Source organism: Borostomias antarcticus (assembly GCF_949987555.1).
Source record: "Borostomias antarcticus genome assembly, chromosome: 18".
NCBI lineage: Eukaryota > Metazoa > Chordata > Actinopteri > Stomiiformes > Stomiidae > Borostomias > Borostomias antarcticus.
The window spans coordinates 6,355,172-6,471,480 of record NC_140251.1 but is presented as its reverse complement, the minus strand read 5'-3'; the positions used below and the strand labels follow the sequence as shown (position 1 = coordinate 6,471,480).

The 116,309-nt window shown below is 43.6% G+C and overlaps 9 protein-coding genes across 9 annotated transcripts; 5 read left to right on the top strand and 4 right to left on the bottom strand.

Annotated features, from left to right (window-relative positions):
- Positions 1–3,833: 3,833 nt before the first annotated feature.
- Positions 3,834–4,887, bottom strand: fancf (FA complementation group F; the record flags this gene model as incomplete). The annotated part of the gene is made up of 1 exon (XM_084452462.1): positions 3,834–4,887. Exon 1 carries the CDS (start codon positions 4,863–4,865, stop codon positions 3,834–3,836), a length of 1,032 nt encoding a protein of 343 aa, XP_084308588.1. The 5' UTR covers positions 4,866–4,887.
- A 5,617-nt stretch (positions 4,888–10,504) lies between these two features.
- Positions 10,505–26,849, top strand: gas2a (growth arrest-specific 2a; the record flags this gene model as incomplete). The annotated part of the gene is made up of 7 exons (XM_084452889.1): positions 10,505–10,649; positions 13,893–14,023; positions 18,847–18,988; positions 21,068–21,131; positions 21,282–21,489; positions 21,738–21,845; positions 26,637–26,849. 7 exons carry the CDS (start codon positions 10,505–10,507, stop codon positions 26,847–26,849), a joined length of 1,011 nt encoding a protein of 336 aa, XP_084309015.1.
- Positions 26,850–32,178: 5,329 nt separating this feature from the next.
- On the bottom strand, positions 32,179–36,141 carry svip (small VCP interacting protein). Its single transcript, XM_084452890.1, has 4 exons — positions 35,571–36,141; positions 34,874–34,924; positions 33,915–34,028; positions 32,179–33,744 (listed from the first exon to the last, which is right to left on the bottom strand). Exons 1-4 carry the CDS (start codon positions 35,631–35,633, stop codon positions 33,730–33,732), a joined length of 243 nt encoding a protein of 80 aa, XP_084309016.1. The 5' UTR covers positions 35,634–36,141; the 3' UTR covers positions 32,179–33,729.
- A 7,400-nt stretch (positions 36,142–43,541) lies between these two features.
- Positions 43,542–73,869, top strand: ano3 (anoctamin 3; the record flags this gene model as incomplete). Its single annotated transcript, XM_084452888.1, has 25 exons — positions 43,542–43,587; positions 53,260–53,475; positions 56,044–56,171; positions 58,111–58,269; positions 58,520–58,620; positions 58,784–58,828; positions 60,075–60,209; positions 60,846–60,952; positions 64,087–64,142; positions 64,236–64,357; positions 64,548–64,682; positions 65,490–65,583; positions 65,788–65,848; positions 68,177–68,259; positions 68,456–68,596; positions 69,026–69,190; positions 69,411–69,447; positions 69,574–69,685; positions 70,007–70,064; positions 70,397–70,494; positions 70,688–70,833; positions 71,539–71,691; positions 72,100–72,247; positions 72,728–72,923; positions 73,687–73,869. The coding sequence occupies 25 exons, from the start codon at positions 43,542–43,544 to the stop codon at positions 73,867–73,869; spliced, it is 2,925 nt and encodes a 974-aa protein (XP_084309014.1).
- A 3,543-nt stretch (positions 73,870–77,412) lies between these two features.
- On the bottom strand, positions 77,413–83,467 carry slc5a12 (solute carrier family 5 member 12; the record flags this gene model as incomplete). Its single annotated transcript, XM_084452459.1, has 15 exons — positions 77,413–77,766; positions 78,002–78,126; positions 78,550–78,653; positions 78,829–79,019; positions 79,259–79,345; positions 79,467–79,534; positions 79,759–79,871; positions 80,001–80,089; positions 80,582–80,711; positions 81,558–81,698; positions 81,834–81,988; positions 82,247–82,314; positions 82,398–82,449; positions 82,612–82,677; positions 83,114–83,467. The coding sequence occupies 15 exons, from the start codon at positions 83,465–83,467 to the stop codon at positions 77,566–77,568; spliced, it is 1,944 nt and encodes a 647-aa protein (XP_084308585.1). The 3' UTR covers positions 77,413–77,565.
- Positions 83,468–85,095: 1,628 nt separating this feature from the next.
- On the top strand, positions 85,096–85,716 carry fibina (fin bud initiation factor a; the record flags this gene model as incomplete). Its single annotated transcript, XM_084452428.1, has 1 exon — positions 85,096–85,716. One exon carries the CDS (start codon positions 85,096–85,098, stop codon positions 85,714–85,716), a length of 621 nt encoding a protein of 206 aa, XP_084308554.1.
- A 3,048-nt stretch (positions 85,717–88,764) lies between these two features.
- Positions 88,765–90,958, bottom strand: tmem276a (transmembrane protein 276a; the record flags this gene model as incomplete). The annotated part of the gene is made up of 4 exons (XM_084453127.1): positions 88,765–89,012; positions 89,209–89,346; positions 90,022–90,135; positions 90,562–90,958. 4 exons carry the CDS (start codon positions 90,956–90,958, stop codon positions 88,765–88,767), a joined length of 897 nt encoding a protein of 298 aa, XP_084309253.1.
- Positions 90,959–91,965: 1,007 nt separating this feature from the next.
- spi1a (Spi-1 proto-oncogene a) lies at positions 91,966–104,909 on the top strand (the record flags this gene model as incomplete). The annotated part of the gene is made up of 6 exons (XM_084452458.1): positions 91,966–91,970; positions 92,300–92,585; positions 102,996–103,089; positions 103,179–103,366; positions 104,251–104,419; positions 104,510–104,909. 6 exons carry the CDS (start codon positions 91,966–91,968, stop codon positions 104,827–104,829), a joined length of 1,062 nt encoding a protein of 353 aa, XP_084308584.1. The 3' UTR covers positions 104,830–104,909.
- A 2,549-nt stretch (positions 104,910–107,458) lies between these two features.
- Positions 107,459–115,414, top strand: LOC311320653 (protein regulator of cytokinesis 1-like; the record flags this gene model as incomplete). Its single annotated transcript, XM_084452457.1, has 15 exons — positions 107,459–107,515; positions 108,330–108,385; positions 111,175–111,307; positions 111,396–111,518; positions 111,625–111,858; positions 112,007–112,177; positions 112,266–112,415; positions 112,511–112,658; positions 112,742–112,878; positions 112,973–113,068; positions 113,161–113,307; positions 113,682–113,792; positions 114,116–114,226; positions 114,449–114,616; positions 115,346–115,414. The coding sequence occupies 15 exons, from the start codon at positions 107,459–107,461 to the stop codon at positions 115,412–115,414; spliced, it is 1,911 nt and encodes a 636-aa protein (XP_084308583.1).
- Between the last annotated feature and the right edge of the window lie 895 nt (positions 115,415–116,309).

The window sequence follows — 116,309 nt, the reverse complement described above, 5'->3', positions numbered from 1 at the left end:
TTGTGTTTGATGCGTTTGGGTGTGTGTGTGTGTGTGTGTGTGTGTGTGTGTGTGTGTGTGTGTGTGTGTGAGTGAGTGTGTGGGGGCAGGTGTGGTTGGGGTCCCGAGGGACTGTCATGGGATGAGGCCCATTCAGAATGAGTATTTGATGACATAGGCTGCAATATGCCCCCGGGACACTGGCTGCATGTAATTATCCTCCTGATCCCCAAACTCCTCTCTGGGGTAAAGCTCACACATGCTCCAGGCTGTCAGGACGGCACAATGGCCTCTAGAGCACAGCAAAATGGCCTCCAAACCCCAAGGACTGCTTTCAATATAAAACATGGATGGAAAGTAAGCCTATGTCTGTTATGAAATGTTGTAGGATCCACAGCTCCACTGGAAATAAACTACATGTACATGCTCCCGTCATAGATCCATCCAGTACATGATTTCTGATTATGGATCAACCTTTGGAGGAAATATTGGTGTAATTACTGTTTTATGACATCCTCAAGCACTGCACCACAGTAGCTCAGGGCAGTCACATTAGTTCTCAATCCCCTCTAATTGCTTTATTAATGGGAGCCTTTCAACTGAGCTCTGTCTGTCGTAGACCTGCGCTGTTGATCCACACTCCTGACACTCCTTGACAAGATCTGTTTTCACACTGGTTTGGAACATACTGTATTTCAACATTTCCCTACACCTTAAATCAGGAAAAAAGTACAAAGGAATTGTCAGACTGCGTTGATTGGAGCAAAATCCAGTCCACATCCCAAACGACCCTTTCCTGTGTGTCTGCTTGAGATGCCTGTCACGGATCCATTGAAACGAGTCTCTCTGATTTGATATGCAAATGCATCACAGAGCCAACAACATCATATCTTGCAGGCTCCCAACAGCTTACATAGAGAGACCAGGGGACATCTGTAACAACTGTTCGAAATATATCATTTTGCTGTTCTCAACCCCCAGCCTGCATATGAAGATCCATTTCTTCATGGGACATGGTTTTAGATAATAGGCAGAATCCTGCGATGACAGGATAATTTTGGTTAGGGGGCCATAAAAGCCCCTGGATATCCTCTCGTGATTATGCTCATATATGCCTGTATCAACACGCTTTTCCTCTCTGAGCTGGTTTCCTGTTGTTTTATGTGAAGCAATCTATCTTCACTCCTCCACTCCCCTTCCCCCAACACATACATGTTGACAGACAGTGTCATACCAGATCTTCCCTGCATCTTCACAAAGGATAAAGATTCAGTTTGTATGTATCTTTGTTGTTTATGAATACCAGAGAGAAATAGACATTAATTTTGATAACTGATACACATAGTGCATTTTTAGCAATATCCATTTCTTTATTTTCTTTTCAATTAACAAAAGAAACCAGTGAACATTACAAAACAGTTTTTATGAAAGACCTTTCTTAGTGCTTGAAAATCTTTCATAGGCACACAAATTCCCCTCCCCCCTCCTAATGTCCAAAAATAGTATTTCTGCAAACAGTGTACCTCACTGAAGTCTGACGCTGCATGTTTATGCTGCAGTCGACATATGCCCCTCTTTCGCAGAACTGCTCATTGCACCAAATTATGAACTCTCAAATCATCAAATCATCAAATCTCACTCGCATTTCATTTTCACAAATTAACACATGAAAGACCTGAAAAAATAGATCTAGGATGAAAAGCTGATGGATATTCCCCACTGACTATTTCGATACCATTCCACCACGAAACAAATCTAAAATGCACTACACAACCATTAAAATAGGTGTACACATAATAATATTCTAACAACCACTTGATTCAGAATGCAATGTTCAAGGCCACTTAGAGACCCTCCCGTCTCAGCCTGCTGATGATGGATCTGGTACACAGGTGTGTGGGGACCCCTCCTCCCTGTCTGAGCTGACAGCGAGGGCCAGGCTAGGGCCAGGCTTAGGCGCGTGCCGCTGTGGAGAGCTCCCTATTCAGACCACCAGATGGGGAATGGACTTGTGTTTTAATGAACCCCACCGTTCAGCAACCCCTTCTTCCTCAACCCCTCTCCCCTCAGTAGCACAGATACTGGAAAGGAGATACCTCACCGTTAGTATGTTCCTCTTGGACTGAAATCTGACTGAAATCCATGTTGATGGAGGATGTTTCTGCCTCCAAATCAGATTTTTATGAATCTGCTCCTTCCACAGCTAACTAGTTTTCAGTCATCTGCGGTCTGTGAGGAGGTAACACTGCTTGAACTGAGGCTTGAACTGAGATGACTGGAGATCTCTTTATACCTAAAACTGCAATATAATGTGTGTATGGCATTGCTTGTATGTGCCTGTGTGACGGATGAGACAGATAGCAGCAGCCCTCGTGAATCATCACCATGGCTGCTCTGTCTCTCTGCCAGTCATGTGCGATGCTGTGAAAAGAAGAGTGAGAGCAGGAGATCAGCCTGTGTCAGTCTTAAAGCTTACAGCTAATTAGTTGGGCAGTGTTCTTCAGTAGAAAGACAGCTCATGGCAAATATCTGAATGTATAAGAAAAACATAAATATCAAACCAAAATATCTATTTCAGTAAAATGTGTTTTCTTTATTGTTCTCTAATACCTACTAGGTAGGCTTACATCATATATAATCAATATTTATTGTCTATATGTTTGCAACAGTTTTAAACAAAAATATTGTTTTTTCTAGGCTAAATGCATATGTTCCTCATTGAGTGGTAATAAATTGCTTGTGTAATTGCTGCCCCACACTCACTGACCCTCGACTGTCTCTATGTGAATTGCTTGCAGGGCGTGTTCAACGAGCCGTAGCCATGTTGGCTCGGTGTCTCCTTCCACACCGCGGCTGGTGCTGCTGTCTGTCGGGCGTGTTATGTCACACGCCATTGTGTTGGGTTTTGATTGAGGATGCCTGATCTGACTAATTGATCCCCGAGAAGCAGAGGGGCTGCACACGGTTGGGGCTTGTGATGTTTCGGGTGGCAGCCAAATCATGTGACCACAGTGCAGCCAACCAGCTGTTTAGAATCAAGAGCCAGTTCACCATAGTGAAGGCACACTGTGCTGACAGATGGCATTGTGTGTGAAGGAAGAAGACAATGAAGAATTAACTTGGATTTCATATGCTATAATGTTAAGAGCATAAAAGCATTATTGGCCCTCTAGGCTTTTTGCTTTAGTGTCTTGAGCAGATGGCCTTGATTTTTGGTGATTAAAGTAATATATCAGAAAACTGGCAAAACAAATATTGACAAATCATCATTCATTCAACCAGGGTTACACACTTGCTCTTTTTTAATGATGACTTGACAAGAAGCTCCAAAGAATAAGCATACAGCATACAACAAGAAGGGTTTATGCATACTTTTGCTGTTTAAAGAACTCAAGAGTTACTGTCAAGTAGAAATGTCTTGTCATGTGCTTAAGATTGAAATCAACGAATTAAGAACAATTCATTTCTTATCAAATGAGATTTCAAAGCACTTCATGAATCACCAAATACAGGTTGATCTTACAGTGGTTCCTTAATGACACCTCCCCCAAACTCGTCTGGCAGTGAGATGAAACACGATGCCGCACCAGTCCGGCCCCCGTCTCCGGGGACCTATTTGGGAGGCGCACACGACAGTCGGCCTGGCCTTTCATTTCACTACGTCGTGTCTCGTGCCACCATTGGTTGCCTAGACAACGTGTGATGCCCCCATCTGTCATGCTCCTTCCTTGTTGATTTGCACCTCCAGCATAGTACTACACAGCCTACTGAACTTGCAGCGGGTCCAGGGAACACACCGGGTGTGTGATTAGCAGATTATATGGTCAGCAACGTTTAGAAGCGCCAGAATTAAATCACTGAAGCTCGGAGAGAAGGTCACCCCAAACACTCAGACCTCTCACGTCAAAATCCCCGTCAGCAGCCTTCATTGCATGTAACTCTTTCATCATGTCCTCCTTCAGTGAGGGACATGCTTCCATCAACGACCTAAAATGGTAAGTCAGTGTCTTGAAAGGCATTCCACTGGCACATGTTTGAGCCCATTCTCCTTCATTTATATCGTACTCTACATGTGAAGCCCATTCTTTGAGAATGTTACAATATACCACCCTAAACTTCATGGATTGCCGGGCAATATCTATTAACAGTTCCACTGGCAATGATGAGCACATATTGTGCAGTAACCTGTTGTTTTTCAGCAACCAGTCAAGGAAGAAGTCCTCTGAAGTCCCTGAAACATTGTCAGATGTCTTATTTTTCTTTGACAACGCTGCAGCGGCAATGACCTTGGGGAGACTGTCGTGTTCACCACAAGTCTGAAGGACCGAGTCCAAGAATTCCTCAGCCAGGCTCAGCTCTTCTTTGCTGCCCACGCCGAGAAGCATATCCAGCCTCCCCATCAGCATCGCGCCCTGGACCGCGGCCGCAGGACCTGTACCTGTGTGTCCCGGCCCAAATGCAGCACCGAGGACCTTGCATGCTGATGTATACTCGATGAGATTGATAGATTGGCCAGCAGAGGCTCCTTGGCCTTCACTGGCACTGTCAGAAGTGTCAAAGAGTAGTTTTAACAGAGAGCTCGGAAGCGCAGGGTTCTTCAACAACCCGGAGAGCAGCAGATGTTCACACCGGGACAAGTCGGCACACGTGACGTCCGTGTATCCCTGGAAGGTTGCTCGTAAACTGTCGTTTGTCGCTTGCAGTTGTCTTTCCAACGCTTTCCTGATGGTCGGGTTTGTGTTGAACTTTGAATATATGTGTTCGCAGTAACGACTCCACTGAAAGGCCCGGTCAACGGTCTCTTTATCCCATTCTTTCACTCTCTCGGTCTGTACAATTGCGAGTAGCTCAGCGGTTCTTCCCAAGTTTTTGAGGACTGCCTCCATGTGGCGCTCTCTGCTTTCGTAAAACCCGCCCGTGACGACCACGTTCGTTTCATAGTTTTAGTGAAGAACTTTTACATTTTTGCTTTCGTTTACTTCTTGTCCACATGTTGTCAAATTAATCATATACTGCAGGCATTCTATCGTTTCACCTGTTATCTTCGCCTTTGCTCTTCCTCAGACGGAGCCGACACCCGGAAGTTTCGGTCATCGTCGTCTCTAGCCCTTCAAAATAAAAGTCTCGGGAGAGTGACCCTTTTAATTTAGGCGCGCATCATGGTAATATGCGCATGTTAATATAGCCTAATAGGAATTAAAGTTCCAGAATTAAAGTTTGCATGAATACAAATATTTTGATGAATTAAAACTGATTTGGGGAAGATAAATACAGACATGAGCGTTAGTTTTATGTGTAGACTATCATACGCCATATTTCTCCAGAATAGCCTAAATAGCTGTTCACGATTAAAATTAAAATTGTCACACTGGATCAAGCAATATTATTCTCGGCCTTTTGTCTCCCAGAAGAGCTTGCACACTGGGGAATGTTGCCATAGCCTACTCTCATGTCATAGTTAGCCTACGTGTTGCTGGAGGGGAGGATCGAACCATCCAGCATGATTAAACTTCCGTCCTCTGCGTTTGTCAGAGAGAGATTCTGTGTCCCTGCACAAACTTCTGACAGTCCTGCAACACCGATGCCCATCTACCCAGGGTTGCTCGTCTCGAAAACTGACCTGAGGGTAGGTAGCCTATAGTGGCGAAAAGCATGAATATAGAAATCTCGGCGCATAGTGGACTCACGGCAGGACGGTCCGCATCGAAGAGTTGAATTGCAAAGGGTGAGTGAGAGCAGGATGCCTCGACTTTTAGCCTACTGCATGCCTTTTGGACTGATGCTCTGTCTTTTGGACTGTGTTTATATGTTCCGTGTGTATTCCTCAACAATAGACTACAGGGCTTTTTCCCCGTGATGTTTATGATTAAATAAAGCCCCAAAGCTTTCCTTGGGCTTGGTCTGTGTGTTTTCTTTTCTGTAAAAAATAAAATAAGCAAAGATTTCAAAGCTTGATAGAGATTTTAACAAAGCTCTTCGCATAGTATGTGTAAGACACCTCATATTATTTCCACTCTATTATGAAAAATGTTTAACATTTGACATCAGAACAGCATTCCTTTTAATTTATTTTGGAAGCTGTTTGTCTCTGCTTGGTTTACAGAACAGCAGTCACAAGACTATAACCAAGTTTTAATTGAAGACATATGAATCACTCACATCAAATGAATTCTTTTATTAGTTTCATGGGTTTTTGTGGGCGGTGGCTTTAATCTTTCATAACATGTCAGACATTTTTATTTTTGAAAAAGAGTTTTGTTCTATTCTTGGCTTGAATTACTGTTGTGGTGTCTTTCATTAGTTGCAAGCATAGAAACTGTAAACGAGAAAACATAATTGAACTGTTATTGCATTTGTCAAATGAGATGCACAATGCATGAGCATATGCACAGACAAACAGAAAACACCCATATGTATGTATTTTACAAAAATGTGTGCGAGTCATAAACTAATGAACTTAACTTTTTCACTACAGTAAACAGTAATAAAGTTGGTATGTTGATAAACGAATAATATTATGAATTTGTGTATTATGCATTTTCATCACATATGGATCAAATGGTATTTGTTTTCTATTCCCAAATGACAAGTCCTTAGAATGTACCTCAGACACCTACCTGTATCCTGTATCATGCACCTCAGATAGCCTACCAGGCAGCCCACCAGTCTGATGCACACCATGCAGCCCACCAGTCTGATGTCTTGCCACCAGTCATCACACAAGAGGGGGGTTAGTTGTAACGCTTTAGAAACAAGATGCCCCTGGGCTTTTCAATCATCCATAAGATCACATTCCTGTTCCATTGTTATTGGAATATGAAATCTGATAGCGTGGATCCCCAGATAACTCTGGCAGGGTGCCAGGTCTATGTCTTTATTATAAAAAATTTCTAGAGAGCTAGATTAGCTAGCATCGATGAAATGCTTTGCATGAGTACTGAGGTACTGAGTTTTCTCCCTTATTTCCATTGACAGGAGAGTGTAGGATTGACCACTACAAGTTCCACTAGCTGAATGTTGACCCCTGCTTAATGGACGTGTTCACTTGAAGACCAGTGAGAGGAGTGAAGGGAAGCAAGCGTTAGGGGACAGACTGTGTCCTGTTTTTCTAATTGACATGACTCAGCATTCTGCATTCAAAAGCAGAGCCCTACAGTGGAACTATGTGGAGCCAACTGTGGTACAGTACTGTACGTTAGGTCTGCTTTACACCAGGTCACAATAAGGTCAGCAAGAGGCCTTCGGAGCATTCTCAGAAAGAAAATATTTATACCGAGGCCTATGTTTTAAGTTATTAATGAAGGGTTTCACTGAATGACTTCTTCAACAGCCATGGCCAGGATTGTGGCTATTGGGGTCAGGCATAATTGTGTACTTCTCTGTGCCAACAAGAGAGGTCAGACCACAGCGTGGTGATAGGTGCCAGGCGGTTTCAGTTGCAGCTTGTGTCCTAAAAACCGTGGTCTGGGAAAGGACAAGAGGGCCTCTAGCGCCACAGTACATAATGGCTCTGCAAGGGCTGAACTTACGGGGAATGCGTATTGTACTGTACAGTGATAGATCTGCAAAACATGTAAAAACGTGTGAAATCAGCAGAATATTGCAGATGTACTGTATACACTATAGAACAATACCATACCGTAGAGAGAGCAGTTGTTTCTTTTTACAAGTTGCTGATTTTCTTCAGATGTAAGTTTTTAGCCCTTTCCTGTCCAGTGACAGAGGGCTGAATTGTGAGAGTTGAAGGTTGGCTCTGTGCCCTAGTCTGTCTGTCATGCCTGCGTGGGAATGTTGCACCTGTGTGTCAGTACTCTGCTGTGTTTGGCTGTTGTTTTCAGAGAGATAAGATGACCTTGGCTGGCCGTCAAGGTTCTGGTTTCCTGTGTTCACCCATGGTGGGACCGCATAATGACCGCTGGCTCTTATAGAAGGCTGCTGAATTGCCTAAAATGTAAAACATTACATACAAAATGTGTAAATAGGTTGTGGCCCTCTCCTAAAGGTCTGGGGCCCACCTACTAAGACCGAAGTCCTTAATCAATGGATCACTGTTGAGAATCTCCCTCATGTCTTGCATTGAAAATGTCTACCTGCCTGAGAGAGTATATTCTGCTTTGGAAAATGTATTATTCCGTTGTGGCGTTAACTGTTGATTGTGTCATAAATACACACTGATTTAACTATACGTGAGACTGACCTGACCTTTCCTTATCCATAATGTGTAGCGACTAGGCCTGGCCAGACTGAATCTGTGTCATAGCCGTTTAACATCCCTATTTGCTCATGACATTCTTGCGGTTTGCATTGAAACATCCTCTTGCTATTTGCCTACTGAGGAGGGGAAGGCACCATACTCGATTTCATGATGTGCAAACAAGAGCCAGGGCAGGAGAGTGCCAGGGGATGTCCAGCGGATTCCAGCGCAAGGATGGGAGCTGCTGCCATCTCCTCAGGAGGCCAAGGGAATGGACTTCTCATCTACGAGAAGAAAAGATGTGTTGTGTGGTTAGACGAGCTGGACATTAAGGAGGGTAGTTGACCACAGCAGAGCAAGGATCTTGGCTAACGCAGGCTAATGTCTGTCAGGGGGAGTGAATTGTAACTTCTCTCTCGTGGGCACATTGAGCCTCACATATGCATTCTAGAGGCCACAATGTCAGCCCAAAATTGTGAGCAACATAAATGTTATACCCATTCTCCAATGATCTGTATCGTCGGGAAAGGCTGTGTTTAGATGTGCACAGAATATGCTTCCTGTAACAGGAATAGTGAGAAGTATATCTTATGTGACATTGTATGCTAGTCTCTTGAAACAGGGCCAGCTTGAACTTCCGTAGGAGAATTCTCCATAGTCATCGTAACCTCCAGAGCTATATAGGGCCATAGGGAAGGGTCGTCGGCATCCATGTGACGTCTTCATCCCAGAGTGTTCGGCTTGTCTCCGCAGTGTCTGCGCTGTTTTAGGGTCTTTTTACATCTTCATGTCATCCCCACATGCTGTGGGGGGAGAATAACCCCCCTACCCCAATTCTCAATCTGAGAAAATAAACTCTGTGTGGAGCGTGTTGGTGTGCCTGTTCCTCCTGGCTGTACTGTACATCTGGCTTCCAGTTGTGCTATCAGCAACTCCCCGCCTCTCAGCGGCCCCTAATTACTGTAGGTAACACTGGAGGTAAAATGTTTACAGTCACCACATTATTGCTCGTTCAATAATGTTGTTTTTATTTAGTCCCTTCTTCTCCAGAGAGTGCTGCAGCGGACATCGCTTGATAGCCCAGGTACTGCTGGTCAAATCCGGCTCCTCCGTGATGTGAGCGTGTGGGAAGTGGAGAGAAGACTCAAGGGGGGGGGGGTCTTTCGGTGCAGCTACAGTAGTTTAGGATACACTGTTAGAAGATAGCACAGTCTGCCTGATCAGCCCTTGATCAGCCCTCCCTGTCTGTCTGTCTGTCCATCAGTGGGTCGGTCTGTGAGTAGTCCCACTGTACTATTGTTTGTGTCGGGTATGAAAAGGAGCCTGTCCAGAATGGGAGATGGCAATGAGAGCTGGGCTGTCGGGGGGCCTCCTGAGAACGTTCCATCTCATTAGGTGCACTGTAAACCACACCGGGGGCACGGCCAGGACTGGGCCAGGTGGACAATAGCACTCTGATTATTCTGCTCAGCCTGTGGACACTCTAGCCTCTTACAGTAGCACAGAGTGGGGGCACAGATGGTACAGTAGTATGGGGGGGGGGGCACTTGTAGTAGACCAGCTCAAACCTGCTTATGCCCAGTTAGTTAAAGTGACTATTAACGAGCACATGCTCTGTGTACGTAAACAACAGTCTGGAGGAGCAGCCAAGCTCCTTGAATGTCGTCTGACACCAAACGTTTTATCTGAGAAAATCAAAAGGTCCAGCACATTAAAGGTTACAGCACATTAAAGTATCCTGTGGTCTTGAGTCTGTTTTATTCCCTCAAAGAGCTCCCTCACTGACAGCGGGTTTGGGTTTTGGAGGTCGTTGACCTTCGCATGCGCGGGACGCGATCAGGCGCTACTATTAACATGGCGTTAGATCAGAGAGAGCTGACTCATGGCGGGAAATATTGGAGGGGGCACAGCACATGTGATTCCTCTGAAACTTCGGAGGTGATTTGAACGGGCAGCAGGCTGATGAAAGTGGATGGTATATATATATATACCATATATATATATATATATATATATACTGCATCGTTTATGGGGGGCTAGTGTTTAAAACTCTACTGCAGCTTGTAAAGTCAACGCGCTGTGGCACCGCACAGTTCCAGAGGTGTATGTTACAGCATCTGACATGTCTGATCCCCCCCGGCTCCTCCTCTCCTCTCCTCTCCTCTCCTCTCCTCTCCTCTCCTCTCCTCTCCTCTCCTCTCCTCTCCTCTCCTCTCCTCTCCTCTCCTCTCCTCTCCTCTCCTCTCCTCTCCTCTCCTCTCCTCTCCTCTCCTCTCCTCTCCTCTCCTCTCCTCTCCTCTCTCCTCAGGCTAGTGAGCGGGCAAGGCGACCATGTGCAGCTTCCTGAGCCCAAAGCAGGCCAGCGGTCCGGGCCTGACGGACATGCAGGAGTACAGCCAGTGGCTGGCCAGCCGGCACGAGGCCAGCCTGCTGCCCATGAAGGAAGACCTGGCCCTCTGGCTCACCAACATGCTGAGTAAGAGCCACTACTCTGGAGATATCATCAGATAAGATAAGATAAGATAAGATAAGGTAAGATAAGATAAGATAAGATAAGATAAGATAAGATAAGGAAATGTGGATGTTACAGCAGCAAGAAGGTACAGAATAGATCAGAGAAAATAGAAGAGTGCAAATAGATACAATATACTGTACATACAAGAGTAAAAAAACATATACATACATGGCACTGTTGTAGTGAGGTGACAGATGACATAGGAGGGCAGGGGGGTTCGATACTCGCTCTGACTGCTCGCCAAGGCTGTGAGTTTGTCCGTCTTGTTGGCCAGTAGATCTCAAGTTCCCCATCAAGATTTGAATCTCCTCTTCCTCTCTCTCTTGCCTTCTCACTGGCCCTCTTTCCTCTTCATAGTCACGTTAGATCAGATACCATATGATTCTCAGTGCTTCTGTCCTACTGTAGCAGTGTTAGCTCAATTTTATCTCATTAGCTCTACTGCCAAGGCATGTCAAATGTTCATGATAATAATAATAATAATAATAATAATAATAAACTTTATTTGTATAACACTTTGCATACAGAGACTGCAGCTCAAAGTGCTTTAACATTTCAGCACACAGCAACATGTGTCAAAGGTGTAAAACGCGTCAAAACCGGTCAGCTGTATAGATTTCAGAGGAACTCTGTCACATGGATGTGACTGTGACGTGTGTTCAGGAAGCAATGCTGAGGATTTGCACAGACAAAGTTTACTGAATAATATCTATTCAAATATTGGCACAGCCCATGAGTTCTCACATGAGACTCTGTTGTGACTCATCTGAGTTGGTGTTTATAAAAAGCTGTTTGTGTGTGTGTGTGTGTGTGGAGGGTGGGGGTTGGTTCATTTGGAGAGTTCCTCAGGAGGCTTGTGTATTGATCCCAAACCCATTACGAACAGCTGATGAGACCAGAAGAGTGTACGTGTCCCTTCCTCACACCCCACCCTCTAATTAAATAATGACTGTTGTTATCAGCACCTTAAGTAGGCCTAATGTAGAGTCTATAATCTGACATGGCGGGTCGATGTAGAGCATGGCATTAGGGGAGGGTTACCATTTCCATAATGTGGAGCTGATTTGGATTACTGCCACAGGTTTTGGCTCTTCTTCCAGGATATGTTTTCTGTCAGCATTTCACCTGAAATAATCCCTGAGCCTACCCCCCTATCTCTCTTCCCTATATCTCTGTCCTGTTTGCATTGGGAGCCAGCGTTGGTCTGCAGGGTGTTGGAGTATCAGAGCATCTAAAGGAAACAGAAGCCGTTCACACTGTTCATCTGGTCTGGTGCTACCAGTTCGTTTGCAGATACTCAGCTACTGATGACGGTGTTTCTTTTCAGAATAGATTGCTCATTTTCAAGCCAGTGATTTACGATACTACTGTACAGGCTTTAACTGTAATCCTACTATTTCTCTTTGCCAATCAGGGTGTGGCTGAAAAGGTCCCATTGTTTATATTGTTGGTCTACAGTACATATCAGATGTGCTCATAAAGCAGCTGTTTAGTGTCTTTAGTGGAGAGGGAGGGACTGTTCGTTATACAAGAGATACAGTATAGCAATGCAAGATATACAGTATAAGCTACAGCATCCATAGCCATCCATACCAGTATATTATCCCTATACTGTATAGATTTGTACTTCTTGTGTGATTTGTAAAAATTGTGTATTTGTAGTTATCTGTAACGAGCACATCTCGGAGCTGGCAGCAACATTTCACTGTGACTGTACATTACATGTGACATATAAAAAGAATCTGAGTCTGATCTGAATATACAGACGATCACGTCTTTGCTGTGATAGGAGGATGTATAGGAGCACTATGACTGGAGCTAAAATTCCCAAAGCTAAACCGAAGGCTAGAATGTTATTTGTATAAGTACTATTCACTGTGCTGTGTTCCCAGTAGGGGTAATAAATGTGAATGTGAGGCAGGAGAGAGTATATTTTCCTTCTCTAGCGAGAGGGAGGGGATTGCATGAGAATATAGCAGGAGCTTAGTACGGTATTTCCCAAGCTCTCCGTCTCTCCTCCTCTGGGCTCAATTACCACATTTGGAACTCATTAAACCTATAACTCCCCCCAATCCCCTCCTCCTATTAGAAAAAGAAAAGAGATGAAAAAAAAAAAACTCTACTTTCTTTCCACAGACACCCCCTGCCACCACCTCCTATTTCACAATGATCTAACTCAGAAAGAATGGTCGTCTGGAAGCCAGTCCACTGGAGCGACCACATGTTGATCACAGTTCTATCTCCGCGAGTGTGAGGGATAATAAAGCATTACTGTGCAAAATCAGATGGCTTGATGGGTTCTAGTCATCTGACTGTTCCTGTGCTCTAGCTCTCAATAGATAGATAGATAGATAGATAGATAGATATCTTACTGTTCCTGTGTTCTACAGTATCTGACTGTTCCTGTGTTCTACAGTATCTGACTGTTCCTGTGTTCTACAGTATATGACTGTTCCTGTGTTCTACAGTAGCTATCTGACTGTTCCTGTGTTCTAGCTATCTGACTGTTCCTTTGTTCTATATCTGACTGTCCCTGGGTTCTATATTGCCGTTCCTGTGTTCTAGCTCTATAACTGTTCCTGTGTTCTAGCTATCTGACTGTATCCAGCAATCAGGTTTCTCTTCTTTCAGTCCTGGGCCGTTGTAAACAGTTGGCCACCATAAAAGTCTAAAAACCACCTAATATCTAACTGTACTTTGAATTTCTAGCTGAAATTAGACTTGAGGTTTTAGTGTAAACAGGGGCAATATTCTATTTCAATTTGCCATTTGCAGACGCTGTTTTATGAGTGAGCCTGTGGTTGCCGGTACAGTTAACAATTTACAATGTTTTTGAGCTAGTGTTGGGGTTAAGTAGCCTCATGAGACCATCCTGATCTCACATTTTGTTCCTATCTGAGAGATATTGTGAGATCGGGGTGGTCTCACAAGCCTAGGGGTGAAGTATCTTGCTCATGGGCATAACGGCAGGCAATGATGGCCTGGCTTGGTCATTATGCTCTACCTGCTGCCTGTGCTGAGTATTGTCGTGAAAGTCACTGTGCAGTGCACGTAGATGCAAATTCTTATTCAAACTCTTATTGTATATTTTCCAGTGACTGCAGTATGTAGGTACTCTGGAACACAAAGCCCCAGGTGAAGCTCTTGGTGGAAACGGCTCTACCGTTTTAACAGGTCTCCTCTCCTCCCCTGCTCCCTGCACAGGCCTGGAGATCACAGCTGAGAGCTTCATGGGTCGTTTGGACAACGGCTTCCTGCTGTGCCAGTTGGCTGAGACGCTGCAGGAGAAGTTCAAGCAGAACAGCGGCGAACTCCCTTCGCCTGGCAACGGCAAGGTAACAGGTTACTCGTCCACCACCGAGACAGCGGAAGCTAAAACCCTTTTTGTTGTTGTTGCTGTTGTTGTTGTTGTTGTTGTATTTTGCCTGTGCATACAGTACTGTACTGTATGTCTCACAACTCATCTGCTGGTAATTCAGGCTAGGAGTTTTAGGAAGCCAAATTAATATAATGCACCCTTGTATTCTGAACAGGCTAAACAGCCTCTAAGGCCTGGAGACTGACAGGCAGATCATTGCTTTAATGGTGGTGTATATCTCCTGGGATTGTTTTCGTATTTCTCCATGTACTGTAAGATTACAAAGGAATTTGAAACCCAGACAAGACATGAGTCAATGGACAGATGCTCTTACCGTTTTCATCGTCTTTTGATATGGCAAACAAACCAACATACCTCCCTTCAGAGATAACTGATGCAGTCTGTTTCTCTGAGGTGAAACGCTTGGAGGTTCTTGTGAGACTGCAGTATCACATTGTGTTTTCATTGTTGAGTAGTTCAGCAAATAGTTAGTTTTTTTTATTGCCATAAAAAAATAGCAATCCATATTCCACTTGTGCAATAGACTAACCAAAACTATTACAGCTTTATGACACAGACTTAAGGCCAACTGAATATACTGTAATACATATAGTGTTATCATAGCATATCTATTTATGTAGATGTCATTCAGTGAGATACAATCTTTCTCTGCTCCATGGACACAGATTTGAATAGCCTGACACTTGCTTCCTGGAACGTAACTTACAGTTTGTAAACTGCTGACCATGCTGTTTAAATTGACCAGGCTGATGGCAGAAACGGGTTCTAAAATCCCTGATGGGAAATGCACAGAGTTTACTGTGTGTTTATGTTGTAAATTACAAAGGCATGTATGGCTTGCTTTGGCCAGAGTCCAGTCACATAAGGGCCTCAGTGATGGACCTGTTGCCATCCACTCCAACACCGGCAAAGGCAATGGAAGATCCACTGTTTTTCTCCACAAAATACAACATAGATGTTAATTGTAGGAGATTTTGTTAAACCATACTATTACCAACTTTGTGTTCAGGTCAGGACATTCCCCTAATGGCAGTTCTGAAAGAGTGAGACTGTAAGACATAACCCAATAGAGCTAAAGAGTTTACAGTTAATCAGGAGCTGTTTACTAGCAGGGAAGAATAGCTGGGCTGTGTTTGTGTTGAGTGTAGTTTGACTGACAGGTAGCTGGGCTGTGTTTGTGATGAGTATAGTTTGACTGACAGGCTGTATTTGTGATGATTATAGTTTGACTGACAGGTAGCTGGGCTGTGTTGTGGTTATGAGTATTGTTTGACTGACAGGTAGCTGGGCTGTGTTTGTGATGAGTATAGTTTGACTGACAGGTAGCTGGACTGTGTTTGGGATGAGAATAGTTTGACTGACAGGTAGCTGGGCTGTGTTTGTGATGAGTATAGTTTGACTGACAGGTAGCTGGACTGTGTTTGGGATGAGAATAGTTTGACTGACAGATAGCTGGGCTGTGTTTGTGTTGAGTATAGTTTTACTCACAGATAACTTGGCTGTGTTTGTGATGAGTATAGTTTGACTGACAGGCTGTATTTGTGATGAGTATAGTTTGACTGACAGGTAGCTGGGCTGTGTTGTGGTTATGAGTATAGTTTGACTGACAGGTAGTTGGGCTGTGTTGTGGTGATAAGTATAGTTTGACTGACAGGTAGTTGGGCTGTGTTTGTGATGAGTGTAGTTTGACTGACATCTAACTGGGCTGTGCTTGTGATGAGTACTGTATACAGTAGCTTGACTTGTCCCTCTATTTTTTGAGGGAACTCAGTCATTTTAGGGAGCAGACAACAGGCAAGTCATAGAGGCCAATTACAAAACAAAATCACAGCATGTTTTTTATTCCAGAGGCGCTGAGAGTGAAGTTTTAAGGAAATAGCCTCAAGGCCAATTTTGAAATAAACAGTGTTCATACTTGTATAGTCAGTGTTTCAGTTATCGAGCGCCCAGTGCTGGTGCTGATTATAACTCAGTGAGCACGCTGATCGATTTCCCGGCCAAGTAGAAGGAAGGGAGCTGTATACTCCTCTGTTGGCTCTCCAGTGAGAGTTCTTCATGTTTGCACGCAGGCTTTAGCGAGCCTGCGGACGGCCAGTCTCCTGATCCCAGTGTGTGAGCGCAGCAGCACAGATGTGTGGAAATACTTGAGGTCAACGGGCGTGGGATTACGAAGGGCCTGCTGGAATAGAAGGGTCTATTGATCTGGGAGGCCATGAAAAGGGAGAGCTCCAAGAGCAGGGGAAGTGACCCCTCTCAATGCAGTTCCCAGCTCCAGAGAAACGGACAAGGAAAGTGGCGTGAAAGTAGTTGTTTAGGTGAACAGAACGGGCTTCTCTAAGCTGTAATCATGTAATCTCCTTCAAAGGTGATACGGAGGAACCTATATTCGTCTTTCAAATCATGTTTGTCATGGGGGCCGTGAGAAATAATTAGCACGATTTATGATTGTGCTATTTCCATGTTGTACTTCCTTCCTACCAGCACTCACTAAGCCAATTATTTGAACCACCTCGTGAGAACATTAAAGTTTTCTGAATCTCTTTTTACATTTCTTATTATAAAGCTGAAAGGATGCAGGTATTTTTAAATCATTGCTTTAAAACATTCCATCTAATTGTCAGAGCCGTTTTGAGCAGCTTTGAAGTCACATCCCAGCAGCAGTGTCATAAAGAGACTAGGCCTAAATGATTCCAGCAGGGAAGGAGTTGATGATCGATGAGTAACTAACCATTGGTGTCAGACGGGAACGTCCACTGCTCCACAGCAGGGACTCACCCCCCCAGCCCAGCAAGAGGAACACACAAGTGTGCTCAACATGGATGATGTTTGGAACGTGTTTTCACTCGTGGTTATACAAATGGAACATCAATCTCAGATGAAGGCATAAATAGATGACTTTGATCTTCATATAATTGCCTCGGTCAGCTTGCCCCATATGTTCCCTGAGTCAGAGTTGTACTAGAGGCCTGTATTTATGTTGGTAGGTTTTGAGTGTAGGCCTACTATACTGTATATAATGAGGGGGGTACAGTAGTGGTGTTCCGCTCATGCTACCATTTATTTATTTATTTACTTATTTATTTACTACTGTAATATTAAAACTGCATTAAATCATCACAAACCTCTCCGTCATGCCTCTGTCAACACTCACGCCCTAAAAAAACAAACGTTTATGAGGATGATTGTGATCACACTGGTGATGACGTCACTACAGCTCCCCCACAAAAAAGATTTTCCCCAAATCCCCACTACAACTCTGTGTAATAATATATTTATTCCCATAGATGTTGTAGCCTGTTGATGGACTGAGTTACACTGTAGGGCCAGAACATAAACTAAAGGGTTTTAAAAGCTTTCTGACTGAAAGATTTATTGAGTGATTAATGTACTTTGTGACTATCATAGAGAGCCTATAGTTTTCAAGTAAAACACGATGACACGTTCAAGATGTCAGCTTTTTTATTACTAGCATTATTTAACCCGCACCTCCACCCAGACCTCTGCCTGATAACCCTCACCTCCACCCAGACCTCTGCCTGATAACCCTCACCTCCACCCAGACCTCTGCCTGATAACCCTCACCTCCACCCAGACCTCTGCCTGATAACCCTCACCTCCACCCAGACCTCTGCCTGATAACCCTCAGCTCCACCCAGACCTCTGCCTGATAACCCTCACCTCCACCCAGACCTCTGCCTGATAACCCTCACCTCCACCCAGACCTCTGCCTGATAACCCTCACCTCCACCCAGACCTCTGCCTGATAACCCTCACCTCCACCCAGACCTCTGCCTGATAACCCTCACCTCCACCCAGACCTCTGCCTGATAACCCTCACCTCCACCCAGACCTCTGCCTGATAACCCTCAGCTCCACCCAGACCTCTGCCAACACAGGTGACAGCAGAACCCAATACCATCACCGCTAGGGATGAGAGCAAGGGAGATTATTCAGGTAAACACAATAACTATGGTTGCACACACACACACACACACGGCCCACTCAGGCTATGTGTCCCTACGTGGGCAGCGTCGTCTGAGGAATGCGAGATAGAGGAGCAGCAGAATAGATTCCAGAAAAGTCAGGAGTGCCTGCCTGGAAAGAACGGGGAAAAATCCCCACAAAAAAAAAGACAGCATTTTTCCAACATGACCTCACTGCACCTTTTCTCCGGGCTCAGACGCACACATCCTGCAGAGAACCCGCAGCACGGTGCATAAATCTTTCAGAGGGCTTTGTGTGTGTGTGGGGGGGGGGGGGGGCGAATGCTACACATGGAGCGTCATTTGATCCCAAATCATAGCAGGCCTGGTAAAGTAGCCAGGGGTCTCTCCCCCCAGACCCCCCCCCCCCCCCCCACCATCTACCATATTGATCTGTGAACGGAAAAGGGCCTTGATCTGGAGCTGAAACCGGAGCCTGGACAGATGGAGAAGATATCAGCGGCAGGGCTCGGGGCTGGACGGTGATGTGTTCTGATGGAAGTGCTGGGGGTTGGGCTGCGTGGCGCCTAGATTGGTTAACTAGGCTGCAGCTCGCTTTTTCTTGGAAAAGGAATAAGGACCGGGGGACAAGTACATTAGCTTCTGTTGCGCTTGAAGTGTTTCAGCCCCACTATGAGATCATTCGATGGCAAATGCCAGCTTCGGTATATCTCCTTTACTGTAGTAACCTGACCGGTGCGAGTGACCCTGGCTGCTGTGTGCTAGAATATGCTGAGTGTGAAGGGTGAAGTGGCGTGATGGTTGTTGTTGATGTTATTGTTGTTGTCTTCGCCAGGCCATCCCCTGTCGGCGAATCCCGTGCCGGGCCAGCGCTCCATCCGGCTCCTTCTTCGCCAGGGACAACACAGCCAACTTCCTGGCCTGGTGTCGCCAGGTCGGGGTTGGAGAAACCTGTCTATTTGAATCAGAGGGCTTGGGTAATAACCTGTAACCTCTTTCCAAACCAACATGTCAGACACAGAGTGTAAAGATTGATTTGCTGAGGTATTTTTGTGTGTGTTGAGGTCCAGAAAACCACCTCTCTTGTTTCCTAAACTTTGGTTATTGCTCCAGATCCTCCTGTTAGGACTATTGTGTAGCGAGGCAGAGAGGAGTCCTTTCAGAGGAGAACATGGGCCAGATTACAACAGTCAGGTTTCAGTTTCCCAACATAAATATGGCCTTGTCCGGCACACACCACGCCAGTAGCACTGCCAGGAGGGACGACCCGGATAGCTGGACTGGTTGGGATGCAGAGGCACAAAAGCATCTCTCTGACCGGTCTGAATGGGCTGATTATCCTGGTGGAGCACCCTGGACCTCACCACCGCTGTCTCCCTGCCCACCCTCTCAGAAAGTCCCCCAGCCCAGACAGAAACCAGTAGACCAGCCCCTAGCCGCTCTCAGAATGTCCCCCAGCCCAGACAGAAACCAGTAGACCAGCCCCTAGCCGCTCTCAGAATCTCCCCCAGCCCAGACAGAGACCAGCTCCCACCCCCCTCTCAAAATATCCCCCAGCCCAGACAGAAACCAGTAGACCAGCCACTATCCCCTCTCAGAATCCCCCCCAGCCCAGACAGAAACCAGCCCTGGACTCTGTTCTGCCTCAGTCCCCCGTCCTCCTGCCAGCCGCCTGCTGTGACCGCTGGGAGCGGTTCTGCTTCACCAGATGACTTCCATAACTGGATGTGCATCTTAAACGGTGGTTCGGCGCAAAATGTCTTGAGGAACATGCAGGGGAGAACAGACGTGGAGTGTGAGTTATAGTAGTGTGAGAAAGTAGGCCACTGCTATGTAAATGTTTTGCTCAGTGTGCACTCGGGAACCTGGTGCTCCCTTTTACTCTGAAAATAGTTCTGCTGCACTACTTTGACGTACAGTAATGTTAGGATGATCATAGATGTTTTCATGATATGAAATACTGTATTTGTTGGTGTCCAAAATCACATTCAGTGCAGGTTCTGCTGCAGTACTTTGACACAATGTAAGGATGATCATAGACATTTGCTTGAAATACGAATGAAATACCGTATTTGTTGGTGTCCAAAGTCAGATTTGTATGTAACTGTTACCAGTAGTGCAGAAGAACCTCATTTCCCCCTGCTTTTTGGCTGAGTTGATGGCCTTCGCTGCTTTTAACGGCAGCCAGTTGGCCCTGATGTGAATGACTTTTAAAATGCACACAGGGGGACTAAATTCCAGAGAACGTACACACAAAATGATACACAGACACAGTCACAAAAAGAGCGAAACAATGTACAGATGAAACACATTCTGGAGCAGGGGGACTGTGACTGAACATGTGGCACACGGAGTGACAGTCCTGTTCCTTCTCTCCCCTCCCCTCTCTCTAACGGGCTGTGCATCGTCAGGGGTGACAACAACAGGTTTGCGGTCATGAGGTCTTTATCTTATCACTAATGCATGGTGTGCTCTGTCATGTGTTCATCCCTCATTCACTCTCGCTGTGTGTGTAGTCTGAGATTCCTGCCACAGTCCTGTCTGTGTCTTGACCTTCAAAATGTTTGGTGAATCATAGTATTTAGTCAATGGTTATTCACTTTACCTTAATTCACTTTCAACAGGTCTTAAAAAAGGGAAAACAGTTTAGCATGAGCCAAATTAAACCAAACATTTCCATTTGAAAATACTCCATGTTCAACATGTTTTTGTGATGAATGGTTGACCTAATGGCACTTACTGTATAACGCAAACACTTTCATGAGATGTTACTTTGTGTATCTAAAGTCTATAGGATTTATTTTGTTTTTTTTGTTTGGCCTGTTGCAGTGGTGCATTGCAGTGTCGTGTCACAATGCATGAAGCTATATACGTATATCATTTAATGTACAGTAAAATCATTTTCACTTCACATTACCACCACCACCACCACCACACTTATACTCTTTGGAAAAACAATGATGTCCTAGTCCTTGTTCCACTCATAACCATCGGAATGTTAGAAGGCATTCAGGTCATGCGTATATATCGGTCTAAGATGTCTGTCTCTCCTCCAGTTCTTCACAAGCAGCCACGGGAAGTCTGCCTCTGCCTGCTAGAGCTGGGAAGGATAGCGTCTCGGTGAGGTGGCAGGTTTTCACCGTCAAAGCTTTGAAACCGACATGTGAATCACAGTGCAACAGACATGTAAAGAAGGACTGCGATTCTTACATCTTATTCTGCTGTCAGTAGTTGAGTGGAACGATGGAACTTCCTTTCTCTTTCATTCAGGTACAAAGTGGAGCCTCCGGGTCTGATAAAGCTGGAGAAGGAGATCGAACAGGAGGAGAAGGCTCCACTACCTCCCCCGTCCCCCGTCTGCCCCACCCCGCCCCTCTCCTCCCCCCCGTCCCCCACTCCCTCTCCCACCACCAAGTCATCATCCTCGTCCTCGTCCTCGTCCGCCAAGAAGAGCACAGGGAAGCTCCTGGATGATGCTGTGAGTAAACCGGAACGGTAAAACCATCTCCCTCGTCCGCTGTGGTAATAAAGCAACACATTCTGGTTCGATGGCTCCCAGCTCCTCTGATAAATCAGACATGAACCTCGCTCTGCCACACAGGGATTGTTAATTGGTTGGTTGCTAAAGCCAAATGGTTAATACGACGAGATGTTGTTCGACGGTGGGGTTGAATGTGTGTGTCTACGGCTGTGTGTGTGTGTGTGTGTGTGTGTGTGTGTGTGCAGGTGAGGCATATCGCTGAAGACCCGCCCTGCAAGTGCCCTAACAAGTTTTGCGTGGAGAGGCAGTCCCAGGGTCGATACCGAGTCGGGGAGAAGATGCTCTTCATCCGGGTGGGTGCCTTCTCATCTCATCTCATTAGACCTGCATGTGTCACACACACACACACACACACACATAGCAGGCAGCTGAACTCTTGTAGCCCTGGATCGGTTGGCGGAAATAGAATTGATTTGCCTTGGAATACCACCTTGCTTTGTGTAACCTACTTGTGAATATTGACTGTGAGCTGCGTAGTATCTAGGTGGCTACAGACCTACACAGCCTATATTGTCCGCATACTGTAGCGAAACCACTGGCTCCTTGTTCAGGGATTTGATGAGTCTAGATTTCGGCTGACCTACTTTCACCCACTGAGTTGTTTATTGACTTCTCAGTTTTCGTCCGATTTCATCAGGTTGGAGTTTTATGAGGCTCCGCCAACAATAAGGGTTTTCATCTCGGTGCAGAAGCACATTCATACTGGCCCAGTCACACTACTTACAGCAGTCTGTTGATTTAGGTCTGACTATGGGATGAAAGTCCTCCATTGTTTCTGGCTGGAGCTCTGTTGCTGTGGGGTTTCATTTACTGGTAATGGTATTCCACCGATGTCTGTTTCTGTCTGGCCAGCACTGTTGTGGTTCAACCCACCATAATGGCACAGTACTCAGATTCCAATATAGCTTGATGACAGAGCCATGAACAATATGAAAATAGTTGACTACTCTGTATGGTTACCTTCAGACTGAGTAATCAAGCACTAAAATCTCATTACAGGCGATGTCATAGATAATGAGCCTGTAATTAACGAGCTGCACATTTTAATCTATTGGTGCTCGAAACCTTTGAATGTACAGTTATTTCAGATAAAACCAAACCTTAAATGGAAGGGACAAAGGGTATAAGGAGCAGATGAGTGGAAAGACTAGCAGAGAAGAGTGGAGAGACCAGCATAGATAAGAAAGACTAGTAGAGATGAGTGGAGAGACCAGCAGAGATGAGTGGAGAGACCAGCAGAGATGAGTGGAGAGACCAGCAGAGATAAGAGGAGAGACTAGCAGAGATTAGCGAGGTTGCATCGTTACTCCAGGGATCCTTGTTACTTGGCAACCCAGGTCCAGGATCACACCTCTGAGAATGAGGATTGTGTGGATTGTGAGCTCCATGTTTGCAGGACATGCTCTAGAGGTCCTCTGCTGTTAACACGCTGTACTTGCAGCACGGATACTGTAGGTTTATTATGTATTTAGGATTTTGATGAAGACCGGCAGAGGTCAGGCTCGTGAAACCATCCTGATCTCGCGAGCTCACGCTACATTACATCACATTACATTACAGTCATTTAGCAGACGCTTTTGTCCAAAGCGACCAACAATAATTGCATTTGCATAACGTGGAAAAGCCAATGTACTACTACTGTACTTGCCAGAACCCACAAGTGCATCTCCTTTCTAAAACAAGTGACTAAGAACATAATCTAGTGCTGAAGGCAAAGTGCAAGAATAGCAATCTAAAATACAATAGGTGCTTACGTTGTTTCACAAACCATCTGGCACGTCAGGTTATGCAGAAGTTGGGCTAGAGAAGGATTTGAGTTTGTCCGTGCGGTCGTCAAACTAGCATCCACCACTCTGAGTCTGGCCAAAAGATATTCCAGATATCCCTTCTGCTATCCTACATACTATCCGTAGAGACAAAAATGAATGCTGATTTAAGGCAAGGCAAGTTTATTTGTATAGCACATTTCAGCAACAAGGCAATTCAAAGTGCTTTACATGAGACATTAAAAGCATCAATACAAAGTGCAAGAAACACATAAAAGGTCATATGAAACGAAATGCAAAAAAGGACATTTAAAACAAAATGCAGGAAAAATAAAATACAGGAATAAAGGTTACAGTGCAGTGTACGAATGAATAATTATTTGATTTAATAAAAAGCAGCGGCGAAAAGAAAAGTCTTCAGTCTTGATTTAAAAGAACTGAGAGTTGCAGCAGAATTGTAACCCGGTTTTCAAGCCAAACTCATACAGTATACGCCCCTCTTGCAGCTGTATGCATGTTTTCATTATGAAGTAGACCGTCAATAAAAGGTTTCCAGTGGTACAGTGTGGTAGAAGAATAAGTGACAGAGTACAACACACTGAGAGTCTACGGTACATGGGAGAGGCTGGACAAATAATAACAAATTAGGTCCCTTTGTGTTTGCGTTTTAAGATATATTCCAGAATTCCCAGAATGCTTTTCAGAGGGCTGGAAAAAGGATTGTCTATGCTGTCATCTCTATACTGTGTGTGTGAATCACACCATGTCAGCAGGTAAAAGAGAGTGTGAACCATACTGGATCTCTCTCTGGCTGTCCGCTAAGGAGCTCCTCACAGAGAAAGAGATATACGTTCAAAACTCCTCAAGCAGCACCACTCTTTACATGACATTATTACTGCAGAGGTGTCCTTGGGGTGAAATGAATATATGGCCCCCATAACAGAAAACCTAACAACAAAACATAACCATATTATTGAGTTATTCAGGCTACTGTGGTCATCAGCAAAACAACATGGGAGTTGACAGTGTGTCCTTCAGACAGGAGGCCTTGGTAGGCAAAGGTAAAACCCGTTCCTCATCTCCCCCAGTGGAGACTGAACTCTCCGACCTCCTCAGTTCCCAGAGTAAATGAGAGGGGCACCGGTGGCTTGAGCCTGTACTGTCCGTTGAACCAGCCTCCCCTCCAGGCCCCCCAGCCTCTCCTGGGTACAGTACTGGGGCTGGGTTATAGCTGGGGTTCTGTCTCGTGGCTCTCGTAGCGTGATTGAAACCTTGTCTCCACCACAAAACCCATTACGGGTTCAGTCACAGAGCCCGGGGGCCTGCTGCAGCTGATTGGAAGCGTTGCCCTGCCGATGCCCTGCTGATTGATTCTTCTAAAGAGGGCGTATAAAAGTTTGATGCCGTTGTGCTGCGGGAGCGACTGTGGAAAAGGAATGATGGCCGTAAAATTGCCACCCCCCTCCCCTCCGGTCTGTTTAATACCTTATTTCCAGCATGCTTTGGAAATCTCAACGTTTTATGCAACTGTCGCTTTCACATTAAAATGGAGTACGGTTTGCGTTTCTAAACCGGTTGTGGAGGATGACTCATCACTTGCTGGCATTAAATAATGCTTTGATTGAAGAGGACCGTAGGCTACTGTGTACATGTGATTGCTGACAGATCCTTCTCTGTGATGTACAGTACCTCATCTCTTCTCTGGTACTGTAACAGAAGCAGTTGTCTCCGCCCCTGAATCCCCCAGCCCTGGGTGTGCCGCTACATTCAACAGTGAGGCTTTGATGAGGCTGTTACACAATACAGCTTGAGCTCAGAGTGCTTCTGCAAATGGATCAATTCATGCACAGTAATTCTGCGTGATTTGTTTTAATGTGCCATGAGTCACATCATGCCATGTTATTATAGTCTTCAGTACACTTACTGTATATTTACTGCCGCAATTGAGTCATTGATTATGAATGAGTTCGGGGGGGTGGGGGGGGTGTTTACCACTATCAGCTTATTTCATCATACTGTAGATATGAAGGGGAGTAAATGAAGACGGTGTTTGTATGGGATGATGGGACAGAGTGAGGCAGGAGGATTCACGCGCGGAGCCCCTGGGGAATGCAGACGCCTGAATTGCCAATGGGTGATAAATATGGCAGACGCTTTCATTTATTCTGCTATTTCTTGATGTTGCCATGGTACCCATCCCTGAGAATTCAGTGTATGCGTCAGGCGTGAGCAGCCAGACTGGGTGGTGGGGAGGGAGGGGTGTAGGGTTGTAATTTAAAAGGCGTGGATGGAATTAATATTGCTAAATAAAATGCAGCCCACTTCAAATAAATTCCTGGTTCACTACAGCATATGATTTTCACATTCTCAGTTAATTAGTGAACAGTAGGCTAGTCAGAAGCCATCAACAGAACCCTGTAATTCTGGAATCGACCAGTACCCCACATGGTGGCGAACGCTGGTTGGGGTGCTCCGTCCTCTGAGGCTCATTGCCAGACAGAGGACTCACCAGTCATCACAAAGATCTGACATTAAAGCCATGATTGGCGGGTCATTCGTCTCTAGCTCAAACAAAAAAGTTGGCAGTGGTTAGAATGTTGGGAGTTTAAAATTCACCTGCAAAATCCATCCAACCGGAGCCAAACAGTCACCAACAAACATGGCACACCAATCCAACGTTGGCGTCGGTTGGTGACGGTTGGGGCAGCGTGCAGACACCTTAAAGGAGTAGTAAAGGGAAAATGCATGTTTAGCCCTTTTTTAAGGTTACTTATGATCATATACAATGGTTCAGATCAAAACGTTGACAAAACTAGCACTTTTGAGAAAGTCTGATAATTGCCCTACCACCGTTTTGGTCATACAATGGATGTGGGTGGGCACCTTGAAAAATCTGTCAAAAACATGTTAAAATTCGCCGCAAAGTATGAATCCTGTAGGGTTTTATTGATCATTTTATGAAATCTATTGACTTGTATTGATGCAACCGTTGTAGGTGTGTAGATCAATCCGCAAAGGGGATTCAGGAAGCGGAGCTACTTACGGTAGCTATTGTTATTGTTTACGTTGCTAGGCTACCTACTTTGCGGAAGTTTACACACGTATGTGCTGCGACTAAATAGTTCTATGCTAAATATTTAAAAAAGCCTTTCCAGATGAACTAGAATCTTACTTTATGGCGAATTATATGTCAGAACGCCAACTAACACCTCGGTGAGTTTCTTGCCTACAACGTAACAGTAGGGTCCTTTATAAACGCTGTTTACAGTGGCGCTGAGGTTTGCCTGTGTGTTGTCCCATCCCTCCCTCTTCCTGTAGATGCTGCACAACAAGCATGTGATGGTGCGTGTGGGCGGAGGCTGGGAGACCTTTGAGAGCTACCTGCTGAAACACGACCCCTGCCGCATGCTGCAGATCTCCAGGGTGGAAGGCAAGATGTCCCCCGTCACCGGAAAATCCTCCCCGAACATCAAGGACCTTTCTCCCGACAGCTACTTGGTGGTGGCTGCTCACTACCGCAGCAAGAAGTAAAAGATGTGAGACATTGGCGAGGCGCGTGCAGGCCAGGAAGACTTTTGTGTTCTTGCACCTCCTACTTCATGTGAGGGATCCGTCCATAGGCAGCAGGCTTGTGTTATGGTCACTATTGTACTTGCATTTCCCAGACAGTTGCGACGACTTTCACAATCATGTTTAGCCTAGGATCAAGACTGGTATATTTGGTAGGCTACTACAAGTAAGGTTGTAATGTAACATTTTGTGTTTTATTTAGTTTAATGGTCATGCTTGGTGTGATTTCTGCCTGGATACTCATAATGTGGTTTTAATGAACTGATTTTGCTGTGTGCACCTGAAGCTGTACATTTATCATCTCAGACTGGCCATACATTATCTTTTATGAATACTATAAAGGAAAGTATTGTTAAATCGGTAGGACTGGAATGTTAATCTAATTTCTCAAACCACTGTCAAATCATTTTGAGCGTTACCATCAGATATGCAGTATGACATATGGCTTAACAGTTTATTCATGCTGGCAAACATGGCAAGTCTCTTTTCTCTGGCTTGATTTCACTTTTTATAGACCAAAGACCATTTCCATTTGGAATGAAAGTCAACCATTGTTATGAGATGTCATTACTATGTTATTAAGATCCCTCTTTACTAACAATATGAGTAGCAATACTTAGAACTCTTACATATCGACTGGGGATTATTGATTTTATACAATGTCTATAATCTGAAATGAACTGTTATCAGTTTAATTCATGCAAATAGATTGTTTTTTTAAAATAAAAGAACACTTGTTAAGAAACCCTATTAACATATTATTGCTAGAAAATAACTTGTGAGGATTAAAAGACAATCAAATGTACAACATATCTCATTGATGTCATTCACTGATCAGGTTCAGAAGTTGATTATTACTCCCACAAACATAGTTTTCTGTGCAAGTATTAATCGACACCACTGCACCTTTTCAACGTAGCTGTGTTGTGGACAGTGGAATTCAAGCTACTTCAATCTGAATGCAACAGGGGACCTCTGCAGTCAATATTCTTCCAAACACACAGGTCTGGTGGTTGTTGTACAGTACATCATACTATAAGGGAAGGGTGGACGCAACTATGTCATTGCAAGTGCATTTTGAATGGGCATCGCACTAGTTACATAACATGGCTCCAGCACCTGAATCGCAGGCCCAATTTAATTTTCTGAGTGTCAGGCTTAAAGTGATGAAAAAATGTTAATGAAAGCAGGCCAGGTCCACCTGGCTTATGTGCGTGGCTGGCTTGTTTCTGTTCAGGACTGGTAGGACGGAAGCTAGTCATGCCACTGAAATAGCTGTGAATTGAAATGACATGAAAATCTCTATCTGATATTAATCTGAATAATAGTCTGATAAATTAAGATAGGTCCTATCGCCTGGACACATCAGTTCCAATGCTTCCAATGCTAATCCAGCCCAATAAGAGCGGGATAGCCAGTTAGCTCATGAGCTCACAACAACTAGCAGCAGCTTCCATAATATTAAAGGGGAACACCGCTGTCATAGCAAGTTTAGCTCAAATGTTGCTTTGTCCTCAATGAAACCGATCCGTGCAGTAGTAAGCTAGCTCCTTTTTCCTCTGTGCGTGCACCCCCCTTTATAATGGAGGTCTATGGGCCTCTGCTAAAAACTATGATAAACATGCATTTCCAAGGCAGGAAGCGCAGGGTGTGATCTTACCGGTGTCATTATGCTGTCATGTGAAATATATCGCATGAGCCAGAACTATTTCGCCGAATGCACTACACCATAGCATACCTTTCGCACTGTAAACTTCCGCCGCACGTTGTAGAGAGAGCGCGAGCATGCGCGGTAAAGCTAGACAATTGTTTACATCCTCCTAACCATGCCTAACACGTCAACACATGGAGATGGCGATTCATTTCACAAGACAACATTCTACTGAGACCGGTAAGGGGCTTCTTGGCGCTTCCTGCCTTGAAAATGCATGTTTATCATACTGTAATTTTTAGCAGAGGCCCATAGACCTCCATTATAAAGGGGGTGCGCAGAGGAAAAAGGAGCTAGCTTACTACTGCACGGATCGGTAAATGCAGTCTATCTGCCTCTTGTGGTAGCAACATAGAACTGCAGGTTCTGGGACCACTGCTTCTTGTGGTAGTAACATAGAACTGCAGGTCAACAACAGGACAGAGGAAGACAGGGAGGGAGTGACAACCGGACATTTGCTATAATTGGTGCGCTGGCTTACAGCCACGCACAAAAATAGCAAATGCAAACTGTTCATCCAAAATTATAACTACAAATAATCAGAACCAGCCCTCAGTATTGCTTTCTTTTTTGTTAACATTTTTACTGGTATCATCTGATTAACCCAGATAAAATGCATTTTTGTGCGTGGCTGTAAGCCAGCACACTATAGATAGTAATTGTCGGGTTGTCACTCCCTCCCTCCCTCCTTCCTTCCCTCCCTCCTTCCCTCCGTCCCGTTGTTGACCTGCATTTCTATGTTGCCACCACACTGCACACTTTCAAGTTCCTTGGTGGTGTAAGGGATAAAGCATTTGACTCCCATGTGGAAGGTTGGGGATCAAGCCCCGGTGGGGATGGTTTTGGGAAACAATACCCACACCCTCTGCTAGCCTGTGGGTCTATTTCTACCTTTACTTTCGGCCTTTCCATCCCTCTCCCTCCCTCCTTTCCCCTTTTTTTGGAAGTACGAGAGATTCCATAGGAACAAAAATGCTATGACATCGTGCTCTTTGAAGTTCCTTGGTAGTGTTGATGAATCTAGGTCAAAATGTCTATATAACATCTACAGAGTCTTACTGCTATGTATTTGATTTAATGTGTTTGTTTGTTTTCACGTGGACACTGTGTAGTCGATAGAGTGAGGGAGACAGCTGATGCTGCTGCTGCTGTGGCCGTTTGGGGTAGTGGGTGTCAAGAGGGCACACTTATGCCGGGCTCACACTACAGGATATTTAAAATCCTAACCAATTTCGAAATCGGGTTACATCACGCACATAAGGAGAATCTTAACAGATATTCTTCTTGCGCATCTCAAACAAGCACACACAGCAAGATTTGAAAATAACGGCTCAGCACACACTACAGGATCTTATCGTGCCCGAGGGAGCAACGAACCACTGGTCTCGCCGTCTACTTGTAAAGTCGGGACGTAATAATCTTAAATATCAAACATGTTTTATATTATCGGGGCTGCCCCGATGGGTCTGCGAGCCGATCTGGAGGTATAAGATCTGTAAACCCCTTACATTATAAGATAATCTGGGCCGATCATCGGCCCCGACCAACTTTCCAGACCAGATTTCTCCTCCGATTGTCGGGAGGGGTGAATCGGGGATAAATAGGCCCCAAAATCCTGTAGTCTGAGCCCGGCATTAGGCCACAGGGGGGGCCTCTCCTCTGGGGTATCAATGACACATCTCTATGGGACACTGTAAACAGACACAACCCGGACTGACAACCAATGGTGATTAAGACATCATGTTAGGGTGGCAGGCGACACATCTGTATGGTCACTCCTCCACCAATCTAGCTTCACTAGGCCCTAAACGGGCAGGCCTAGGCGTGGGGGGTGGACCGAGAGAGCACGATTTAACGTCTCAACCAAACCTTGAGACTTCGATTTGGAAACGGCAGGCAACTCGGCCGGACAGATTGGCTGCTCCCAGCAGGCAGGCACGCTGATAACACCATGCGGGGGAGGGAAGACTCAGGGCCTCGTCTTCGCCCACAGCCGCAGCCAGCAGAGAGCAGGGAGAGACAGAGACTAGGGAAACATCCGAGTGTTCCATGTGATTGTATCTTTGTACAATAAATCTATCATCTGTCGCCGCTTCCAATCCCGTGTTGGCTGATTTCATCAATGACTATCACAACAAGAAGGTGGTTCATAATAAGAGGTGCTGCAACTCTTATCAAGGCTTACAAAAAATTACACGACGCAGAGCAACAGAAGAAAAGACCTCAAAAGCCAACAGTGTAGTGGATAAAACGTTTGACTCCCATGTGGCGAGTCAGGGGTTCAAGCCCCGGTTGACCACGAGCCTGTTTGATTTTTAACTTTAGTCTTCCTCTCCTCTCTGCCCCCATTGACTACCTACAGTATAGGTGTCTCAGTAATTACCCCTTATATATGAGGCTATACTTTGCATGTATTTACCAGGTATATGTTTAGTAATTGGGGGACTATGAAAGGAAGTGTTACCCAACAAATGTTCAGAGTAAGTTAATTTAGCAATAGAAATCCATAAGCCTAGGGCCAATGGGGCTAGGATATAGACAATAAACACTACCGGTGACCCTACAGGTGGAATTGTGGTGGAGCAATAGCGGGAGCATTTCGGATTACTAGCGGACCGCTGTCCCTGACGCTAATAATCCGCCAGAGTTCCACTTGCCATTCGATGTGCAAATGGCCAGGAAGCCGCCAGGGGATTCGGCCGGAGGTCCACCAGCTCGTCCATCAGGGACCCGCTGTAAGTCCGCTAGCCTTGTGTTATCTGGGTTTATCCCTTACCTTTGTCCAGAAAGTTGAACCAATTGCAGCAAAATAGGTAACGTTACAGGAATCATCAGTGTAACTGCTTTAGCCACTGACCACTACTATTAATGTTATGGAACCTGCTGCTAGTTGTTGTGAGCTCATGAGCTAACTGGCTATCCCGCTCTTATTGTGCTGGATTAGCATTGGAAGCATTGGAACTGATGTGTCCAGGTGACAAGACCTATCTTAATTTATCAGACATTATTTTATGTAATTTCAATTCACAGCTATTTCAGTGGCATGACTAGCTTCCGTCCTACCAGTCCTGAACAGAAACAAGCCAGCCACGCACATAAGCCAGGCTGGACCTGACCTGGTTTCACTTGCCTCGAGCCAATGCTTCAATGCCTTTATTTGTGATCTGTGACTGACCTCTAGCGGCAGGAAGCGGTACTGTAACATTGCCATGGTTGCCTCTAATTTGACAAGCTAGATGGCAGGTAAATGCATGCTTCTTTAGTGTCTTATACAATGTGTCTTGACTGATGCTAAAGCTCCAATCACAGAACTAGTAGCATTAAGATGTACAAGTTTACCCTTACTGTATTGAACAGTTTTCCTCTGTGAGCTTGCCAAATCACAATCTAACTCAACACTTGTAAACTACTGCAGTATGGATAATCCCTGGTGCATCATGAGTAACCTCTGGTGCTAAATTCAAGACGACAAGCTGCCGAGGACACAGAGTGGCAACATCCTTCCTCACGATCCTTTGATTAAATTAAAACAACCAAAACACAAGTCTAACTTAAAGGCAATTTATTTCAAATTCCATTGGCTTGACGTCCTGCCTTGTAAAATGGCAAGAGCACCTGGATCATAAAGAGATCAAGTGAGATTTTTGGGGAAAAATCCCTCAAGTAAGCAAAACAGGTAAAAATCCACTAGTATTACTTCACCAAGCACACACTTACATTCAATTCATTACTTCCTTCAATGTCATTTTGAGTTTTCACTGTAGTTCACAGGTAAATCCAGTGGAGAAATCTCACTGCCAATACACTAGCTTCACTACCAACATGAATATACATGCAAACTTCATTCATGAATTAATATCAATGGTACATTATCACTAACCATTCAGTTCAGGATAACATTTGCTTTTCATCAGTAACTCCACAATTACAACTTATAGCATTAGCTATGAAGCGACTTTGGGTAATTGAAAAGCGCTATATATATATATAAAAATGTATTATTATTCAAATTAAGCAGGCATACATGTCATATATTAAGATCTAAAACATGAGCAAATAAATTATATTGCACCGTCATAAGAAAACCAAATACTAAAGTGAAATGAGAACTCCATGGAGCAGTGTGGGTGCACACATTGAAATGAAGTACAATTGTAAAAAAAATATAATTTTGCAGTGATTAAAAATGAAAATGTGTTCGAACCATGGATTTTTAACATTAAAGGTACACTGTGTAGAATATAGTGCCATCTAGCGCAACGGTCTATATATGGAATATAATATAAGTATGTTTTAATTAAGAATTGCTGTGTTTTCGTTACCTTAGAGTCCTTTATATCTACATAGATAGCTGGGCCTCTTCCACTGGGCCCGCCATGTTGCACCGCCATGTTTCTACAGTAGAAACCAGAAAGGACAAACGACTCTAGAGAGGACACGTTTTTTGGAAGTAGCTACTGGCACCTTACAGGCCAGTACAGGGCACTGCTACGTCGTTGGAAAGGGAGGGGTGGGGGAGGAGGGGGTGTTCAGTTGGTGGTAATCTGCAACCTCACCGCTAGATGCCATTAAATTCTATGCAGTGCACCTTTAAGGACTTCTTAATGTATATACATTTCAAAAGGGAAAATATCGTCAAAAGATGCAAATATTCCTTAAACCGTAGTATGAAAAATTACAAAAGCACTGTGATATAAAACCTGCAGTGTTGACTAGTGAGGAGAGAAAGAAGGAGAGAGAGCGAGAGATAGATAATAGAGATCTATTATGGACACATAAGCAAGCATATTTGCTATGCGAATGTGTATTTATACAACACACAGAAACATGTCACCCCTGGCTGGTTGAATAGTTGATTAATTGATTGATTGGCATATCTTGGCTTAGGGAGTCATGTCTGAGAGTTCCATCTGGCAAATCAGGCAGAACCGTTCTTTCTATGAGAGGTGTGCCACTGTCCTAAACCTACGGAAAGCTTCCATTTAAAACAAGCATGGACAGAAAAGACAAAGAACAGAGAGCTTCTCAAATGTTTTTTTAAGTTGATCGGCAGTAGGCAGTACTTCATGTTGGCTGACCCTACAGTGGGTGTAGAAAGAGTAGGCTTCTGGGACTTCTCCACGTCGATCCTCAGCCCACCTGCCACTACACAGACAATAATGATTAAGAATTAATGAATGACGAAAAAGTGAATGTCATCTTATAAATCTTATATTACATTGATTGACCCCCCCCCCCCCCCCCCACACACACACACACACACACTTCCATGTGGCTTCCCATAATGTGAGATGTGTTGAAGATGAAATACTAACCCTCAGCCCACCACCGCCCGAGCTTGACGTGGTCATCGCCTGTTTCTCAATCTCCTCTTGTTTCTTCTTCTTACGCTCAACTGCTTCTGGATTTTTGACTCCCCTGAATGTTGTCTGACAGAAGGTGATTGGATAAAGTAAAGTGGCAGAACAGACAATAACTCAGGAAAACAGTGATACAGTAGACTAGTATTCAGACATCAATATGGAAGCTAACTACAGTCTCGTGTGCTGCCATTCAAGGCATGCTTGGTATGTGGTTTTCCATGTGGCAAAAGCAAGAGGGCCATGTTTAATGTTCACGTACAGACAGTGCGCGTGGTGAGCGTACAGTATGAAGTTGAGAAGGGCTTACTCGTTCTATCGTGTTAACGAAGAGCGTGAACCAGACAGGTTTGGAGCGCCAGACACAGCCAATCCGTGACATTCTCCATAGACTACACTTTAATACTTACCTTGATAATTTTCTATGTCGAGGAGGCATTTGTCTCCGACTGTGGAATGGACTGTAGAATCTCTGGATAAAAAAATACCCAATCATGAGGAACCTCACATGATTAGTAACTGATTATGGAAGCCTTCACATAAACGATCTAATACACCATACTTGGGGCCCCATTTTGTTGGGGCAAAAGCATTATGGTGTTTGCTCTGCACCAGACAACCCGGGCCCTTGGTATAGCCTAAACTAAATGGTGATATTTGCCCTGGAATGCCAGTCTAGATAGCCCTAGGGCATTGCTTTCCCCACTCATAGGCAGAATCTCGAAAGCCTTGAATGAATCCCTTAAACTCCCTCCCTCTCTCATCAAACCCTCCTCAGTCAGTTGTTGGAGGAAGAGATCCGTTTCCTTCAGTGAAGGAGGCAGGGGAGAGAATACACACAATGGTAAAAAAAAAAAAAAAGATTCCCTACAGATTTAACCAGTAATTTTTAGGTTTGAATTAAAGTGACCTACCTCCTTTTGACGTTTCTCGGCTGCATCAGCTAATTGTCGCCGTCTCGCCTCCTTTAAAGTAGATAAAACAGACAGTTGGACCGCGTTCCGTGTTCTGCTGTGAATACGTTGGAGACTCAATGGGCTTCATGCCTCTCGTGTGTCTGTGTTTTATTTTCGTTCAACATTCATTCCACACCCTGACTTCTAATTGTCTCTGTTTGTTCTCGTTGGTCAGTGTTCGACACAGTACAGTATGTCATTTGTAATTATGTGTATGGCAGGTCTATTAAACCAGTGAATGTGGCTGTTGGAGATGGTCCTCCACCAAGGTAAAATGCCATATACGTTTGTAATCTTTTAAAAAATAAAAAACACTTTTGAGTCACTTATTCTCAGTTATCATTTTACCACATTTGTCATAATGCATTATGGTAATATAAACCATAATTGCATTAATTTCAGCAGAAAGGTAGTGGGCTGTCTAACGTTAAACTAAGTTGCAACACGACACGTCTACCATCCATATCATCAGACTAGATAGCTGCTTGGTGCTTTAATTCCATCTTGCATACTCACAACTCACAACTAAAAAGAAACACTTTAAAATCATGAAACCTGCCATATGGCTGTTTTATGACTGTCAAAGTTATGTCCTTCTCAATTCATCATGGTAACAGGAATAAGAGAAGCTCGCAAACCTGCAACTACAACTTACTGGGTCTGGAGTCACCACGACGTCGTCCGCAGCGCCTCCAAAGCACGGTAAGCACATTCCCATACTTGGGTATTCGAGCAAAGGTAATTAATTCAGTGTCTTGTATTTTGGCAGCCAACGTAGCTAGTTAATGCCAGCTAGCTAGCTTGACCGACTGCTACTGTTGGCTAGTTTTGCGAGCTAAAGCAGGTCTACTACCCTACTGTAGCTAACTTGCTGTAGTCAACTACAGCGGGAAAAATAATAATTTCTGGCAACGTCGGACAGCTAGCAGGCAAAGGAGAAAGTTCAGCTACTCGGGCTAGCGGGGCAGGGCACTGGGGTCTAGGCAGCAGCATGCGACTCGGCTTCTGTTTTGACAGATAAGGTTAGCCTAGGCTAGTTAGCTAGCTAGCTACTCTGTAGAAGACTAACGTTAGCTTACTAGACTTACTACCAAAAGTATCTAGATAATCCGACGTACGTCATCGAGCTAGAAAGTTAATAAATCGTCTAAAAGTTACATATTTTCCCAGGCTAACCTGTTATTCCAACGCATCGTCAATTCGGATTCGCTACTGGCGAGTCGGCACTAGTACTGTAGCCTTCAGACTCCAGCTTCGCCAGAGAACAGTAACAGTTGTCCCGCTAAACAGTGCCACCCTGTGGTAGAGAGTGGACATTGCACAAGAGGACCAGTTCAGTTTTGGGATGGATGTAGACAACTCCAGACTCTTCGCCACTTTGAGAAACCTCCAGGAAGACATAGACGCAGCTACAGACAGAAAATAAAAATAGGTCTACAATTTAAAAAAAATAAAATAAAAATAATACAATAAAAAGATACATTACATTACGACCTTTTCCTTTTATTTCGCTTTTTTTTCTTTAAACACAATCCCTAGCACATTTTCTTGATTATTTTGATTGTTATGCGTACGTGTAAGTTACTAACGTAACCATAGGCTACTTTTTGCTAAATATTTATGAAGACAGGCTAGTCACATAGGCTACATCAATGGTATGCTATCAATAATACATGAATAAATAGCAGGCTTTTACCAAGTGATTAGAGATAATTGTATGCCTATTATAGTATCATGTTCCTGTTTATGAGTCATCATATTCCCACTTTGGTTTAATGAGTGGGCTACCCTGAATGATACCTTTTTAAACCCCACCCATGCATCTCAGTCATGTCAAAGGCCAGTGCACCAGTCTCAAGGTAGGACATGCTACATACAGTAGCCCAGTAGCCTACGTCCTCTACCATGGGGCAGTCATATTAGTTTCTCTGTTGTTTGAATCCTGTCCGGTGAGCAATTAAACAGGACCAGCCATGGAGGTCGAATGTCATATCATCCACGGCAGTTCCTCAGGTAGGGTATAAAGTTGGGCTCCGACGAAGGTCATTTTCGAGTCGTGAACATTAGATTTCAGGGTCAGGTATAATATGCGTTGAGAATGTTTATTTCTTCGTTTTCACTGAAGGAAGTTTTCGTCTGAGTATGACTCGTGCAGCGCACTAGATGGCTTAACGCAATTATGGGCTTATGTTTGATTGGACAAATATTATGAAATGCGCTATAAATAAAGTTTGGTTTGATTTGATTTTAAATGTTAACACACGACATGTGCCGGATTCTGTGCCATTGTTAAATGTGTTTTAACTTGCTTATTGTTTTCAATGCTGTAGCCTATTATTATAGCATCAAAGTAGTGGTTGATGCTTGAGTTAAATGTCTGCCCTTTCAAGTCATCTTAGGGTTTCCTATCAGATCATTGAGGGGTCTGTTCGTTGAAATACACCCCAATTATCTTTTGTAAACGTCAAATATACTAGCCTTCGGTAGCCTACAATACCAATTATTATTTATTCTACAGGTGGCTACCAAGAGTGCACTTAAGTTAGTTAAATGAATGCTGGTGTTTCACCTGCTCATCTGGCTGGCTTGGAAGGGAATGTGAATATGATCAAAGCATGTCATATGAGTTGAGAGTTAGCCTGGAATAACAATCAAAGTTATGATTAATTTTTTCCTGCATATTCTTTCCATTCTTCGAATAGGACAACGGAAACTTTTGATTTACCTTATGGGTGCAATGTTTTACAATAGCAGCTATAGTGGAATATGGATTATAGCAACGTTATTGATTGTGGTTATTCCATGGTGATGAACTGATTAGAGATTCTGTCAAATGTCACAACTTAATGTACATCTAATTGGGCAGTCACTTAGCTTATTTGGCTGTTGCAAACTATAATGCATTCACCTTCTCTTATTATGAGTGCACACACAAACACACACACACACACACACACACACACACACACATAAACAAAACACTGTCCCATTTAGGCTGGAGTAAAGTGAAGTGTGCAAATGTGTCTCTCGCTTGTGTTTTTCTTTTAATTAATAATCGATGTACTGTACCAGGAAATTGAAAGGAAGTACCTGCCCAGCAATCGATTTGCTAATGTACTGTCTGACTTTACGAGGTCGGATGTGTGTTCTGGTATAGAAAGATTCCTGTCGTTTTGTGTCATACAGTCCCTGCTTTGGGCTTCAGCTATGCATTGTCATCCCCCTGGGGTCTGGCCTAACCCAACCACAACCATTTTCATTTTGAAAAGTTATTTTCTCCATTAAATCAAGTCTTTGTCTGCCATCAGTAGAGCCTTTAAATACCTGTAGCTGTTCCAAACACCGGATTGATATTTGGAGATCACACTGACTTAAAGCCCCATTTGAAACACTGACAGACAATGATGATTTTTCCATTTGTATTACGCCACCTCTGCGTTTCCAGTGTTATGCAGTCCTCTGGCCGACATGTTGAGCGCCGTGTCTGTGACCTGGCCTGCTCAGGCCTATGCGTTTGGGTATGATTACATTAACACCAGTGGACCTATTCCGTCAGGCGCTCCACACTTTATGACTTTGTCTTCCAGTACTGCATCTGAAGCAGACTGTTGGCTCTCTAGGGCTTTGTTTATAAATATGATTTTGTTGGATGCTTCATGAACCGTGTCGTACCTCTGTGAACAGGAGTGAGTCATGCTGTGTGCCTGACTGTGGGTGTGGCCCTGCGGCAGGTCTGAGACATTCCCCTCTGTGGGCTTAACGAGGTCCAACACAGAGATGAACAAGATACAAGATTCCTTTTATTTCTCACATGTAATGTGTGGTGTACAGTCACAGTGAAATGTTGCTGCTGGCTCCAAGATTAGGCACATTACAGATAAAGTCCAATACTGAAATAACAAATTTACAAATTATACAAGAAGTATTTCTATACATTATAAAGATGAGGTAAGATGGATACCTGTAGTGGTACTGTATATATAGTGGTGCTATATGTTAGAGAGAGTCATTCAGGTGCCAGATAGCTTGCGGAAAGAAGCTCTTCCTGAGTCTCTCCGTGCTCGCCATGTGAATGCGGTATCTTTTCCCTGACCGTAGCAGAGAGAACAGTCCATTGCCTGGGTGGCTGGGGTCTTTCAGGATCCTGTTGGCCCTGATCTTACATCTCCTGGTGTTGATTTTTTCAAGGTGGGGGAGTGCCCCCCCCCCCCCCCCCCAGGTACGTTCAGCTGACCGTATCACTCTCTGTAGCCTTGCGATCCTGAGAGCTGCTGTTCCCGTACCAGGTGGTGATATTCCCAGTCAGGATGCTCTTGATTGTGATGATCAGGATATCCTCTAGAGAGAACGGAGTTCTGAGACATCTCCTCTCTACTGGCTTAACGAAGCTCAACACAGAGATGGTCAGCACATCCTCTAAAGAGCACATTAGAGTGGGGGAGGGCCTGCAGACACATCAGCATGCACTGAAGACCCACAATAGAAACACAGGTCTATGGATGTTGTGCCATGTCCATTGTAAACATGTTGATGGATTGAGGACACTAAACCCTTGGGGTGGTTATGAGGGCTAAAGTATGATACAAATATGAATTATGTAATGATAAGCATGCATTTCAAAGCCAACACCATTTACAAGGGGCGCCTGAGAGACACTGGATCATTCAGAACTCCTAGTGGTGGTAAAACATGTGGGTATCACGCCTGTTCCATAAACCTGTCTACTCTCTGCACCTCCAAAGGTAACACAGGTACCAAAGCGCTGTAAGATTATGCCCATTATTAGACGATCATATTTGATATCTTAATGGAGAACATAACTTTCCCTAGTTTAGAGGTGGTAAGTTGATGTCATTTAAAGGTTAAAGTCCCAATGATCTTCACACATCTGAGTGTGTGAAATTCGTTCTCCACATTTGACCCATCCCCTGGGGGAGCGGTGAGCAGCAGCAGTGCCGCGCTCGGGAATCATTTGGTGATGTAGCCCACCAATTCCAACCCTTGATGCTGAGTGCCAAGCAGGGAGGCAATGGGTACCATTTGGATAGTCTTTGGTATGACTCGGAGGGGGATCGAACTCACGACCTCCCAGTCTCAGGGCGGACACTCTAACCACAAAGCCACTGAGCTGGTGTTTTGAATTGGAAAGTCTGGCACAGCACAGCCCACACATACAAACTACAACCTAAGCAAAACAGTCAAGCTCCAAGAAAACAAATCAATACAACCGCCAGTTTGATAAAGCCCCTAGTGTAGAGACAAGAGGTTTGCCATTTAGACTCTTTATTTTCCAATGCGTGGGCCAACAATCTATGCTTAACTGTACACGTCCAGCCACTGTGACAACACCAATTGGTCTTAATCAATTAAAACACAAATTTCAAACAAAAAACAGACCCTTGCTTTGCTAGGCAGAGTTTTCCAGTAGTCTTGGTGCTTGATAATTGATCCAATATCTGCTAAATATTTGAGCAGTTGGGGAGATGGTAGAACTTATGGGTTGGTTTGGAAGCCAGATAGAGACTGGAAGCTACAGTATGTCCTTCATTAGTGTCATGTGTCCGAGCACAAAAGGAATTTTAAAGAAGTGTTAAACATTTATAAGTCCAGCAACATGAGAGGGGCAGCATTGCTCTGATCTCCCGTTTGACGTACGTTGAAAACCTCACATCATAGGCTTCAAAGATATCAATTAGATAGATAGATAGATAGATAGATAGATAGATAGATAGATAGATTGATAGATACCTATAGATAGATAGATAGATAGATAGATAGTTAGATTGATCCCTGAGGGGAAATTGTTGTGCTATAGCAGTAAGGACAACAACAAGGCACAGTCAGGGACTGATTACAGTAGGTACACAGAATGTAGAAAATATGCAAAATATACCACAAATATACTACAAGGAAATAAGTTCCCCTCAGATGGAATTTCTAACTTCAATTTATACTGTAGTTAGTAAGACAGAAATGTGCCCCTTGTTCTCTTAGGAGTAGGAGTTTAACATAATTTCATGTTCTCTTCTTTTGCAGGATCATGTCTCCAGGAGAGCCGTCTCCCCCATCCTCTGCTGGAGCAGCAGGACCGAGGAGAGGCCAGCGCAGGCCGGCCGCTCCCCATCCAGCCCTGCATGAGCCACTCTGCCTCCTGGAGCTCCCTGGCCTCCAGCTCTCAGGCCGGAGACTTGGAGACGGAGCGTGACTCTGGTGAGTCTCACATACTGGGTTCTGACCTGGTTAAACAGCCTTTTAACACCAACATCACAGCATCGACTTTAAGGCAGATTGACACAGAATGTCAGTTCCCCGCGGGCATTTGAATGTGTGACAACTCGTCATCAATTAGAGAGTAGTGTTTATGTCTGATAATGAGGCAGTCTATCATCTGTCCAGCATGGCCACCATTAGCAGGACAGCTGGACATCTGTGATCAGCACAGGAGACAGAGATCAGTCATTGATATCCATGTCAACAAGGGGATTTGTGAGAAAGGTTTTTCTAAGTTGATGAAATAACCATATCAGCAAATCGCTCTCTCGCTGCTGAGTGCTTAGAGGAAGGCATCAATAGTAATGCATTTACATCTCCTTATTATGCTGTTTTGGTGATTTTTGAAATCAATAATCTGAAATAAAGTGGAGAGATGTCAGAACAGTGTGTCTGGTAGACCTAATAAGCAGATTAATTGTATTCCCTTTATACTGAAGGGCAGTTTAGACATTTTCTCATGATGGTGACCTTCCTGGCTGTAGTATTTAGGTGTTCTTTGTTAATGCGCACACATAGCCTACAATTATGTGTTGACAAAGTTCCCATGTTGTAGTTATTACATTCTCCTAGGCCAGATACCATAAACCATCATATAACGTGCAAGCATGAACATTGCAGGTACCAGTAATCATTTGTGTCAAGGTTCTGTCAGAGAATGTTATTAAGAAGGTGGTCTAATAATCGACTTTCCCCAGTGTTAAAGCCAGTGTTGGCCTGTAATGACCAGCAGAACCACAAGATGGCAGTATTACTTTGGATGAAACATCCCACTGTGGTGTGGCGCTGCCATTTGACCTACATCTGAGAATTTAACAGGCAAAAATGGTGATTCTTTTTTTTTTTAAGTCACCTTTTAAAAGCTAGTTATTTATTTATCTCTTGGCCCAGAAGCAGGGGAAGGTTGCTGAGTGAATTGTACCAGGGAGTTGTTGCCATGCGCAGCATTTCCCACCTGTCCTCCAGAAATACCACAGAGGAGAGGCCTGCAGAGCTGCGAGGAAGCAGATGGTATTTACGTCTCTGACTCCAGACCGCGGACCACAGACAGAGACAGAGACGCAGAGTGACCCTCAGACATGAACTGGAGCAATGAGTAATTGGACCATATCGGTGTTGCCGATTAGATATGCCCACGGACAGGACATTATCATGCTATCAATTATGAAACTGTGAGATAGCCTACAACAGGACTACACCTCCCATGGTTAGCCACGTGATGGCCTTCTGATTGCGCCATCCTGCTCTGCGCCAATGACATTAAGATACGATCAATGACCTTGCAGGCAAACCATTGGTTTTACTCTCTATAAAAGCAGCACTTAATACAGGTCTATCATTGTGACATAGTTTGTTGTTGCAGGATGTGATGATAATAATACAATGGAGGTGAAGGGATGTAGTGTGAAAAAAGGATTGAAATTGTTTGTGACGTGTCTCCTTTCTATGGAGAGTAGGCCTATAGGCTAATAAATAAACTGGTAACAAAATATGTGATACTATGCAGGTGATTTAAAATAGTCACATAGAAATAATTTAATGAGAGGTAGGCAACTTCTCTGGAGTAGGCCTATTCTCTAACTTCAGCATGCATGGTTAACTCCCTTTGAATGATGAGTAATATACACTGCAGCAAATTATGTTTTGTTTATCCTGCCTTGTGTAGAAACCTCAGCATGAAACCGCCCCCCTCATAGCTCCAGCCAGGCTTGTCATAGGACCCAATGGGATCACGCCAAGATTTTGTGTCTGAAGAATTGCCCCTAACAGCTCTCAATCAGTCTTAGGCCTATTGATCAGCATACTGTAACCTTTAAGGAAAAGTCAATATGTGTTGCCTATTTATTAAAAAGAAAAAATAATTCATAGGCTAATTTAGTAGTGTAGGCTACCTTTTTCCATTATATTAGCTAGGCCACTGCGTTGGTAGGCAAATAGTCGGCCTAGCCTGGTTGAAGGAGCAAACGACCGCACAATGAAAAATCAATGTCCCCATGTCGAGAGTGATTTGCTCATGACGCTATCCATTTCCGTGTTGATAAGAGCAGTTCCCTGTAATTTCTACAAGGAACAGGTCATTTATGGAGAGTCGATAATTCCTCACTTTCACCCGAAGGGCTGGACGGTCCAACGCAGGACCTCCCCTCCAGTGAGTTACCATGACAACAGCCAGGGATGGGGAGCGCGCGTGCGGTGCCAGTACGGCGCTGGGCTGCTTTGCGCATCGCTCCACACAGACCGCTGGGCACGGATGGGCCGCGATAACACCTACGCAATCCCACCATAGTTTCCCATGTATTCTGTAATTTTGCTTTTCGAAATACGGAACCTAATTGTTTACTCTGGAAGCGGCACGATGGTGCACCACTCTGGATCCATTCAGTCCTTCAAACAGCAAAAAGGTTTGTATTGTAGTTACGGGTTTGTTCGTTTCGTTGGCCATATCGTAGCCTACCTTTAGAATGCGATAGTCATGCACACTTTTGGTACCTTGTTTATAGTTTGTAAATTGTGTTTTGGAACACCGTATGTTGGCTATGACACGCTATCATAAACCCTGCATTGTGACGTAGAGTTCGTCCTGCACCCAAATGACGAAACTGTATTTTTAAGAAATGTGACAGCTCTGTATTGATTAATTGTGATGAACCAGTGCGATGCTATCATGGACACATTTTTATTAGGCTACCAATAATTTATTTGGCTGCTGTTGTCTGTTATAGCAGTTCACAGCAGAACAGTGAGGAGTATACTATAGCGAAGAGTATTTCTTATGCCCCTGCAAAAAAAAGTCACTATAGGCTATATTGACCAGAACGATCAGAATAGGCTAGTATTTCTATATTTCTATTATAAAGTCAGTTTAGTGTATTTCTAGTGTTAGGAAATATTCACAGGGTTTTAGACTTTATAGAGTGGAGTGTTTGGAAATGGACTATGGGTGTAGCCAATAACTGGGGATTTGTTTTGAAAGTTATCACATGTGGAATCGCAAACCCATTGGTAGGCTACATTTTATTCGAATTTTTGAATTGTATTTTTATGTTATTTTATTTTACCTTTATTTATCCAGGGGAGTCCACTGAGACCAATGTGCCCTGGTTACACTGCATATACTGCATAAAACATAAAACATTAATCCACAGCAGAGATACCAGATTAGGGTATCCCACTAAATCGTGCATCATCGTGTAACACGGCATATCCTGTAAAGTGGTCTTTGTGTAATATAGCACTGTGAAAGTAGCACCACTCAGCCTATTATTGGCACTGCTGGTAATTCAATGATCCTAGTAGCCTTTGCAATCTAATGGGAAATATGTTTTAAAGGCAATGTGAGATGCAGCATTCTGTAGCCTCTTCTTTATGTGTGTCCCCTAACACTGTGTGCATGTTTTGAGTGGAAACTGACAAAACAGAGCTTTTACCAGACACAACTCAGTCCAACAGCAGGCCTACATATTATGTCTGACAGGTGGCCTGGTGGCCAGGTGGTCTGTCTTCTGTAGCTTAGCCTACAGATTCTGTCTGTTATCTTCAGTAGCATATACAGGTTAGCCTACAGATTCTGTCTGTTATCTTTAGAATAGCCTACAGATTCTGTCTGTTATCTGTCTTCAGTAGCATAGCCTACAGATTCTGTCTGTTATCATCAGTAGCATACTGTAACCTACAGATTATTTCTGTTATCATCAGTAGCATACTGTAACCTACAGATTCTGTCTGTTATCATCAGTAGCATACTGTAACCTACAGATTTGTCCTGTCATTTGGGGCCCTTGCATTCTCCCACCCCCTTTTCTGTGTGCACTATTTCTGTCAAAATATAGTTCGCCTAGATTCATAGCCATTGCTGGTCTGGCTCAGCACTTCAGAGATGTAGTTTTACAGAGGTCTAGTTTTTAATTAAATTATTGCCAAACTTGGTACATTTGACTCTTTAAGTGTGGATAATGCCAAAACAGGTATTAATTAATCAGTTTCTGCTCCAGAGCAGGCACATTTTAGGCTACTGCTAATATTGATTCTGGCTCTCTAAAATCAGCAGCAGTACTCAAATGATTTTAGTTACTTATTCATGTCCCTGCTGCTCATACCTTAATCCAGAAAGTGCTCCTTTGATGATAGCTGATGGCTGGTGTTCTTCAGCTGATGAGGTATAGTGATGCTTCTGGGAAGTAATGATGGCGAATGGAAATGCTGATAGCATAATTGATATGTCTCTAGCGTGTCAGTGTTAGAGACCAGTTCCTCAGTCTGTGTGGGTAGAACACCTACAATTACTGTACAGCACACCGGGGTGGTTGAGACAGCAAACTGGAGACTGTCAAATCAATGCTTTTACTCACTAAGTAAATGGTAAATAAACTGCACTTATATAGCGCTTTTCCACCTTAGCGGCACTCAAAGCACTTTACAATGGCCTCTCATTCACCCATTCACACACACATTCACACACCAATGGCTGCCATGCAAGGTGCAAACCTGCTCATTGGGAGCAATTTGGGGTTAGGTGTCTTGCTCAAGGACACTTCGACATGTGGACAGTCGGAGCTGGGATTCGAACCACTGACCCTTCCATCATTGAACGACCCGCTCTACCAACTGAGCTACAGTCGCCCCTCACAAGCTGTTGTATATCCTTTATTGACACTTAATATCTCAGTTCAGGTGTTGTACTGTAACTCGTCAGTCTGTTTGAGGGAACTCAATATCAAATATTGTTATTGGCTGTGTGTGTGTGTGTATGTGTGTGGGTGTGTGATGTGTGTGTGTGAGGGTGTGTGTGCATGTATGCGTGTGTGTGTGTGTGTATGCGTGTGTGTGTGTGTGTGTGTGTGTGCGTGTGTGTGTGTGTGTGTGTTTGTGTGGGTGTGTGTGTGTTCAGTGAAGGTCTGCCTGAGCCTTTGATTGCAACCCCCTTAACCACAGATAGGTCACCTGTCCTCTTCCTTCCTAGGGGTAATGATTAAGACTTTCACCTCCCTGATAGATGTAGATTCTCTCCAGATGTTTTTTTTAATGTGATTCCTGAACATTTTTTTGGTAAAATGTTATCTTTTTTGGCATATTGCTTGGCTAGCCTGCTGTAGTGTTAGGCTGTGTTATAGCTAAGTGTTATACAGTAGGCTGTGATTGTAAATTCTTGGTAGCCAATTATGAACAGAAAGCACACAAGCTCTGACAGGTAATCCAGAGTGAATGTGATTTACTGTACCTCACATTTCACTTGACTGACAAATAACAGTGGTGTGTTACAGTAACATGAAGTCATGTTCAAGAAACCAATATCCTCCTTTGAATATGAGATTGAAGTAGGGGCAGTTCATCCACAGAGGGTAGAGGCCCCAGCGGCTTTGCAGAAAATCCTCTGACTTAGTAATAATCCCACGCAATCAAACAGCGTCAGAAGACAGTTTGGTGCAAGAGGAAAAGAAGGAGCGACAGACAGTGAAATTGAAAGGGCATATGAAAGATGTTTAATCCGCTGAAATGATGCAGTATGGAGTTTCTGTCAGGACTTGTGTAATGCAGTCCTGAACTCTGTAAACCATGGTAACAGTGCCATCTGCTCAGAGATGTGTCCATGGCTACACCTTGCAATGTGTGACGGTTGACCTCTCACCCTGGAGGATCAATAGAATTACTAATATGCAAATTATTGTATTCTGACAAGATAACTTTGGATGTTTTGTCAGCATCTACAGTTGAGTTCCCTGCTGTTCTCTAAGTTATCTTTAAGAGATTTGGTGCTTTCTGAAACTATCATTACCTCCACCACAGCGACGAGAGGTAATGTTTTCTGTGCCGTGTTTGTTCCTCCGTCCATCCGTCCGTCTGTCCACCTGTTAGCAGTATTACGCAAAAACTTCCAGACAGATTTTCCTCAAACTTGGCGGAAGGGTGGAGCATGGGCCAACTAAGAACCCATTCAATTCTGGAGTGGATGCGAATCACGGCGGGTCCACAAGCCGCCCAAACAAGGCCAGGCATTTGCTGCCATTCATTTTTTGGACCAGGATTACTCAAAAACTACCAGACTGATTTTCATGAAACTCGGTGGAGGTTGGAGGTTGTAGCATGGGCCAACTTAGAACCCATTCAATTCAATTATGTAGCGGATGCGAATCACAGGGCGGATCCACAAGACGCCCAAACACGGCTGGGCTGGACATTCTTCTCCATTCATTTTTTGGGCTAGGATTACACAAAAACTACCTGACCACTTTTCATGACACTCGGCAGAGGGGTGTAGCATGGGCCAATTTCGAGCCCATTAAATTTTGGAGCAGATCAAACACTCTGGAGCGGATCAGACTTCAGGCTCCAGAGCGAAAAATTCCTCCCATTCATTGTCAATGGGAGTAATTGAAACGGCCATATCTCGACATGGGAGGGTCGCAGAGACATGGGGTTTGGACTGGCATAAAGCTTTCGACCTATCAAACGCAGCAATACCAAACATGTCCTGCTTGCACACACGTGCGCACACACAGAGACACAAAATGCATTCATGGGCAGAGGTCTGTGCTCTCTGAGCACCATTTCTAGTTGTCCATATGTCTTTGGCTCTGAACATTCAAATCAATAGGACTTAATGATTGCTATTTTCTATGTAATTAGTTGAACAATACTAGGTACAGTATATACCCTACCTTAAAGGCTTTTTACATGTGCCATTTTCTTCAGCTCTCCAAAGATGCGCTCTGTTGAACTCAACACACGGGGTGCGTTAAGTAGCTGAGCGCTCAGTCAGCGATCAGTGATCAGAATTCAACGGGTTGCTCAATTACACTCTAACTGAGCTGCTCAGGGAACAAGTGAGCAGTTTTGAACTACAGTATGATCTGTTTGAGCCAAACACCACGTCATAATCATCATCACTGAATAAAAAAATAAAATAAAGATGGATGCCAAAAGGATGCTGGTACGCCTGTCGGATGGCAAAATAAATGCATCCGTTTTTGTAACCGAAGAAGAACTTTAAGTGAAGGTAAATACATAACGTTACATCTCGCCATTTGGACCTACTTTAGCTATAGTGGCAGAAAGACAACAGGTGGTGATTAAAGTTCCCGTCCCCTAGCAACTCAGCGCTGTTAGAGCAGACCGTTAAGTGTGAAAAAAAAAAACGCTCAGAGTGAGCATTCGCTCACTGAACACTCAGCTACTTAACGCACCCACTGTTTTCTTTAGATATGTTTCCATGCGGGGGATTAAAGACACTAATTGCTTAGGAAACGTTTCTCCAGGAGAAGTTCCAGGCCTCACATCATCAGCCTCTCTAAGCACTGATCTGGTACAGCAGAGTACTTTTTGCATTTTCTCTTTCTTTCTTTCTTTCTTTCTTTCTTTCTTTCTTTCTTTCTTTCTTTCTTTCTTTCTTTCTTTCTTTCTTTCTTTCTTTCTTTCTTTCTTTCTTTCTTTCTTTCTTTCTTTCTTTCTTTCTTTGTCCCTGAACTCTGGAGTTGGGCTCCCCTCATGTGCACTGTGCTGTGCACGGTGCCTGCGGAGTAGACGATAGTGTCTGTGTGTCCTATAAAAAGATCCTGGTGGGGAGAGTTCTTCTCAGGGCGGTGATGCTGAGGACAGGCTGAGGCTGAAAACTGATGAATAATTGAGGGCACGGTATGCGAGGAAACAGGAAGGACCTATCGGAAAGAGCCCACTGTCCTGAATTCTCTGCTAAGTATTCCTATCTGCAACACCCAGGGAAAAAAAACTCTCTCCCCATAACATTTGTCTCAGCCTTCTTACTGAAGCTCTGCGGGAAAAAAAATCATGCTTCAATTGTGGCATCATTTGATCTCTCTTCAGATATCTGATGCTTTGTGTTTGCAGTAGGGCCAAGTGATGTTGGCACTTACTGTGTGTGAGTGAATGTGTGATTCAAGAATCTATGCATTAATGATTCCCTTCTTACTGTTGGTGATTCGTTTCCACTCATTATAGACTCACATGTCATTACTGACAACATACAATAGCCAAGCGATACCAGACTTTGGAGATCTCCGCCTCCAAAAGTCTGGAGACATCTCCATTGAAAATCGTTGCTAACGCTGAAAATCGATGCTATCAATCAGAGCCACTGTCTACATCTCCAATAGGGTGAAGGACCCGCCTTACCAGAAATTATGTTATCCCCCTATCTTCGTCCCTAACTGGAGAGGAAAATCAAAACAAAACAATTCAAAACATTCACTGCCTCACTACGAAGGACCACTCTAAAGACATTGGATTGGTTCTGCCATGCAGGTTTTTTTTCAATCTTTCAATTGTTTCTAGCCACTTTTAGCAATGAAGTCTGGACGAATGTCATCAGTCTGTCATAAGAAATCTGGACGAATGTCATCAGTCAGAGACAGCGTTTAGAGACTGACTTGTGAGTCTATGGACAACACTTATGGGATTTGCTTTCGTTTTAAGTGAATTTTGATTGACCTACAACAAAAGCAAGATTGAGCCCCCCCCCGGGCTAAATCACATCCTACTTTATATATTTCTAAACACATATTGTGTAAAAAATAAAAATGTTTGCCCACACACACTACATAACACACAATACACAAAAATCCTTTTAAACTCACATCACAAGACTCTTATGGGCAAACTGCCCAGGAAAGATCCAAATCCTGGATCAGGACCTGCTCCGAAGCTCTGCCAGCTTCCCTCTGACAAGACAGCTTGAGTGTGTGTGTGTGTGTGTGTGTGTGTGTGTGTGTGTGTGTGTGTGTGTACATGTGTGTGTGTGTGTGTGTGTGTGTGTGTGTGTGGTGTGTGTGTGTGTGTGTGTGTGTGTGTACATGTGTGTGTGTGTGTGTGTGTTTACATGTGTGTGTGTGTGTGTGTGTGTGTGTGTGTGTGTGTGTGTGTGTGTGTGTGTGTAAGAATGTGAGTGTTTGTGTCAGGGTGTGCTGGCTGCTGGTGGCCTCTGTCTTGCTGATGTTCATATCTAGGTGTTTTTCCCCCACCACCACACAGCTGTCACACTGCTTATCTCCCTCATAAGACTCTTAAATACGCTGGCTGACCTCCCCACCATGTCCTACTCATCGTACTGCACATGCAGGCACACACACACACACGCAGGCACACACACACACACACACACACACACACACACACATATAGGATTAATTTTCTTCACACACACAGACACAAACACACACACATATATGATAAATTTTCTCCCGAACTGAACCAGTTTTAGCCAGCTCTCTAGCCCATAGTGAGAATAAAAGCAGGATTGCACATTAGATGACCCTATTATTGATTTATTTATTAGTTATGTACATTGTATTTACAATGCAATGTCTTCAAAATGTACCACAGTTAGCCTACTGGTTGGTTAAGGGTTCAGGCAGACACCCTGCATATGAAACAGTCAAGTGCAATGTTTTTAGCTGGCCAGTGCTCGTCCATAACCAATCTCCTGACCCCACGTCGCTGTAGAGTGGTTAAATGAAGGGTTGGCTGTTGGTATTTCTGCAACTCTATGTTGAATTTCCATGGAGTCATTAGGGATCGCTGAGCCAGGCCCCTGTAGGGCCATTACGACCCAGGTGCCTCTCTGACTGAACACCTCCGACATGCTGAGACAAGTGCGGGTCTGCTGGGATCACGTAGGTGTAACTAAAAAGCTTTTGATAATTATTTTGTGTCATACTGTAAGCCAGCTGTGTCTGCTCACTGATCACTTTTATTCAATTCAATACAGTACGATTTATTGGGTGAACAATATTGCCAAAGCGTCAAGAAAAATACAATTCAATAATGGCATGACAAAACAATTAAGTAAACTAACAGATAAATAGGTCATAAAATAGGTAAATAAAGATACAATTAACAAAAATAATGCAAAATCAAATGTAGGAAATAGTATGTAAAATAAATAAATACATAAACGAACAAGCAAAATAGGTCATAAAATAGGTCAATAAAGAGACAATTATCAAAAATGAAAATGTATCATTCACAAAATCAAATGTATCAAATGGCATGTAAAATAAATACATGAACGAACAAACAAACAAAAAAGATCCACATGAAGTAGAGGAATGAGTAATGCCTGTGAGAAAATAAAATGAGTAAATGAGTGTGAGCTGTGAGGAGATTGTTACAGTATGTGTTGTTGTGCTGGTTTTCTCTTAGGCTAGGACATGCACTCACATAACTTGCATTTTATTTTAATTCGTTTTATTTATTTATTATTCAATAAGGCAGTGTTTGCTGCTATGGCCAAAAAACATGAACCCCAGGAAACATTCTTTATGACAGGAGGGCCACTACAGCTTAAGGTGAATTATCACTGGTCATTCATGAGGCCTCTGTCTATGAGAACACCGGTTTAGAAATGCTGGTGGAAATGTCATTTGAACAAGCCCTATTATATAATAGGGTCCGGTAAGTCTCCCAGTGGTTAGAGTATCCGACCAGGGACTGAAAGGCTCACAACTGTAAGTCGCTTTCGATAAAAGCGTGTGCTTAGCATTGCAATAGCCTAGTGTAGTTTATTTAGGTATTTTGTACACGCTGACGGCTTTACTGTATAGTGCTGCAGTGCAGCTGTGGACTGTAAAGTAGTAAGTAAGTAAAGTAAAGTAAAGTAGTAAGTGTGCAGATGCTGCCACTGTAATTAGGCCCTGATCAGCTATGCTTTATGCTCTCCCTGCACACAAATGAGCACACACACATAATACTGTACGGTATACAGTATGCACACACACACACACACACACACATTGAATAGAACCAGCAGTTCTATTGATGGACAGTACACAGAAAATACACATCATTATATCTGTGTTAGAAGTGCCCTCAAATGCTTCATTTGGCAAGCTAATCAGCATTTGTAAATGGGTAGCCAAGCAAAACTTTAATTTGCTTTTTTCGACTGCAACAAAAATATTTAGTTTTAGCCATCAAAGAATTACAATCCCTGCAGTTATTTTAGTTTCTCAATTATTCACGTGAGGATTCTTGTGAGGAAATAAACGGCACGACTAGAGGCTCCCCTGGGTCTGGTGTAGCTAAAATGGGTCTCTTTCACCCAACCGCACCGGGAAACTCTATTGAAATCAACGTTGTGAGGCAGAAATGACTTATTGCCGCCCCGTACAGCACAGGGGCCCCAAGGATATGAGGGATGGGAGGAGAAAAGCATTATAATGCGGCTGAGCACTGCGGAAGGTCGTTGGGAGAATTCATCACCAGGGCCAAGGAGGAGTCACGTTCTCGCAGTTGCGTGAGAGGCGAGAGTGAAAATGAGAGTGCTTTTCACGAAAGAGGGGCTCAGGGTAGAATAATGGGGAAGGTCAAGTCAAGGTCAGGTATAAAGATTAAAGCTGTCCATTCATTATGATCCCTAGCTTCGCTAGTTCTCTTCACACACTGCTTAATTTGCTATGTTATCGCTGTACCCGGTAATCGAAATAAGACGAAATAAGCCTGAAATAAGCCTTATTCACACACCGGCTCCCTCCTCGGTTTTATACCATGCCTCTGAGAATGTGAGAATAACCTTGAAGCTGAGGACTGTTGACACCTGACAATATTATGCATGAGCAGCCTCCGGTGATTACCTGGCCATGTTCAGACCAGATACAGCCCTGCGCCAGCTGCTGTTACCTTCCCCGAGGGAGGGGGAGTGTGTGTGCGTGGGGGGGGTCACCCCCTTTCTGTATATAGAGGGATGCTATCTATCTGATTTGATGGAAGGGAAGTCAATACACTGATGCTGATGCACTGTGCACCTCTGTGGTAAACCTTGACACGGTGGGCTCTTCTGATGTGAGAGACTCCCCTCCCGCTCCCTCTAACACCCCCCTCCCCCTCCTCCTCCTCCTCCTCCCCCACCGTGTGCTCCAGGCATGCACACCAGCATCAGCGAGATCCTCTAACACCCCCCCCCACACACACACACTCCTCCTCCTCCTCCAGGCATGCACACCAGCATCAGCGAGATCCTCTAACACCCCCCCCACACACACACACTCCTCCTCCTCCTCCTCCTCCAGGCATGCACACCGGCATCAGCGAGACCCTCTAACACCCCCCTCCTCCTCCTCCTCCAGGCATGCACACCAGCATCAGCGAGATCCTGAAGGAGAAGACGCTGAAGCCGTCCCGTCGCAGCCTGCCCTGCCTGGCCCAGAGTCAGACGCACCCACAGAACCTCGACCACTTCCTGTCTGTGCCCCTGAGTCCGGAGGTCAAGGCACAGGCCGGCCCGGTCCTGACACACAGTGTCAGCACCTCCTTCGGCCTCCTACACCCTCCTCCGCAGACAGGTCAGTCTGGCCAGCCGGCCGGCCGGTCGCTCGCCCCTGCCTGCGGCCTACATCTCAGTGATGGTTGCACATCTAGATTACCGCTGTACTGTAGATGGCCATGGATAGTGTCACCATGTCTCTTTGTTTTTAGATGTGAATTACAGTGGTGGGCCCGATGCTCTCCCTCTCTGCGCATCTAACTCATAAAGCACTGAGTGTATTTGTCCTACTACCATCAGATTAGACACTGCAAATTTATTATGATAGTAATGCACTCTGTTTCTGCCACTGGCTCAGTGTTAATTTTGACAGTAAATTGTGATTTTGTTTTAGTCGTAGTCTTTTGACTAAAATGCTATTTAGTTTTAGTCATATTTGTAGTCATCTTAATTGTTTTAGTTTTAGTATAGTTGACTAAATAGCATTAGGATTTAAGTTGACTAAATCTATAGTAGATTCTAAAATTGAATGGGTTTAGTTAAAGTGTGATGCATTATTTAGCGCCATTTCTCTAAAATGTACACTCCTGGCGAAAACATCTATTAGACTGAAGGACAAAGCTACTGAATTACATTTATATGCGTGTCTACTGAATGTTCAATTTTTTTCAGCATGAGCCATGACTTTACAGAAATCTCAGCATTCTGATTGGATCTCTTCCCAAATCATCCCTTTCTAACATTTTGTCTACTTTTTATTTGTTGACCAAAATGTCTCTAGATTTCGTCATAGTCTTTGTCAATATGAATTAGTTTTTATTTAGTTATCAGTCGTTGACGAATCATTTTCGTCAACGACATTCACATTACACTGGCTACACACAGGATGCATTTGTGTGTGTGGAGCAATACTGGACTTCACTGTGTTATCTACACAGTGGTGGTGACATTACATTACAGCTCCCAATACTTTATTCGATGAGCAATGTTTTGACCACACAGGGTCTTCTTGAGGCCTTTGTGTACCTATGTGCTCAAAATGTTGCTCATAGAATTAAGTATTGAGAGCTATAATCCAGTGTGCAGTATAACATTTTCCTCTTGTATTGGTATTTTCTCTCCTGTTTGATTGGGTCTGGTAGGTACCAAGGCCCCAGTCCAACAGAGACGAGATGTATGGTGTAAGTTTACCAATAATGCCGGGCTCAGACTACAAGATTTTTGGGCCGATTTATCCCCGATTCACCCCTCCCGACAATCGGAGGAGAAATCTGGTCTGGAACGTTGGTCGGGGCCGATGATTGGCCCAGATTATCTTGTAATGTGAGGAGTTTACAGATCCAATCTTACACCTCCCGATCGGCTCGCAGACCCATCGGGGCGGCCCCGATAATATCAAACATGTCTGATATTTAAGATTATTACGTCCCAACTTTACAAGTGAGACGGCGAGACCAGTGGTTCATTGCTCCCTCTGGCACGATAAGATCCTGTAGTGTGTGATGAGCCATTATTTTCAAATCTTGCTGTGTGTGCTTGTTTGAGATGCGCAAGAAGAATATCTGTTAAGATTCTCCTTATTCCTCGCATCGATGAACCCCCCCCCCCGCGGCGGCCCCTCGGGTCCTCCCGGCTGTTCTCTCGGTCGGTTCGGGCATATGTAGCACCACGGGAGTCTCCCAGAAACCCCCGCAGAGGGGAGGATACCCCTGCAGTGCAATCCCCACCTGAGCTACCATCCCAATCAGAGAAGTCGGCCAGTAGCTACACTGAGTCAGAGGACCTGGGGTTCTTCGTCCTGGAGAGTCTCCTGGGCGAAATGGATCCCGACTATTAGGAGATGATGAAGCAAAAATTAGAGTAATGCGTTGCTAGCATAACCATTGCTAGCATAACTAATCACAAGGTAGGGCCGCGCCTGCTGCCTGACTTCCCCTTTTCAGTGCAACTTCTCCTTTTCTGGGAACCAACACATTATATGTATACATTACATACATTTTGTAAAATCGCTCTGACTTGGGGAGAATATAAATATCATTCAGCATTATTAAGGATATCTTCAGATGAGGCTGACTGAAAAGGCTCTGTCTGATCTACAGGCTGGTGGACAATCTGTCCATATTGGCTAAATCCTATTTAATATGCGGCATTGATGTAGGCTACACTGCTGAAACTCATGCAAGTTTCATCAGTTAACACTGTTATCTAAAACATCCTGCAAATATGTTGATGATTCATCGAGAGGAAAGTTTTTAACTCCTGGCCCCTGCAATTACTCTCTGGATTAGAGAGCATTCACAAATCCTGCCTTCAGACTCTAAAAGGCAGAGTAGAAGGATTCAGCTTTGAACTCGCCCTTTGTTCCCAAACAGGGACCCAGAGTGATGCTGATAACTAACCCTCCTTTAATTAAAGCTATTTGATTTCACCAGCATTCCGTAAAGCGGCTACACACACATATTCAGAAACCTTTTTTTTCAAATGTAATTTAATTGAAGAATACAGATTAAGGCTCAAAGCCTTCATATTGGTCAAGTATGACCGACCGACTGATTCCAAGAGAAAGTTGAACAGATACAGCTGTACTCTGTCCGGGTTGCTTCACCACAGATGCAAACCCATTGATCATACTGTCTGTCTTTTCCAGAAGCTGTGAAGGACTGCTCTGTGGAGGTCTCAGATGCCAGTGCCTACGAGACGAGGGCAGAGGAATCGTTTCTGATCCAGAAACCTGTCAGCCGTGTAAAACTAGAGGCCCGCGGCGATTCATCTCAGGTACAGTAGTACTCTCCCTTGGAAACTGTTGCTAACTTTAGTTAATGCTGGACAGTATTTACAGATACGTTTTTCAAAGTGCAGAAATCAAACACGGTTTTAGTGATAATTTTAGCGCGATGAATTTTATCGGATCCCATCATGGTTTATCATTATACGCCACAAAAGTTGCCACGCTCATCGATCCGTCGCGTGCGGAGTGGGAGGCGAACACCTCCAGACTCTGTGACTTCATCCTGGATGCCGGTCCATCCCCCACTGGGATGGACTTACCCAGACTGGTGTGGGTGAGGCTTAACCACCTCTAGACCGGCGTCGGACTCTTCTTCTCATCGTTGCACAGATGGGGCTTGGCATCCTGCGCGGCATGCGAGTGTGACGCTGAGGAACAAACCGCAGACCACATCATCCAGGACTGTGTAGCGGAGGGGCCATGCGCCTGTCAACCAGACATAGGGCAGTCCAAACCACCAAGGTCTGAGTGAGGGCCCCGATCCACAGGAGTCACAGCAGGATGGAGGACTGTGGCACCGATAGACATTCCACGACGGGACCACTAAGTGTGAAACTACTCTAACCACATTTATTCCAGGGTGTATGTGTCAACAGACAAGTCATCGGAGACAGGAAGACCATATTCACGGCTGGTGAGAGGATTAACCAAAAGGGGTCCTGTTAATAACATCAAGAGATTTAGGGCTGTTTATCAGTCCCCTCTTAGGTGAAGGAACTGGAGTGTGACCATTTTACGATGGCACTGTTCTTCCTCACTCTCTGCAACATTCCAGAGTACCAGTATACTGAGGTCAAATGAATGGTAAACTGCTAATTCAGTGATAAACTGCTAATTCAATCATGAAACTGAGTTATTCCCCAAGTGCAGTTGTTTATTCTATACTGTGAAGCATACCAGTGTGAATAACAGGGTCCAGGGATCGAATTGTGAATACAACATATTGGTGTGATTAAAAATGTCATGTTTGGACTTTATTTACCCCGGCTAACGTACTGAATATGAATATTGCATCCTTCATGATGTCTTTCCAATGTGTTGTAAATGAGATCAAATGCCCAGGGATTAAAATGATTGGAGTGAGAGTCTTATAACTGGAGGTCAGTCTCCCCGATACTGAGGGAGTAGTAAAGGACGCCCTCCTGGCGGGAACAAGGGCCAATCAACCACCTTGGGCCCATAGGACCAACCCCTTCCCTAACCAGATATAGTCCCTAGAGTAACATGTTTCGTTCTCTTGTGTTCTTTTGTGTTCATACTGTAACATTACGGATCCCGTTGTACCATTGAAACAAGTAACTTTGTCTCCATGGAATTGCTCAAGAAACAGCCTGCTAGGTACCGGCAAGTCGACACGTTGAGTACCTGCTGAAATAGCCTATCCACAACTGTTCTAGGATCCACCTTCTCGATGACGAAACGGTGACGTGGCTCCTGGAGGTGTGCCCGGATATATAGCCCGGGTAACCCTCTTACCCAGGCTCGGGGTGGTAAAAGGATAGCTCCTCGGCCCTGAGCCTGGGGGAGAGGACGAACCAATCTCACCCAAACGAAGAAGATAATACCGGTTATCATTACATCCCTACTGCTGCGTTGCCTCACGTTGCCTCTGTTGGGGCAAAAATACTTACTTTGTAGCAAAGTTGCACTTGAACACACTGCTCAGTGCATTCGTTCTGCGCCTGTGTGAGATGAAATAAATCTCCATACCAGAGGTATTCTGTATCATCAAAAAAGGGAATGAAGTACTTGTTACTGTATGTTGTCAATCACTGTGTTTCTTGCTGTTTTTAATATTTATTTTATTGTGGGGTTGGACAGTATAGGACACAGCATCTAACAGTGCCATCTAAAATCGTGATCTACAGTATTTGATGCTATTTGTTGACATTGAGTCTCTCTGTTGAAAAACCTGTGTCTCTACAGACCAAATACAACCCGCCTAGATGGTCCGGTCTCCTGTTCCGTGACGGAAAGAAGCGCATCGACTACATCCTGGTCTATAAGAAGTCCAGCCCTCAGGTGGAGAAGAGGTGCACGTTCGAGAGGAACCTGCGTGCTGAGGGGCTGATGCTAGAGAAGGAGGTACAGGGTGATAGACCTCATTTTTCTCTCTGGATGAAGAGATTATGTCATAAATCCGCTCCACAAAATTGAATCCCGGCTTGTAATCCCTCGCTGAAAGGGTTGAGTGCACTCACAGCGTCCTCCTTTTTTCTCCCTAAGAGACTTATGGTTTCAATGCCTGAGTTTGGAATCACAAACTCTCCTTTTGCTTTTTTTTTAATCACAATTGGTCAGAGACTAACCTAACACTATCTGTTCCTATCGTAAGCCCTCTCTGACCAACAATGACATCATGTTTGTGAAGATCCATGCTTCCTGGGACACTCTGTGCAAGTATGCAGAGCAGATGAACATCCGGATGCCGTTCAGGTATGTGCTCAGTATCTGGGCTGGAGGGATGGTGCCTCATGTAAGGATGGCTGTGTACTACCATCAAATCAAAATATGTGTACTGGCTGTGTACTACCATCAAAAATATTGATCAAATCAAGCAAATATTCATTTTATTCCCATAATCTATTGTCATTTGCAGGAAAAAATGTCACTTTACAGACTGGAAGAGCAAAACTATAGGCAGGTAGGTGGACTCCCCAGACATGACCTTCTCCTTGGTGTCTAGTCAAATCATGCTGACTTCTTTAGCTTTCCTAACAAAATGCATGGGCAACACAGCTGGACTGCCTGTATGGTAATGAGGGCTTGATCTGTGTTTCAAAATGGAGACAAGTGGATAATCAGCAGGGAGGTAGACGAGAGTGAAATGTCATTTGATCATGAGTGACTGCCTGGGTCAAACTGTCATTGATCTCTGGAATTATTACTACAGGATTAGCCCAGCCAGTCTTTCTAATCACTGTTACAGAAGAATGTGGGATTGGAGCTTTTAGAGGTCACCCTGAGGAACAGTGGCTGCACAACAAATGCGTGATGATAGTACTGGGAGGGATACTCAGAAAGGAAGGGTTCAGAAAACATTGAATAATTCAGAAACTAAGCTATTTCCATCATGGCATGTATGGGTATAAGAATTTCAAAACAGCAATTGTTTTAACAGTTTCAATGAATGCTGCAAAGATTAGCCTACATAACAGCACAAAGCTTATCCTATTCTTCCACACAATGCACCCCCTCATAGTGCCATCGCAGTGATTACAATGTGTCTCTGTGTGATCAGTGGAGATCAAAGAAAGCATCTCTTGGATGTTTAAGCCTTAGGATGAATGGTGGTGTGGTTGACATTCTCTTCCATCAGCAGGTTCCACCAGTGTAGTGGAAGAATATGCTTTTGTGCTGTTATATCATGCTGCTGTGAAATTCTTACCCATGGGGCGGCACGTAGCTCGGGAGGTAGAGCAGCCGGCTGGGGATCGCAACGTCGGCATTGCGCTGAAGTGTCCTTGAGCAAGACACTGCGGCACGGTAACTAGTACTGTCGGCTCACAGCAAGAAGGTCTGCGGGTCTTTCTGTGTGGAGTTTGCACGTTCCCCCCGTGTTCGCAAGGGTTTCCCCCATAAAAGAACACAATATGAGAAACATGCAGAGATTGCTAACGTTGTCCGTCCCTGGCGTAAACGGACAGGAGCACTTAGTTGGTCCCCGGGGCGAGTCCCCTGCACGCTGCCTACTGTCTGATCCCAGCCGCCCTTGAGGGAAGGACGACGGGATGGCTTAAGCGCAGAGAACATTTCATTGGCGACCCTAAATGCATGCATGTGTGTGTCCATGTGTCACCCATTGCACGTGTGTTAGAGTGTGCTGTATAACGAATAAAGACTTATTCTTCTTCTTGATGAATGGTGGTGTTGACGTTGTGTGTCTCCAGCAGGTTCCACCAGCGCTGTGGTCAGATGAAGAGCTGGCTCCCAAAGAACCCCATGAAGCTGGATAAAGAGTCTCTGCCGGACCTGGAGGAGACCGACTGCTACACAGCTCCCTTCAGCAGAGCACGCATGCACCAGTGAGCGACACGCAGGCACACGTGCGCACACACACACACACACACACACACACACACATACTTTACACACACATACTGTACTGCACACATACTGTACACACACACATACTGTACACACACATACTGTACTGTACACACACACCTACACACACACACATACTGTACACACACACACACACACACACATACTGTACTCACAAGCACACACATACCGTACACACTCTCTCTCACACACACACACACACGCACACACACACAAACACACACGCACACGCACAAACACACACACACGTTTGTTTCAATCCTCACATGAGCCAGGTAGCTTGTGAGGTGGAATGGATGGTTGGTATATTGTGTTTGTGAGGACAGAGCATGGCATGCAGATTCAATATTTCTACCATGCGGCTGTGTCTGGAATTGCAAACCCTTAATGTTACTTATTTTCAAAGCAGCTCTTGTGTGGAAATTAATTTACTATTTACCATTTCTGGATAACTACTTTCCTCTTGGCTGACACTTTTAATTTCTTTATTCTTCAAGGTTTTTCTTAGTATTTTGAAGGAGCTGCTCTGCATAAGTGACCGGCAGTTATGGCTGCCTTTTGAAAGAACATGTCGCTTCTCATTCTCTCCTCAGCTTCAGCATCAACAACAGACACACCTTCTTCTCCAACTCCACCAGGAGCAGGATAGTCCACCATGTTCTGCAGCGCACCAAGTATGAGGATGGGAAGTCCAAGATCGGTATGGATGAAGCTGCGCTGAACTGGATGGCCTCTTATGTATTGCACAACATGTTACCTTTTGCGGGCAAATATGCTATCTTCAGTATAGCTTTTCTTGTAATTCTAATGTCTTATTTAGACTCAATATTAATTGGATAAAATGCATTATTTATCATGCACATTTTGAAATGCCTGTGAATGATAACATCAGTTACCATCCCTTCAATCGATTCATCAGCTCTAGTCAGCATGGTCCCTAATGATGCTCCCTTTTCACAAGCCATCAGGTCATTCAGTTTTAGGAGGCAAAGCAATAGCATTATATTATTTGGCTAATTTTGTCTGTCTTGCTGCTGTCTTTGTCTTTTCACTGTGTCTCTTTTGCTGTCTTCACCAAATTTAATCTGAGACATTCTCATCTCAAATGTACGCTGGCTTCTCAGAGAAGTAGTACAGAGAGAGAAAACAAGAGGAAAGTCCTTTAATGCAGACTAGACGCGGTGGCTTTGGTTATTACTTTTTACCTCACAGGATTGGGAGTTGCAGTGGTAGTTTTTACCTCAGAGGATTGGGAGTTGTAGTGGGAGTTTTACATGCTTTGCCGCTGTTTGTCGGTGCTGTCCAAATGATTGGCTGATCCTCTCTCTGCTCTTGGTTGATGCTTCTTTTGCTCTGGCACGCACAGACATTCCCCCCTTTCCCCAACCCTGTGCTGTCCATATCATTCAATGCCCTTGTCTGTCTGCTGCAGACTTGTAGTGCTGATTCAGGGTTTGGCCTGCAAGGACCAGAGGGATTGCAACAGTAATATTTTAATACCAGTGACGCTCTCCACTTGCCAGCGAAGAGTACAGATCTGGCAACAGTGACAAATCCTCTTCCAACCCCCCAGCTCACACTTGACTCTTTCAATCAGAGAGTGACGTTACCTCAGCGGGACCACTTCTGTGCTGTGAAGAAGATGTAGAGCAATGCTTCATCTTCTCTGTTGTGAAATTGTTCTCCTCCACATCATTGAATCAACAATACTCAGGGATTATTAAGCTGTTTCCCGCAGTAGGAAAATATGTTGACGGTTGTTCACTACTGGGTTTATTCACCCTCTTAATATTATCATTAATAAATCTATCTTTTATGACAGCTGCATACTTTGCACAGACAACAAGGCTAGATCTCGCCTCCTCTCCGCCTGGAGATCTGGGCTGTTATCCATGTCTCATGCTCATTCCAACCATGTGATTATTAACCCATCTATTCGTATGTGTATTGCATACCATCATATGGAACTGAGAATGGAAACGCATGCATACTAGGGTGTATCTCACGTCGGTCCCTTATGTCACCTGTATAACGTTCCTTGTTCTTGTGAAATCTCTCCGTGTACTGGCAGTATGTCATCCGTCTGTTGGACTGCCGTGTGCCGCGGTAGGACAGGCCGGCGTCACTATGTGCAGCATGTCTGTGTAGAGCATATTTTCTAGTTACATCTCCTCCCATTTTTCAACAGCTCCTCCACTTTGTTGTGTGTCTCTGCTTAATTATTATGGTCATCATGACCGGATCATGATTGCCCAGTCTGTGAGCTCCTGGGAAGGTGCGTATGTGTGTGTGTGTGGTTACACTGGACAGAGTGCCAGTAGAATCTGGACTGTCCTTTTATTTTTATGTTATTATTATTGACATTCTTCTTACTTCAGTCAAGATTATTGATTGTTGTGCTACTACTATGCAGTGCAGTGCTACATTACCATACTGTGTCAATATCTTCAGTTGAAATCAGTCTACAGAATTGGAGTGAGAGACAGTATGTCTGTTTTGTTTTTGTGTGATGGTGTCTGTTTCTTATTCACTGGTTTTCCCACCAGCTGTCTGCCGCATTCATTTATCTTTCACCGTCTATTTATAGCTGACACAAGTGTTCCCGTTCCCTGCTTAGAATAAGTGCAGCTTGCTGTATGTAGTACATAACGATATAGAAGATATTGATGCAATTATGGTTATGCCTGGTAATGATGAGACATCAGCTGCCACTCTACCCAGCTCCATCACTGTTCCAGGCACCACCCACACGGTCTGTCAGAAACAGAAGACACCGTTCCCTCGCTGCACAGCGGGCCAATCAAAGCTTTATTGCCACAGAGGGTTTTGACACCATCAAGCAGTCTAGCCCAAGGACCTCTGTTACATAATTAAGCAATAAGGTACGAGAGTACCTTATTGCTTTTATAATACGGGTTGCCAGCAAAAGTATAAATAGTAAACAAAGACAATGACTGCCTTTCATTTTAACAACGTTAAACTCGGATCAAACAGACACGCGTGCATCCACAAACCAATCAGCGCAAGTATATGGAGACGCACCCCCATGCAAGCGATGACCACATAATGTAGGTCTGCCACCAAAAATCCTTTGGTCCGCTGGTGTGAAAGCGAAAGTTATGGAACTAATCAATAAAAAAATAACAAATGTGAAAGCGCCAAACTGGATTCTGGTTCGGACCTTGGTCTAGACCTTTAGGTGTGAAAGCGCCCTAAGTGATTTTAGCTACAGAACCTGGCGGGGCAGTCCGAAAACGTCTTGACACATTTTCAAACAGGCTTTATTTTGATAAACAGATCACATATTCAGAATCTACATGGTAACTTTGTGTAGGAAGGAAATTATTACAAAGTTGATAAACTAACACACAGTCCGAGAGATTGAATTGAAAGTCTGTTATATTTGGAATGCTGACAGTGTAACAGGTGCATTAATTTCTAACTGAGATGAGGCTCTAGCTAGATTCTACCAGACTTTATGCTATATACAGTACAGCCTGTAACTCACTCTCAACCAATCAGAATGCTTGATTTAATCTACCCGTATTATAATGCTGAATATTATAATCTCTGTAGAATTAATTTAAATAGATAATTCGTCAAAAGGGCCTCAGTCTATTATGGTGATTGTGTCTATCGATGAATTCCGAGTCTGGGAAAGTGAAAATATGTTTGAAAAGTCATCTCATATTATGCTGGTATTATGAGTGCTCTCATTGCTCTCATTTCTGGTTATTAAGGCCCAGTTTATTCTAGAGCTATGACCCATGAGCCATAGGTTGTCTTCTACAGTATAATCAGGGTTTAACTGTTGGGGATTTGTATTCCTTCCAGGTATCAGTCGGTTGCTGGGAAACGGCACTTATGAGGCAGCTTTTCCTCCACATGAGGTACCGTACAGTAGAGAAACTACCATAAACATGTATTTGAAAAATAAAGAAGTTTACATGTCAGTCTTTTCTTTTCTTTTTTTTTTCTTTCAGGGCGGGTACAAGAGCAGACACCCCATCAAGACCCACGGCGCCCAGAACCACCGGCACCTGCTGTACGAGAGGTGGGCCCGCTGGGGCATGTGGTACAAGTACCAGCCTCTGGACCTGATCAGGTAACAACCTTGGTCCGCGGTCCAACACCAGCAACTGCAGAACATTTCCTGAGAGACTCAGCCCAATACTTGTGCTTACTTGTTACTGCGGTGGATTAACGACTGAATAGAAGGTATCAGGGTTTTTTAATGGGTCCAATTAAGGATGCAGTGGAGTAAATGCTGTGGCAATCTGTCTGTGGCCACCCAGGCGTTACTTTGGGGAGAAGATTGGCCTCTACTTCGCCTGGCTGGGCTGGTACACCGGCATGCTGATCCCCGCCGCGCTGGTCGGCCTCTTCGTCTTCCTCTACGGCCTCTTCACCATGGACTCCAGCCAAGTCAGGTCAGACCACAGACCTTAACATTCCCCTGCTACACATCTTCATTGTCCTTGATTTTCAAATAGTACAACATTTCTGGACACCGCTGAGCTTTCGGCCTATTCGACCTTCAAGGTGAAGCATTGCCCTGATCTGAGTGTGTGGAGATCTGTTCTCTATTATTTGGAAGCTCATTGTTTCCAGCACCTTAGCTAATGCCGGGCTCACACTACAGGATATTTAAAATCCTAACCAATTTCGAAATCGGGTTACATCACGCACATAAGGAGAATCTTAACAGATATTCTTCTTGCGCATCTCAAACAAGCACACACAGCAAGATTTGAAAATAACGTCTCATCACACACTACAGGATCTTATCGTGCCTGAGGGAGCAACGAACCACTGGTCTCGCCGTCTCACTTGTAAAGTCGGGGCGTAATAATCTTAAATATCAAACATGTTTGATATTATCAGGGCCGCCCCGATTGGTCTGTGAGCCGATCGGGAGGTGTAAGATTGGATCTGTAAACTCCTCACATTACAAGATAATCTGGGCCGATCATCGACCCCGACCAACGTTCCAGATCAGATTTCTCCTCCGATTGTCAGGAGGGGTGAATCGGGGATAAATCGGCCCAAAAATCCTGTAGTCTGAGCCCGGCATAAGATGCAGCCAGGTTGAGCGGTGGTCATCCTGCATTGTCCTCGATTTTGACCATTTCTATTTTTGTCTCCTTATTAACCTTTATGAGGCAGATTGACTGAGAGCGTGTTATCTTCTGGAAGCTCTGTCTTATACAGTATCTGCTCTTGTGTCATGTCTTCAGTAAAGAGATCTGTGAAGCCAACACCACGATTATGTGCCCCATGTGTGAGGACTGCCAGCCTTGGATGCTGAATGATAGTTGTGTCTATGCAAAGGTCAGTTCATTTAACGCTTTCACTTGTACTTAATTTGAAGTGCATTACTAATTAAAGCGTTTAGACGTCATGGTGATAGCGACAGGCTCGTGCGTGTTATTGCACAGTCATAGTCACCTTCTACTGTATAGCAGAGTCACCAAACCACTCATATTGGGAACTGTTAGAACACCTCCTCTCATCCTCATGAATGTGTCTTTTCAGGTGACCCATCTCTTTGACAATGGGGGGACAGTGTTCTTCGCTATCTTCATGGCTATATGGGGTAGGTAGAGACTGTTTTTGTATTTGTCCTCTCTCAACCTTTATAGTCTTCCAGTTCTGATACCTGTTGGAGCGATCAGTAATTGGCCATTAATTCCATTATAGGCAGCTGGAACGCTGGGGGTGGGGTTCTATTCAGAGCAGTATTTCTATTGGCTGGCGGCTGGGATCAGTATTTTATTTTAAAATTAGCCAAAACATAAATTTATTAAAAATCTGTCCCTCACGTTCTGTCCGGGACCCATGCGGATATACCGAATATGAATGCCGCCAGACCGATGGTGTCTGAGGAAAGTCCGGATTGAGAGACAAACAGACAGGCGGACAAGCTGAGAGTAGCTTACAGTATTATTATTATGTAAGATACAGCAGCTCGATAGAGAGACCCAGTACATTTGGTTGTATTAAATCTATAGTGTGTGATTAACTTAATAAAAATGTGGAAATGTAATCTATTTATAGCCTAGCATGGCCATCCTGTAGCCTGGAAGCCAGACTTACTAGCAAAAAAAAAAGTTTTCGTGAAACTTTTTTAAGAGGAAGTGTGGCTTCCAGGTTAGCCATCCTGATCACTTGAGCTCACATTCTGCTCTTCGTGGATCAGTCTGAACCTCTCCCCATCCACATCTATTTCCAGAAATTACATTTTAACTGGGCCAATCAGGGACTGCATTCTAACTGCTGTTCTGACCCCCAGTGGAGAGGCAGCCACTGATTGGGTCCCGGAGTTGATGCGTGAAAATGAAATACAGGCATAACATTCTCCAAAAGCAATGAGCGGTAACGTTAACGTTAGTGGAATAAACACAGCCATAAGTGCAGTTATTGCAGAAACAGACTAAACAACAGCAATTTAACAAGAACAAGAGTATGCACTAGCGGAGTAAAATATGTTTTCTTCCGACTGGATTTAGCAAATGTTTTGTTATGCTGGCTGAAGGAGTTAGTCTGTCAAGGCAAGTACTTCTGCCCACTGAAGTCGTCCAGACTGTATCGCAAAAATGAATCTTTTTTTGCGGGGAAATATGGCTTCTAGGCTAATCTATTCATAGAAGGACGGCTCTTACCCAGCTTCAAACAAACAGGCGTCTTCACATGGGAATTCACCCCACAGTTGGAAGGAATACATTTTTAGTGCATAACTGGATAGGAAAAAATATCTTTCAATGAGTAAATTAGTGTCAGGTAGCCTCTCCAATTAGGTATACAAGTAATTAATGAAACGCTCCCCCAGGAGGGAGAAGCTGCCGTGGCCACTGTCCCACGCTGTCCCACACTGTCCCACGCTGTCCCACATTGTCTCATGCTGTCCCACACTCTTACACTGTCCCACACTGTCCCACGCTGTCCCACACTCTTACACTGTCCCACACTGTCCCACACTGTCACACTGTCCCACACTGTCCCACACTGTCCCACACTGTCCCACACTGTCCCACGTTGTCCCATACTGTCCCACGCTGTCCCACACTCTTACACTGTCCCACACTGTCCCACGCTGTCACACTGTCCCACACTGTCCCACACTATCCCACATTGTCCCACACTGTCCCACGTTGTCCCATACTGTCCCACGCTGTCCCACACTGCTGGCTGCCACAGGGCTGCTGGAATGCAGCGCCCTCTCAAAGCACTCCTACCCATGCGTGGTAGATGGCCTGCCTGCTATACGCTGTCTGGATGGGTATGGAGGCGAGGCTGGTGTGTAATGATCACCTCTAGTCCGCCGTGTGCTCTGTGTTGTGGGCTCAGTGGGGCTGAGGGGATGCGCTGAAGTTCCAGTCAGCCTTGTAGACTGCAGTAGCACACTGAGTTGCTCCAGAGTCAAATGAGTCCACTCCTCAGTGATTCTTTGATTTTTTTTGGCCGGTGTGGCAGAGACGCAGCGTCGCAGAGCGCACGCGTGTACAGTATGTGTGTGTGTGTGTGTGTGTGTATGTGTGTGTGTGAGACAGAGATGAAAACCCAGTTGGCCCCTCAAGGGACAGAACACAGGCATCTGAAAAAGGCTGCTTTTCTCCTCCTCGCTCTTTAGATAAAAGTGGGCCGAGCTATATTACACGTCATCTTCAAGAGCAGTCCGTCAAGTTGTACAGACTCAGCTGACTGCATTCTGGCGCTGTTGAAAAAACACACCAGTACTGCTGAAAATTGTTCTCTTGCGTACCAAATCATTACCAGTGAGTCAGGAATTCCCCTGCCCAGGAATAGTGATTAAGCTGTGAGTCATGGGCCACATTGATAATATATAATTTCTCTACGTTCCGGCCTAAGATCAATAATGCGACTGGTCCCTCTACCCGTCCCTGGGGGGGATTTTATCCCACAGCCACAGTGTTCCTGGAGTTCTGGAAGAGGAGGAGGGCTGAGCTGACGTACGACTGGGATCTCATCGACTGGGAGGAGGAAGAGGTAAGTCAGCGATACCACCCAGAATGGATCTGATACAGTTGAATCATCCTTCAGCAGTCCCTAATGCTCTCTATTATCTGGTCAGATCAATATAGACCTGTGTTGATGTTCACAGTTCCCCGAGGTGAGATGGGAAGAGGAGCGCAGACGCAGATATACGATGGTAATTTGTTACGCTCTGTGTGCCGTGTCTCAGGAGGAGCTGAGGCCCCAGTTTGAGGCCAAGTACTCCAGGGTGGAGAGGGTGAACCCTATATCCGGAAAACCAGAGCCATTCCAGCCCCTCACAGACAAACTCAGCAGACTCCTGGTGTCTGTGTCTGGGATCTTCTTCATGGTAAGCCCCTCTCGGCCATCTGGGAGGGTAGAGAACACGCATCCTTCATCCCCGTGTATAACTTTCAGAATTTGGGATTGGTGTCAAACATCTCCCCCTGCTGGATATTGTCCTGTGTTGCAGAGGACCTAGCGGCTCAGTCTTCCATTTTATTCCCAACCACACAACACAGAATAAGAAGTGTTGGAAAACAGAGACATTTGCACCACCATATGCAAAAAATGTGTATAATTATAGTTGAGTTTCTGGCCCTCACTTTCCAATTATAATTTTGCACAATAGAAAGGCATTATGAGAGAACTACTCGTGGCAAATTGAATATCCAAAACTGACCCCCTGACTTCTGAGGATCAACCTCAACAATAACACAATACAAGAAGAACAAATGTTCTTCTAACTTACATGTTTTTCTCCGTCTGCTGGGTGCAGATTTCCCTTGTTTTGACAGCCGTGTTTGCAGTGGTAGTTTTCCGTCTCATCGCCATGGAGAAGTTTGCATCGTTCCACTGGGAGTTTGTGAAGAAGAACTGGCAGTTTGCCACCTCAGGCACCGGTGTCTGTATCAACTTCATGATCATCATGTCTCTGAATGTGGTGCGTGTCTGGCCAGTATCTGGTACCGTCATGTTTAATCTCCAGCTAATGTTCCATGGACTAAATATTTAGAGCAATGTTACAAAATACCCACTTCCATAATCAGGAGGAGCATCTGGGTTTTTTGAGTTGGCTGTTTTGTAATGCCTTTCTGACTTGTTATTGATTGCTGTCACAGCTGCCTGTCATAGTTAATGGCCACTGTCATGTCCCTTGTCAGGTTTATGAAAAGGTGGCGTATCTGCTCACCAATTTGGGTGAGCATTACCACGTTTCATTTATAACCTTGGATGTCTCATGATTGAAAGGCACATGTCAACCTCTCTCTCCCTCTCTCGCTCCCTCTCTCTCTACCTCTCTCTCTCCTTCCCCCTTCCCCTCAGAGCACCCACGGACAGAGTCGGAATGGGAAAACAGTTTTGCTCTCAAGATGTTCCTCTTTCAGTTTGTCAACTTGAATAGCTCCACGTTCTACATCGCTTTTTTCCTCGGGAGGTAAAATGATATCAACTGGAATGTTCATGTTCCCAATACTGAGGGGTTTTTATGACCTACAGGGACATACAGTACATTCCCTGGTATTTGGAAAGCGAACACCCTCTCTGCTGTGCTTTCTGTCTCTCATCCGAAGCCCTATATTTCGGGGTTGCTCTCTATTACTTGTGTGGTCAGTAGTACAGTAATTGGTAAATTGGTAGTTAACTGAAGTTGATTTCCTATATCTCTGAACCACTTTCAACCTTCAACCTTTCAACAGTTCTCACGTTTGCAATAATTGAATTATTACGCTAATGTCGTCACTCTCCCGCTGTTCAGGTTTGCAGGCAGGCCTGGAAAATACAATAAACTATTTAATAGGTGGCGGCTAGAGGAGGTGAGTACAGTTAAGCAGCAATTTAACAAGATTATTTGAACACTGCGGGAGCTGCTTATTTCGTTCCATCTGAGGGGAGATTTATACATATTAATGCAATTCATCATTTTCATTATATATTTTTTATTAGCACTCTTGTCAAATTACCCAATAATGTGATTCATTAATCTCCCTCATAATTAATCTTTTTTTCAAAATAAGCATGTAGAATAGCTTGAGATGAGTGGCAGGTTTGATGTTCGGCAGTTCTCATTCACTGTGATACAGTAGTATTACTGTAGTGCCTCTCCAAGCTAATAGAAATCCTAATAGTTTTTGTGAACCTCTTTTAGTGTCACCCAAGTGGATGTTTGATCGACTTGTGTCTGCAAATGGGCGTCATCATGGTCCTGAAACAGATCTGGAACAACTTCATGGAGTTGGGTTATCCGTGAGTACAGTTCTGCCTCTCTCCTCTAGAATGCTGTTTTACCAGTCAAGTGGATGTCATTACCATATGAAAAGTATTTTCTTGTGCAGAAGCACATTAAGTGCCCATCAACACGTTCAGTGGAGTGCTCATGTGGTTCTTTGTCAGAAATAATTGGTATGAGTTGAAAGCTGACATTTCACTGCCTTTTCAGTTTGCTGCAGAACTGGTGGTCTCGCCGGAAGATGAAGCAAGGGGGACAGAATGTGGAAAATAAAGTTCAGCTTCCACAATGGGACAAAGACTGGAACCTACAACCAATGAACGCCCATGGACTAGTGGATGAATATCTAGAAATGGGTACGATTATTATTATTAATCACTTTTAATCATCACAACCTCTTAGAATTAATTATACAGTTTAATCTTTCTCTTAGAATTTTACTTCAGTCCGTTAAAATGTGTCTGTTGCTACTGTACATCTACATGTTAAATGTACTTCACTTATATAGCACTTTTATCCAAAGAACCTCACAATGGCCTCTCATTCACTCATTCATGCACACATTCACACACGGCGGAAGCTGCCATGCAAGGTGCTAGCCTGCTCATTGGGAGCAATTTATGGTTCAGTGTCTTGTGTGAACCGCCGACCCAGCAGTCATTGGATGACCTACTCTGCCTCCTAAGCCTCGGCTAACATCGGCTACAGATTCAGAATCAGAAACGTTTATTGCCGTGTAAGTTTACAGTTTACACTAGGAATACTTGGAATTTGTCTCGGTCGATGGTGCATAACATGGAGCCAAACATTGGACAGTTTGCAGGGACGAGATGGGACTGTGCAAAGACAGGACAGTGCAAACGATCAGTACAAAATACGAATACTAAAGAAACAATGCGGAGTGCAGACACAGAGATTGCGGACGAGATTCAGATTCAACGTGTCGACCCATCACTAGAGTACTGTACATCTGCACTCCGTCACTTCCCTCCGAGGCCAGCTGCATGCGGGCGGTTAACATCACCCCAAACTCCACCCACCCCCCCCCTCCTCTTCTCCAGTTCTCCAGTTCGGCTTCACCACCATCTTCGTGGCGGCGTTCCCTCTGGCCCCGCTCCTGGCGCTGCTCAACAACATCATCGAGATCCGTCTGGACGCCTACAAGTTCGTCACGCAGTGGAGGAGACCCATGCCCGCTCGTGCCACCGACATAGGTCAGCTGGTGTCCCCCTCACAACGACATGCAGTGCAGTAGGTCAGCCGGTGTCCACCTCACGACATAGGTCAGCTGGTGTCCTCTTCACAACGACATAGGTCAGCTGGTGTCCTCCTTATGACAACATACAGTAGGTCAGCTGATGTCCTCCTTACAACAACATACAGTAGGTCAGCTAATGTCCTCCTGACAACAACATACTAGTCAGTCAGTGTCCACCGCCTGAATTGATTCTTGATTCCTAGTAATAATGTGGTGTGTGTGTGTGTGTGTGTGTGTGTGTGTGTGTGTATGTGTACGTACGTGTGTGCCTGCATGTGTGTGTGTTTGTGTGTGTGTGTGAGTATGTATGTGTACCTATGCGTGTGTGCCTGCATGTGTGTGTGTGTGTGTGTGTGTGTGCCAGGCATCTGGCATGGCATCCTGGAGGGCATCGGCGTGCTGGCCGTCATCACCAACGCCTTCGTCATCGCCATCACCTCCGACTACATCCCCCGCTTCGTCTACGCCTTCAAATACGGCCCCTGCGTGGACAAGGGCTACCGCCATGAAAAGTACTCTTCCATCACTGTTACTGTATAATACAGTATTTTCTGTATACTTTGTGTGTACATTGTCATTGTTGTTTGCATGCTGTCACTGTTCTTGTATTTTTCTGTATTCTGTTACTGTATTACTGTATACAGTATGTTGTTTTTAAGCAGGGCACATCTGCAAAAGAGATGATCTCATTATGTTATTCACTGTCTAAACAAAGGCTTCTACTCTATATATCTATCTATCTAACAGGGTGTGTTTTAAGCGATGCAGCTGCTTCTATGCGTGACATGTGTGTGTGTGTCCGATTGTAGCATTAGATTTAGACCAATCAGCAGAGGGCAACAGTAGAGATTTCTCATAAACCCGCACTGCTTACTTCTCCACCTGGGGTGTGATTTTTAATTATCCCGTTCACAGAAACCAGGGCAGTTTTGACGGCCTGTGTTGGCCCTGGTTGTGAGTCACCTCTCTCACCCCCCCCCCCCCCCCCCTAGGTGTTTGCGAGGCTACATGAACAGCAGCTTGTCCGTGTTCGACATGGGCGAGCCAGACAACGGCAGCCAGGTCCAGTCCAGATACTGCAGGTACCGGGACTACCGAGCCCACCCCTGGAGCCTGGTGCCCTACGACTTCACCCTGCAGTTCTGGCACGTCCTGGCAGCTAGGCTGGCCTTCATCATCGTCTTCGAGGTCAGTCAGAACCCTCCCTCTCTCTCTCTCTCTCTCCCTCTCTCTCTCTCTTTCTCTCTCTCTCTTCGCTCTGGGTGTGGGTTGGATGCTTGAGGAGACATAACATCAAATCAAATCAAACTTTATTTGTATAGCACATTTCATACACAGAGGCAACACAATGCGCTTTACAGAAAGCAATGGGCGGTGGACATATGTCACACCCCTACATATTCCAGAGGGAAGTAAAAAAAAAAACTGGCCACCCAGGGGTCAGAAAAGTGAGCTGCAAAAATTCTTCCCTGACCTCTCTCAACGAGACGATTGAGCAAGCTCCTTGAAAATGTTTGTGTATTGGCTAAGAACATTTACTGAGCAATAAACATGGGCTAAATACTTCATAGGAGAGACATAACTATCAGTAGAGTAGATAAATAGTTACAGAGATGTTGCCTACAGTACATGGTCGGCCATTATGTGTTAGCTATCCCTGTAGTCTATAATATGATATGAATCATATAACAAATCACAGTAAGCACTTAGCAGACAGGCTCATAAAGAATGTACAGTAAACTAGGCACAGCCGCTAAGCAGAAGTGGGGAGACAAAAAGCAGAGAGCCAAGAGTAAAAAAGGTTGGGGGGTTGGCTGGATAGGGACAGCTGGCGACGGAGTGGGATGGAGCTGGACACGAGGATGGCTGACATGCAACTGCGTTCAAAGTCAGCACAATGGTTTACTGTAGATTATTTCACGCTCGGGTTTGATTGCCTGCTCCCCCCTAGCACCTGGTGTACGGGATCAAGTCCTTCATCGCGTACCTCATCCCGGACATGCCCAAGGACCTGTGTGACCGCATGCGACGGGAGAAGTACCTGATGCAGGAGATGATGTACGAGGCAGAGCTGGAGCACCTCCAGAAGGACAAGAAGACAAATGGCAGGCGTTATCACCACGAGTGGCCTTAGCTTGACCCCCCGTGCCCGCCCCCCTCGCCCTTACCTCCGCCACATGCACACGCGCACACACACCCCACAGGCAGCCCTCTTCATGTGGAAGAGCTAGCTCGGGGAGGCCGATTTCGCTGAAGCCACTCTATACGCCAAAGAGGCTCTCTTTAGTCGCTCGATCCGAGGCCCTCCTGCTCCCTCCTCCTGCCTTGTACATGTGTCCAGCCCCTCATGTCTGTTCTACGTCCAGAGTGTCGGTGCTTATCGGAGCAGCCCCCCCCTCCTTTCTCCCTTCTCAGCTTCATACAGCAGGCTGCCCTTGGCCTTGCACTGTGTTATGGCTTTGAAGGGGTGTCCTGTGCAATTTTAATGTTTACTATGCAGATCAAGGGCTGCAGATCACCACTGCTCTCTTCTCCCTCTCATAGCGTGCGCTTGCTCCCTCTCTCTTTCTTTCTCTCTCTCTCCCTCTCTCCGTCCCTCTCTCTCTCCTCTCTCTGCCTCTCTCTTTCTCTCTCTCTCTCTCCCTCTTTCTCTCTCCCTTTCTCTCTCCCTCTATTTCTCTCTCCCTCTCTCTCCTTCTCTATCTCCCTCTCTCTCTGTTTCTCTCCCTCTCTCCCTCTTTCTCTGTCTCTCTCGCTCTCTCTCTCTCTCTCCCTCTCTCTCTCCTTCTCTCTCCCTCTCTCTCTCTGTCTCTCTCTCTCTCTGTGGCAGCTAGCACCGTGCTGTAATAGTCCATTCTAGTGCAGCTCTCAACATGGCGGTGTTTGTCTCCCATGAATATCAGCGCAGTCACAGTACAGTAGGCCTACTGTATGTGAATGTGTTCTAATGTGGCACTTAGTGATTATTGTTGCAAAAGTGACTCTGGTGACGTGGCTACCAAAAATAATGGACAATGTTTATGCAAAATGACTGTATGTCGCCCTCGAAGCATGCTGGTTTATAATCACATTGGTTTGTTCGTCAACAGCATCGACAACTGTTGGAAGATGTTAACGTTCTGATCTTCGATAGAGGTTTTCTCTACAGAAATATGTAAAATGCATGGAAATATTGTTTTGTATTTTTGATAGACAAGGCCCCTGTCTTGATGCCTGGTTCACGTAAGTTTTTACCCAATGTGAGCTGTATGTTAGACTTTTATTTGTACTATTTATTCAGACTGCTGAGCTTGACTGTGTCCTGAGTTGGGGAAATGTGATCTAGTGTGATTTGATTGTGCCTACAGTTGTTGCAAACCACAAAATGTGTGTCACCAACATCACGTGTGCCTGTTTGTGCTGCAAGAAAAGTTATCTCCTATTTCTCCAGTGTGATCTACAACAAATCTCAGAACGGTCCAATAAGGATTGCACTGAAATGTGAACCATAGCCTGCACACCACTGTCAAAATCTGGGCTTTAGCTTCAATACTGATGAGTTCAGCTGAAAAGTAGAAAAATCACTAAAATATAAGTCCCATTATAGACTATGAACAGTCAGCTGCAGGGCTAAATCTGTTCTTCCATGCCCAGGATCTGTTCCTCATTTGCGACTGGAGGCAGTACAGTAAGTGTGGTGTCTGGGATAGATTGGACATACTTGTGGTTTGAATGTTCTGCCTATTATGGTGGAACGTCCCACATCCATGTTTCATACTCACCAAAAATGTTAACATTCAAACGCATGTCAGTCTTTAATTGAGCTCAGATGTTGAATGCCCACCATTCTCGTCAGAATGAGCATTGTACAAGATTACAGCAAGCATTTTCAGTCCTGAGACTTTCAGTCAAACCAACCAGGAAGCACAGAAGACATGTGTGAGGCTGAGATCAGACAACATCCTAACATTGTGTTAGAGACACATCAGTATATTTAAGATACATGCATACTTACATACAGTACGTTGTTTCATCACTGACTTGATCTCTTTGAATTTGGCCCAACGCCTTGACTGAAGGCCACGTTCTATGACTAATTTAGTTTGCACAATATATGTGTGGAGATTACAGAGGGTTAAATTTTTAATGTATTTGTTTAATGTATTATTGTAAATTTTTCTACTGTTAAGTTTGAGCTATCATTCTTAGTTTTTCTTTAGCTATGTACTGTAAATACTTTTCAGATGTGTCATTATAATGTGTCTAATATTTTTATAGGTTCTGAATGCAACCAGCATGTGATCATCTCTCTTACTAAATAAGGTCATGTAACTTACACTTTCCTCAGGTCTCCTCTGAATGTTTGCAGGTGATCAACTTTCTATCATCTTTTATTAGATGCTATCAAAGATAATTCAGCTTTTTAAGATATATATTTTTGCACTCTGCATTTGCATGACTAAAAAAAGGCACCATCACATTAGTCCGATGATTAAGCACCACAGAAGCACGATTTATAGTCTTGCAGCAAATCTTACACATAGTAAGAGATCTACACATTCTTGGGTAGATCGTTTTCTTTTAATTGAACATTATCTCAGTGATACTTCTTCCAGAATATAATGTTGAAAACCGTTTTAATTCTGTGGATTTGCTCAATATTTGTTTGATGTAAGGTTCAGTTCATATGATATGAAATAGACTGAGGAATGTTAAGAGATACTCCTCCCTGTGATGTGATTGGACATCTACAGTATGCATGCCGTAACCCTGACTACTCCACTTGAGCAGTGTCAAGAGCAAATATCAATTCATTAGTACAGTACATATTTAGTCCTGAGTATGCACGATTTACAGAGATTATCTGTGTTAAGTTAATGACAAAAAGTGTCTTCATTTGGCCACAGTTAATATTTCTTGTTTTTTTGTCATTATTGAACATAAAGTAAGGATTTTAAATTGATGGGATTATTGATAATTACCCTACTAGACTGACATTTCTGGCCACCAATATTCAAGAGAAGCATATTGTTTTATGTCACATTGTTGGTTTATGTCTTTGGACATTTATAGATTTTCTTGAATAGTGGGTTGGACTCACTGTTGGGACACTGCAGAGTCCCCTTGAGTGATAGATAGCGTTAAAGTCTAGAATCTGTAGATATTATGTTTTGTCTTCAGGAGGATCATGGCACGATTGGAACACTTTGGGGTTTTTCCTGGAAAAAAACACAGCGCTTTGTGAATGTGATTGCTGTTCCAGTATGGCAGCTCTAATGTTTTGATCTGGTGAGAGATATGGTGATTTTTAATAATTACTAATGGTAATGTGACCTTAATTATTTTCTCTGTCTCTGAGAGAAATAGGAATCAGCTGGTGTAACCTCCTCACTAACGCCACGATGCAGTCAGAACACTGTAGAAGAGTTCTGGTGATTGTATTATTCAGTAATAAAGTGATGAGCTACATTCCTGAGAAGGCAGATTATCCTCTTATAGTATTGCTCTGATTGAGGGTTGTGTTGGAGCTGCTGTAGGGCTAACAGAAGAGGAAGCACAGTAGACCGTAGACTTTACTGTAGGATGTAATCTGTTGTGACATGAAGTGTATCGATTACATTGTTTACTTCATCCCTGTTTACATGTACAAACATAGAGAACTGTAAAAAAAACTAAGAAAAACAATGGGGGGGGGGGAGTGACATATAGAACAGCATAATTTGGATATCATTCTTTTCTGGAATAAATCATGGATTGGATTTTTAAATCAAATACTCTTGAGTATTCTTTTTTCAGGAGCCAACTTATTAACTTCACACACACCACGTACCATACTCCAGATACTAGCTACCTATATAGGGATACTGTATAGTGTTGTAGATGATTGCATTTGAAAACTCTGTGTCTCCTGGGTAAAGCCAGCGTTGCTGTAGGATTGTTGCTGTAGGTTGTAACTATTCCTCGGACCTTTTCCCCTGAGGGCTTTTCGGCCGGTGGCCTTGTGATCCCGGTGTCCCTCAGATGCGACTGTCAGATCTGGATTCTCTGAATTCTGATGGACAAAAGAGAAGTGCTGGTTGTATTCTTCTGGTGCAACCATGTAGGCCTACCACCTTCCTCAGAACCAACGCTGATTGTTGATTGCGAGATCGTTTTCTCATCTGGCACAAATGGATCTCTATGGAGAATATCCAGACTGATTTGCGAAAGAAAGAATGTGAGCTCGTGAAATCACGAGGCTAATGTAGCCCAGTTGTTCATCAGGATCAGAATTCATATTCACTCACCTGTTTTCCCTCATTGTGACTGACGCCACACCAGCACATTTCCTTGTACTTTTTGGACCAGAAGCAGCAGAGATTGCACACGGGTCTTATCAAGAGCGGCTTCACATCCTGGCCCCTGTTGGATCCTAGCAAGGAGAGGTGGTCCAATTTTGGACGCAGAAGAAGAATGGTTATCACATTTTAAATACTGTGTATGCGAGGTACAGTATGCAACCTTTAGTCAGCTGTGTAATGGATTGGAACATGAAGGAATGTGTGGGGTTGGGCCGTTAGATAAAGACAGCTGCAGTTTAATTCCTAACCAGGGCTGAAAAGTCTGTCAGACAGTATGATGATGACACAGACAGTGTTTAAACCACAATGAAATAGATTTCCACCATTCTGCCTCCCAGTCAGACAGCAGGCCGGTGATCGGTCTCTTAAGAGCGTGTGTGTGTGTGTGTGTGTGTGTGTGTGTGTGTGTGTGTGTGTGTGTGTGTGTGTGTGTGTGTGTGTGTGTGTGTGTGTGAGAACAGTGAGTTATGCCCCCCGGTGCACACACGCTGTACCAGTGAGGGCGGTAAGCAGCAGACCAGCTGTGACAGTGGCCATAAATCCCAGTGCGCTGTAGTACAGATAGGACATTTCATACCAGGACTCAGCCATAGAGGACCTGCAGAGGAGAAAGGAGTCACAACACGCTGCAGCCACATGTTACAAACAAGATCAACACAAGGGTTTCTTTCATGTCCAATGTAATGAAACATATTATTTATATTTACTGCTGTCATTAAACAGTATTTCACACCATTAGGCCTATAGTAGATATAAAGTGTTGGCGACTCCACCTGGGTGAGAGAGGAAGGTCGGGGTAGAGTGGAGCCGGGGTGACGGCCGAGGCAGAGGAGTTGGCCTGGGTACACTGGTCAGTGCTGAGGGTTAGAGGCCTGGTGTGGTTGCTCTGGGCTGGGTGAAGGAAGCCCCCCACGCCAGCCCAGAACGAGAGAGTGATGCCCACCATCAATCCCCCGGCAGCACCCTACGCACACACGCGCGCACGCGCACACACACACACCGTAGGCTTAGAGGGCATCTCTCTTTCTCTCTCTCACACACACACACACACACCATAGGCTTAAAGGACATCTCTCGCACACACAGACACACGCCATAGGGTTAGGGGGCATCTTACACACACAGTTAATACAGTACAGACATCTGAAATAGTTCTGGTGGCACTTAGGGTTTGTGATGTATGGTTATGTTCACAGTGCTGACCTTTGAACCAGTCCAAGGAAAGACTATTCCCAGAAAGAACAGCCCGAGCATGGGACCTCCACACATTCCATGGATGCTCAGGGCAGCCTGGCCATCGGAGGGCAGGTGAACACACACACACACACACACACACACACAAATCAAGATAGGTTCACTGAGTAGGTCTCTACCGTTCCAAGGGTTTTTTGCAATCCCACTCAGCATTTACCTGCACGATTGCCCCCAAGTAGGACGCAGCGATGGCCATCGAGGTGCAGATTACGCCAAACACAACACCTGTAGGAACGTAGGACGTTTCTGAGCTGTGTACTCGGGCATTATTTAATAAAAAAAAAAGTGTATTTAATACATATTTGTGCAGCTTGTGTCAACTGCTCTCTTACATGATGTGCAGAATGTGGTACGTGTTGTCAACCTATTTCTGCAGCACTTTTATACATCTCTCTCTCTGAAGACTGCATTCGTCTTTCACATACAGTACAAGAGAAAGGAATATTTACACAGTCCTTTGCTGATCCATGCATTGGCGGTGTTGGACAGGTTTGTACAACACTGCTTAACAAAGTCCTCATAGGTTACTGTTGCTAGGGCATTGATGCTGGCAGCCACAGTACTAAGGGGTAAAATAATACAGTTTGTGAATAAGATCTCTTAGACATCACATCATATTTCATATCTCACAGTTCAATAAAGGCAAAACCTTGCATGTTATGTAAAGTCACCCTGGCAATTCTACTCCAACCTTAGAGTTCCACTGAAGGCACAAGCGACAAACAGTCCTGGAAGACCTGGGAACTGGCCAAGGATGTCCATGACAAAGTAAGGCATGAGCTGTAGAAATATAAGATGCAGTAGTTCTAGTGAGAAATTAGACAGAGGCATTATCGCTAAACACAGGCATTAGCACAGCTCAAGATTCATACCATAACTCGCCTGGTCAGGATTCATACCGTAACTCACCTGGCCAGGATTCATACTGTAACTCACCTGGTCAGGATTTATTCAGTAACTCGCCTGGTCAGGATTCATACCATAACTCACCTGGTCAAGATTCATAATGTAACTCACCTGGTCAGGATTCATACCGTAACTCACCTGGTCAAGATTCATAATGTAACTCACCTGGTCAGGATTCATACCGTAACTCATCAAGATTCATAGCGTAACTCACCTGGTCAAGATTCATAATGTAACTCACCTGGTAAGGCTTCATACCGTAACTCATCAAGATTCAAAGTGTAACTCACCTGGTCAAGATTCATAATGTAACTCACCTGGTCAGGATTCATACCGTAACTCATCAAGATTCATAGCTTAACTCACCTGGTCAGGGGCGGATATAAACCTGGCCGACCAGGGATCACAGTGAGCGTAGAAAGCGTACATGATGAGGCCAGACAACACGGCACACACCAGGATGACCAGGAGACCCAGGAGGTTGAGGTAGAGAGCTCTGAAAGGAGACGATCGCTGTGCGGTTTAGTTTCATTTTCTTCTTCAACTGCACACTTCAGCATTGTGTGGATTCTGTGCTTATAAGCATTAGCCTTCGAGTACAACTGTGATCATTCAAGTTTGTGTGGAATAAAGATGTATTCAGACCAGCTGAGTGGCCTTGTGGTTAGAGTGTCCGCCCTGAGATTGGGAGTTACTTGTTTAGTTTTAGTTGACTAAATAGCATTACGATTTTAGTCAGCTGTATCTACAGTAGATTTAGTGGACTAAAATCAAATGGGACACTAAAATCAAAAGTGTAATGCATTATTTAACCATTTCTCTAGAATTTCCAAATTCATATATACTCCTGGAAGAAACATCTATTAGATTGATGGTCAAAGCTACTTAATTACATTTCTATGCGCTCTCCCTGCCAAATCGTCCCTCAATAACATTTTCGTCTAGTTTTTATTTGTTGATGAAAATGTCAATAGATTTAAATTAGTTTTTATTTAGTTCACGTCTTCTGACGATAACTAAATAAAGGTCATTGATTAATCATTTTCATCATATTTTTCGTCAATGAAATTAACACTGCGGCTGAGTCATACCAAAGGCTATAAAAAATGGTACCCGATGCCTCCCTGCTTGGCACTCAGCATCAAGGTTTGGATTGGGGGTAAGTCCCTGCGACGTAGTAGCGTTATGTCCAGGGGGTGTACTTATACATCAAGTTGCCTCATGGAATCAGGAGATAGACTCCAGCCCTATTGGCCACTATGCTCGAGAACCATTGGTTCTCAAGGCTTCTACGAAGGAGACTAGTCCTATGATACATTAAGTAGCAACAGCAGAAGCTTACAGTCGGGCGTGGGTCTCGGTCTTGCAGGATATGCATCTCTGAATGGTAGACTGGTTAACCCCATAGACCCCCAGCCAGGTAAACGTCCCTCCGATGGAAATAGTCCAGAACGTGTGCCGTCTCAAGGGGTTGGGGTCAAAGCTAAGGACAAAGATCACTGTCTTTCGTCAAAGGTAATGTATCTTTAACATCCGCATTGAGAGTGTGATGAAATTGAATATAGTAGAAGATGATGGTTTACATTCTTGTACGATGCCATCTGAAGGCTGAACTCACTCAAAGACAGTGAGCCTGCCGCCCGTCTGCGCTACCTCCCATGCAGACTCCAGACCCCCAGTCCTCCAGGCTCCCTGGACCAGCACAACCAAGAAGCCCACAACCATCACCACCATCTGAAACGTATCTGTCCACACCACTGCCTTCAGGCCTCCCTATATACAAACACACACACGTACACACACGCGCACACACATAAGCATGCACGCGCACACACATACGCACACACACCATGTGACTTCATCTCCGACCTCTGTAACCTTGCTCAGTGGTTAAATGCAATGTGTGGCGGTCAGTTTACGTTATCAATGTTTACACTGCAGAGACTATTTATTCCGACGCGCTACATGAGAAGAACCAGAGAGCCTGCATGTCAGGAAGGATGCACGGTCTCTGCTAGCCCATCAGCTCACCAGTGTGCAGTAGAAGGTACACACGATACCCGTGGCAAATATAGACCCCCAAAGGCTGAAGCCAGTCACTGCAAAGATATGGTGAGGTTCAGTTAAATTTCAGATTCATGTATTTGTTAGAATGAACGCATGCTCAGCCAGATAAATGTACCTTGATTTAAGGCCAGTGCAGGAGCATACACCACCACTCCTGTGTACAAGATCTGAAATATTCACAAGACCATTGTGATGTTTTGAGGATGAATACTGAAAACATGAATGGTTATTTACATAAATTGCATTGATTGTACGTATACGTACATAAAATGTAATATATAAACATTGTAGGCTATAGGCCTACTGTATGTATCCTTGAGCAAACATACCGTCTGCACCATGTAAATAAGAGTTGCAGCCAAGCGAACCCCCCTGCAGAACCGCATCTCCAGATACTACGGAGAACGTAGAGAACATAATCAAACGCAGGACTGCATCTCCAGATACTACGGAGAACGTAGAGAACATAATCAAACACAGGATGACAAATGAAAGGGTCAAAGTTCCCTATTCGACGGCACAGCAGCACATGTTTCTGATTTGTACCCAGACTTAAAGCTAGGTATCACTGGAAAGTTGAACCCCTATGAGAGACCACCCTTGGATGATGTAATTACCTGCAAGAGGAAGTGTAATTGTGAGGGCTAAACCCCCGGAGAGCGTTGCTTTCACAATGAAATATAGCTGACCTGATTAAGGGCATGAACTCTCTGGAGATCTGAGAACTTATAATTTTCCTGGCAAGTAGACATGTTTCAGAGTAGGACCTCATTAGAACAGCATAATGTAATATTTAAAAACAGGTTATTACTGAGTACTATGTGACATTACCTCATATGTACTTGTGATTCCTGATCTGTAAAAGACCGGCACAAAGAGTTCAGCTGTGGCGATCACCACGAGCGTGTACGCCAGGCCAAACAGGGCAAAGGACGCCCCGAAGCGGTACACGTCGGAAGGGGCCCCCAGGACGGTGACAGCCGACATGAAGCTGGCAGTGAGGGACAAGGCCACGGGGACGCAGGTCATCTGCCTGCCCCCCACCAAGAACTCGCTGGATGAGGCCTTCTTCCTGTCCTTCACGGCGAAAAATACCCCTATCCCAGAGGAGATCACAAACAGACAGGCAAACACCACATAGTCCCATGACTGGAAAGTCCCTACTCCAGGATCCAGGAACTTCATAGTAGCCAGCTACTGTGGGTGGACGATACTGTCAGGGCAGTAGCTCTCCTGGTTTGTTTTCCAAAGACTACTGTTTCATAACTGAATGCATCATGTGTTGACAAAGAGTTGATGATTTAGGGAGCTGCGCTGAATTGACAGTGTGACATTTTGCAGATGTAGTTTGTAGGATCACTCATCCAAAACCTGATAAAGCATTAACTTCTTTCATTCAGTCGAGTCCACAACTTATTGGTTTAACACAGTCAGTATGTTTCTACGTATTCTGCCTGTTTCAGTTGCACAAAAGTGAACATTTGCCAAAATCTGAGTGCTTTGATTATGTGGGTTCCTAATACAAGCTTTGTGTCACATTCAATAAAACATTCATATTTCTTAAAGTCGCACTGAAACGGAGGTTTGAGATCATCTAACTTCCGTAGTTTGACGTATTTCCGACGCAAACAAGCTATGAGGGTGGGACATATGTTTAGAGGAATTTGATTGGAACATTGACAAGTGGACAGGTTTTAAGAATTTTAGACAGATTCGATAGAAGTATAGCGTTGATTGACGGGTGGATGTTGTGAGATTATTGGCCTAAAATCTAAGGTACCTGTTGTCTTCATTGCACGTGACCTACCGTTTTCCAGGAAGTAAGAAATTATATACTTTGATATAAGTTCACAACAAAAGTAGAATTTTTTAATTTTTTTGGCATACATCGTTGAATAGGTGAACACCATGACCAATTATGTGAACCAAAATGGGACAGAATGCTTTTTTCATTTCAGTGCGACTTTAACGACCTTTTTGACTGACTTCCCTGTAAGATATTAAGTATTTTGGCAGAGAATCTGCTGACAAAACAGTCTGTGAACCAAAGTTCGAGTAGGCTATTATGTTATAGGCTTATTCATTAATAACACTGTATAATGTTAGGGTTATTCATTAATATGTGGAAGTGTGAATCAACCCCGGCCAAAGGAAAGCAAAATATCAAATGCTGCGTAATTATATATTTTTAACAAAACCCAGCACTTGTCCTCTTCTTGGAGATGGCGGTTTGAATCCTGATTCCTCGTGTCCCCACAAAACACATGTCCAAGTGTCCTTGGGCAAGAAACTCTATCCCAAATTGCTTCCAATGTGCAGGCTGGCACCTTGCATGGCAACTGCCACCATTGGTGTGTGTGTGTGTGTGTGTGTGTGTGTGTGTGTGTGTGTGTGTGTGTGTGTGTGTGTGTGTGTGTGTGTGTGTGTGTGTGTGTGTGTGTGTGTGTGTGTGTGTGTGTGTGAATGAGTGGATGAGAGGACATGGTAAAGCGCTTTGGATAAAAGTGCTTTATGAGTTCAGACCATTTACCTACCTATCTACTCATTATCAGAATTCTTATATTTATATATTTTCTATATGTGAGTTGGCTTATTATAGGCCTACTGGCAATACAGAAGACTGTGGTTGGTCCTTTGAGTCTGTTTAGGCTGTCTGTGCCTTTTAGCCTTTTTTGGGTGATGGGGTCTGTAACTTGAGTCGGGATAAGAACTGCATGTGGTGCGCTGTGGTGCTGTTGGTGCAGATGTTGCGTGCGGAGGACCGAGACAGCCTGAATCGTATCGCCCCCAAAACCCATTGAAAATAGGATATAATGGACCCCGTCCCGCTAACGCTTGTCATTTTAATATTGCTGCCACTATATATGGCAGTTTATACAGGACCGTTACATCCCGAAATGTCCAATGGGACTTTTCATCACTTTTTTCTACCGGACGGCGATTATGAGGAAAACGACGACCCTGAGAACTGTCAGATGCTCTTTAAATTCAGCGACCGGCGCGCTTGCGGAACGGCTGAGGACAGAGATTCCCTGGTGCGCGAGGATTTGATTATAGCGAAGCATCAAATTGAAGACGCAGCCAGGATGCTGGAAAACATCGGCAGAGCGATATCTCACGACCTGGACGGAGAGGAAAGCTACGGTAAATTTCTTAGGCGGGAGATATCTCAGATCAGTGAGGCTTTTACAAGCGTGGAGAAATCTCTCTTGGAATTAGAGGTGAAGTTCAAACAAAGTCAGGACACTGATCTCAGAGAGGAACACCAATACAATGACAATGTATTGAAGCCCATCCACGACGTGAGAGACACTCACAGGGAAACAGTGGCTATATCACTGGGACTAAAAGATAAACACGAGCTGCTTTCTCTCATCATGCGTAGTCATGGCACAAGACTCAGTCGTCTCAAAACAGAGTATCTCAATGTTTAGCCTTCTCACACTTGTGGTGCATGTGTGGCGCGCGCGTGTCTGTATGTGTATGACCATCAGATGGAATGAAACGTTACACGTCTGTGTCCAGCCTGCCCTTTCAAGTGTTCTCCTTCCGTGTAAGTGCAGCATATAATTTAGAAGAAACTAATGAAAATGTCAACACATTATTCTTCAACACATTCTTCTTCAGACAGACAGAGGAAAAATGGAAAATTATCCCTAGTGATGCCTGGCTGTGCTCCTCCCCTCCTATAAGTAGCCTAACTCTTAGGCTATATTTTTTAGGTTACATAATCCAGTTTTGTAACTTATATTATTATCTCAATTGTATTTATTGGTAGACAAATGTATTGTCCAGCAGTGTAGCCTACTAATAATTTGAAATTTTTAATCATAATTTAATAGGCCTATTGATTAGCCTATATTACGCTAGTAGCCTATTGTTTAGTAATTTTCGTATGTTGGATTTTTCCCCAGTGGTTTTGTCTTCCCAGTGGTAGCCTACTGCGGTTTGCTTTCCTGCCTTCCCTCAGACTAGGTATGGAATATCACAGTTTACCGTTCTTAGGCCTAAGTCAGAGACAAAACATCACTTGAACCTTTAAGTTAGACTCCTCAGACTTCTGTGAATAGGAAATTAATACTAATTTCCTGTTTTCTTTGCTTCTTATGAAGGGTTTATTGTTAATGTTCCTTTAAAAGCAGGGGCCCAAAGATTTTGAGGTCTCTCACAACTTAACATTCATTGATGTGGCTCCCAGTCAAAAGCATCTAATGTCTGTCAACCCCATATGGATATGTTTCCAACTTCAGACATCACTTATATAATTCACTATGCCTTTTTGCGGTCATAGAAATCTTTAGACATACTGTACTTTATTGACTGTTCATTGGCAGTTTGTAATAAATAAATGTCTATCATCTGTGGCATTCTATTATTGATCTGTTTAAGACAGTTGTAGGCAAAACGCCCCTGTAAGGAATATTCCATATGCTAAAAATACAAAGGTTTTGTACTCAATGTGCGCAATTGGTTAAAATGGCAACACGACTGTATTTTGCTTTCATTCCATCCAACCACTGGAACAACCACAGGATAACTGCTCCGTCAGGCAGCTTTTACAGAGATAATGCCCCAGTGCGTGGCAGGGAGCCAGAACCCGCCATGGGTGTGACTGGGTGTGATTTCCTCTGTCTGGTTTTCCTCTGAGCCCGGCTTCCCCTCGCGGACCCCTTCTCAAAACAGCTCTCGTCAGGCACTGCGTGGCTCCTACAGTATACCTGTCCTGCCAAAAATAACTCCACTACTGCTGCTCATTATAAACGCAAGGGATGGAAAAGGAAAGAACCATAGATTAATACTTAATGTTTTTTTTGTGTGTTTTTTTTATCTTTAAGGTTAATTATTGTCCTTCACATAAACCTACGATCACAATCAAAGTATGAAATTCAGTTCTGCATGCGAAAAGTGACTTTCCTAATATTAATAGTGCAGATTTCCTGTGATCTTTTCCTATATTATATAATATATGTTTTATATTATATGTCCTATACTTTTCCACGGACCTGCTTAATTCGTTTATTTCTGGTTAAGGTGAAAATTTGTCATATGGATAGTATAAGAATCATTTGAAAGAAATGTGTGACCTTAAAGTATTTCAGAGAGACAGGAAGAGAGACAGGAAGAGAAATGAGAGAAACAGCTGTGTTTACATTCATGTCAGAAAGATTTAATGGAGTTTTAAGGTAAAGCAATTACAGCTGATGGAAACTTAACATTTCTTTATGTTCCGTTCAATTAAATAAATGTATAGATCAACTGTGTGGACCTACAGTACAGTACTGGTGTGCCACAAGAGCTACAAACTTTGTCTCCTGGAAGACCTTTGTCATCATAGTCTACTAAAATGTGCAGTAATAGTAATTCATAATTTTCTGTTATGGGTTAACCTAAAAGCCAGAACCATAGGCAAACTGCAGTTAATGCACTTATAGAATTCAGACTTGGGTCGTCCAGTGATTGTAAGGTCGGCAGTTCGAATCCCGGCTCCTCCTTTCCACATGTTGAAGTGTCCTTGGGCAAGACACTGAACCCCAAATTGCATCCAAAGAGCAGACTAGTACCTTGCATGGCAGCGGATTCCATTAGTGTGTGAATGTGTGTGTAAATGGGTGAATGAGAGGTCAGTGTAAAGCGCTTTGTACAAAAGCGCTATATAAGTGCAGATCATTTACCATTTGCCAACTTGTAGTCTCCCGGGTTGCCAACTAATTACAAGACTAATGTGGTGAAAGGTTTGCATGTCCATTTTATTTTTCAAAAATATTTTGACTGGCCTATGATTTCAAGACACATCAAAACAATCAAATACAGTTTGATCTTTATGTTCATAATTTCCTTGAATAAACACAAAGGCATATCCTCATACATACAGTTCAAAATGTACATTTACATGTTCTTTTTGTATTCAATGGGTAGCCTACATAATACTACTACAGTACATGACTGTCCTTTAAAATGTGTGAATATGCTTCCATAATTTCATCTTAAAAGCTTGTGTTATTGGTCTTCATACTATCGTTCATTTTCTGAACCAGCAACAGTTATACTGAAAGCATTTTAGAATAATTGTTCCTCCTTTGAATAGCAAGCAATAACACTGAACAGTTCATTGAATAAGAGGGACAGAAAAAAAGCACCAGAGGAACTGAAATGATCTTCAGTAAAATGTCACCATCTGATATCCTCTCCCAAGAGAACCAAAGTCCTGCTTTCACAGTGCAGATGGGGCTCTGTGTCCCTGGTTAGTGTCCTTGGGACACAGGCTGAGCTCTATGTCCCTGGGTAGTGTCCTTGGAACACAGGCTGAGCTCTATGTCCCTGGGTAGTGTCCTTGGAACACAGGCTGAGCTCTATGTCCCTGGGTAGTGTCCTTGGAACACAGGCTGAGCTCTGTGTCCCTGGGTAGTGTCCTTGGAACACAGGCTGAGCTCTGCCATTTCAGAAGAGACGAGACACCTGTCCCTGGGAGGTTTGGCATAGCGTCACACGCAGCCACTCTCCTGCCGTGGCTTGCGCACTGCCGTGTGGGGAGCAGGGTAGAGGGACGGGGCCAGTGTGCACAGGAACCCAGCCAGCAAGGTGAGGCCCAGCCCGGCCCAGGCACAAAACATGGACCAACCGTACCCGTGACTGATGTCCTCTGGTATTCCGTAGATGAATCGTGGATAACGAGACAGTTGAAAATTTATCCCAGCCACACAGGTGCACAGAGAGATGATGCAGCATGTTCCTGTGGGAATGAAAAGAGGCACGTGTAGGCAAGTGACAGCATGTAAATCATGTAAATACAAGTGTGATTGTACGCACCCTTGTGTTGCACCTACTCATCTGCTGCCTGGTCACTCCCCCACACACTCCATAACAAACACTCTACTGCCCCTCAATGGTGTTTCGGAGTACTGTGTTAGGTATGTGTCAGCTCTCACCTCCCATGAGAAAAAGAAGCCCGGCTACATACTGCATGAGATCATGCTTTCTCCAGCAGCCCAGCACTCCGATGATCCAGCCAAAGAGGATGATGGAGATGGCCATGCCTATGAAGCTAGCCGTCATCCTTTGCAGGTCTAGGGAGAGATTCATAAAGGATCAATGATTCATAAAGGATCTATTTTACATGATTCCAAGTTGTTTCCATATGAATGCATCATAGATCCCCCTGGTTCCCGGAGAAGCCCCCTGCTATTCTCGTGTCCAGTACCATCACACTATATGGCCTTGTTCACGCTGCAGTCAAAAGTGGCCCAATTTTTCTCATGTGACTCATGTGTGTTTTTTGTCATGACAATGGGAGCAGCACAAATCACATGGAATCTGAACATTTGAAATCAGATTTGCGCCACTTCCATATGTGGTCCTAAATCAGATACAGGTTAGATGTTTTGCAATGTGTGAACAACCAAACAAAAAATCTGATCTGAGCAATAAATCTGAATTGAGTCTAAGGTTTACAGTGTGAACGTAGCCTATGTGTCACAAGCTGTCCCAATCAAGTCACCCCCCTCTGCATCCTGTTTTCTCACTTCTGCTTAGCTGCTTAGGAGCCTGTCTGCTAAGTGCTTACTGTGTCTTATTAGATGATATCCTTACACCTATATCCTATCATGCATTACAGGGATAGCTAACACATGGATCTATATCCACCCCCTTTTTTCTCTGTAAAGCGCATTGCGTTGCCTCATATGAAATGCGCTATATAAATAAAGTTTGGTTTTATTTTATTTGTGAGAGGGACAACTTACGGAGTGTATGCCACTCATCCTGTCTTATGGTCTTGGTCTGATTTACGGGCAGGTTTCTGGGAACGGCTGACGAGGAGTAGTAGTATTTTATATGTGTGCAGCGTTGAATCAACCCTGCAGACACCGGGCACAAACAAGAGTTTCACATGAGCTTTACCGAACAAAAAACGTTATAGGCTATAGGCTATTTTCTGGAGGGCAGGTAGCATAACACATGATTAATCTTGGCTAAAATGCCACAGTAAACATTCAATAGGCCTATAGTTTTGCTGACAGATAAATGTAGGCCTATCAAAAAACAATCGCAGCCAGTTTATCAAATGATGGATGTAGGCTACACAGTGTTGTTGCTGCGTAGGCCTGTGTGGGAGGACCGCGCAACATCAGCACATTGGATAGCGCATGAATTTTCCTATGACATCCGTTTAGATTGCAACCATGAGCACAGAAAAATAATGTAAACTGAAAAACGCCACTGCCAGTTAACACGGTATGTACAGTACTGACGTTATATGACGTTATCAAATAAAGATAGCCTACCTTTAAAGATTAGGTCCTCTGTTTCCAGGTCGAATCCCTCCCGATGGCACTTTCTCCACAGCCCGGTGATGGTTGAGTTGAACTGTCGACTGCAGAGAGATTGCATAGCCGGGGCAGGCGGCAAGAAGTGCCGTTTAGCCCGCAGGAGAATTACGCCGCTAGACCCCTTTCTCTCTACGTTATTCTCTTTCGGTAACATGCGCAGGGGAAGGTTGTGGTTGGAAATGTAAATATATCCAGGGTCATTTCTTTTGTTTGAATAATTCTTGCAACGTTCTCGGTGCCTCCTTGCGTCAGTCTCATACCAATTGTCGGTACTGATTGCTATTGCTATTAGTCCCAACGCACAAAAAGCCAAACACAGACCTGCAGCTGTCAATGTCCTCATAGCAGCCATGTTCCATGCGCGCTAGCAGCTGGTTCTGCGCGGGGTATGGTCTCTCTCGACCGGGTGCCGTGGTTACTGTTATTCCCTGGGACACCAACCACTGTCAGGACCTCGTTGTTCGCCGCTGCAGCTGTGTTGTCTAAGATGACGATACTGTATTGATACCATAATTCAGTCCTTCACATTGAAAATAAGACCATTCGCTGACCAGTGTGTCGTATGGATCGAATTCTGGGGTGTAGCCTACATATTTTGGTTCTATTTTTCTGTGGCACTAATCCCAATATTGTAACCCAAGAGTATGCTGTAATATGCTTGAATATGACCATATAATACCAGCAGATGGAGACAGAGCTGATATTTGAAAATACAAAACATCAGGCTTGTTATTGTTCTTGATCAAGTAAAATGCCTATAGGAATAAATGACATAATAATATGGAAATTAAATGAAATTAAACAAAATCCTAACAATCAATTTGCCTCTGTACAGTGAGATTAATCTGTAAAACACAAATATAATTTATTTCTACCTTTATAAGGTTTGCAAACCGGGAGACAAGCTCAATACAGAGTCTCAGAGTTCTCCAAGGAATGACAATGAACGAGAGCACTTTATATCATCCAGCACGGGACATACAGTAGAGGATGGGCTGATTTGGAATGACACAGGTTTCCCGAGTATTCCAAGTAATCAGGATAATACTTAACAGATTCTGGGAACTGAAATCCCCTGACATTCAAAGACTCATATTTCATAGCCATATTTGGTACTATTATCCTGCGGCATGGTGTCAGGTCAACAGCCCTCTTAGTATTGGGTAATAACAGCTGTTATATGATACATTCAGACAAAATATTTACGCTATTGTGGCTAAATACTTCACCATGTGGCTGCTTACATTAAACAACTTACTGTGACATTCTGGCTTAAGCAGAGAAGCTCCCTGTTCTAATATGGATTGTGTACTCCAACAAGTTTTATCCCATGGCCAGTATAGGTCAAGCTGACCCAAGATGAGGTAGGATAACTCTTCAACAGCATATCATCAATCATGATTACACCATGAGAGAAGGATTTTACACTTGCACTGCAGGATATGGATATTAATGTGAGTCTTTCTATAATGTCATGGAATTTCAGTTCCCAGAATCTGTTAAGTATTATCCTGATTACTTGGAATACTCGGGAAACCTGTGTCTCGCGAGACCTTGCCTCGCGGTTTGCAAACCTTATAAAAAAAAATATATATTCTATTTGTGTCTTATTGATTAATGTCACTGTGCAGTGGTAAATTTATAATGGGTGCAAGTGGGTATCATTAGTTCTGTTTTTTTTTTACTTTTCCAGTGGATTCAACACCATCCTGTCCTTCAGGGTTGCAGACAATCTCCCAGCCATGCAGGTAGACCACGACATGGTGGCCTGGATCACGGACTACCTCACCGGCAGGCCACAGTATGTCCAACTGCAGGGCTGCCTGTCTGATGTGGTGATAAGCAACACGGGCGCCCCCCAAGGAACCGTACTGTCACCTTTCCTGTTCACCCTCTACACCTCCGACCACAACTCTGGAACGTGCCATCTCCCGAAGATCTCGGACGACTCCTCTGTCGTGGGCTTCATCAGTGAGGACGTAGAGGAGGAGTACAGAGAAGGAGATTCATTTGATTGTCTGAGGAGAACCAGCTCCAACTAAAATCATCAGCAAGACTAAGGAACTGGTGGTGGGCTTCAGAAGGAACAAGAGGCCCCCAACTTCTATTACTATCCAGGCGGAGAAAATTGAGAGATGGTGGACTCATACAAGTTCTTGGGAGTGCACCTGAACAACAAACTGGACTGGACTGACAACACTGAGGCCCTCTACAGGAAAGGACAGAGCAGACTGTTCTTCCTTAGGAGGCTTAGGTACTCTGATGTGTGTAGCAGTTCTGTTCTTTACCATGGCCTGCTGGGGAGGCAACACCAGGTCTGGGGAGACAAACAAACTGAGCAAGCTGGTGAGGGAGGCCAAATCTGTCGTGGACCAACAACTGGACAGTCTAGAGGCTGTGGTGGAGAGGAGGATGAGGGACAAACTGAAGTCCATCCTGGAAAACCCCTCCCATCCCCTCTATGATCAGCTGTGGCAGATGGGGAGCAGCTTCAGCCACAGGCTCATCCCACCTAGGAGCAAAAGAGAGCGGTTCAGGCGTTTCTTTGTCCCAGTGGCCGTCAGACTATAACAATGCCTGAGTACTCCTGAGTGTTCTTGAGTTTTGTATGTGTGTGTATGTATGTATGTATGTATGTATGTATGTATGTATGTATGTATGTATGTATGTATGTATGTATGTATGTATGTATGTATGTATGTATGTATGTATGTATGTATGTATGTATGTATGTATGTATGTATGTATGTATGTATGTATGTATGTATGTAGTTGCACCCAACTGGTCCTGTCCTTTCCCTCCTTCTGATACACAAGTGGAGACATGCATAGCTGGGTGCTTGGCTGACATCTCAGAGTGGATGACGAAACATCACCTCAAGCTCAATCTGGACAAGACTGAGCTGCTGTTCCTCCCGGGAAAGCTCTGCCCGCACCGGGACCTGGCCATCACCATCGAAGACACAGTGTTGACGCCGACTAGGACTGCAAGGAATCTGGGTGTGACCCTGGATGACAAACTGTCGTTCTCCGCACATATCACATCCGTCACACGCTCCTGCAGATTCATGCTCTACAACATCAGGAGGATTCACCCTTTCCTCACTGATGAAACGGCGCAGGTGCTCATCCAGGTCTTGGTCATCTCCCACCTGGACTACTGCAACTCCCTCCTTGCTGGGGCCCTGGCATCAGCCATTAAACGCTTGGAACTTGTCCAGAAAGCTGCTGCTCGCCTGGTGTTCAACCATCCCAAGTTCTCCCACACAAGTTCCCTTCTCCGTTCCCTACACTGGCTCCCTGTAGCGGCTCGCATCCAGTTTAAAACTCTGGAGCTAGCCTACAGGGCAATGGGAGGAACAGTCCCCTCCTACCTCCAGGCCATGGTCAAACCCTACACCCCGTCCCGACCACTACGCTCTGCTACCTCGGGGCCCCTGCGGTCGGCCGACACGGTCACTGCTCTTCTCTGTCCTTGCCCCGCAGTGGTGGAATGAACTGCCCACTGACGTCAGGGCAGTAGAGTCGCTGCCCATCTTTCGTCGCAGGCTCAAAACTAATCTCTTCAAGAAGTACTACAACGATCCTCCCTCTTAAGCACCTATTGTATTCTAGATTGCTATTCTTGCACTTTGCCTTCAGAACTAGATTATGCTCTTAGTCACTTGTTTTAGAAATAAGATGCACTTGTGAGTTCTGGCAAGTAGTAGTACTTTGACTTTTCCTTCGTTAAATGCAATTATTGTTAGTCGCTTTGGATAAAAGCGTCTGCTAAATGTATGTAATGTCACGAACCGGCTCGTAGGCTGTGACAAACAAGGAGAACAAACTGAAAGGAAACTTAGAATAACCAACCAATAAGTTTAATAATATATAAATATAACATAAACAGGTACAAGAAGAGAACAATTGATGATGTATGTATGTATGTATGTATGTATGTATGTATGTATGTATGTATGTATGTATGTATGTATGTATGTATGTATGTATGTATGCATGTCTGTATGCATGTAAAGTACTGTATGTATGTATGTATGTATGTATGTATGTATGTATGTATGTATGTATGCATGCATGCATGTATGTATGTATGTATGTATGCATGTATGTATGCATGCATGTATGTATGTATGCATGCATGCATGTATGTATGTATGTATGTATGTATGTATGTATGTATGTATGTATGTATGTATGCATGTCTGTATGCATGTACAGTACTGTATGTATGTATGTACAGCATGTATGTGTGTATGTATTTGTATTATTATACATATTTATACAGATTGTATGTATGTATGTATGTATGTATTGATGAATATGGCTGTTTTTCAGATAAATGTTGGTTTAATCTTGTTAGGTGGTTTTTAATTATGATGATTGACCCCTGAGTGTGGCTGTCGGACGGAGTTTTCTATAAGAAAACTTATAGAAACTTATCTCATAGACTTATGAGATAAAGATGACATTCTTAGGGCTGGTACATTCTGTGCCAAACAGCAATTGTTGTGGTTAGAGAGAGAGACCTGGGCGCTGAGGCTATCGGTGTAGGCTTGGCTGCAAGGCCATAAACAACGACCAGTCCAGACCAGTTTTATCGGTGAAGAGGCGGGGGGACACTCGAACCACTTAAGAACGTTGCAACGAGACCAATGCTTTGATTTGGGTTAGACAGCCATTACAGACAGGTCAGCTGAACATTAGACTAGATGCCATCGTCTTTTGTATGCTATAACCTTCTGTAATAAAACAGCTTTTGATTGTCGCTCAAATCCCATGTTGGAGAGATTAATTTCGAATACATCAGAACAAAGGGACACTGGACTGTGTGGTATTGTGTGAGATTGGGGGCCATCTTTTATTGAAATCAAAACACAACACAAAGCTGAATAAGGACAATAATAAAAGACAACGAAAGTCAACAGTATCCATGTATGTATGTACAGTATGTATTTGTATTATTATACATATGTATACAGATTGTATGTATGTATGTATGTATGTATGTATGTATGTATGTATGTATGTATGTATGTATGTATGTATGTATGTATTTGTATTATTACACATATTTATACAGATTGTATGTATCCCATATTTTATGCATACTGTGTGTCTATTTTTCTTGTTCTCTATTATGTATGTTCCTTACTGTACTCTCTAACGTGTATGCTGTACATTCACTGCTGAATGTACAACACATGTGGCAATCCAACTTGCACAGGAAGCCTTGGGAAAATGGCGTCAAGCAGCAGAGGCCCGAGCAGACCAGGGGTAGGCCTTTTAATTTCTGGCAGGGGGACTGCAGACGGAAACTAGCCTTTTGGCTAAAATCGGGTGCATTTACACCATGTGTTTATTAATGTATATTGTCCCTCTTAATCAAATAAACGAAACTGAAACTGAAACACCCACATTTCTCCTGCGGGGATTATTAAAGTTCATCTTGTCTTGTCTTGTCTTATCTTATGTCGCCCATTGCACCTGTGTATTGGCGGGTCAAGTGTTCTGCTTAATGATCCACTATTGCAGTACATCCACTATAGCCTATTGACTAGTTCAAAGCCATAAAAAACTCCCATCTTTTGTAGGAGTCAGTGAGTAATGAGGCTGTGTTTCTAGAACCAAGAGGGCAGCTGTGGCCAGAGCTGTTTATCTTGTGGTGGTTTTGTGTGACAGGGATGACTCCTGTGGCTAGGGCTCTGCAGGAAGTGTGCCCCGAGAGATAAAGGCTTACTGTTCAACCAGGCCCCATGCCAAACAGCAGACTGAACTGATATACACCATACCCCATTAGGTGTGGTCAACTAAGGACATTTTCTGTATAATTTTTAGTTTATTTTCGCTAGTTTTGTAAACACACAATAAAGTTTTAGTTAGTTATGTTTTTTTGTAAAACCTAGTATTGTTTTTATTTCAGTTAAAGGAGTAGTAAAATGCATGTTTAGCCTTGTTTTAAGGTTACTTATGATCATATATAATGGTTCAGATCAAAACGTTGACAAAACTAGCACTTTTGAGAAAGTCTGATAATTACTCTACCATTGTTTGATCATACAATGGATGTGGGTGGGCACTGTGAAAAATCGTTCAAAAAACATGTTAAACTCTCAATTTCAATTTTGTTACAGTCAGAAGCAGATGTTCTGTTCTGTCATATCCACCCAAAATACTAGGCTTATGTATGAAATGAAAAAGACTAAAACAAAGGACATTTTCTGTATAATTTTAGTTTATTTTAGCTAGTTTTGTAAACACACAATACTGTTTAGTTAGTTATGTTTTTTTGTAAAGCCTAGTTTTGTTTTTATTTCAGTTACCTAAAATGTTTTTTCACACCTAGTTTTCGATTTTCTTTGTTAGTTTTCGCTAACTATAATAGCCTTGGGGCCAATGAGGCAAAATCTCTGTTTTCTATGAACGAGCTATGTTTTATTTTTATATTTTCTACTACTACTACTACTACTACTGCTACTACCATCTCTACTACTACTACTACTAATACTACTACTGCTACTACTACTACTACTACTACTACTACTACTACTATTACTACTTCTACTACTATTACTACTTCTACTACTATTACTACTTTTACTACTACTACTACTACTACCACTACCACCACTACTACTACTACTACTACTACTACTACTACTACAGTACTACTATTACTACTACTATGACTACTACCTCTACTACTACTACTACTACTACTACTACTACTACTATTATTACTACTACTACAACTATACTACTACTACTACTACTACTACTACTACTACTACTACTACTAATATGACTACTACTACTATTACTGCTACTATACTACTACTACTACTACTAATAATAATAATAATAATAATAATAATACTATACTACTAATACTACTACTACTACTACTACTACTACTACTACTACTACTACATACTACTACTACTATTACTACTTCTACTACTACTACTACTACTACTACTACTACGACTACTATGACTACAACTACTTCTACTACTACTACTATTATTATTACTACTACTACTACTACTACTACTACTTTTACTACTACTACTATACTACTATGCCTACTATTACTACTACTACTACCACCTCTACTACTAGTAGTAGTACTACTAATACTACTACTGCTACTACTACTAATAATAATAATAATAATAATAGTAATAATAATAATAATACTATACTACTACTACTACTACTACTACTACTACTTCTACTACTATACTACTACTACTACTACTACTATTACTACTATGACTACTTCTACTACTATTACTACTTTTACTACTACTACTACTACTACTACTACTACTACTACTACTACTACTACTACTACTACTACCACTACCACCACTACTACTACTACTACTACTACTACAGTACTAATATTACTACTACTATGACTACTACTTCTACTACTACTACTACTACTATTATTACTACTACTCCTACTACTACTACTACTACTACTACTACTACTACTACTTCTACTACTATACTACTACTACTACTACTACTTCTACTATTACTACTATTACTACTTCTACTACTATTACTACTTTTACTACTACTACTACTACTACTACTACTACTACTACTACTACTACTGTACCACCACTACTACTACTACTACTACTACTACTACTACTACTACTACTACTACTACTACTACTATGACTACTACAACTTCTACTACTACTACTATTATTACTACTACTATGACTACTACTACTATTACTGCTACTACACTACTACTACTACTACTACTACTACTACTACTACTACTACTACTACTACTTCTAAATGGAAGCCTAAAGTCTTCTACTAGATTGAAAAGGAGTTGGCCATGTTTTTTACAGAAGCAGATGTTTTGTTACAGTCAGAAGCAAATGTTCTGTTACAGTCAGTCTCTGAGTGAAACTGATTCTGTTCTCTTCCTGTTATTTCATACTGCTTCTAAATTAATTTAGCTGAGACAGTTGAAGTGAAGACGTTCTTTTTGCTGTTGTGCAAGACTGTCGTTCTAACTGACTTCCTGTGGTGATACGAAATATACTCCTAGGAAAACCTGCCAGTATTCACATATTCAGTGATATACTGTAGGCTATATGAAATCTATGCTACTACACTGGATCTATTTTCTTCAGTATAATCAAGGCCATATCAATAATCTGTCTATCTACTTTACAGCCTCCTACCTTATTGTCTAAACAGGCTCATCCCACCCAGGTGCAATTTGGAGCGGTTCAGGCATTCCTTTGTGCCAGCGGCCATCAGACTGAAGAGTGCCTGAGCGTTCCAAGTGTTGTGGAGGTGTGCATGTATGTATGTATATATGTGTATTACTACACATATCTATACAGCCTGGATGTATGTATGTGTATATATGTATATTTATACAGACTGGGTGGATACTGTATGTATGTACATACTTATACTTATTCTATTCGCCTTATTCACCTGGCAGCCATATTGGTCAGTCTGACGTAATTGGGGGTGCGGATGCGAAAGTGCCCGTTGACTTCAATGTTAAAAGTTCACTGTAAAAACACCACTTCAAGAACCAAAATAGTCAAAATAACTCTACCAGACTCTGATTGTTTTTCACTGCCATTGTTTTCGCGTTTGGAAATACATGGAGATGAATGAGCCATAGTTGCATTCACTCCCATGTATTTCCAAACGCGAAAACAACGGCAGTGAAAAACAATCGGAGTCTGGTAATGATGAGTTTGTAACCCCGATAGTGTATTCAGCCTGTTATTTTGACTATTTTGGTTCTTGAAGTGGTGTTTTTACAGTGAACTTTTAACATTGAAGTCAACGGGCACTTCTGCATCCGCACCCCCAATTACATCAGACTGACCTGAGGTGAATAAGGTGAATTATATTCTATACTGCACACATGCTGTACATATGGATGCATTTAGTCCCTGTTCTTCCTCTTTTTTATGCTTACTACTCTGCACTGTACTGATACATTTTCCAACCATGCCAAATTTCCCCCTATAGGGGGATTATTGCCTCTGACAGCGCAGAGTGAGAGGTAATGTTTTCGGTGGCGTTTGTGTGTGTGTATGTGTATGTGTGTGTGTGTGTGTGTGCTTGTCTGTTAGCAGGATTATGCAAAAACAACTACCGATTTTCACGAAACTCGGTGGAAGAGTGTAGGTAGCATGGTCCACCTAAAACCCCCACAAACCGCAACCAAAAGTACCACAACGCCACGAAACAATGTTGCAATTATATAGCTCCCATTGTTTCCTATGAAAGTCCGCACACTGGCGTCATTCCGCCAGCAGCAGCCGACAATGTCGCCCCGGGATTGATTGCCACTTGGCTCTATTTTTATGGAATGTGGCAGCCGACACATGTGGCAATCCAAACTAAACTTGGATTAATGCATGGGATTTCCTGTACTGAAATACCTGTCTATTAAATCTAGTGCTATATAAAAGTAAGATAATAACTAAAAGTTAAATATTTTAGGATATTCACATCTCTTCCACGTCCTTCTCATGTTCCGTGTGTTGTTTGTTTTGCTAAAATGTACATCGAACTAGCATATCTTGTTCCTTGAAGTAGCCTATTATCATGTAGGCTAGCACTACAGATCCAGGAGGATATTTAATTTAGATATTCAGCACTGTGTTTGAACATAATCTCTCGGGAAGCCTTTCAAGCTTCTTATTATTTAAACGGTTATTTTAGGCTACCCAGCTCTAACGTCAAAACGTAGGCTATAGCTAGGCTATTAACTACTGTAACTAACTGGCTGTGGCTCAGTGATATAGTGGGTTATTCAATGATCATAGGGTCGGCGGTTCGAATCCCGCCTCCTCCTGTCCACATGTCAATGTGCCCTTGGGCGAGACACTGAACCCCAGCTTGCTCCCAATGAGCTGGCTAGGACCTTGCATGGTCTGCCGCCATTGGTGTGTGAATGTGTGTGTGAATGGGTGAATGAGAGGCCATTGTAAAGCACTTTGGATAAAAGCGCTATATAAGTGCAGTCCATTTACCAAAATGGAAGAGAAATGAATTGTTGAAGTGCAGAAATATCCGATGAACTATGATCCCCAGTCCAAATACTATAAGGACAATGTGAGAAGAGACAGCTGCTGGTGTGCGATTGGTGAAGTCGTGGTAAAGTAGCCTACTCACTGTGTTGGGCAGTCTTGACCTCAAATTTGGACTTGATAGAGTAACGTTAACTGGTGACAAGTCTAGCTGACTTTTTAACTTGAAAAATAGCTTCAGCTATAATTATCTTACAGGCCTACATTCATCATTCATATGGGTAGTAGAAACAGCAATCCATAACACCGGTCACGAGCAGGCTCTGTCTTATACCAAACTGCCCTCTATATTTTTGTTTTTTTTAAAGTGCACTACAGTGCATCTTTAGGAGCCATTAAATTTTGGGGCGGATCCGAAGCACGAGTCGGGTCCACGGGCCGCCCAAACACAGCCGCCCATTCACCTCCATTCATTTTTTGAACCAGGATTACGCAAAAACTACTGGACCAATTTTCCTCCGCTTCGCGTCGTGCCTGCGACCGAACCACAGCCGTGCCAATACACCACGGGAAAGCACTCCCTCTTGTGTCTTATTGCTTAATTATGAAACTTGAGGATTTAATCATGGATGGAACATGGATTTATTACTCTAATGTACTTGCACAAAGGTCATGTTTACCTGCCTAAAAAATAAAATTGTCCATTCGGTCACATAATTTAAACAACATGACAAATCATGCTTTTCATGAAACTCAGTGGAGGGGTGGAGGGAACCGTGCCAATTTAAAACCCATTCAATTTTGGTGCGCACAGAGCCACGAAATGCATTCAGGGGCGGAGATCTGTGCTCTCTGAGGACCATTTCTAGTATCTATCTATCTATCAATTCATTCTATATCTGTACAGATTATCTACATCCCTTTTCCAATGGAGACCTGGACCAAGACTAGTTTCTCACTACTTTCATTACACCAAAGGATATTTGGCCACCAGTGAAAATCGTCAACTTCTCCAACTCCAACTATCCATCACCCATTGTCAGACCATTGTCTTAAGTGCATGATAGTATTCACTGTACACACACAGTGGCTGAGACGTCCAGGTTTTCTCACGACTGTGTCGGTCGTTACTGTTATTTTGTCATTCACATGTTTCTTGAAGGGAACTGAATCTACTTTTTCATAGTTCCTCCTTTAAGCTAGACTATATGTGTTTGTTTGTGTGTGTGTGTGTGTTTGTGTGTGTGTGTGTGTGTGTGTGTGTGTGTGTGTGTGTGTGTGTGTGTGTGTGTGTGAGAGAGAGAGAGAGAGAGAGAGAGAGAGAGTGTGTGTGTGTGTGTGTGTGTGTGTGTGTGTGTGTGTGTGCGTGTGTGTACATACTGAAGAAAATAATTGAAAAATTAAGTATGTATTGTTTTTATTAAATCACATGTGTGATGACTGCTGACACCATCATCGTGTCCAGATTTTAATAGTGTGAATGCCAATAACATTTCAAGTAGAATTCAACACTTCCTTAAATGAATCATATCGTGCTGCACTCTCAATGAAAAGGGGAACAAGCCACTGTCCAAACTTCAGCTTTGGTTTAGGACTTCTCTTCTATACTCTTGAACAATAGAGCCTTGTGTGTCTAAGCAAATGCTCAACATTTGTGTAACTTTGTTGCTGCTAATAAAACAATACAATGTGCCTAACTGTTTTAGCTCTGCATACAAAAACATTTTAAAAGCTAAAAGATCATTAAGGAAAACTGTCATAAACTTTTTGTGTACAAAATATTTAGGATGTATTTAGTAAATTACACATTCTTTGTGTATTGTTTTGTATTGTATTGTATTTACACTATTAGAAAATCCTAAAATTAATAGAAATGAATAATTTGAAATTAATACAAAACCATTTTAAAAATGAATACAAAGGAGACAGTCAGCACAGTGAACTTGATATGATTGGCTAATGTGCTATGACACTTCGCTTGACAAATCACCAACCATCAGGAACTTCCAAGGTGACAACTAGTTGGCAAAAATTGTTGTGTACAATGTGAACACAACTCTTGCTGTTCACAGTCGAGTGATGAGTGAAACTTTAGATACCGGAAAATTAATTCCAGATTTACACATTTTTCTTAAGGAACAGTAAAGGATACTCATATGATGGAGGGCTATGTCATTTCATCAGTAAGTATAGTCTGTAGTGATTATTTATCTCTTATTCTGAAAATGTCATTGAGTGATAAGTTGAAAATATCTGTATTTATATGTATAACTGATGCCATGGCAATGCAGCGAAACAAATCCATCTATGATCAATCTTTGGCTTTAATTAACTTCACTTTTTTCCAAGGCATCAGAGGAAATAATCCCATATGAATCAGAAATCTATAGACCTCCTGTAGAGCTATACTCATATGTCACTGCTGTTGGGGGGATTCATGAAGGTGAGTTGTGACCGGCCACAACATGACTCTGAAATCAGTTGAATCTGACATGTTTGTCTGAACCCTAACGCTACTCTCTTCTTGTTCAGAACATGGATGGGATTACCATGCTGAGCACAGCCAGCAGACAGAGTTTGAACAACCTCAGGGAAATCACTTAACAGAGCTGCAGAGTGTTCCATCTCAACAACTTCTTCATCCGTATCGCTATGGGGATCCTGAGCCTCTAACCCTTCCCCTAGACCCAGGGCTTGGTGGCCTCGCAATTTCACCCCAAGTAAGTCTTGCTTATGAGTCTTTTAAGAGTCAATTTATAAATGATTTACACATACTCTGACTGAAGTGGTATGTTTACCCTGGCAGCCTCTCTGTATAAAGATTTTTAGGGACATAGCCTATTGAAAAAAAATAAAGGATGTTCACAGTTATCTGCAGACAGAGGATTGCTCAACCAGTGCTTTCCTGTGTGAGTGAAGACACATTTGGCCGCGGCTTCTTGCAAGGATAGGGCAAAAAAGTGCAGAATCACCAACCGATTCAAAATGCACTTCATATAACTAATTGAGACACATAGTGGCCCCTTCAACAAGACAGCCTCAAGGGGTTTAAGCATAAAGAAAATGTTTGCTCTACTATGTTAACTTGCTCAAAATATTTTTTTTTAAATATTAAAAGAAGAAGTCAGTCTGAAGATTTTTTTTAGTGTGCGGTTGTTATATTTATTCCATTGCCAGAACTTTGGGAGGAATTGACATGGCTGTGCATAGGACATGGACACAAAAAAACTGATAGATGAACTTTGGACTGTGCTGGGACTTTTACGGTTATTTTCTTTGTGTTCAGTCATCAAGGTCACATGACATTTCTGACAGGCCCTACTCAGTCTCTGCTGCCCCAGACTCTCTTATGATTTCATTGTTTGTATAAAGTTAGGTTCTTTTTGATCGAAACATAACTACTTCCTCTTTAAGTTAAAGGATATGTTAGTAATTTCCTCACATATGTGCTTACTATCAGGCTTTTCCACAAAGCCACTTTTCTGACAGCAGGCGCATGTGATCGGAAAGACCAATCCCCTCTTCAACCAATGAATATAGGCCTTCTTGGGAAAAAACTGAGCTACAGTATGCAATGCTGCTCTCCTCCATCTACCTATCACAGATACCATACTACAGCCGTACCCTGTGTTACCAGTACCAGCCCACTGGGTCCCCAGCCCATTATTGCTCTGAGGAGGAGGACCGAGGGGGCCACAGTCCTCCCCTGGAGGTGTCAGAAGGAGAGGACGAATTTCCAGGCCAACTCAAACTGTCCTCGCGTGGAGACTCCGGTGAGTGCAGTCACATACTGTAAGGCTTGTGGTGATTCGGATATAGATTTTCGACATTATGGATTTCAAAAGATATTTCTTTACACCCAGGCAACAAGAGGAAGATCCGCTTGTACCAGTTCCTCCTGGACCTGCTGAGGAATGGGGACCTGAGGGACAGCATCTGGTGGGTGGACAAAGACAAAGGCGTCTTCCAGTTCTCCTCTAAACACAAGGAAACACTGGCCAGTCGCTGGGGGCTCCAGAAAGGGAACCGCAAACGAATGACCTATCAGAAGATGGCTAGAGCCCTGCGGAACTACGGCAAGACAGGAGAGATCAAAAAGGTGAAGAAGAAACTGACATACCAGTTCAGCGGGGAGCTACTCAGGAAACTTTATACAGAGGGGAGACAATTCCCTCACCACTGATCAGTGCGCTATCAATCATTCAGTTCACTTCAAGTTATTCACACAGATTAATCAAGAGAATGTGTCCATGCCATGTTCTTAATGAGGACTGAATATTTCTATTTATTTTGCTTGAATATGTTTGTAACATTAAACTTGGTTCAAAATAGTAAAAATACATATATGACATCAACGTTTAGTGTCTCATTAAGCACCCACATTATTCTGAGAGGAAATAAACATTCAGAACTATAAAACCTAGTTCATTTTGCTGTTTAGACCATTTCTCAAGACCCTAATTTTCAACTATCACAATGTGTGCTCACCATAAGGCTCCATGACGTCATTAGCCCCTGTTTAAAAATCTCTGCACTTTACAGTCACTTTAACCATGATCACTGTGTAGTCTACATGTTGTCTAGAATGACCAGTAGACTACTGGGGCAACAGTTGGTGTAGTATTTTTGTGCAAGGCTGTAAGCCAGCACCATAGATAGCGTTTGTCGGGTTGTCACTCCCTCCCGCCCTCCCTCTCTCCCTTACTCCACTCAATGTTGACCTGCATTTCTCTGTTGCCACCACAAGAGGCAGTAGTCCCAGCACACCAAAATAAAGGACACCAAAATCAACCCGTCGATCTCCACTGCACAAGTAGAGTAGCAGTTAAAGTATTGGACTCACACCCGGGAGACCCGATGGGGATGATTTCATGGCACTATACCCTAAACCTCCACACGTTCATCCTTTCACTCCAACCTTTTCCCAGATAGCACATATCGGTCCTCCATCGGAATCAGAGCGACAATCCGCTGGAGTGTTTCTACTGGGGGGTGTCTAGAGGGGCACCGTTGTTAAACAGCTGGAGAATTTCCTTTCGCACGCGCTGACGCCCTGCCCTGTAGCTTTTCTTATGGTAAAACTCATGTGGACCTCTGTTGGGATCCCGTCGGAATTCCGCTTGCATGGCACGCCCTCCCCTGTCCCTTTTCCCATGGAGGAACTCGGTTGGGATACCGTCAAAATTCCACTTGCAACCGTCACTGGAGGGTAGTCTTGAACAACCTAGTCATTGACGACCAGCTCAACACGACGCCCCGGACAGGTCAGGTAAATTCGGGTTCAAAAGCTGTATACAAATATAACGTAACGTTAGCCTAGTCGCCAGCTACTGTGTTGTAGCTCTTTAGTTGTTAGTCTTTTATTAATATAGAAATGGATAACAGTGTGAGGGATAATTATATTTGAACAAGGTGATGAAAGTGTACTGGTTCAATCCCTTAATGGTGAGATTCTACCACAATATTTTATCATTGCTTAGAAATGCCCGGTAGATATGTTGCTATCTATGGTAAATGGACTGCACTTTTCCACCTTAGCAACACTCAAAGCGCTTTACAATGGCCTCTCATTCATCCATTCACACACATGGCAGTAGCTGTCATGCAAGGTGCTAACCTGCTCATTGGGAGCAATTTGGGGTAAGGTGTCTTGCTCAAGGACACTTCGACATGCGGACAGTCGGAGCTGGGATACAACCACTGACCCTTCTATCATTGAACGACCCACTCTACCAACTGAGCTACAGCCGCCCGCGGCTTCGGTAGGGATTTTGAGAGCTTCTTCATACTATTATCATGTAATATCTGGTTATAGGCTATTGGTAGCTAAGAGTAACTGTACCTTATTTGATTTTTATGTTCATTACGTTCTGTTGTCCAAGTATGATTTTGATTTTGTCCACGTTCTTGTTAGTTGGCTACAATGTGTATTACCAGTGATAGACTGCAGTTACCGTTTTCAGCCACAGGAGGGCAGCAACAGGCTTAGATAGATGTTCCTTGTTCAGTTTCAGCAATTCAATGATCATTTGAGTTAGGTTATTTAGTTATTTGTGTAAGTATTTCTGTTAGTTATATATTATATTTCTTTATTATTTCAGAGACCACACACTCACTGTCTGTTTATGTAAATGAAGAGAATTGAAAGGTCAAATAATGCTTATAAAGGGTTTAAAATGTAGTAATATTGTCACAATACTGAGGAAGGCTTGCGTGCAACGAGCGCAAGTATGCTCTCCTCTCACTTAAGAAACTGTGCTCAGCATCATGATCATGATTACAAGTTTATACGGTTTACATATTTTGAAGCAATGGTAGTGTCTACTTTTCATGTCAGTGAGTCTAACAAAATTGATAATGCATGGGTTGTGTCTTTTGTCTTTTCCCACATGTGACCTTCATTCCTGTCTGGGATGATCATCGACCACTATGTTCCTGTGATCTGGAATAAAACAAGTGCAGAGGTAGTGTTGGTTTCTCTTTCAATGTCTAGATAATGGAGTAAACTGGGAAAAATTCACAAAGGGGTGGATCAGGATCTGCTTCAATTAGGTCCTCAGAATTTTAACAATCAGAAGTGGGCCTTACAAAAGTTTGAGAATTCCTGGTATAATGTAATAGTCTGTTGTAAATAATGTTTAGAATTTAAAGCATTCCCCGAATTAATGATTACCTCGGAGCATGAACGTGTCAGTCCCCTCCTCTCCAAACTTTCCTGTCCTTTTCTACTGTCACTGTGCCAATAAAGCAGAAATGTGTCTGAGCTAATATCTGCTTTATCCCTCTTATGGGCTACATGGAAAAACCCAGTCATGAGGGGAACCACTGAGGAGGCACTGCAGCAGGAGGCTACCAAGTACCTGAAGGGGGTGACAGACAGGGAGGGTGGCTGCAGGCAGCAAGAGGCTAGCAGAATCACTCATAGCCCCACAGCAACTCAATATACTGAACTCCTTAGGAACACCTGGTTCCAAGGCCCCAGACACTTGGCTGACTGTGATGTAAAACAAGTCTGCAAGTTTTTTTTAGTTTTTTTTAAGGAAGATGAATTAACGGTGTCAAACTGATTGCAGAAACTGGGTGACCAATTAAGTGACCAATTACAAGTCCCATTGATATACTAGACTTGTGCTTACTGTTATGTTTCTCTGTGTATGCAACTCTGTGTTTTGTTTTCTGCTCCTCCTGTTCTTGGTCTCACTCCCAGATTCCTGAGTGGATCCAGTTATAATTCATATAATTAATAAATATGAGCATTGTGATTTGTCATTTGTGTTTGTCACTGGATGTTATAGAAGTTATGTAAAAATGTGGTTACCTGGTGGTGCTATGTCAATTATTGAATTAATGTGCAGTAATTGAACATTTGAAATACTCCTGTTTTGAAATTATGCCTACAGTATAGGTGTCTCAGTAATTACCGATTATATATTAGGCTATACTTTGAATGTATTTACCAGGTAAATGTTTAGTAGGCTATGAAAGGAAGGTTTACCCAAAAAATGTAAGTAGGAATAGAAATCCATAAGCCTAGTGCCAATGGGCCTAGGATATAGACAATAAACTACAGGTGGAATTGTGGTGGAGCAATAGCGGGAGCATTTCGGATTACTAGCGGGCCGCTGTCCCTGACGCTTATAATCTGCCAGAGTTCCACTTAACATTCAATGTGCAAATGGCCAGGAACCTGCCAGCGGATTCGGACGGAGGTCCACCAGCTGGTCCATCGGGGACCCGCTGTAGGTCCGCTAGCCTTGTGTTATCTGGGTTTATCCTTACCTTTGTCCAGAAACCGAAGTTAAACCAATTGCAGCAAAATAGCTAAAGTTACAAGAATCATCAGTGTAACTGCTTTAGCCACTAACCGCTACCATTAATGTTATGGAAGCTGCTGCTAGTTGTTGTGAGCTCATGAGCTAACTGGCTATCCCGCTCTTATTGTGCTGGATTAGCATTGGAAGCATTGGAATTGATGTGTCCAGGCGACAAGACGTATCATAATTTATGATCAGACATTATTTCATGTAATTTCAATTCACAGCTATTTCAGTGGCATGACTAGCTTCCGTCCTACCAGTCCTGAACAGAAACAAGCCAGCCACGCACATATTAAGCCAGGCTGGATCTGGCCTGGTTTGTGTTGTCTTTCTGTATCACTGGAGAAAGAATAAACATGTGTAAAGGCGTTGTAACATTGGAATAGAAGATCAAAACCAGTCTCCTTAAAGGCAGCCAGTTTCAGTCAAAGACAAACGTGTGTCCAGCAGGCAGTGTTGGTGTTACCATGACAATGAAATGACAATGGCCACGTTCTTATTTAGGATTAGGAGTAGGTTTAGGATACCCTGAACTGATAGGCGACCATTCAATGTTCTTCGGCTAATTAGCCAATGAGTTTCACTTTTTCCGAGCAGACGATTGATTATCAGCAATTATTTTCTTTAGCTAAATTAATTGTTATCACGATCACCCTGCCTCCACTTCATCATGCTGATCAAGTCAAATAATGATTAAAGAAATTGCATGTCAGGCCCTATTCTATTAATACATCCATGGTCAGGCCTTAATCATGTTTGGCCAATTGCGAGTGGCTAATTCCATAGCACTATTTCCTGTTTAAAAAAACTTTTCTAATATGAAAAGTGCCCACACATTGATTTTGACCATAAAAATAATTCATTTTCCGTTATGTTGTTGCATGTGGCCTACAGCCAGTGCTAATGCCCCATCATTTGCCCTTCATCCCCATTGAATGCGTCTTTTTTGCGTCTTCCAAAAAATTGCTTTGGTCGATTTTTGGGTGTTTTAATACTTTCTGATTTTGTGGTGTCAAGGATCATTATTGTCAACAAACATCTGTATGCTCATTGACACCGTTGTGTGCACCACTAAATGCTAGCTGGCAAGGCAAGGCAAGTTTATTTGTATTTCATTTCAAACCTTTATTTATACTCGTAAAGTACTGAGGTTTTCCTCATTTACAGTGTTGACGAGTTCACACAAATACAGTACACAAATAACAACAGAACAAATACAATAATAATAGTAATAGTAATAATAATTAAAAACAGGTTGAAGTAGGCTACACATGTCAAGAGCCATGGATTTAAACTCTGCGGCTGAAAGAAGTAGGCTAGGCTACCTCAAGCTTTAGAGTCATTTGTAGGCTATAGCACAGTTCGGCAACAAGGCAATTCAAAGTAGCCTACTTCACCGGAGGCATTAAAACATGGATTTATTAATAGAACATTAAAAGCATCAAGACAAAATGAAGAAACACGTCATAAAATGTCATATATGCAAGCATGTAAAAACAGGTTGCCAGCCAGCTAACATCCCGTTTTTGCAGGACAATGTTTATCACGCAGTCGTTTGATAACAGTGAGTGACAGCAAAATATGTCGACAATAACCTCATCAAATCAGAAATATTATGAAATCCCCCCCAAAAAGCAAGCACAGCGAAGGCTCCGAGGCTCCTCAACTTGTGGGCGCGGCCTACCAACGCGTCATCGCCGTGGAGGTCCACAGAACCAATAATAGGACGCACCCTGTCATCGGCCAATGAGAGGTGGATCTGTGTTTTGGTGCAGAATTTGAAAGGTGAAGCGGAGTCTATTATATTGATACATCTATGAGCGGCCCTCAGTCAGATAGCTGTTAGCTAACGCTACGTTCTACAGTAAAGGGTTTCAACAGGCTACTAGCTAACGTTAGGTTTGTGAACCATCAAGTACTTTCTGGACCGTAACTTTAACCATGAGGAGGAGGTAAATAAAACAAAAAAAGATTTACTTCCGAGTGCCGTGCTAGCCGCTTGCTGCTAAGTGGAAGCTGTAGTGCGATGTCTAACCCGATATAATGCTAGCTAGCTATCTAACGTGTGTGTTAGTTAAAGTTTGCTGGTCCGTTTGTGTTTGCTTTGCTCGGTTAATTACTATTTTTCCTCTGCCATTAATGAACTTTAAACGGACCAATTCGCAATCATAATTGTTTATCTGGCGTTAGCTAGGCTATTCCCCCTATCTGGCTTGCCAGTTAGCATTAGCTGGCTACCGTAGCTACCTAGCTATGTTTTAGTTGAATTGAACTGGTTGCCTAACCAGTTTAACTTGATCAAGCATAACTTTAGCTCTGGTCCAGGGCGTTCTCTGCCTTTCAGGAACTCTAGCCTTTTTCACTCAGTCTGCTGTATCTTGCTGCAGATACTATTTTCTTTACTCATCGAGGTTTTCGAACGATGAAAGCCCTTTCTCCCCCATCGTTTGAATAAAAAGCATTTTTGCACTTAAATAGCACATGTCCACGTAAGGGAGAACTCTCTCTAACGCCCTGAACCAGCACAACAGTAAAAACTAACGTTACAGCTTCATATGTAGCTAACTAGTAGCCGGCTGTACTTGGTACGAGTAAATAGCTAGCTAACGTTAGTTTAATAACCAACTATGTAAATGTTGCTTCTTTTATTAACCAACTAACGTTGTCTAGTGCTAACTGAACCATAATTCTGTGTGATTTGTTTTGGTCAGTGAAGTCCATGCTGCAGAGTCTGTGGCGTGTTTAAATAGAGCACTGGGTCGACTAAAGGACATTTGGGAAGAAATTGGCATTCCAGAGGACCAGCGACTACAGAGGACTGATGTAGTCAAAAAGCATATCAAAGTGAGTTCCACTTGGAATAAACACATTGTAGTTTTAACTAACCTTACTTGATGGACTCTGTCAGACTACTGTGTATGCTTACCAACAGGGCTTGCTGGATATGATGATAGCAGAGGAGGAGAGCCTGAGGAAGCGACTGATGAGCAGCATAGAGTCTTGTCGAAAAGAGCTTCACAACTTATGCAGTGAACTCCAACTATCCCCATTTGAGGTACTACAACCTCATCTTATGTGTTTAATGTCTATAATGGGTAAGTTGTTTATGTTCTCTATTTCCCATGCCTTATTTTTTTTTATAAACATTGGTGTGTATTTAGGAGGAGGAGGCCAGTACAATGTTGCAGTTGGAGAAGGATATACGGACACGGTTGGAGATCTTGATGAAACAGAAGAACCAGAGAATGCAGGAATTGAAAGCCTTTTGGAAGCAGGACCAGGAGTTGTGTGATATCATGTGTTCAACGCCCTACTGTATCGATATGGACTTGGTCCCATCTCTGGAGCAACTGGACAGTTACCGCTCCTACCTGGACAGCCTCACCAAAGAGAAGGTGCCTAACTTGATCATTTGTGTTGGCCTTTTTCTGGGGTCCATCAGCTATTTTTTTTTACTAGTTAACTCTCCACTGAGGGATGACAGACAAGACGGCATGCATATATTGACATGCTTGACATAATGTTTTCTATTTGCCATTTCAGGCGCACCGTCATGAGGAGTTTGTGGGTCTCAAGAGGCAGATCATCCTGAACATGGAGGACCTGGATCAGCTGCCAGACACCAGCTTTGAGCGGGAAGTGGTGTGTGAGGATGAGGAGTCTTTCTGCCTGTCTAAAGACAACATTGCAGCCCTCAGACTGCTGCTCAGTCAGGTGAGGATTGCTGACAGAAACGCTTCTTTTACCCCAGCAAACTTGTGTACAACATCTGATGTGCGTGTGTGTGTGTGTTCATTTTCAGTTAGAGGAGCGCAAAGCTGAGAATGAGATGCGATGCTCCGACTACCGCAGTAAGATCCAGGAGCTGTGGGAGAGACTGCAGATTCCCCAGGAGGAGAGGGAGGCCCTCGCTGACCATATGGTCATGTCAAAGAAAACAAACATGGAGGCTGTAAGAAGACATTACATTTATCTCTTATCTGTTGCACCTTTTAAAGGAATCCATGTAATTGAATGGGTTTCTTTTGTCATGGTCTTTCCTTCCAGCTGCAAGCTGAGGTGGAACGTCTGGATGAACTCAAGATCCAGAACATGCAGAGTGTCATTGATGGCATCAGAGCAGAGGTGGCCTTGTTCTGGGAGAGGTGCTACTATAGCCTGGAGCAAAGACAATCTTTCCTGCCTTATTATGACGGTAAATGAATTGTCTGTTTGTGGGATTTGAATCTGTATGTTATAGAGAGAAGCGTTCCTCAACGTCTACGTCTCTGCACACAGATAATCTGACAGAGGAGCTTCTGAATCTGCATGAGACGGAGGTCTTGCATCTGAAGAAACACTACGAGGATCACCAGGAGCTCTTTGAAGGAGTCACAAGGTGGCAAGAGAGCTGGACACTGTTCTTGGAACTGGAGGTGAGCCGAAGGCAGTTGTTTTGTTTGGTGATCCGGGATCAGTGTCTGTAATGTTTATGATTCCATTGTGACATATGTTATGAACTCTCCACAGAAAAAGGCAACAGATCCGTCAAGGTTTAATAACCGTGGAGGAAATCTTCTCAAAGAGGAGAAACAGAGGGCGGACCTGCAAAAAAGTCTGCCAAAGGTAAGGAAATGCTGCCGCTATTGCAAGAATGATGGATGTTTTCTTTGTGGCCCTTGAGCATTCAGGTAATCATTTCGGACATGTCTGTTCAGATGGAGAAGACCCTGAAGGCCCAGATTGACCTGTGGGAGGAGGAGCAGAGCAGGGAGTTTCTGGTCAATGGACGCAAGTTTCTTGAGTACGTGCAGGAGCAATGGGATTCGCGGCATATGGAGAAGGAGCAGGAGAAACAGGAACGGGTAAGCCTGTCTTCTTGGTGGTGGACTACTGTTCTTTTGATGAAGCAGACTAGACGAGGGCGGCTATGGCTCAGGAGGTAGAGCGTGTCGTCCACTGTTCGCCGGGTCGGCGGTTCGAATCCCGGCTCCTCCTGTCCACGTATCGAAGTGTCCTTGGGCGAGACACTGAACCCGTGTCTTTGGGCGAGACACTGAACCCCAAATTGCTCCCAATGAGCTGGCTGGCACCTTGAATGGCAGCTGCCGCAATTGGGGGTGTGAACGTGTGTGTGAATGGGTGAATGAGAGGCCATTGGTGAAGCGTTTTGGATAAAAGCACAAAATAAATGCTGTCCATTTACCATTACTAATTAGATCCTTGATCTGTGAAATAGCTACTGAAGAAAAACAAACAGACAGAGGTGGACATGCTGTATGGAACTGCTGTGAGGACACCGTCCAAAAGACGTCTTGCAGGAACCCCCACACCTGGCAAAACTAGAAAGGTAATATTGTTTACTTATTTAGTAACTTGACATTTATTACTTATTTACTGTTACTTTAGTACTTATTTAGAAAAGCTTTTTGCATGTAATGTGTGTATATTTTATATATTAGTGTCTGTTATTATTCTGCTTGTTTGTTTTCTTGATGACTTTGTGATTGTTTCATGATCACTTTGAGATGAAAAGTGCTCTATAAATAAAATTATTATTATACTATTTGATCATGACACTCATGCATTCAAGCCTCTTGAATTGATATTGTCATAAAAATCCACAGTAGCACATTTTCATGAGTGTTTTGGTCTTTCTTTTGATTTCCACAGCTCAACACCACCTCCAGCACCACCAGCTCCACACCCAACAGCACCATCCGCTCTGCGTTTGGAGGAACCATCTGCCACTCTCCAATCAGGCCTCCTCTCTCAGCCAGCAGGGTTAGTACACTCAATCCTCAATCCCCCTGTTAGCCAGCAGGGTTAGTACACTCAATCATCAGGCCTCCTCTATTAGCCAGCAGGGTTAGTACACTTAATCCTCAGGCCTCCTCTGTCAGACAGCAGGGTTAGTGCACTCAGCTTCCCTCCATGTATGACGCCATGTTCACACAGTTTCAGGAAGCTCTTTTTTAACGCTAGCTTGTTCCATCGTAGCTTGGTCTCGGGCTGCGCACTCCTGGACGTGGGAGGACTCCTCGTACTCTGGAAAGGAACAAAGAGAACATCTCCCATCTCGGTGGAACCGCTCTGACTGGTGTGCGACTCCAGGCTAGTCCACACCCTAACATCAGCATCACCTCTGTTGCCAGCACCTATTCGGAATTTGCGGTAATTTTTCCATAAAAAAAAAAAAAGATGCCTACCAATGATAAACCAGCAACACACATTCCAGTCAAAGATTGTGACCCTGTTGTTCATATGGCGAGAAGCAGTTGGTTGCTAAGCTTTTTACCTGCTTTACTCTGTAACTGGGCAGTTAATTTCATCATTATAATGTCAACACAATGACCATGTTTCTATCTGGGTATAACTAACTGCGCCTTCCATTTTAGAATGACTTTAACAACATTGAATCTACCGTCATTACAAGGTCTGTATTTAAATGTATCTACAGTAACCCCATAACATTGAGGCTCACCGGGCTAACCAAAATTGTCCTACTTACCCAAGGTATGCATACTTTTCAGCTTTGTCTCATGGAGTACAGACTGAGCCCTATGCAGCTGTGTTAATGTGCTTTTCTAACACGTCTTTGACTTGAGGTGTGTGATGCTGGAATATCGGGGGGGTGGGGGGGGGGGTTCACTTCAGTTTTTTCCTCTTTACTACTACTTTGTCACAGAATAATAACGGTGGTGAATATTCCATTAACAAAAGACCTTTGCCTGACTCCTCTGTGTTCTGTTGTAGGGTTTGGGTTTTTATTACTTTATGGGAAGTGAAAGGGTTTGATTTCTCAACTGATTGATGAATAGGGGAGTGGTTTCTCAGTGAGTCGCTTGTCCAGTTTATATGCTGCATGCTTTATTCTAATCCCTCTCTCTTCTCCCTCAACAGAGGGACCTCTCAAAGGCCTCATTTAACGTGAAGACGGGACACCTTAACTCCACTGTCACTCATATCTGATGGCGGGGGTCAAACCTGCACTCTGAGCCATCCAGCTCAGCAGTGCTCTGATTATCACTGTTGTCAGTTTTGGAGTGAAGTGAATGTAACTGATGTAAAAGGCATATCAAAGACATGTCATTGTCAGAATTTTTATGTTATTTTATTTTTTTAGATTTTTATAAGCTGCCTGAGCTTTGAAGAATATAGCAATCCTCTTGAATTACATTTTGAAGGACTAGATCTACAAAAGGACTTCATGTTTGCAACACTAGTAATTTAATCGTTGATGTTTAGACAAATTTGTGCAATGTAGAATCTTTGGGGGCTAGTTAATCATGGGATTTATGTCTGACTGCTAGAGCACTGCCCTCCATAATGGAAAGTGTTCTTTTTTAAAATAAACATTTTTAATATACAAAATAATGATGTGTGTTTAAAATGCACACTAATGTGTAAAATATAATGGTGGGAGATTAGCTTCCAGGATGCTGTCCATCTAAGCAGAGTAGCAAGGAAAAAGCTGTAACTCGGACCCCATTTACACCTGGCATTAAAATGCATTTTAGGCGATCAGATTGCAATTGGACAGTGCTAAACCATATGAAAGTACAGGTGTAAATGCACCCAAAACATGGATTGTGATCTGATCAGCCAAACTACCTCCAGAGGTGGTCAGGGACACATTGTGACCACATTGAACACAAGTGTAAACGCAAATGCGTTTTCAATCCACATAAAGCTAGGTTAAACCAATGTGTAACGTACCAATGTGTGTGTAAATGTAATCAGGTTAAATCATATCTAGATACAATCTGGATACGAGATGCATTTTAATGGCAGGTGTAAATGAGGTCTGAGACTAAGATGGGTAAAACAAAACAGACCAGTTAACAGAGAAAGATTGGATGAAAGT

Excerpts from the sequence above, each read along its gene's own strand:
- svip (XM_084452890.1), bottom strand. The coding sequence starts at position 35,633 with ATGGGAATGTGCTTACCGTGCTTTGGAGGCGCTGCGGACGACGTCGTG. Across the intron at positions 34,925-35,570 it reads TCGTGGTGACTCCAGACCCA|GAGGCGAGACGGCGACAATT; the intron begins GTAAGTTGTAGT and ends TCTACTTTAAAG. Across the intron at positions 34,029-34,873 it reads CCGAGAAACGTCAAAAGGAG|ACAACATTCAGGGGAGTCAA; the intron begins GTAGGTCACTTT and ends ACCTTCTGTCAG.